Source organism: Hypomesus nipponensis, chromosome 17 (assembly GCF_054491055.1).
Source record: "Hypomesus nipponensis isolate SF chromosome 17, ASM5449105v1, whole genome shotgun sequence".
Classification (NCBI taxonomy): Eukaryota; Metazoa; Chordata; class Actinopteri; order Osmeriformes; family Osmeridae; genus Hypomesus; species Hypomesus nipponensis.
In genome coordinates, this window is record NC_140377.1 from 1,429,176 (window position 1) to 1,567,500 (window position 138,325).

The 138,325-nt window shown below is 45.9% G+C and overlaps 12 protein-coding genes and 1 pseudogene across 20 annotated transcripts; 4 read left to right on the plus strand and 9 right to left on the minus strand.

The window, feature by feature from the left end:
• Positions 1–1,940: 1,940 nt before the first annotated feature.
• On the minus strand, positions 1,941–20,499 carry maptb (microtubule-associated protein tau b). 4 transcript variants are annotated; one of them, XM_084676985.1, is made up of 12 exons: positions 20,295–20,499; positions 13,721–13,882; positions 12,750–12,779; positions 9,539–11,125; positions 7,430–7,482; positions 5,548–5,715; positions 5,262–5,349; positions 4,831–5,078; positions 4,321–4,413; positions 3,752–3,833; positions 3,458–3,564; positions 1,941–3,137 (listed from the first exon to the last, which is right to left on the minus strand). In XM_084676985.1, the coding sequence occupies exons 2-12, from the start codon at positions 13,863–13,865 to the stop codon at positions 2,922–2,924; spliced, it is 2,817 nt and encodes a 938-aa protein (XP_084533111.1). In that variant the 5' UTR covers positions 13,866–13,882; positions 20,295–20,499; the 3' UTR covers positions 1,941–2,921. The 4 variants fall into 4 exon arrangements, with proteins under 4 accessions (XP_084533111.1, XP_084533112.1, XP_084533113.1 ...); XM_084676986.1 differs by lacking the exon at positions 20,295–20,499 and adding an exon at positions 19,798–20,287; XM_084676987.1 differs by lacking the exon at positions 20,295–20,499 and adding an exon at positions 18,155–18,401.
• A 3,623-nt stretch (positions 20,500–24,122) lies between these two features.
• myl4 (myosin, light chain 4, alkali; atrial, embryonic) lies at positions 24,123–30,966 on the minus strand. 2 transcript variants are annotated; one of them, XM_084678680.1, is made up of 7 exons: positions 30,810–30,966; positions 27,096–27,267; positions 25,739–25,766; positions 25,357–25,506; positions 25,039–25,212; positions 24,676–24,753; positions 24,123–24,476 (listed from the first exon to the last, which is right to left on the minus strand). In XM_084678680.1, exons 2-7 carry the CDS (start codon positions 27,198–27,200, stop codon positions 24,448–24,450), a joined length of 564 nt encoding a protein of 187 aa, XP_084534806.1. In that variant the 5' UTR covers positions 27,201–27,267; positions 30,810–30,966; the 3' UTR covers positions 24,123–24,447. The 2 variants fall into 2 exon arrangements, with proteins under 2 accessions (XP_084534806.1, XP_084534805.1); XM_084678679.1 differs by lacking the exon at positions 30,810–30,966 and having other exon boundaries at positions 27,096–28,465.
• An 8,049-nt stretch (positions 30,967–39,015) lies between these two features.
• scn4ab (sodium channel, voltage-gated, type IV, alpha, b) lies at positions 39,016–62,599 on the plus strand. Its single transcript, XM_084678634.1, has 27 exons — positions 39,016–39,384; positions 40,033–40,219; positions 40,678–40,815; positions 42,066–42,184; positions 42,508–42,597; positions 42,742–42,870; positions 44,316–44,407; positions 44,786–45,013; positions 45,340–45,403; positions 45,856–45,997; positions 46,261–46,464; positions 46,559–46,628; positions 46,780–47,018; positions 47,264–47,437; positions 47,517–47,873; positions 49,605–49,991; positions 50,949–51,072; positions 51,705–51,859; positions 52,777–52,950; positions 53,102–53,224; positions 53,350–53,634; positions 55,206–55,259; positions 55,433–55,570; positions 55,757–55,861; positions 57,330–57,600; positions 57,797–58,566; positions 58,784–62,599. The coding sequence occupies exons 1-27, from the start codon at positions 39,275–39,277 to the stop codon at positions 59,276–59,278; spliced, it is 5,424 nt and encodes a 1,807-aa protein (XP_084534760.1). The 5' UTR covers positions 39,016–39,274; the 3' UTR covers positions 59,279–62,599.
• Positions 62,600–66,774: 4,175 nt separating this feature from the next.
• LOC146252876 (somatotropin-like) lies at positions 66,775–68,980 on the plus strand. 2 transcript variants are annotated; one of them, XM_084678699.1, is made up of 6 exons: positions 66,775–66,784; positions 66,944–67,083; positions 67,264–67,380; positions 67,626–67,775; positions 67,974–68,120; positions 68,366–68,980. In XM_084678699.1, the coding sequence occupies exons 1-6, from the start codon at positions 66,775–66,777 to the stop codon at positions 68,426–68,428; spliced, it is 627 nt and encodes a 208-aa protein (XP_084534825.1). In that variant the 3' UTR covers positions 68,429–68,980. The 2 variants fall into 2 exon arrangements, with proteins under 2 accessions (XP_084534825.1, XP_084534827.1); XM_084678701.1 differs by having other exon boundaries at positions 67,267–67,380.
• A 1,867-nt stretch (positions 68,981–70,847) lies between these two features.
• On the plus strand, positions 70,848–72,610 carry LOC146252877 (somatotropin-like). Its single transcript, XM_084678705.1, has 6 exons — positions 70,848–70,857; positions 71,017–71,156; positions 71,415–71,510; positions 71,623–71,772; positions 71,976–72,122; positions 72,554–72,610. The coding sequence occupies exons 1-6, from the start codon at positions 70,848–70,850 to the stop codon at positions 72,608–72,610; spliced, it is 600 nt and encodes a 199-aa protein (XP_084534831.1).
• Positions 72,611–72,904: 294 nt separating this feature from the next.
• Positions 72,905–79,905, plus strand: rdm1 (RAD52 motif containing 1). 3 transcript variants are annotated; one of them, XM_084678677.1, is made up of 8 exons: positions 72,905–73,187; positions 73,750–73,929; positions 75,233–75,367; positions 75,462–75,510; positions 75,721–75,873; positions 75,961–76,059; positions 77,266–77,345; positions 78,122–79,876. In XM_084678677.1, exons 1-8 carry the CDS (start codon positions 73,083–73,085, stop codon positions 78,203–78,205), a joined length of 885 nt encoding a protein of 294 aa, XP_084534803.1. In that variant the 5' UTR covers positions 72,905–73,082; the 3' UTR covers positions 78,206–79,876. The 3 variants fall into 3 exon arrangements, with proteins under 3 accessions (XP_084534803.1, XP_084534800.1, XP_084534801.1); XM_084678674.1 differs by having other exon boundaries at positions 75,462–75,873; positions 78,122–79,879; XM_084678675.1 differs by lacking the exon at positions 77,266–77,345 and having other exon boundaries at positions 75,462–75,873; positions 77,408–79,905.
• A 987-nt stretch (positions 79,906–80,892) lies between these two features.
• Positions 80,893–81,935, minus strand: LOC146252879 (interferon alpha-10-like). The gene is made up of 5 exons (XM_084678706.1): positions 81,804–81,935; positions 81,636–81,722; positions 81,386–81,532; positions 81,111–81,194; positions 80,893–81,000 (listed from the first exon to the last, which is right to left on the minus strand). Exons 1-5 carry the CDS (start codon positions 81,933–81,935, stop codon positions 80,893–80,895), a joined length of 558 nt encoding a protein of 185 aa, XP_084534832.1.
• Positions 81,936–84,199: 2,264 nt separating this feature from the next.
• On the minus strand, positions 84,200–86,672 carry LOC146252880 (interferon a3-like; annotated as a pseudogene). Its single transcript, XR_014731670.1, has 5 exons — positions 85,519–86,672; positions 85,091–85,189; positions 84,790–84,939; positions 84,539–84,643; positions 84,200–84,349 (listed from the first exon to the last, which is right to left on the minus strand). The product of XR_014731670.1 is annotated as an interferon a3-like (transcript).
• Positions 86,673–90,122: 3,450 nt separating this feature from the next.
• LOC146252881 (interferon a3-like) lies at positions 90,123–92,109 on the minus strand. Its single transcript, XM_084678707.1, has 6 exons — positions 91,645–92,109; positions 91,468–91,552; positions 91,125–91,202; positions 90,842–90,991; positions 90,555–90,632; positions 90,123–90,370 (listed from the first exon to the last, which is right to left on the minus strand). The coding sequence occupies exons 2-6, from the start codon at positions 91,549–91,551 to the stop codon at positions 90,272–90,274; spliced, it is 489 nt and encodes a 162-aa protein (XP_084534833.1). The 5' UTR covers position 91,552; positions 91,645–92,109; the 3' UTR covers positions 90,123–90,271.
• Positions 92,110–94,881: 2,772 nt separating this feature from the next.
• On the minus strand, positions 94,882–96,223 carry LOC146252882 (interferon a3-like). The gene is made up of 4 exons (XM_084676790.1): positions 96,074–96,223; positions 95,504–95,656; positions 95,144–95,230; positions 94,882–95,054 (listed from the first exon to the last, which is right to left on the minus strand). Exons 1-4 carry the CDS (start codon positions 96,221–96,223, stop codon positions 94,959–94,961), a joined length of 486 nt encoding a protein of 161 aa, XP_084532916.1. The 3' UTR covers positions 94,882–94,958.
• A 5,342-nt stretch (positions 96,224–101,565) lies between these two features.
• Positions 101,566–109,922, minus strand: LOC146252883 (globoside alpha-1,3-N-acetylgalactosaminyltransferase 1-like). Its single transcript, XM_084678673.1, has 9 exons — positions 109,525–109,922; positions 106,524–106,559; positions 106,364–106,402; positions 106,146–106,199; positions 105,814–105,867; positions 103,519–103,551; positions 103,267–103,401; positions 103,051–103,183; positions 101,566–102,607 (listed from the first exon to the last, which is right to left on the minus strand). Exons 1-9 carry the CDS (start codon positions 109,587–109,589, stop codon positions 102,053–102,055), a joined length of 1,104 nt encoding a protein of 367 aa, XP_084534799.1. The 5' UTR covers positions 109,590–109,922; the 3' UTR covers positions 101,566–102,052.
• A 9,769-nt stretch (positions 109,923–119,691) lies between these two features.
• On the minus strand, positions 119,692–121,315 carry LOC146252884 (globoside alpha-1,3-N-acetylgalactosaminyltransferase 1-like). The gene is made up of 3 exons (XM_084678716.1): positions 121,185–121,315; positions 120,547–120,679; positions 119,692–120,433 (listed from the first exon to the last, which is right to left on the minus strand). The coding sequence occupies exons 1-3, from the start codon at positions 121,223–121,225 to the stop codon at positions 119,879–119,881; spliced, it is 729 nt and encodes a 242-aa protein (XP_084534842.1). The 5' UTR covers positions 121,226–121,315; the 3' UTR covers positions 119,692–119,878.
• Positions 121,316–125,638: 4,323 nt separating this feature from the next.
• On the minus strand, positions 125,639–129,987 carry LOC146252885 (globoside alpha-1,3-N-acetylgalactosaminyltransferase 1-like). Its single transcript, XM_084678678.1, has 7 exons — positions 129,871–129,987; positions 129,520–129,567; positions 128,859–128,885; positions 128,619–128,651; positions 128,311–128,445; positions 127,693–127,825; positions 125,639–127,579 (listed from the first exon to the last, which is right to left on the minus strand). The coding sequence occupies exons 1-7, from the start codon at positions 129,978–129,980 to the stop codon at positions 127,025–127,027; spliced, it is 1,041 nt and encodes a 346-aa protein (XP_084534804.1). The 5' UTR covers positions 129,981–129,987; the 3' UTR covers positions 125,639–127,024.
• Between the last annotated feature and the right edge of the window lie 8,338 nt (positions 129,988–138,325).

Below are 138,325 nucleotides of genomic sequence, written 5' to 3' on the forward strand. Positions count from 1 at the left end.
TTAGGCGCTTTTCAATATCCACTTTATTTCCAAATCCACGTTTACAGCAACGAGCATCAGTGTCAACAAAAATGAACCTTAATCAAAGCACATTACAACCAGACAACCATACTGTCAAGCGGGAACAGCCAAAGAGGAACATAACCTTAAACTGAGTTATAGATTGTAAATTAGAAGATCACTAGCAGAAACCAGGAAACTTCCGCTGCTCCGTTTGCCGGAAAGGACCACGGCTCTTGTAAATAAATAAAAAATAGCAAGTGTAGCCCACATTTTCTTCCTTGTTCTTAACTTTTCTGTATGAAATTATCCGTGATTTAAAAAATGAGTAGGCTAACCGTTGTGTTGGAAGAAAGATTTCACAGGGCTGTAACAGTAAATCGTGTTAGAGTAGGCCTGTTTAAACTGAGCCTCTGTTGTTGGAGCTTGGACAACACAGAACACAGTTGCGCTACCTGGTGGCTCATTCACGCCTGACAGGAATAACACGAAATTTGACTAAACAACAATTGGATTAATTTGTGGGATGTCATTAGGGTGTTTTAAAGAAAACATTATTTGGTTGAAAAATGTAAAAACGCCCCTTCCACGCCCGCGCTAGTAAAAGAAAATGGCGCGAAGTGTCACCAGGATCCTGTTACATGAAGAACTTCAAACAACGTTTCCATAACCTCGCTCTCCACAAAGTGCTTTAGCATTTTAAACGGTCGTTTTCTATAATGATTGACCAAAGGAAGATGTTTATCAAAGGCAACTGTATCAAGCGTAATTTGATAACCCATTCCGAACTAATTTCACCCTCTAGGCTACACCTTCCGTCAGGTAGGCAGTTCTAGTGTTCCCGTAACAGACTTTTCCACAAGAGCCTTTAATTTGAATCTTTAATAATAATATTTAAGTGTAGGACCAAGGTGAGAAGCAAACTAGCCACAAAGCAACGGTCGCAGCAGAGCCACAGAGCTAAAAAAAACTGAACGAGGGGAAACGGGACAAATGGTGTCGTGGTGTTGTGAGGAAGTGTATAAAAAACGTATCAAAAAATAACAGCCGGGAGGAAGCGGGTGCATCTACAAGCGTTTGTCACATTATCTTCTCACATCCACAAAAGCGACTAGTAGCCTAAAGGTAGTGGGCTATAAGGAAAGGACATGTGCAACTTAAAGCTTTTATTCTAGGCATTTAAAAGATCGCTCGTATTTAATTATTTCTTTCATTTTTTCGTTTTAGCGAAGAAATATTTACTTTTGTAAAATTCGTTAGGAAAGCAGTAGTGCGCAAAGCAAGGTCTGCCTTTATTGTCTGGTAGGCTATTTTAGAGAACATGCGAGGCGGCCAGTCAGATACGCATTTGAGTTAGTGCTAGCGATTCTCCTTGCTGTGGCATGTGGCATGATCATACAGTAGGCTACTACTCACTGGGCGGCGGACTGTTTGAGTAGCATGTTTGGCAAACCAGAATCCATTCATAGATGGGCCTAATAGTCACGTGCCACTGACTCAGTGGTCTGATGTGTCAAGATTACCTTAGGATTTCGAGGTAGGCACTTTCTACGCCGAGAGGAGATGAGCGGAGAGCTAATTCAAGCCTGTCGAGCGGTGAGTCCGCGGTTTTGCTTGCCATGTCATGCATGTGTTTATGGTTAATGTCAAAGGTTGAATATTCTCGTGTGTTTTACTCTCTCAATTGACTGTCAGGCAACATTGGGTTTGAAAAATATCCCTGTAATAATAAGGTTGCATCTTTCTGTCAGATCAACTCTCCATAACACAAAACTTTAAAGGACCTAGTTGAACGATAAAAAAAGTGTTTTGTTCGCAGGTAATCGGTAGGCCTCGACGCTGAAATCCGATTTGATCGATTCTCATTTCCGAGCTATTTGCTTTGTTGTCACGAGTATCCGTCTCCCCAGCAACGTTCTAGTGTCAGGTGGTCTTGACAACCCCCTGCCAGGAGGACAAAAACAACAACAGATGATCATCGGCTCGTGGTACAACAGGTTCCACTGACATCAGGACAACATGAGATGCGTCCAGGAGAAGCGTAACCAAGGCAGTCCATGGCAACCAGGGTTTATTATAGTCTGTCACTTGGTCTGGATCTCAAACTGGTCTAGTAAGCAACCCAGACTGGGTCCAGTACAACTGAATGAATGGTTATTTGGCAATACCCAGTTTAACATAAATGTGGACTTAATTATTCAACTAGACATTCAATATTTTATCTGTGACAGTCTGAGATATGAAAAAGGGCTAAATAATTTATTTTTCTAGAAAAGAAAAGATGAGATTTAATACTGTCTGGAGGACATTAGCACTACCTCACTGGTCTGTAGCCAAGACAACACTGGAATTCTAAAGCGAATAAATATTATCTTCGCTAATTTCTGAAGTAGCAGGATAGGATGGTGGGTGACCGACACAGAAAGAAGTTGTTGAGATGGCCAGTAAGAGGAACAATGCACACACAGTAACTGAACTATTTGGCACTTGACCCGGTTAAACAGTGTAATACAGAACAGGGTCTCATGGGAGCCTCATGGGAGCACTCCTCTGGAGCCACAGGTAACCAAGACGTGGATATGGGAGGGAGGGGAGGGGGGTCCTAGCTATGGCTAGCTGTCTGTACTAAGGTTTACAGTGGGAAATGAAGTTAACCAATTAAGGTAAGAGTAGATTGGAGAATCTGTGTCTTGACAACAGCATCTTCACAATACTGCAGTTTCACTGTCAAACTATCTAGCTAGCTAGCTATTAACCAATCAGGAGCCAGCCGCTGGCACCTGCGTTCCTGGTCAGTCAATCCTGCGAGCGACGTAGAAAGGGGGGAGGAGAGGGGGAGAGAGATATGCTTTTTCTTTCATTTCCCTTGGGATCAGACGGCGGGGTTACCGCGGTGATTGGCTTAGGGGAAGAGAGACCAATCACAGGCCCTGCTTGGCGAGGGAGGCGGAGACCTGGTCGGCCAATGAGGATAAGGGTGGTGTCTCGGTCATGTTGATGCTGCCGGGAGAGGAGACGTTGCTAAGGTGACGGGGCGAGCCGTCGGCGGAGGATTTGCAGGGGATCTCGGCGATCTCGGCGCCGTGGTCGGTCCTTGCCTTAGCCTGCTCACGGAAACTCAGCTTGTGGCTCTCAATCTGGACAGGGGGGAGGAGGGGATGGGGGAAGGAGAGAGGGAGGGGTGGGAGAGCAGGGAGTGGAGGGAAGGAAAGATGAGGAGGGGGGGGGAGGGAGGAAGGGGGTCTCAGACAAGTAGGAAACACCTGGGATGCAACACACACACACCTGGTATGCAACACACACACACCTGGGATGCAACACACACCCGGGATGCAACACACACACACCTCCCTAAGGAGGGTGCACACACATTCATACATCTCATTATGGACAACACATATCTTACCATGCAGAACGCGGGAGTACACACACACACCGTGGGGTCAAGTGGGTTTACCTTCTTGGCCCCTCCTCCGGCCACATGGCCTACATTCTCCAGAGAGCCCACCTTGGACTGGACCTTAAAGTCCAGCTTCTCTGATTTGATCTCCACATTACCTCCCCCTGGTGGACAAAACAGTTAAATTACACATAGATACTGAATTTTATACGTCTGTCTGTCTGTCTGTGTGCCTATATCTGAATGTCTCTCTGTGTCCCTGTCTGCCTGCCTGCTGGTCTGTCTGTCTGCTGGTCTGCCTGCTGGTCTGCCTGCCAGCCTGCTGATCTGCTGGTATATCCATGTACCTACCTGGTTTGTAACGGATGTTGTCCTTGGAGCCACACTTGGACGTGACGTTGCTAAGGTCGATCTTCTTGTGGGTGATCTGGATCTGGAGAGAGGAGCAGACAAGAGGTCAGACCGGTGTCACACAGGGGTCAGGAGCAGGAAATGATGGGTAGGGAGCAGTCCCAGCAGGTAGACTTGAGTTGACCTCTGGAACCCTCCTGAGTGGACAGAGGATGGACATGATGGGGGAGATGGGAGGAGAGATGAGAGGGGAGAGGGGGAGGAGAGATGAGAGGGGAGAAGGGGAGGAGATGGGAGGGAGACACCATGCTGTGTGCTGAGGGAAGAAAACACTGATGGAGGACAGAGAGCGGGTCCTGAGAGCTAGCGTCTGTCCTGCTCTGCCTGTAGAGGGCAGCAGAGGGCAGCGCAGCAGCCCAGACCACCTGCTGACTGAGAGATGAGTGGAGGTAAACGGACACAATGGAGCCGTTCAGCAGCAGGACAGCCCAGCACTGCTGTCATGGCAGAGTTCAGACACATGTTAGTGTTAGTGTGTGTGTGTGTGTGTGTGTGTCAGTACTACTCACATTCCCTCCTCCTGGGGTGTGTTTCATGTTGGCTTTAGAGCCGCACTTTGACTGGACGCTACTGAGATCCATCTTCTTCTCCACAATCTGCACCTGGAGGAGCCAGGAGAGGACAGCTGTTTTCCTGACAGACACCACGCTCCACTCAGAGAGCCCCAGGAGAAGGTCAGGGTCTGACCAAAGAGGAGCATGGTCTGGTAACACCTGCAGTGCACCAGCACAGCCAGCTGGGGCGCCCTAGTCTCCTCACACTGTTCAGTTACGTTCTTATTCAAATGCAATTCAGAGAAGGCAGACAAAAGGTCAGAGGCGATGGGGTTTTCGATGGAGGTTCCTCAGAGATGGAGCTGCTGTGTGTGTGTGTGTGTGTGTGTGTGTATGTATGTGTGTGTGTGTGTGTGTGTGTAATCCCAGCAGGCGGTGGTAAGTGAGTGGAGACACGGCCTCCCATCATTCAACAGAAACAGGAAGAAAGCAGGAAGTAGGAAACAGGAAGTGAGGTTCTCCTACCCGTCCTCCTCCAGGCTGGTACTTGATGTTCTCTGTGGAGCCGATCTTGGACTTGACGTTCTTCAGGTCTGGCATGGGGGGCGCGGGGGTCAGGGGGGCCGCAGTGCGCCCCCTCATGGACCCGGGGGACTTGGGGGGGGTGCGGACCACCGCCACCTTCTTGACGTCGCGGTTGGGGGTGTTGGAGCGGCTGGCGGGCGAGCGAGGTGTGCTGGAGCCACTCCTCTCTCCAGACTGGGGAGGATCCACTGAGGGAGGAATGATGCAAGGTTTTAGAATGCCTTCGTTCAGCAGATCCAAGATGACAGACATGAAGGCTGTAGGGTGGCAGGGGCAGGGGCAGGGTGAGGGTGGCAGGGTGAGGGGGGCAGGGTGAGGGGGGCAGGGTGAGGGGGGCATGGTGAGAGGGGCATGGTGGGGGAGCTACTGACCTCCTGCTGCGGTCTTGGCCTGCATGCGGGAGCCCGCTCCTCCAGGTCTGGTGCCCCCTGGTGTCCTGGAGGTCTTCCCTTCCCCAGACTGAAACGACACAACAGCAGGTTAGAAGTGGACAGCACAGGAACACAGCAAGCTGTCTGCGATACAACACACTCCAGTGTGTGTGCGTGAGAGTGTTTGTGTATGGGCAAGTGTCTGCGTCCGTGTGCATAACTGCACGTGTGTGTTTCCGCACACAGAACACAGAACAGTCATCCTGCATGTGTGCTACTTACGTACCCTGAGCCTGCGCTGCGGGACCCCTGTGTTGCCTGGTCTAGCTAGGGGGCTGGGCCTGGAGGAGGGGGGCAGTGGGGGGGAGGACGAGGGGGGGAGGCGGGAGGGGCTGGGCTGGACCGGCGCTGGTCGCTTAGAGACCGCGGCCTTGCCAGCGTGGGGCAGGGGGCTCTTACAGTGGGGTGACAGACAGGATGTGAGATCAAACACAAAGAAAACAGAACTGGGAAGAAAACACTCATCAATAACGATGGTTGAACTCAATCTAAAACAGCAAACAATACATGATCAATGGGAACCATGGCAACCAACTTAAACAAACCAAAGAAGCCTGAAAGTGGAAAAGAAAAGAAAAACAACTGAGAAATAAAGATAATATTTTAAAATGTGAGTGGCTGTGTGTGTCAGGGCATGTGTGTGTGTGTGTGTCAGGGCATGTGTGTGTGTGTGTGTGTGTGACGGGACTGTGATGGCAGGGTAATACCAGGGTGTCCAGGGCCTGGTCAGTGATTGGTTGAATGAAAACTGGGATTGTGTGTGTCTGACAGCACAGTCATATCTGGACAGAAAACTATGGAAGCACATTAGTGACATTATGTTTTGAATTTTAAAAACATTGAATCCTTAATATTGAAATTTAAACAGCATTGAATTTGTTGGTTTTGAAATCACCTCTTTAAAATTGAAATATGAATGTATAAAAAAAAAAAAAACATAAAAAGATTCAGAAATTCAGGTTGCTCAAATTCAAACTGTAAAATTAAGATCCCAAAAATGTAAGCTTCAGAATTCTAATTTTTATCTAAATAAATTCATATTTCAATTTTAAAGAGGTGAATGCAAAACCAACGCATTCAGTGGTGTTTAAATTGCAATATTAAGTATTCAATGCTGTTTAAAATTCAAAACATGTCACTGATTTGCTTCCATAGAAACCTCTTCACCACAGTAGAACACAGTGATGGCTATGTACTAGTTCTGCCTCTCCTACTTTGAATGAAGCATTCATTAAATAGAGGTCATGGCGTGGTGGTTTACAGGAAGTGTGTCACACATGGAGCCTTACAGGAAGTGTGTCACACATGGAGCCTTACAGGAAGTGTGTCACACATGGAGCCTTACAGGAAGTGTGTCACACATGGAGCACAGGTGTGCCTGTGGAGTTGCTGCCATGTGACATGTTACTGTGATGCCTTTGCAGGTGATGGTGACCTCACAACATGTTTGCAGGTGATGGTGACCTCACAACATCTTTGCAGGTGATGGTGACCTCACAACATATTTGCAGGTGTGCAGAGGTAGCTATGCCACGTAGCCTGCATGCTACCATGATGTCTGCTGCATCCAGACCACTGTACCATGATGTCTGCTGCATCCAGACCACTGTACCATGATGTCTGCTGCATCCAGACCACTATACAATGATGTCTGCTGCATCCAGACCACTGTACCATGATGTCTGCTGCATCCAGACCACTATACAATGATGTCTGCTGCATCCAGACCACTGTACCATGATGTCTGCTGCATCCAGACCACTGTACCATGATGTCTGCTGCATCCAGACCACTGTACCATGATGTCTGCTGCATCCAGACCACTGTACCGTGATGTCTGCTGCATCCAGACCACTGTACCATGATGTCTGCTGCATCCAGACCACTGTACCATGATGTCTGCTGCATCCAGACCACTGTACCATGATGTCTGCTGCATCCAGACCACTGTACCATGATGTCTGCTGCATCCAGACCACTGTACCATGATGTCTGCTGCATCCAGACCACTGTACCATGATGTCTGCTGCATCCAGACCACTGTACCGTGATGTCAGCTGCATCCAGACCACTGTACCGTGATGTCAGCTGCATCCAGACCACTGTACCTTGGTGTTCTTGTCGGCGGTCTTCCCTGCTCCTGGTCCTACAGCAGCCTTGGCTGAGGAGACAGAGGGGGGGAGGAGGGGAGGGGGGGAGGAGGGGAGGGGTGACACTTAGTGGTTGCATCATATAAAACATTGCACCCTCTCTCTCTCTGTCTTTCTCGGTGTGACTCCAGGCCCGCGCCACTACAGCAGGCTGTGTGGCTGTGTGGTCTCTGCTTTCACTCAGCTGTTCATGTGCAGATGTAGACCGTATACACACGTCAAATCACGACGGATGGCGATACCCCGGCAGCTAGTCTGTGATGGTGTGTGTTGATAGCTCGAGGCTGATTGGGTTCCACTGGAGTATGGCTGTCAGGCCCTGTCTCTGTTTAGAAGGACAGTGTTGACAAGTGGAAGCTACATTAGCATGGGCCCAGTCCTTCAGAAGCTAAGGCTGGGTCTAATGACTTCTCTGTGTGGAGATGACACGGCATTACGGGGATTAGAGGAACATTCAGACACTTTGGTCTCTCCAAAGTCTAATCTCTGGTGAGTCTCCTCTGTGCTATCTCTCTCTGGTCTCTGTCTCTCTGATCAGATGGTTCAGTGATGGCTACAGTTGCTTCAGCTACTGAGGAGGATGAGCATGATGATGTTTCAACGACCCTGCGTCCGTCTCTCCCGCCTCATCTCTTGCCTGTGACTGGGTGAGAAAGAGGAAGTGTGGTGTGGGTAGTGAGATGGTAGCGTGTGATTGGTCAGTGGTGAGGTGACAGACTGTTGATGTTCAGGTATGTTGGATCAGTGTTAGACGAGAGCATCTCTCTTCTCCCTCTCTCTCTCTCTTCTCCCACTATCTCTTCTCCCTCTCTCTCTTCTCCCTCTCTCTCTCCTCCCTCTCTCTCTCTCTCCCTCTCTCTCTCTCTCTTCTCCCTCTCTCTCTTCTCCCTCTCTCTCTCCTCCCTCTCTCTCTCTTCTCCCTCTCTCTCTTCTCCCTCTCTCTCTTCTCCCTCTCTCTCTTCTCCCTCTCTCTCTTCTCCCTCTCTCTCTTCTCCCTCTCTCTCTTCTCCCACTATCTCTTCTCCCTCTCTCTCTTCTCCCTCTCTCTCTCCTCCCTCTCTCTCTTCTCCCTCTCTCTCTCTCTCTCCCTCTCTCTCTTCTCCCTCTCTCTCTTCTCCCTCTCTCTCTCTCCCTCTCTCTCTTCTCCCTCTCTCTCCCATTCCCTCTCTCCCTCCCTTCAGCCTCTCTCCCACTCATGTATAATTGACATGCGTTCGTTAGAGGTGCTCTTTTAGAGAGCGACCTTGATAGACTCCTTCGTCCTGGTTCCCAGTAATGGAGTGGTCAGGAACCATGAGGTGGTTACTGGTAGAGGTCCCTGGTGAGAGAGGGAGACAGACGGAGGAGAGGATTCTCATGGTCAGCACTGGGAGAGAGCTCCCTGCTCTGGATCGATTAGCGGAGAATGGCAGGTGTGTGTGTTTCTGTGTGTTTGTGTATGTGAGTGTTTAAGTGTGTTCCGTGTGTGTGTGTGTGTGTGTGTAGCTAGTACAGTCTATAATATCTGCACTGCAGTAGGGAAACAGACCCTCTAGTCAGAGGACCTAGAGGATTTTGTTACCGCTGACACAGGCTGCTGACATGCACGCTACATGGAACATGATACAGTAGGCAGGGTGTGTGTGTCAGAAGACAAGGTGAGAGGTGGGGGGAATGGTGGACATGCAGCACAAACATCCACAACTACAACCAATAAGCATGCTCCTCATGCAGACTGTTGACATGGCGTCCAGAGGGTTAGGGTTAGTCACAGACACAATCACAGACACAAACAAACACACAGACTGAAAGAGAAAGAAAGATAGACAGACAGGTTAAGAGACACACAGCTGAAAGAAACAGACAGACAGGCTGGCTGGCTGGCTGGAAGAGAGAGACAGACAGGCTGGAAGAGAGAGAGGCTGGAGGAGGTGGGCAGACAGCAGGGAGAGACCAGAGTGTCTACAGGCAAACCCCCTCCATAGTGGACGATGCACGTTAGGGGGGAGGGGGGGCTGTGGCTCTAGTGACAAACTACACATCTGGGAAGGAGGGAGGTGTGAGTTAGGATAGGAACAGAACACAGACCTTTAACCTGGGGACCAGGTGCGTTAGGTTTTCTCGCTGGGGCAGCCTCTTTAGGGGGGGGTTTCTGGGGTTTGGCTGCGGCTGTCTTGGGGGGAGGGGCAGCGGAGGCCACACTCTTTTTCTCTTTCCTGATTGGGCCTTTGGCTGCAGAGGGAGGAGCTTTAGAAGCTTCAGCCTTCGCTGGCTTCCCGTTCTTCTTCTCTGCAGCCTTGGTGTCTGCAGCCCTGGTGTCTGCAGCCCTGGTGTCTGCAGCCCTGGTGTCTTCAGGCCTGGTGTCTTCAGGCCTGGTGTCTGCAGCCCTGGTGTCTGCAGCCCTGGTGTCTGCAGCCCTGGTGTCTGCAGCCCTGGTGTCTTCAGGCCTGGCGGCAGTCAGGTTCTGAGTGATGAGTTTCTCCTCTGTGGACTCCAGGTACTTCTCCAGAGTGGGTGTGGTCTTCTCCAGAGTGGGTGTGGTCTTCTCCAGAGTGGGTGTGGTCTTCTCCAGAGTGGGTGTGGTCTTCTCCACAATGGGTGTGGTCTTCTCCACAGTGGGTGTGATCTTCTCCAGAGTGGGTGTCGTCTTCTCCACAGTGGGTGTGGTCTCCTCCAGAGTGGGTGTGGTCTTCTCCACAATGGGTGTGGTCTTCTCCACAGTGGGTGTGATCTTCTCCAGAGTGGGTGTGGTCTCCTCCAGAGTGGGTGTGGTCTTCTCCACAGTGGGTGTGGTCTCCTCCAGAGTGGGTGTGGTCTTCTCCACAGTGGGTGTGGTCTTATCTGGAGTTTCCTGCTCAGACTCCTCCTCTTCTGACAGATCAACTTGGGGTGGGACCGAGGGTGGAGCCATCTCCTCATTCTTCTGCTCCTCCTCCTGTTCCTCCTCCTGCTCCTCCTCCTCTTGCTCCTCCTCCTGCTCCTCCTGAGTGGGGCTGTGTGGGAGGAGCTGGCTGTCCTGGCTGGGGTCTCTAGCGGCGCTGGGGGAGAAGGGGGACCCAGGGTCGGCTCGGAGCGAGTCTGGGCTCCTGCTCTCAGGGGGGGTGTCGAGGACGCCCGGGCCAGCAGGTGACAGTGGAGAGGGAGACGGCTCTCTGTAGTCAAACGACAACACTCTCTTCTTCTCCTTCTCCGGAGACAGGATGAGGCCAGGAGAACAGCGCTCCTCCTCCTCCTCTTGGTCAGTGCTGGGCTGGGTGTGAGGCGACAGGGCAGGTATGACTGGAGCCTCCGGCCTTCTCTCCTCTTCTCTCTCGTCCTCCTCCTTCTCCTCGTCGTCTTCCTCATCCTCCCCCCTCTTCACCTTTGTCTCATCGTGGGGGTGAGCAGGGCTGGCACTGCGCCTCATCTCCTCCTCCTCCTCAGCCCCAGGCTCCTGGTGCTCTCCAGGGCTTCTGGCGCCCCCCTCCCACCTCTCCTGCCCCCCCGTCTGAGGGGAGGGGAGCCTGGGTGCTAGGGGGGCTGAGGGGGACTTCCTGGGGCTCACAGACCCTGCTCTCAGCCCATCCCTTTCTTCCTCCTCCTCCTCATCCTCGCTCTGCTCCTTGCTCCCTCCGTTGATGCAGGGCCTCCCGTTAGAGGCTGGCCTCTCCATGAGGCCGTCCTGGGGGCTGAGGTCTGGCCATACAAGGGGCAGAGGTAGGAGGACAGAGACAGACAGACAGACAGACAGAGACGGACAGACAGACAGACAGACAGACAGACAGACAGACAGACGGACGGACGGACAGACGGACAGACAGACTGTGGGATTAACAACTGTCACTGGACCTCCAAACAGACACACACTTTCACACACACGTGCACACAAATACACACTCAGTCACACACACACGTGCACCCACACACCAAAAGAAACCGAGGAGAACTGAAGCAGTGACAGGAGCACACAGGGCAAACACACCGCAGGATTGGCTGGCATCGACAGGAAGGAAGCAAATCCCACAAATGAAACACCAAACCAACCAATCAGTGCGGCTCTCCTGGGGTTAGGTTAGATCTGATAGGTCAGGAGCTCGGTTTGCCAGGGTCAGCCTTGCATCGCTCCAATGCAACAGCAAACACAGGCTCTCCACGAGACAAGACAAGCTGGACTGTATGATGACGGACCACAGACACACAGAAACACAACTTCAACAGAAGCATCGTCTACACCAGGCACACCGCGGCCCACACACAGAACACACAGCCCAGCACTGTCGTCACGGCTACACAGCATTGCTCTGGCACCAGTGCGGGAAACGCTATGCGATTAATGAATTGCCATGACGATGAATCAATGTATTTTTTTCTTTGGGGAGGGGGGGGGGGGAGAGACCGGTACATTAGCTGATAGGTTCTACTGCAGTATCGCTGGGTTGGGCAGGGAGTGGGCCAGAAAGCTGAATAAGTGTCAGTATGCATGCCTGTCTGTCTGTTTGTCTGTTTATCTGCCTGTTTATCCGCCTGTTTATCCGCCTGTCTGTCTGTCTGTCTGTCTGCATGCCTCTCTGTTTGTGGTCATACATTACCCAGCACCTGTCGTTCTCCGAGCAGGTATGCATGAATAACCTCATCTGTGTGAGGCATCATATCTGACATCTACCTTTCTCTACATGTGTGCTATATCTACCTTTCTCTACATGTGTGCTATATCTACCTTTCTCTACATGTGTGCTATATCTACCTTTCTCTACATGTGTGCTACATCTACCTATCTCTACATATCTCTAGATTATCTATCTCATCTCCCCACAATCTGTAGTATATACATGTAGATGTACAAGTCTGTTATCTCTACCTAATTTACTACATGTCTGGTATCTCTTCCGATCTCTCTACATGTCTGATAGGAGAGTGTTGGTCTCAGACCCACGCTGCCATTAGAAGCTCTACTCTGCCCCTTCCAGTCTCTACTGTGTCACACTGGGAAACAGCCATGATGAGTGCTTCAGACACCCTGTCAAACACAACATCAATACTTCCATAGCTCAGCACCGGGTCAATAACATCTGCTGGCCTCTAATGAGGACGAGAGTAACCCTCTCTTTGAGGAGGCCTGCCTGGCTGGAGATCCACACAGCTAAGTGGTGGTGTTGGGGTGGGGGGTCAGATCAATTACACAGCGGTACTTTCAAACGGGACAAACTATGCTCCGACCCTGGATCTGAGGATGTTAAGAGTGTGTTTGAATGGAGTTTGAAGCTGTGACTGTGTGTGTGTCCGCTCTGAAGGGGAGGAGTCTCTTGAGGTTTCACCGTACCTTCACCTGCAGCGGCCGTCCCTCCAGGTACTGTCCAGGTCAGGGGTCAGGTGTAGGACGAGAGAGAATAGAAGAGACATGAGAGGAGAAAGTGAGAGAGGAGATAGGAAGGTGATTGAGATTGAGGACAAAAGAGTGGGAGGAGAGAGAAGAAAAAAAAGATTAGCTAGGCATTGATAGAAGTCCATCAGGAAATTAGGTTTCAGGAAATTATCGTTGTTGGTTCATTTCACATTCCAGGAGTCTAGTATAGCATAATGAGCTGAGAGCTCATGAAATATTAACACTGCAGCTAACAGCATTATCACACACACATACACACGACTTTCTACAAGCATAAACCAAAGGCAGCGACTGACGAACGTGAAAAGAGCTTCTGGAAGGATCTCCTCTGCACCAGCTAGTCAGTAAACTGGCAGGAGCCAAGCTAACATGACGGAGCCAAGCTAACATGACAGCCTTTACCCTCTTCCCCCCTCATTCCTGCCCCGTGAGCAGTCAGCCTGCTAGCAGCCAGCCAACAGACAGCTAGTCAGCCAGCCAGTCAGCCAACGAGCCGGCCAGACAGCAGACAGCTAGTTAGCCAGCAGCCAGGCAATAAATAAATAAGGAATAATAAATAAGAAATTGGGCAGTAGAACCAGAGTTCCATGTACCGTGAGGATAGAACAAGAGTTCTATGTGCCGTGCAGACAGAACAAGTGAATGAAAGAAATAGAGGCAGGTTCCCAAAAATGTAAATGTTTCTAAAAAAAATTAACTCTACGTCACTGTTTCTTAGCTCTTAGTTTTTAGCTTCTTTTAACTTGTCTTGTTCTGTGTTTTCTGTCTGTAACTCTGTGTTTTTTATGCTACTGCCTGTCTTGGCCAGGTCTCCCTCGAAAATGTTTTAATCTCAATGGGACTTCCTGGTTAAACAAAGGTTAAATGAAACGAGTTCTAGAATCTTTGGAGTAAAGAAGTTTCCGGACCTTTGACATGTGAGTCTGGCATCCCGTTCTTTTTCACTTCCTGTTCCACCTCCTTTACGGCTGGGGCCACACCCACACTCTCCCCGGAGTTGAACTGGTGGGCGTGGCCATCTAGGCTGGGGGCGGAGTCCTGGTGCTGATCCATCTCAGAGTGAGTTTAGGCTGTGAGGAGACAGGAGGGGGTGGATCTAAGGTCAGTATACTACGTCTAAGAGATTTTCATCTCAAAATATTGATTTTAATGATTGGAAGGAGAGAGAGGAGGGGAGGGCAGGGGGTAGAGAGGAGGGGAGGGCAGGGGAGAGAGAGGAGGGGAGGGCAGGGGAGAGAGAAGAGGGGAGGGCAGGGGAGAGAGAGGAGGGGAGGGTAGGGGGTAGAGAGGAGGGGAAGGCAGGGGAGAGAGAGAGAGGTGGGGCGGGCAGGGGAGAGAGAGGAGGGGAGGGCAGGGGAGAGAGAGGAGGGGAGGGCAGGGGAGAGAGAGGAGGGGAGGGCAGGGGAGAGAGAGGAGGGGAGGGCAGGGGAGAGAGAGAGAGGTGGGGAGGGCAGGGGAGAGAGAGGAGGGGAGGGCAGGGGAGAGAGAGAGAGGTGGGGAGGGCAGGGGAGAGAGAGAGAGGTGGGGAGGGCAGGGGAGAGAGAGGAGGGGAGGGCAGGGGAGAGAGAGGAGGGGAGGGCAGGGGAGAGAGAGAGAGGTGGGGAGGGCAGGGGAGAGAGAGGAGGGGAGGGCAGGGGAGAGAGAGAGAGGTGGGGAGGGCAGGGGGTAGAGAGGAGGGGAGGGCAGGGGGTAGAGAGGAGGGGAGGGCAGGGGAGAGAGAGAGAGGTGGGGAGGGCAGGGGAGAGAGAGGTGGGGAGGGCAGGGGAGAGAGAGAGAGAGGTGGGGAGGGCAGGGGAGAGAGAGGAGGGGAGGGCAGGGGAAAGAGAGGAGGGGAGGGCAGGGGAGAGAGAGGAGGGCTGGGAGCAGTTTGCTGATCAGACAGATTAGAGACACAGCAAAACCAGTCAAGGACACGTCAACAACACTTTATTGACACAATAATAAATTAAGAACCAGATTGGTTAAGAGTCTAAAAGCACTTAAAACATATCCGCCAGACATGGAAGAGTGCTGTGGAGAAGGTGGAGGAGGAGACGGTGGAAGAGACATAAGGGTTACCCAGCAGGGGTCATCCTCTTTGTGTCCCTGCCAGGCCTGGACACTGACCCCAGCCTCACACTGAGCATGCTCCAACTCCAGGTGTTAATGAGATTACTGATCCCCATGTCACCACCAGCATCGACACGAGACCACACACACACTGTTTAAGTTGCCAAAGGGCCATGTGCCCAGAACTTATCTAAGCTGCAGAAGAATAGAGGCTGAAGGACATGCCTGTGGTCTGTCTGTCTGTCTGTCTGTCTGTCTGTCTGCCTGATCAGCTGTGATGGTTTATCTGCATCATAGACCTGCAGCCTGTCAGGGGGTGGGGCTGGTGCTAAGGGGGAGGATCTGAAGGGAGAGGGAGGAGTCGTAGGGAACTGCAGGCCTGCAGCATGTCCTGTGAACAGCCAGCTCCCACAACAAGACAGACTACTTAATATTCACCCAGCTTCTCTGCAGCACACACACTCAGAGAATAGGACACAGACACATTTGGTGACAAACACACACACACAGAAAATTAGCAGACAAGCAGAGCAGGGGAAGAAAGGGGGAGGGTGGGAGTAGTGAGAGAGAGAGAGAGAGAGAGAGAGAGAGAGAGAGAGAGAGAGAGAGAGAGAGAGAGAGAGGGCTGATGGTCTGATGGTCTCTGCCTGAGAGAAGAGAAGAGAGTGGGAGGAGGGAGAGAAATGTGGAGTGGGGAGCACCTCACAAACACAAGCTGATAGAGCGCACCCTAACCTAGTGGCTTACTGAGAAACACAGGATAGAAAATAACCAGGCAGCCAGGGAGGACCAATGAGAGAGAGAGAGAGAGAGAGAGAGAGAGAGAGAGAGAGAGGGGGGGGGGGGAGAGGGGGGAGGAGAAAGGGAAAAAGAGAGGGAGGCAGGGAGAGAGAGAGGGCGAGAAAGGGAGATGAGAGACAGATGGAAGATGGAGGAGAGAGGAAACAAAAAGAGAGAAGGAATAGAGATAAAAGAGAGAAACAAAGAAAGAGAGCGACCAGAGCAAGGACACAGCGTACAGCTTAGAGGGACGAGTCTGGAGGAAAGAACAGGGAGTGGCTGTCTGAAAGGGGATGAGGGAGGGAGGGAGGGAGGGAGGGAGGGAGGGAGGGAGGGAGGGAGGGAGGGAGGGAGGGAGGGAGGGAGGGAGGGAGGGAGGGAGGGAGGGAGGGAGGGAGGGAGGGAGGGAGGGAGGGAGGGAGGGAGGGAGGGAGGGAGGGAGGGAGGGAGGGAGGGAGGGAGGGAGGGAGGGAGGGAGGGAAAAAGGACTGGAGAGAGATTGATAGTGACAGACAGGGAAGGGAGGAAGAGAGGGAAGAGAGAAAGGCAGTCTTGGAGGAAGGGAGAGAGAGGCTGGCGGGATGTCGAACAGGAAGAAGGGAAGCGCTGAGGAGAGCGAGGAAGAGACGGAGAGGAGAGAGATGAAGCCATGTGCCAAGCCTGCGGTGTAGCAGGGATGTGGAGCATGCTCAGTGTGAAGGACACGCCCAGCAACACCATGATGCAGCAACACAGGAGGGGAGGGGAGGGGAGAGGGGGGAGGGGATTAAAGAGGAACAGAGAGGGTGGAGAGGAGGGGAGACGGGAGGAGGAGAGGGAAAAGACAGCAGGGAGACGAGAGGAGTGAGAGAAGGTAGAGAGGTGGAGAAAGAGAGGAGCGAGAGAAGGTAGAGAAGTGGAGAAAGAGGGAGACAAGCACACAGAGAGGAATAACAAATGGCGGATAGAAAGACAGAAAGAGGGGTTAAAGGTGAAAGGTCACAGTGACCTCTGATCTGATGCAGATTCACCAGTAGACTGTGCAGGTCTGGCTGGCAAATGAGAGCCCTCTGGGGGAGGGGTCAGGAGAGGAGGGACAGATATAGGCACGATAGTAGCCATGACAACTGGCATACTGCTTGATTCTTACTAGTAAAATGTGTTTAGCCAGCAATTGATCCATGACTCATCCAGCCATCCATCCATTCATCCATCTATGTAGGACAACAGGTGTTATCATCAGGAAGCTAGCAGCTAGGGTGTGTGTGGGAGGGGCCTGTAATGAAGCTAGCAGCTAGGGTGTGTGTGGGAGGGGCCTGTAATGAAGCTAGCAGCTAGGGTGTGTATGGGAGGGGCCTGTAATGAAGCTAGCAGGTAGGGTGTGTGTGGGAGGGGCCTGTAATGAAGCTAGCAGCTAGGGTGTGTGTGGGAGGGGCCTGTAATGAAGCTAGCAGCTAGAGTGAGTGTGGGAGGGGCCTGTAATGAAGCTAGCAGGTAGGGTGTGTGTGGGAGGGGCCTGTAATGAAGTTAGCAGGTAGGGTGTGTGTGGAAGGGGCCTGTAATTAAGCTAGCAGCTAGGGTGTGTATGGGAGGGGCCTGTAATGAAGCTAGCAGGTAGGGTGTGTGTGGGAGGGGCCTGTTATGAAGCTAGCAGCTAGAGTGAGTATGGGAGGGGCCTGTAATGAAGCTAGCAGCTAGGGTGTGTGTGGGAGGGGCCTGTAATGAAGCTAGCCAATCCAGAGGAGTCTGAGAACTGACAATTAACTAACTAGCTACTAGTTCTAATAATACTGCAGACATCAGCAGGGAGAGGTAAGCTAGGCTATTGTATGTCTGTCGGAAACTTAGGGCAGCTCAGAGACCTGAGGGAGACAGTGTGATTCTTAGTGTTAGTGTCACTGCTGGAGAGACTTAGAGAGAGCTGTCACTGTGACATCCAGGCCCACGAAACCTCTCCTCCCTTCTCTCTTTCCCTTCCTCCCTCCCTCTCTCTCTCTCTCTCTCTCTCTCTCTCTCTCTCTCTCTTTCTCTCCCCTGAGTCTTAGTGGTCCTAGGTCAGGGAGAAGACGTTGTCAGTCATCACTAATGCTCTCAGACTACCCCTGGCACACCCCTCAACTACAGCCCTCCATCTAAACTCTGTATGTATTAAGTGTGTGTGTATTAAGTGTGTGTGTGTGTGTGTGTGTTTTCCAAGGATGGCCTCAGTGTGCAGCTCTGACCTAGATTCCAAAGCCCTGTCCTGCTGAGAGATGGGTAAGAAACTAGATCACAAAACGACATCTATCCTTTGTTTCACATAACACTTCCCAATTGTTTCTTCTCCCTCCTCCCCCAAGGAAAGGTCAGGGCAGAGATAGTAAAACACAGGACTAGTGTTATATAGGCCGGATGCATGGAGATAAAATGTTCAATTCCTTTGAAAAGCATGGATATACAAAAAAGTATATTCCTCTTTCTATCACTTCTATCTCCCTGACAGATAGAGGGATGATGAGAGGTGAATAGAGGGATGAGAAAGGTTTGTCACTTACTCCATCCTGGTCTATCCATCTCTTCACCCCTCCCTCCCAGGGCTCCTAACCAGGCAAATAGAGACGTGGAGGGATGTAGGGCTGGAGATAAAGGACTGTTGTAGACCAATATACTCATCTCGTGAATAAACACGTCTAAACTCAACATGTCAGCCTCATTTTAAAACTGATAACATCTCACAGCGACTGCGTTCTGCTACAGGCTGTACCCTGTCCCAGACCCGCTGCTAGCCTTGTGGGCTACACACGCTGCACATGTGCTTCTGCAAGAGAGTGGTCACTTTAATCACATTATACCACGGTTGAATAGACCATTAGTATCTGTTAGGCAGACAGCTGCAGGAATATGACGCAGCTGTCTATTGGACGGATGTAAGACTCCATTACTGTAGTCAATTAGCACAACACCTGGTCCGTCACGTTTCGACACTGAGTCAAACATATACTTGATCTGTTTGATTACTTATCAACATCAATTCAATAATGACTTCACTCGGGCCTGAAGCAAAACATTTAAGATAATCGTGTGGGGATTTTTTTCATCTCTTTATAAAGCAATACCAATATGTTAGGTAGGAGCGACTCGGCTAATCTAACTGTACTCCCGTTCAGCCTAGCAACCGTTGCACAGCGGCCTAGAGACCAGCGCACGCTCACAAGATGGGCGTGGAGTCAGAGCGGAAGACCTGCTAACACACAGATGCATTTCGATTGACATTTTTAAAGCCAAAATGATTTCCTAATAACAAAGGCTCAATAATAGGGTGCACACCATCAATCAGATGTCAAGTGGAACGGGAAACCGGGTAATAGGTAGGATCTCCCGCGGCGTCGCACACATTGCCATGAAAAGGTGTGTCCGCGACCAGGGACCTCAGTCTCACATGTCTAATGCACAACGTGAAACACTCGTAAACTATGTTGTAGATTATCAGAAACTAAAGCTGGCTAAGAGATCCATAGTAGTACGGATTTCAAGTTGACTGAGATTGTGTGTCTGAACCTACAACATCTAAACCAGATCTCAAAACCCCAATCCATTTCCATCCAAGCACACAGGCTAACACACAGACAAAGCAGCACATGTCAAGCACATGATAAATTGCATTTTCAGTGTTAAGACGAGTATATTCTGGCCGGACTAGTTTGGAGTTGCACACTCCATCGTAATTAACTTGTTTGCTAAATCAAAATGTAACTTTCATCAACTGAAAATTGTGAATAGCCTACACACTCCGTTGAAGCGACTGGCAAGTGTAAACGGATGATAAAGAGCTTTACTTGGCATGATTTAAACATTTATGAAAACGATTAAACGTTGTTCTGCAGACCGAGAGCTATTATCGCTGTCAGGGCCAGAGTAAAAGGCGTAGCCTGCGCCCCCGGTAACTGTTCCGCCAACATCAGCACCATTGTCCGTGGACAGCAGCTTAACGGAATCCTAACGTCAATGCGCAGGCTGAAAAGTACGCACATTTACGGTGATTCAGCACTAAACTTGTACATCTATAAAAACATCGAAAACCTCTGCTGTCATGAAGCGAACCATGTGAAAAACTGCGCTGTCTAGCTACCAACGTTGTTCATTCAGACAAAAGTCCTATAGCTAACGTTACTGACAAGCTGTCTTCGCGCCCTCACACCTTTATCATAAACGGTCCATCATCTTGATCGTTGGCTAGCTATTGTACCATTCGCTAGCTGTTTCCTCAGTTGTTTTTTGTTTGTTTTTTAATTAGGCTATGTGACTGCCGAATAACAAACTACACTACACAAATCACAGATAGTTAGATAGCGACCAATAACTGTCTTTTCAAAATGGCACTTTTTTTCTTGCGAGCTAAGACCACTTTTGATCAGATTATTAACACATGATTTGGTTAATGCGCCTTGCCTGTTGCGGTAAAAGCCAGTTACTAGTTAGCGAGCCAGCTAGCTTTGTAACCAGACCCTCACCCAGGCAACGGTGAAAAGACTGTGTGGCTCAATGGGAGATGAAGAGCAAGAACGGCGGATTTTAGGTCTCCCACGAAATACCTCGAATTTGTCGTTAATCCACGGCTTTCAAAGTTAAGTGTAAAGTCAACTATCAAGAATACCGTTTTTTTTCTGTGATAAAAAGAAATCAGGCTTCTCTTACCTGGTTGGTAGACAGAGTTGTAATGTCTCTATCCAGCTGCAGTCTCAGTCAGTCAGTGCACACCCCGGCAGAGAAGAGTACTTGAAATAGCCAGAAGCAGGAGGGCGCTAGAGGACCAACAAATGGCCAGAATGTACAATCAGAACATGTTGAACGACAACAATGTGTTTGGGGGCAGCCTACAACAATGTTTAGACATAAGAAAGGATTTTGACACCAAACAATTACATTTGGCAAAGAGAAATAAAGAACAAAAATGTTGATGTTTCTTGTATTTCCTGGTGAATTTCTAGCAAAGCAAATTTTATGCCAGATGCAAACAAATGTAATGTCAGAGACTTTTCTGGTTTATACAAGGCATGTTCCAGACGTGTCAAGAAAAACGCACAGCTGTGATAGAATGCTGCTGAGGACTTCTGTTTTTCTGGGGTGTGGTGTTGACCGGTGATGTTCTCAGGGTATGTTACACTGTTGGATTACAAAGATATACTTGTACAAACCGGCTAGTCAGGATTCACACACACACATTTCTAAACATACATTTGGGATCTCGTATCCTGTACCCCTTTGTGTGTGTTTTGTTGTTGTTACATCACCAGTTGGACGAGAAGTCTCGCCGGAGCCACGAGGAAGAGAGAGGAGGGCCCCTGGAGTTGCCTAGCAACCACACCACTAGAGTGAGCATGCAGTTTCTGCCAAATGAAGACAAAGAAGCGAGAGGGAGAGAACAGAGAGAGAGAGGGTTGAGAGAGAGAGAGAGAGAGAGAGAGAGAGAAAGAAAGAGGGTTGAGAGAGAGAGAGAGAGAGAGAGAGAGAGAGAGAGAAAGATGGTAAAGAGACTAAGGAAGAGGTGTTAAAAAGAGAGAGAGGGAGACAGACTGAAGGGCAGAAAGAGAGAGATTCAGAGGGGGCAGCTGTCTTTTTTGATCTGGCAGCAAGGATGCTGGATTTACACCAAAGGTCATAGAATGAGAAGCTGTCTGGTGTTGTTTCACACACGTACCACAAGAGGGCAGTGTTGCTCCAACTACTGAAGGAACGTGGTGGTATGTCGAGGTTGCAAGGTCAGAATTAGGCTCACCCCAACCCTGCAACAACCCCCTTTCCATAGGCCTACAAACCCTGGATTCCTGATCCTGTCCTGGTCCTTCTAGTCTGGAGATACCCCAGTCTACCCTGATCCCTACCTGCCATTACTCACAGCAGGCCTATATTTGGGTGCTTTGCCTTTTACTAACCCTGAGTGCAAAGAGTGCACAAATACAGTACAGTAGAAGATCAAGGATCAGAAGTACAAAGTTTCAACTGGATTTTAAAGTCAAGAAACGGCTCTGTTTTGACTCCCTCTCTTATCTCCTGGTCGATCAAATCTCCTGTTTCCTAGCCTACTGTCTGCTTCATACCTGGCCAACCTTGCCTTCGACCTCGCGCCCTGGCTTGCCTCCTACCTCTGAGCCTCCCCTAGCGTGTGCGGTGTGTCGGGCGTCCAGACAGAGCCTGCAGGTATCTCCAGGGTGTGACTGATCTCTCCTGTCACGCTGCTGCTAACCTGCCTCAGACAGCTCTGACTGCTAACCTGCCTCAGACAGCTCTGACTGCTAACCTGTCTCAGACAGCTCTGACTGCTAACCTGCCTCAGACAGCTCTGACTGCTAACCTGCCTCAGACTGCTCTGACTGCTAACCTGCCTCAGACAACCCTGACTGCTAACCTGCCTCTGACAGCTCAGACTGCTAACCTGCCTCAGACAACTCTGATTGCTAACCTGCCTCAGACAGCTCTGACTGCTAACCTGCCTCAGACAGCTCTGACTGCTAACCTGCCTCAGACAGCTCTGATTGCTAACCTGCCTCAGACAGCTCTGACTGCTAACCTGCCTCAGTCTGCTCTGACTGCTAACCTGCCTCAGACAGCTCTGACTGCTAACCTGCCTCAGACTGCTCTGACTGCTAACCTGCCTCAAACAGCTCTGACTGCTAACCTGCCTCAGATAGGTCTGACTGCTAACCTGCCTCAGACAGCTCTGACCGCTAACCTGCCTCAGACAGCTCTGACCGCTAACCTGCCTCAGACAGCTCTGACTGCTAACCTGCCTCAGACAGCTCTGACTGCTAACCTGCCTCAGACAGCTCTGACTGCTAACCTGCCTCAGACAGCTTTGACTGCTAACCTGCCTCAGACAGCTCTGACTGCTAACCTGCCTCAGACAGCTCTGACTGCTAACCTGCCTCAGACAGCTTTGACTGCTAACCTGCCTCAGACAGCTCTGACTGCTAACCTGCCTCAGACAGCTCTGACTGCTAACCTGCCTCAGACAGCTCTGACCGCTAACCTGCCTCAGACAGCTCTGACCGCTAACCTGCCTCAGACAGCTCTGACCGCAGACACGTCAGGAACGCCTGTCTGCTCCTTTGACTGCCATCCCTCAGCCCTCTGAACACACACACACGTTAAACACAGACAAACAGCCGCATACGCACACAGAATACAGCTACGCACACACACAGACGAGAAGCTGCATACACACACATAGGTTCACACACACGCAGTCAAGAAACCACACACATGCCAGAGCCCAGACGGGTCAGAGTTTATTCCTGGACAGGTGGTGGGGGGCGTCAGTTAGGGAGAGTTTACTGGCCAAGGCTATTGTCCAGAGGATTGTCTGGCATTAGGTGACCCACACACACACACACACACACACACCCACACACACACACACATACTTAGGAAGCCCTGACTGCACTCCCATCTGGTGAGAGATTTTGGCCTCCATGATTCGTTTTTTATGCCCAGAGTGCATCTATGCAACACATGTCTTCCTGTCCTGTTCTCTCCCTCTCTCTCTCTGTCTCTCTCTCTCTCTCTCTCTCTTTCTCCCTCTCTCTCTCTCTCTCTCTCTCTTTCTCCCTCTCTCTCTCCCTCTGTGAGACACACATGCCCGTGAACACACTCATGTAAGCTGGTGTAAAAGGACAAAAAGAGAGCAGCAGCTGGGGTGGATCACAATCACAAACGGCTTTGGGAGTATCAGAGATCCTAGCAGTTGTCCCAGAGACTTCAGAGTGACTGATGCTCTCTGCCCTAAGCACTCACAGACAGTCTTGGATGCTTCGCAGGATCACTGCCCCCAGCCTATCTTTCCCCCAGCCAATCTCCCCTGCAAGCCTCCCCCAAACATTGACGAGGTCCCCCACCTGTTTAAAAATGTTTTCATCATTACCCAGAATCCTCCAGAGGTGTGGGTGTGCCAGCAGCTGGCCTCTCATCCCACCCAAAGCACAGGACAGCAACCAAGACAACTGGTGTGTGTGTGTGTCAGTGCGTGTGTATGTCTGTGTGTGTCTCTGTGTGCTGTGTGTGTATGTGTGTGCATGTGTAATCATAAAAATAGGTTTGTTTGTATCTATGAATGTGTGTACGTGTGAGCGTAGGTGTTCATGTGTGTGTTTGTCTGTGTGTGCATTTGTGTGTGTGTGTGTGTGTTGAGGTGGTTTAGTGGCTGTCCTCAGCGACACTTCCATGATGTGTCTTTATCTTGCTGTCATGGCAGAAAGCTCCTCTGCTGTGGCTAACTCAGCTAACTCAGCTAACTCTAGCTAACTCAGCTAACTCAGCTAACTCTAGCTAACTCTAGCTAACTCAGCTAACTCAGCTAACTCTAGCTAACTCAGCTAACTCAGCTAACTCAGCTAACTCTAGCTAACTCAGCTAACTCAGCTAACTCTAGCTAACTCAGCTAACTCAGTTAACTCAAGAGATCCAAGATCTTCCGGCCGGCGAGACACCGTTGTCATGGTAACACAGACTTTCACACTTCAGACAGCGTTTGACACGCAAGTTTTTTATTGTTGAAATTTTGACGTGACGTAGAGCTAACGTCAATAAATAAGACCTCTGGATGAGTGAACAGTGGAGAGACTAGCCGTGGAGAGACACAGTGATATCCTAACTCCTTGTCCTGTCTGAGGACATGCACACACACACACACTCACACACACACACTCACACACTTTCTAGACAGTGGAGGAGTGGAGAGGGGAGGGGTGGAGAGCGAGGGAGGAGAGAGCCATGTGGGTGAGGAGATCCTGAGGGAGGACAGTAGAGAAGAGGAGAGCTTCATCTGAACCTGGAGTTACATAGGGACACTCCTTCACCCAGCCATGATGTGTTTGACGAAGGCTGGAAGAGAGAGAGAGGTATACAGAGAATTAGAGATATGAGAGAGCAATATAGAGAGAGACAGAGTGAAGGAGACAGACAGACAGAATCAAATGTAAAGTCATAGATTGTATGCCAGGTTCTCAGTACTGTACTGGTAGTATTTTGGTGGTGGTACTGTAGTAGCAGAACTGTAGTAGTTGTAGTGTTGTCTCAGTACCTTCGTAGTTGATGCAGCCACTGCCATCTTCCTGGCCTCCCATCAGAAGCTCCACCTCCTTCTCCGACATCCTCTCCCCTGCAGGCCACCACACATGTTAGCAGCTCCCAGACCTCACTGCTCAGCTCATTCTAACTCTGAGGTACGATGACCGTTCTAGAACCTCTCAGTGTTCTCATAGAACATCATTGTGCTTGTGTTCGAATTGGTTTAGGAATTTAAGTGTGCTGTAACCAGCCGGATCATGCAAGCTCGGATTTCGTTTAACTTTAGGGGAGCAGAGAGACTGAATATTCTATTTTCATCAGCTGAGTTTTGGATTGTGGGAGGAGTCAGACACAGGGTGAGGGCGGGGAGTCAGACCTAGAGTGGCAAGGACGTGGCGTAGCTCCGCCCCCATCACGGTGCCGTTTCCCTCCTTGTCGAAGACTCGCAAGCCCTCGACGAAGTCCTCGAAGGTGCCCTGGTCCTTGGACTTGGACACATGCTGGAACATCGGCAGGAAGGTCTCAAAGTCGATCATCTTAGTGTTCATCTCTGATGGAGCACATGGAGGGATTCAGAGAGAGGAAGAGAACAATGGAGAGAGGGAGAGAGAGGGACCAATCACACTGAGCCCCGAAGCAAACGAACCAACCAATCATGTTGACCCTCAAGCATGAACGGACCAATCATACTGACCCTCAGGTTTGGGCTTGCCCAGCACCTTCATGACCTCAGAGTTGGTGGGGTTCTGCCCCAGCGCCCTCATGACGTCACCACACTGGGCGTAGCTGATCTTCATCTCACCGCGGGGGGTGGAGTCAAACAGCATGAACGCCTCCTTGAACTCTGGAGGAACAGGAAGAGAGACAGAGGGGCGTTACAACAGCAACAACATCTGTGCATGAGTGTAGGTATGGGGATGCTCTTACAATAGATTACCTGTCATTCACAGTCTATAATTTGTATAAACATTAGCCTTTCAGCATAGCCACCTGGCGTAATTATTGTTTGTCCTTGCCATAGATAGTGAGTCAAGAATGAAATAAGATGATTCTCCATCACTGTGATGGTTGCCTACCTTCAATCTGATCAGGGCTGAACTCAATCTGAGAGGAGAGGAAAGACAAAATCAGAAGGTCAAAGAGAAATTGTGTGTTTGTAAGTGTGTGTATGTGTGTGTGTGTGAGCGTGTGCATGTCAATGTGTGTGTGAGCGTGTGTGCGTGTGTGTGTGTATGTATGTGTGTATGTATGTGTGTCTGTGTGTGTTAGAGACAGAGACCCCAGGGGATCCTACATCAGCTGTCTGTCTCTGAAGAAGAGTTCAGTTACACCCTAATCTGTCCCTCCTGAAACAAGGGCTTTGGTATTCTTGGAGCCACAACTCTTTATGGGAGTTCCTGTCAAGTATAAACACACACAAACACACACACACACACACACACACACACACACACAGAGGTATGCTGCTCCTTCCTGTGGGTGCTGTTAGCGATCCTAGGATAAAGGTCTCGTCTCCAGCGGAGGTATGGAGAGAGAGAGATGCTTCTCGTCTTCTCTCTGTGGGAGCTGCTATGTATACAGAGGGACGTTAACAGCTTCTGGTACAGGGCTGTAATCCCGGGGGCATCTCAACACTCTAGGGTACCTTCCTCTCCCCTCTCCCTCCAGGAGGGCTAAACGGATGTCAGCCAGGAATGAGATGCCATCTGCGTTTCAACAGTGTCCCTTTACGGAGTCAGAGCAGATGGAAGAGAGGAGGAACGGACAGGAGGTGAGGAAAGGAAGGAGGGAAGGAAGGGAAAGAGGAGTCGAGGAAACCAGAATAGACAGCTGAGATCCACCTTTTTTCCGTTTCTCAACAGTGGACCATTAACAAATGTGATTTATTCATCCCAAAGTCTTGTCAATCCACACCAGTTTGTCTCCTCCAACATCTCTGACAGGGATCAAAGGATGTGGAAGACTTGTGTCTCCACCTAGAACCTCAGAGATCATCCCTGGAGATCTGCAGAAATAAAACTCACTCTGCCTAAACCATGTTTTAACTGTTCCACACCTTGATCCGAACAACAGAAATATCCTCTACAAACACACAGATGCATCGACACAGATAAACACATGGGGGGCAGGGACACAGGGACGCGGTGTGATGAGCTTGGCTTTGAATACAGAAAAATTGTGGCAAAGCTCTTTTGCACAGAGTTGTCTACCAGTAGACTGTGCTGTAAACCTTGTCTCTACACTGACAGAGTCTACAGTGCATCGCAGTCCTTCTTTCTTCACACACATTCCCTCTCTCACACACACACACACACACACAAAGACGTAGATATTCCCATTCCAACACACTTTCACACACACGGAAAACCATTCCCACACTTTCACAAACATTTTCAGACACACACATACACGCGACATCCACCCTTGACCCACCGCTATGCTCTTGGGGTCGAACTCGGGCTCCTTGGGTTTCTCTGGCTCTGGAGGGGGGGCCGCTTTGGCTGCTTCCTTCTTGGGCTCTGGCTTCTTTGGGGCCATTCTCTTGATTGGTGTGAGTGTGTGTGTGAGTGTGAGTGCTTTAAAGAAAGGCTGTGTGGGAGAAGAGCTACAGCAAAAGGGTGTGGGAGAGAGACAGTGGGAGAGAGACAGTGAGAGAGAGAGAGACAGTGTGAGGGAGAGAGACAGTGTGAGGGAGAGAGTGTGTGTGTGAGAGCTCAGGATGTTGTGTGAAGAGAGGAGGGTTTTATAGCGGTTCTGAAGGTCCCAACTGAGACCAGACCTCCAACAACATGACACACTTCCTATATAAGGACAGGATGTCTGACTTCTCCCTACTGACATGTTAACGCACACACACACACACACACACACACACACGTGTGCTGGAACACCCAAAGACTCCACACATCCAGGAATTCTCAAGAGAAGACAAAAGATAAAATTGTGAAGGAGAAGAGATGAGAGGTAGAGGGGTGGGATTAAATAATGGAGTGGATCTTAATGTTGGAAGCCATCTAGCTTCATTTTGCTTTGTCGTTATTTTATGGTTGTAGTCTAGTGTAAAGTAATGGGCATAAGGCCTTCTCCATGTGGCCTCCCCAACCACGTGACCCCGCTCGTTTACAGTTACGGGACATCCTCGTTGGCATCGAGTTTACTACGTCAGTGGACTACACCACTGTCCGCACGTGAATGGTGCAGATTGCTGAAGTTCTATAGAACATGTTAAAATCTCTTCATATGAGTCTAGATTCAGTATCTGAGCGGGTGCGTGCTGCCATCTTCTGGTCAACTGCGTCAACAGCAAAGAGACAGACAGCAGCGGTGTGTACCTCTCCATTACAACCGCTAGGTGCCGCTAGGTGACAAGGTTGGCTCACTCACTACCGACAAGTCTCTGGCTCTTTGGTTAGCGAAATCTAGTGGCAAATGATTACGCTGTTGATTCAATGATGGTCTGCCTTTCGGCCGAACTAAATGTTTCTGCTGGCTGACCCAAAGAGGGTTGCAAAAAAGTATTTGCAGCTATAGCGGGGGATGTGTCCCCCCAATATATATTATGATTACGGCCTTGCTCTGAACTATAGCCTATATCTTGAAAATTTCAACCATACACGCATCTTCCAAACTCCAAAAAACATATCGTCCCAGACTTGTAGTCGCCGCGGTAGGTGGTGCTCATAACTAAACCCTAAATAAGTCAGTGTTGGCACAGCCGGTCCCTCGGAAAGTAACCGTAGATTTACTGTAGGTGTTAAGTCTGTTGGGGGATTCCGAGAGGTCTACTCCCATGAGATGGGACCAGGGCCGCGTTTGTGCAATGGGCAGGAGGGGCTGCTGCCCCGGGCCCCGGCCACTAGGGGGCCCCGGCACGGGAAAAAGCACAATTTATTTTTATTTTTTGATGCATTTACCCACCCGTAGTTAAGTCCACCTTCTCTTAGCGTCACGTGTCGTTGCCGGTATCAAAGCATGCAAGACAACAAGGGTTTCGCATGAAGGTGATGTCAAACGAGTTTGACCTGCTTCGCCAAATTGACTTCAACGATTTGATTCGTGACTTTGCCTTTAAAAAAAGTAGACGAGCGGATTCAAACTAGTCCCACACTGATTGTCTATCCTGTGTTCTTTTCAGTAGGCGGCCTAAACCTGATAATTCAATTGTTCAATTAAATCCAGTTGTTTGTAAAAATGTGTTCGCCGGGGGAGGCTTCTGCCCCCGCCCCCAGATGACCTTAACCTGGCCCTGAATGGGACCGTATAGTGAGAATGTGTCTTCCTGTGAAGAGAGGAAAATGGAAAAAAAACGGGTGGAAAAAATGGCGAGAGAAAGGGAGAGACTATGACCGAATCTTCTTGAAATGTGTTTTTCTCTGATCAGTCAAAAGAGTCTTGTTCTGCACTGGATGGCCTGTTTTGGGGGTTATTTGAAGTTCATAGTTGAGTGGACCTGTTTGTTTTTCAACTCAATACCCCAAAAGATTAAGCAGTGGGCCATTTTATATAGCCAAGGCCTAACAGTTGTTAAAAAATAAATACATATTTGAAGATTCAGCATGCGCCACAAATACCTATGCCAGTTAGAAGAATCTCTGGGGCGTGAGACCCACACACTCTTGGGAACGTCAGTTCGGCAATCTCGCGGAGCGTTATACTGACACAACCACAACATGTGTCGAATCTATTACACGGTCTCGCTTACCCGTAACTAACCACGTACCACGGGAAATATAAACTGCCTTTGCAAACTGGTGGCGGGTGATCAGACCCTCAGTAGATTTGTAGTCTGCATTCACTGCACACTGATGCACAGCACGCACCCGGTGCTCGAGGCCTCAATGCGCGGGTGGACAAATACAACACTGCTAAATCGCAGCCCACAAATAGATTGACATATAAACTGATAGATACAATATATATATATATATATATATATATATATATATATATATATATATATATATATATATATATATATATATATATATATGGCCCAATAGGTTCCAGAACTCTCAGAGAATAACCGAGTGTAGAAATGTCCACCGCTCACCATACGCTCAGTACACGTCAAATATTGGTAAATAGGCCTAATTTAAGGAGCCGGGTTTGCGTTAGTGAATTGATTAAATGCAAAGGAATTCATAAAAAAAAAAAGAAAGACACTCGCTCTTCCGTGTCATGAAGCAACACTTAGTCTAACATGGTTTGAGGACCAGCTGCAGACGAAACCGTCGCTTTAGGCCACTTGCAGTAAGACACAGGCGAAAAATATATGTAAACACTAAGTAAACATACAGGAAAAAACAAGGATACCACATTCAAAAAGTCGAAAGTCAAAAAGTTCTCATTGATACGTGTCCTGCAAGTGTGGTTTTGTGTGTCGCAGAGTAGGCTAGTCGTATTTCATGTGGACATGACGACCATGGCACTTTATAAGTTCCTGAAGACACCTGTCCCATCACAATCCGTCATGGTTTAATATTCTCGTTACGAAACTTTTCATCTGTTCTCCGAGCAAGGGAGAAACGCGCCGCTGTCTAAGTGTGAGAAGTTTGGACAAGTGATGATCCTACCTGCGCGCGCTCTCAGGTTACATTCAAGACGCCAGTGCGTCAGCGGCAGCTGTCCTGGGGCCTGCGGCGCGCGGACGGAGACCGGGGAACGTTTCAAGCAAAGCATTGAGCGAAGACTTACCACCCGGCTAGTACTAGGGTTTTGTGGAAATACCTTTTTGACAGGACAAGGTAAACAATATCACAGAGTTGTGTGTGTGTGTGAGATGTCAGGGCTATGCGGAGGATTGACGGGGCTTGAGCGTCCATGTGTACGTGGGAAGCGAAAAGAGCGCTCGCTGAACATGTTGAACATTTAGTTGAGCTGTGAACTTGAAGTACACTAATCTTCTTACAGTGTTTACACTGCAGCTTACCTCAGGTCAGCGAGACCTCCGGCTTTAAAAGAGCGACTAACTTTCATAACTTCATTAAGTTCTCAATTAAATTAACGAGACCTCGTCTTATTTATTTTAGTCAATTCCAAGACACCTGCCCTGTATTGATTTATTCGTAAATAAGAACACCTCTGTCCGTTAACATTTCATAACGTAAATTACCACACCGATTTAGGTTATTGATTATAAATAGTTACCGTTAAAATATTGTTTCTCCTTTAAAGTAGGCCAGTCCTTGCGTGTTCCAGTCACCTCTCGAGCGTGGTCATGGCCGTGTCAGTGAATATTTACGTGAAAGGTTATACGGAACACAGCTTTAGAAAGACCTGCCCGAACCCCATGCCGTGTAGTGTTCTGCTTCGGTGAAATCATGTAGCCGTGAGCTGTACATTCGTTGAGAACTGTAACTGATCTCATGTTCTTGTCGGCTCCAAAGTTACCTGTCATCGTACACACTATATTACTTTCAAACTCAATATTGCGGTATTAGGCTGTTCTTAAGGAGTTCCGGCAGAGGAGTACATGGGGTGAACTGAGTAGGTGAGATACGATGTTTTGATATTGTGTTTTTCTGAGTGAAAATGCTTCTGACTAATTGTGACCCTCATTTGGAAGACAGATAAGGTGTCCAGCTACAAAGTTCAGAGGTTAAGATACTTTAACCAAGGAGCTTTAGAGAGAGAGTTGTTTGACAGTGTGTGTGTGTATGTATTTCTGAAGTTATGAAGTTGTGTATTGGTGTCGGATTCTCTCCTTTTTGCTGAGACAAATCCCAGGGTGGATGTAAACATTCAGCTTCTACACACACAAACACGACACACACACATGCATTACTGCTCTCTGCCCTCTCTCTCACAAACACGCACACACACACACACTTTTCTGTAGAGAGTTCCAGAAGGTTTATGGAGCTGGGACTCATGGTCCTTGCTCATTTGCCCCTCATCTCACCGTCCTCTAAACTCTCTCTCGGTCTTTCCTGCCCGTCTCTCTCTCCCTCTCTCTCTCTCTCCCCCCCTTCTCTCTCCGTCTCTCTCTCTTTCTTGTACTCTTTCAGTCCCTGTGTTGGTGTCGTATCATCAGAGCACAGAGTATGTTGGTCCTGCTATTGCAACTGGATCTGCCAACCCTGAATACTCAGCAGTGATGGTTTAAAAACACTGAAACAGAGATTCGCTTTCTGGTTTCCAAATGCAGTATCTGATCTGGGGGGCGATGTTTCGTGTGTGTGTGTGTGTGTATATTTCTGAAAGAGACATTCCAAGATAGACACACGCACACATGCTGTCAGGAGTGGCAGGGTGTTGGCGGGACACCCTTTAGTAACAGGTACATCAGATCACACACACACACACACACACACACACACACACACACACACACACACACACACACACACACACACACACACACACACACACACACACTGACGCTTTACCTGCCCCCTCCCTGCCCAGGCTGGATGGATTATTAATAGACGTGATGGCTTCATCTGCATCAAGGGTGGGGGAGGGTGGGGGAGGAGAGAGAGGCGTGACAGAGAGGGACAGAAGAGACTATAGTCAAAGACTCTGTGTGCATGTGGTCAAGACCAGGATCCACCATTCATCTCAATGCCAAGTCATGTAGCTGGTGTCAAACACACACACACACACACACACAGTCTGTTTTCCGGGCGTCCTCATCAGAGTGTAGATCAGGTTGTCCAGCATCTTTCTATCATGACCTGTCAGCACGGAGCCTGCGTTCCATGGGGCTTCTGTTGGCATGGCAACCATGTCCGGGGGCTGGAGCCTCTTCGAAGAGTGTGTGTGTGTGTGTGTGTGTTTGTGCATTTCTGTACATGTGTGTGTGTGTGTGAGTGCGTGCGTGCATATCTGTGCATGTGTGTTGTGTGCGATGCCAACCCCAATTAAACTTTTCCATTTGGACTCCACTTGTTCTAGAACGTGCCGTGTGTGTGTCAGAGTGTGTGTGTGTGTGTGTGTCAGAATGATTGAATGACTTAATTTGTAAAAACATAGTTTTTTGTTCATCTATAACACAAAAACATGTAACTTAATTGTCTGTTTTTACAGAGTATGTTCAGCTGCTGAGAGAGTGAGGAGACAGACAGTGTGTGTGTCAGAGTGTGTGTGTGTGTCTGTGTGTTAGAGATAGTGTGTGTGTGTGTGTGTGTGTGTTACAGTGGCTACTGCTGACCTAGGGTGTATCAATAGAGTGAGTCTGTTTTGCAGAGACAGGAGGGAGATGGTCTGGTCTGGTCTGGTCTAGTTAGATCTGGTCTAGTTGGGCCTAGTTTAGCCTGACCTGACCTGGTTCTCCACACACCCTTCTAGGCAGTTTCTTGACTTCACACACGTTCTTCGTACCAACATTCTTTGTCCAGACGTTCCCCAGCGAAGCATGGGTGAGAACGTTCTGGGAGGTGTGTCTGAAGAGCCTGAGAGGAGAGAGGGAGGTGACAGGGTGTTGAAGAGACAGAGGAGATAGCAGCACCGGCGGGGAGGAGAGGAGAGAGGGAGGAGAGAGGGAGGGAGGGCAAGAGGGGGAGAGAGCCGGTAAAGGGAGCGTGGAAAAATGTGTGTGTGTGTGTGTGTGAGAGAGAGGAAGTGACAGAGAGAGGGAGGAGAGGATCGAAAAAGAGAGGAAGAGACAGAGATGGAGGAGAGGAGCAGGAGGAGAGGGTCAGGAGGAGAGGAGCAGGAAGAGATGGGCCGGAGGACAGGAGCAGGAGGAGAGGGGCAGGAGGAGAGGGGCAGGAGGAGAGGGGCAGGAGGAGAGGGGCAGGAGGAGAGGAGCAGGAGGAGAGGGGCAGGAGGAGAGGGGCAGGAGGAGAGGGGCAGGAGGAGAGGAGCAGGAGGAGAGGGGCAGGAGGAGAGGGGCAGGAGGAGAGGGGCAGGAGGAGAGGGGCAGGAGGAGAGGAGCAGGAGGAGAGGGGCAGGAGGAGAGGGGCAGGAGGAGAGGGGCAGGAGGACAGGGGCAGGAGGAGAGGGTCAGGAGGAGAGGAGCAGGAGGAGAGGGTCAGGAGGAGAGGAGCAGGAGGAGAGGGGCAGGAGGAGAGGGGCAGGAGGAGAGGAGCAGGAGGAGAGGGGCAGGAGGAGAGGGGCAGGAGGAGAGGAGCAGGAGGAGAGGGGCAGGAGGAGAGGGGCAGGAGGAGAGGAGCAGGAGGAGAGGGGCAGGAGGAGAGGAGCAGGAGGAGAGGGGCAGGAGGAGAGGGGCAGGAGGAGAGGGGCAGGAGGACAGGGGCAGGAGGAGAGGGTCAGGAGGAGAGGAGCAGGAGGAGAGGGTCAGGAGGAGAGGAGCAGGAGGAGAGGGGCAGGAGGAGAGGGGCAGGAGGAGAGGAGCAGGAGGAGAGGGGCAGGAGGAGAGGGGCAGGAGGAGAGGAGCAGGAGGAGAGGGGCAGGAGGACAGGGGCAGGAGGAGAGGAGCAGGAGGAGAGGGGCAGGAGGACAGGAGCAGGAGGAGAGGGGCAGGAGGAGAGGGGCAGGAGGAGAGGGGCCGGAGGAGAGGGGCAGGAGGAGAGGGGCAGGAGGAGAGGGGCAGGAGGAGAGGAGCAGGAGGAGAGGGGCAGGAGGAGAGGGGCCGGAGGAGAGGGGCAGGAGGAGAGGGGCAGGAGGAGAGGGGCAGGAGGAGAGGAGCAGGAGGAGAGGGGCAGGAGGAGAGGGGCAGGAGGAGAGGGGCAGTTTTGTTGTTGTTAGTCAAGCTGGGGAGTGAAGAGACCTCCCCAGACACACACACACCCTCCTCTTACGTCTGTCAGTTAGATTGGCAAGCCAGACGCATGTCATTCCAACCCTCTCTCTGGACGACCCTTCACTACCCCTCTCTCTCCCCTCCCTCCTTATCCCCTTCCTAACCCTAATCCCTCCATTTTACCATTCACACACTCACCCTTCCACCCTCACCCCACCTTTCTCCCAATTCCCCCTCATCCATCCCCCCTCCCCCTCTCCCTCCCTTCCACCCTCTCCCCCCTTTCCCCCGGCCCCCCAGGCCCGCCACGCTCCCAGCATGCTGTGTGGCGCCCGTTATCGTAGCGACAAGTGGCTGGGTGACATGCTCTGGAGGTGTGGCTGGGTGACATGCTCTGGAGGTGTGGCCCCCTGTCTCCCGGCGGCTCTTGTCCTATCATGGGCCGCCGGCCGGCATGTTGCGGCCTATAGGACGTGGCGGAAGAAGGAGGTGATGTCATAGAGCTCATATGGTTTATCAGTTTGGTGCCGGGAGTCCTGAAGAGGCTGTCAGAACCATTCGGCCCTCTGAACTTCCGTAGCTGACTGACAGGTGGTCACAGGGGGGGCTGACAGGGGCTGAGAGATATATACCTACATACATACTGTATGTAGAGATATATACCTACATACATACTGTATGTAGAGACATATACCTACATACATACTGTATGTAGAGACATATACCTACATACATACTGTATGTAGAGATATATACCTACATACATACTGTATGTAGAGACATATACCTACATACATACTGTATGTAAAGAGATGACATGTTTATATATACATTTACAAAGAGAGAGATAGAGAAAGAGAGACATATAGGTAAAATATGAATACTTGTATCTAAACACATATACAGTAGAGAGAGTGAGAGAGATGCTAAATCCCCCATGCTGCAGACCTGGAAGTTTCCGGATAGGAATACCCTGCCTGGCATTCTCTGGAAGCCTACTTGCACGGCATTACTCCCCCCCCCCCCTCCCTTCTCCCCCCCTCTTATCCCCCCCCCCCTCCTCCCCCCCTCTTATTTTCCCCCCTCCCCACCCCCTAATGGCATCTTCCTTGTGCAATGCAAGACACAGAGAGAAAGATAGTTGACAGACAGACAGTAATAGTGACATGGATTCTAAGGGTGAGGGTGGGTTGAAAGGGAGGGTGAGGGTGGGGTATGTGTGAGGGTGAGGATAGGGCAGACATTGAGAGTGATTATGAGAGTGACAGTGTCGATGACAGTAAGGATGAGGATGAGGGTGAGGATAGGGGTGAGAGAGAGGTTAAGGGTGAGGTTATGGGTGACGACCCCCTGGTCAGATTCTCAGAAATGGAACGCTCTCACGATTCTCACATACTTAACAGCACCATAAACATAATTTAGTGTGTGCGCAAGAATCTACACACATGCACACATGGTGTATCTTTCTCTCTCTCTCTCTCTCTCTCTCTCTCTCTCTCTCTCTCTCTCTCTCTCTCTCTCTCTCTCTCTCTCTCTCTCTCTCACACACACACACACACAAACACACACAAACACGCACAAACACATATAGACTCACACATGAAAACACCCTCCCACTTCCCCTAAAACACACACGGCTTAACTCATCCCTTCTTCCTAATCATTTCTAAATGCATTTCAACCCCCACTCCTCCCCCTCTTCCCTCCCCTAACGACCCACCCAGCATTTCTCCCTTCCTTTCTCTCCCATCCTTCTCTCCCCCTTCTCCCTCCCCCCTCCCCTCTCTCTCCCATCCTGACCCGCTCAGCTAGTGTTTCAGTGGCCTACAGGTTCTCACAAATATTAGTCTCCTCAGCTTGAGTTCTTGCCACCCTAAAACCAGACATGGCAGCTTCATCTGTAAACCAAAGTCTTTTCTGGTCAGCTGCAAACAAAAACTAATAGTTCAGCTAACAAACAAGTTTGTTAAACAAGCTAACAATCAAGTTAGGTAATTAGTTAACTAGATAGTTCAGTAAACAGATAACCAAGTAGTTAGGTCAAGCTAACTAGACTAACAAGGTAAACAGTTAACCAGCTAGTTAAGTACAGTCCAACACAGTAGCTGTCTAAACAGCCAACAGAAGAGCTGATGTACTCTAAGAATTTACAAGTTGACTTGCCAATTATGACATAACAGTAACTGGCAGTGACCAATAAGAGTCCTTGGTTTCGGGCCAGTGGACAGCAACACAATAAGGACTGCTAAGTCTTCCTGCTGAAGTGAATCAACAGCATGTGTGTGTGTATGAATGGTCTACATGTGTGTGTACTCTGATTTTGTGTGCCGAGGAGACGGCTGAAGCTTATATAGAAGGGAGTGGAGGGATTTTAGCCTGCAGTGTACAGAAGGCTGTGTGACACAGGGAGCTGACAGGGCACAGGGCTGGAATGCTGCCTTGTTAATCACTGTGTGAGCTAGTGGACAGCACTAAAAACAAGTGTGAAGGATCACCAAGACGCATTGTGATCCAATAACATTCCGTGGTAGTCTGGGATAGGTTTGACCAGATAACCTTTTAGCGTAAACGCTAAAGATGTCCTGATACGTCTCCCAACAAAGTAGGCAGCAACAAAAACGTCCTGGAAGGGATGTCGGGGAGTTGGGGAGGGGAGTTAGGTGGCTAAGCAGGTAAAGCATCAGGCTAGTAATCTGAAGGTTGCCAATTTGATTCCCGGCCGGTGCACATGACATTGTGTCCTTGGGCAAGGCACTTCACCCTACTTGCCTCGGGGAGAATGTCCCTGTACTTACTGTAAGTCGCTCTGGATAAGAGCGTCTGCTAAATGACTAAATGTAAATGTCGGCAGCAGGAGGAGGAGGGAGGAGGAGGAGGGAGGAGGGAGGAGGGAGGAGGGAGGAGGGAGGAGGGAGGAGGGAGGAGGGAGGAGGGAGGGAGAGAGAGAGAGCAGGAGGAGGAGGAGGAGGGAGGAGAGAGGAGGGAGGAGGAGGAGGGAGGGAGAGAGAGAGAGCAGGAGGGGGAGGAGGAGGAGGGAGGGGAGAGAGAGGAGGAGGAGGGAGAGAGAGAGAGCAGGAGGAGGAGGAGGAGGAGGAGGGAGGGAGGGAGAGAGAGAGAGAGCAGGAGGGGGAGGAGGTAGGGGAGAGAGAGGAGGAGGAGGGAGAGAGAGGAGGAGTGAGATACAGAAGAAGCGAGGAATAGTGTTGGAGGAATGAGCAGAGTCATCTGTGGGCTGTAACGCAACACCTTCCCAAGATGTTCTGCAGCAGCTGAGCAGGGCCGCCGCCATGACAACCTCAGAGTTCTGCCACCCCCCCCTTCACACACATCATAACCTCCATGTTCATTCCTGGTGATGGTCTGTCACCCCTCCCATAACCCCTGGTCCTCTCACCTCTCACCCTGGAGATGCAGGTGCAACAGACTGATGAATGGGAAACTATAATGCAGAAACGGGGAAACATTGTTGGTGCTGTTATAAACCCCAGCAGAGCTGCAGACTCCCAGGGTATCCTCTGGCTGCTGACACACACACACACACACACACTCTTGTCCTCAAACAGAGTAAAACTGAATGATTGAGGGATGTCGAGAGGAGAAGCGAGGGAGAGGAAGGGATGGGGAAAAAACTAAGGACTGGGGGATGTCAAGAGAGAGTGAGTGGGAGCTGTATTCCTCTGGTTTTTCAGAGGAGAATAAAGAGCTTTGTGACTGGATCGGCAGTGGGGACTTCTGGGAATCCTCAAACACACACACACACACACACTCTTTCACACACTCTTTCTCTTCATCGACACTGTCACTCTCATAATCACTCTCAATGTCTGCCCTATCCTCACCCTCACACATACCCCACCCTCACCCTCCCTTTCAACCCACCCTCACCCTTAGAATCCATGTCACTATTACTGTCTGTCTGTCAACTAACTTTCTCTCTGTGTCTTGCATTGACCTTCTATCTCTCTCTCCCTCTCTCTCGCTCGCTCACTCGCCCTCTCTCTCTCTCTTCTCTCTCTCTCTCTCTCTCTCTCTCTCTCTCTCTCTCTCTCTCTCTCTCTCTCTCTCTCTCTCTCTCTCTCTCTCTGACACACACACACACACACTCTCTCTCTCTCTCTCTCTCTCTCTCTCACACACACACACACACACACACACACACATACACACACACAGCATATGGGTGAGAGGGCTTCTCCTGCATCTATACTGAGCCCTGATCTCCTCACTGACTTGGGAAATGAATGTCTCAAGTAGTAGAGCTCTATTCACTGGACGTTCAGACATGTACAGGTGATGGTATATTCTCAGAACATGCTTCCTCTATGTAACAAACACAGCTGTGTGTGCAGTATGTGTAAGACCATCGTTCCTGTGTGAATCAACAAAATCTGTTGGCCAGGCAAAGTTCGCAAACAGCTCCAAAATTATGGGATGCTTCTTTCTGTCCGTTGTTGTGAGAATGTGTGTGTGTGTGTGTGTGAGTGTGTGTGTGTGTGTGAGGTTAAACTTCCATAGGGGACAGACCCTTCTTACAAACAGCAGAACAAAATCTCTTTTTGGGGAAAGAAAGAAAGAGAGAGAGTGTGCAAGAAAAAAAGAAAGGATAGAGAGAGAAAAGGAGGAATTTAGAGATATTCTGGGAATCTATGGATGAGCACAGACAAATAGAGCATTGTTTTGTTCCGCTGGGTTGAGTTCTAGGTCTGGTTAGTTCATCTGTTGCCTGCTGATATGATTCTGTAAAAGACAAGTGAACTGCTGGATCTTTCAGAACCACAGTAGCAGAGAGAGACAAGACACAAGTGTACCAGAGAGAGACCACAGAGACAGAGAAAAGGAGGACATACAATGGGCATGTGAAGTAAGACCAGAAAGAGAGAGACTGACCAGAGAGAAATCTTTCTTGTAAAGAGAGATTCTGCGGTGAGGTTATCTAGATTAAGGAGAGAGAGACTCGTGTGCCACTATGCCTACACGAAAAGTGTCTTTGCTGGACTTCTTGTCTAGACTGCGTCGCTTGAACGGACAGCGTTGTCTTAAGAAAACGGGACCTAAAAAAATATGTCCTCAACTACTGTAAGTCTCAGTTTACCTTTGGAGACATGTACTGACTTATTTATCACCTTCTCCTTTGTATTTCAACTTTTTTCCACAATTGTAATTTATTTTGAATACAGATATATATATTTTAAAAGTTTTACTCAGTGGACAGTTTGTATTTTTGAAAGGAGAAACGTTTCAAATAAGATTTGAGGCTGCTTGAGTATTATTGTGATCTTGATTATCGGGATTTATTGACATTCTGTATAGATGGCTAATTAGTGTTGTTACAAAAAATATATAAAGGAATTACATCAAAAAAGTCAATGATGCCTATGTTGTCATCTTCCCTGGCTGTAAAGTGGATAAATTAGGACTTGTTTACTCCTGTAGATTGCGAACACTCCAATAAGGCACGGATAGAAAAAAGCTCAATTTAATTCTCCCTCCTTCCTCCTTGTTTTTCCTTCTGTTCTTTCCACTCTTTCTTTCTCAATCCCCTATAATTTTCCTCCTCCACCATCACTCTCTTTCTTCCTTTCTTTTTTACCCCTTCCTCCCCAACCCCCCTCCACCCACTGTCCACCCCCTATGCATCGGTCCGCAATCCATCCCCCTCCCTACCCTCCCTCCTCCCTACCCTCCCTCCTCCCTACCCTCCCCCCTCCGCCCCTCCCTCGGCAGTCCGTTGCTAAGAGACCCAGGTGTGGTGAGCCGCTTGGCGTTGCAGGATGCCAAGATGGCCGCCCTGCTCCCTCCGATTGGCACCGAGGTGTTCCGGCGCTTCTGCCCCGCCTCTCTGGCAGAGATCGAGCGGCGCGCGGCCGAGGAGGCGGCAGAGCAGGAGAGGAAGAAAGCCCAAAACATCGAGGTGGAAGATGAAGACACACACACACACCAGCATGGCACACAGACAGTGCACACACACACCCAAGACCAGATCATACAAATACTGTACTTAAGTACAGTACAAACTACTGTACTTAAGTATACTTTTCTGGTATTTTTCTGGAAAAAAGTAAATAAAATAAAAAACGTCTTGTTTTGAAAACTTTTTGGAAGGTTCCAAAAACATGCAGTTTGTGCACAAACTGTGTATGCGTGTACACAGAGGAGCCAGACGGTGATCTTCAAACACAAGCAACACAAGGACCAGCAAAGGACTGATATTCACAATATTTCCAAATTTTACATCAGAGTCAAAATTATTGCTAATATTCGATATATTGCCCAGCCCCATCCACTGTACTCTATAGTACTCTGCTCTGCTCCAATCTGCTTTAGGATTCTCTGTTCTCTCCTCTCACACTGTTTTCTTTTCGTCTTGAGGTCGCAGAGGAGGACCTGCCTAAGCCAACCAGCGACCTCGAGGCTGGCAAGACCCTCCCCTTCATCTATGGAGACCCGCCCCCTGAGCTTTTCAACACTCCATTGGAGGAACTTGATCCTTACTACCAAGCACAGAAAGTCAGTCAAATAAAAACACATGCACACTCAAACACGTTCACGCTAGGGTTGTTAAAATAATGCGTTCGTTTCTGTTAATTGATTGCAGAAAAAATGATGCGTATTGCGCCCTATGCAAGGTGTTGCTTTGCCCAGTGAATGCAAAATGCACATACAAAAAACTCCCAGATGGAACTGCTGATTGGCAGCCTGGCTGCCAGCCCAACTTAGCCCCGCCCACAAAGTTTTGTGAAAAAATATGCCAGAACAGTAGCTGTTCGGACCAATCAAATTGTCAGGGCGGGCTTTATACGATGATGGACAGATGATCAACAGCAACGTAATCAACTACGTCACCAAAGAGCGCTTGGGTTGAATTCGTTTTCAACAAACAAAATATAACGTTGCTCTGATTGGTTGTAGGTCTATCCAATTCACCGAAGAGGCATTTTTGGGGGGGTTCGGTTGAAACACTCCCCATACTCACAGCCCAACGGAGCGGTTTCAGACTCATATTCTGACTAGAATAGTCAGAATAGAAGAGTATGACAACGTCAGGCTAGCTGATTGGAGCAACGTTCTGTGCAATTCACGATATGCAGTCATCACTTCAGCATATTGCACCAGTCAGGTTAACAACTTCCGGTAGCTTAAAGTAGGAGGAGTTTGGATGATCTTCCCAAAAAGACCATTGACGATGTACATATGATTCTATATTGCTGCCCTTCAAGCAAGAGGGGAAAGGGGTTCAAATTGTACATTTCGAAGTATATAAACAATTATGAAGGTGAAGTTTATCTAACTAACACTGTAAAAGTAGCTAGCTTAGCTATCAGTAGCTAGCTGTCATCGAACGGGTTTGAGCAGTAACATTATCCTAGGCTAGTTATTTTTTTGATAGCTCCTCAGCAATAGGTTAAAACTCTATTTTAGAATTTCCCAATAATAACATGCTTGTTTGAAAGTAGCGAGCACTAACATTAGCCATGTTTATGTTCATTATGATAGTGTTATGTGTGTTCTTACATGTGATTGAGACATAGGATCTACAACAGTTAGCTTTGCAAAACTTGCCTGCACCAGTTTTAAGAGAGCAATAGCTAAGAGTTAACCTGTTCTCGTTATTAAGAGTAATGGAAGTCCTATAGCTGGCCAATTTTATAGCCAATTACAGCAGAAAGGAGTTTTCATACCATGTTGGGTTTGTCTACATGTTCATGTGTGTTTGTGTGTGTGTCTGTTTGTGTGTTTGTGTGTGTGTCTTGTTCCAGACGTTCATCGTGATCACCAAGGGAAACACCATCTTCAGGTTCAATGCGGAGCCTGCCTGCTACATGCTGTCTCCCTTCAGTGTCCTGCGCAGAGCGTCCATTAAGATCCTCATACATTCATATCCTTTACTGTCACAACATGCTGCAAGGTCCTTTCTAACATGTCCTAAGATTCTTTTAGAAATGTCCCGTCATGATTGGCTGAATCCCTGACATACCATGCTGTCATGAATATCTCTTTAGAAACAGTCTATAGATAGTCGTAACATTGTACTGTATGTATGTGTCTATACGTAATGGTAGCATGCTGGTATGCATGTCAAGGTATCATGAGGTATGATAATTATACCTTGAAGTACCTGTGGGTATTTATGAGTGTGTGTGTAGAAGTGGTACAGAACAGTGTCCATATTCTAGCAGTTGGTCTTTAACACCTGAGTAAATTATTCAGCATGTTTATCATGGTGACTATCCTGTCTAACTGCGTCTTCATGACCATGAGCGACCCTCCGGCATGGAGCAAAACTGTGGAGTAAGTCTGCAGATCTACTGTGAAACAGTGAAATATGTCAGTAGACTGGAGGGAGCCTCTTCCTGCCCTCTATCTCTCTTTCTTTCTCCCTACTCTCTTTCCTCACCCCCTCTCCCTCTCTCTGTCCCTCTCTCTGGGTCGTAGGTATGTGTTCACTGGCATCTACACGTTTGAGGCGAGTATCAAGGTGTTGTCTCGGGGCTTCTGTATGGGCAACTTCACATTCCTCAAAGACCCTTGGAACTGGCTGGACTTCATGGTCATAAGCATGGCGTGAGTGTGCACACACACACACACACACATGCACACATGCACATACTCTAGAATGTGTTAGGGTATAACTAAGGTCAAAGGGCAGGATGTTAACAACATCACTAATGTCCACGATGAGTTTACCCTTGCTTTGCCCCCCTCCCTCTCGCTCACTCACCTCAGCCCCTCCAGCCCCCCAGTCCAGCAGCCCCCCAGCCCAGCAGGCCCCCAGCCCAGCAGCCCCCCAGCCCAGTAGGCCCCCAGGTGCCTCCGCCCGAGCGCACATGCAGACAGACAGATAGACAGACATGCAGATAGACAGACATGCAGATAAACAGACAGACAGATAGACAGACATGCAGATAGACAGACATGCAGATAAACAGACAGACAGATAGACAGACATGCAGATAGACAGACATGCAGATAAACAGACAGACAGATAGACAGACATGCAGATAGACAGACATGCAGATAAACAGACAGACAGATAGACAGACATGCAGATAGACAGACATGCAGATAAACAGACAGACATGCAGATAGACATACAGGCAGACAGGCAGATAGATAGACAGGCAGGCAGGCAGGCAGGTAGACAGGCAGATAGACAGACCGGCTAGCCAACAAGCAAGGAGACAGCCAGTCAGGCTGACAGCAATAAAGGTGGACATAAAAAGTTATTTTCTCCCTCCCTCCCTCCCTCCCTCCCTCCCTCCCTCCCTCCCTCCCTCCCTCCCTCCCTCCCTCCCTCCCTCCCTCCCTCCCTCCCTCCCTCCCTCCCTCCCTCCCTCCCTCCCTCCCTCCCTCCCTCCCTCCCTCCCTCCCTCCCTCCCTCCCTGTAAGAGGCAGTATTTCTAATCAGAAGAGAGGTTGTTTCCGATAAGCCCCAGACCCGTGTAATGTCCCTGCTCATTATGGGATGCCTCTTGCTATCTGGGTCCTGTCGGTGCATCAGTGCTGGTACATGACGCCAAGGCTCTAACTAGTTGTCCATATGGTGTGTGTGTGTCTGGGGCCCGGCCCAGCTCACAGATAACGCTGCCATTTGGCCCGACAACTGCACAGTTGGCCTGTTCTAAATATAGCAGCTGTACAACCATATCTTTTACCATAGAAACCCTCAGATCCCCTTGGAGAGTGACAACTCTCATCAGTTTCACATGTCTGGGTGCCCAAGCCCGGCCCCCTGGGCGGGGCCCCCTGGGCGTGGCCCCTCGGGCGTGGCCCCTCGGGCGTGGCCCCTCGGGCGTGGCCCCCTGGGCGGGGCCCCCCTGAGCCTGGCCCCCTGGGCGTGGCCCCTCGGGCGTGGCCCCCTGGGCGGGGCCCCCCTGAGCCTGGCCCCCTGGGCGGGGCCCCCTGGGCGTGGCCCCCTGGGCGGGGCCCCCTGGGCGGGGCCCCCTGGGCGTGGCCTTTTAGCTTTTGGTCAGAGGTTCCTCACAGGTCAGGTGGTGTTTGTGCCGCAGGTATGTCACAGAGTTTGTGGACCTGGGGAACGTGTCGGCTCTCAGGACGTTCCGCGTGCTCCGGGCCCTCAAGACCATCACCGTGATTCCTGGTACGTCCCCAACCCACAATGCATCCCCTGCCTGTAGTCCTGCTGCATGATGGGTAATGAGGCTCCTACACAGGAAGTATAGACAGGAAGTTGGAGTCGATAAACTGCCAATTGAGTTTACTACCTGTTCAAAGCCAAGTTTTACTGACAAAATGTATGTCACTGCTGTCTTTGCACGTGTGTGTGTGTTTGTGTGTGTTTTAGTGTGTCGGTGTGAATGTATATGTGCATGCTTCTTGTGTGTGTATGAGCATCTCTGTGTGCTTCTTTGAGTCTGTTTGTGTGAATATATTCCTTCATTTGTCTGTGTGTGTGTGTGTGTGTGTGTTTGTGTTTGTAACTGTAATGTGTGTGTGTGTGTTAATGTGCCATCCCCAGGTCTGAAGACCATCGTGGGAGCCTTGATCCAGTCTGTGAAGAAGCTGGCAGATGTGATGATCCTCACAGTCTTCTGCCTCAGCGTCTTTGCTCTCGTCGGTCTCCAGCTCTTCATGGGGAACCTGCGACAGAAGTGTGTACTGTGGCCTGCAAACGTGACCACACAGATCACCTACGACCTCGAGGGGAACAACACCTTCAACTACCAGGATTACATCAATAATCACGGTAATATCCACTAGTCACCTCAGGAGGGCAGCACTGTGGAAATAAGCTTGGGAAGTAAGATTTGATTGTTAACGTTTAATATGTCGTTTAAAAGTCTCATTTAGTTCATAGTAATCATCATCATATTGAGTCGTCAATGTTTTCTGGAATAACCTAAAAATAAACCTAATCTAACCTGCCTACGTGTAACCCCAGCTGCCTGGTACGATATTAGCATGGGTCTGTAGAATACTGAAGTGTGTTCTAGCTGTATACTATGTCATGCCCTGTAGAGTTGTTAACTCTAACCATCCTTGTGTGGTGGTTTCTGCTCTCCATGTCTCCAGAGAACTACTACTTCCTGCCTGGAGCTCTAGATCCTCTGCTCTGTGGGAACAGCAGTGATGCAGGGTACCGCACCACCACATGCAGTGGAAGACAGATTATAACAGATTTAAATCAATATATGCAAACATCTACAAATTTATATAAACACGTATATGTAACAAGTATTACAAAAAACTATTGAAAAGAAAAATTCTGGATTAATTCTTTGTTGTTACTCGAAGGAAAAATTACAAAGCAGAGCATATGCATATTTTATAATTAAAAAACAAAGAAAAAAACAAATATTGTACCACAATGTTGTTCACGATCATTGACCACACACTTTTTGTAAAGCTCTCTCTTGGAACTCGCTTTGGATAAAAGCGGCTGCTAAATTAATAAATGTAAATGTACCAAACAACTGTAAGGCGGATGGGTTTGGCACATTTAGAGATAATGTAGAGTGATTGAGCGTCTGAAACAGTTGAACAACACAATCCATTAAATTGTTATGTTGTGTGTGTGTGTGTGTACAGGAATTGTCCTGAAGGGTACGTCTGTCTGAAAGCAGGGAATAACCCAAACTATGGCTACACCAGCTACGACAGCTTCGGATGGGCCTTCCTGGCTCTATTCAGACTCATGACTCAGGACTTCTGGGAGAACCTCTTCATGCTGGTAAGACCCTGTCATGTCATGGTTTGACCTGACTAGATCTCAGATGCATACACACACACACACACACACACACACACACACACACACACACATACAGACAACAATAATATATACCAAGACAATGAGACTATTTAAAGTTGACTTTGTTTGTGTCTGCATATGTGTGTGTGTGTGCGTGTGTGAACGTGTGTGTACGTGTGTGTGTACATGTGTGTACATGTGTGTGTGTACGTGTGTGTGTACGTGTGTGTGTGTGTGTCCAGACTCTGCGAGCAGCAGGGAAGACCTACATGATCTTCTTCGTGGTGATCATCTTCCTGGGCTCCTTCTACCTGATCAATCTGATCCTGGCCGTGGTTGCCATGGCGTACGCAGAGCAGAACGAGGCCACCCTGGCTGAGGCCAAGGAGAAGGAGGAGGAGTACGCTCGCATCATGGAGCAGATCCGGATCAGGAAGGAAACAGAGGTCACTTCAACACATCTGATTGGACCAGCTGGTCTGAGAGCAGCAGGTCTGATTGATGGACTGACGCATCTCTTACGTGTGTGTCTGTGTGTAGCAATTGGCGGAAGCTCAGGAAAGTCAGGACGGTGGAGATAAACCAGTCCATAAACATGATGCCATGGATGGTAAGGTACACACACACACACACGCATCCACCTCCCCCACTCTCTCTCTCTCTCTCTCTCTCTCTCTCTCTCTCTCTCTCTCTCTCTCTCTCTCTCTCCTCCTCACCCACCCACCCTCTCGCTCTCTGTCTCTCTCTCTCTCTCTCTCCAGACTTTGAGCAGGAGCAGCGACCATGCCCTCCATGCTGGTACGCGTTTGCAGATATCTTCTTGAAGTGGGACTGTTGCCCTGCCTGGGTCACCCTGAAGCACTACATGTTGCTTCTGGTCATGGACCCGTTTGTGGACCTGGGCATCACCATCTGTATCGTGCTCAACACCATGTTCATGGCCATGGAACACTACCCCATGACCCCTGAGTTTGACGAGATGCTGTCCATCGGCAACCTGGTAGGAGCTGCTCCATCACCTGGCTGTTTGTATTAAGCTGTGTTGCTTCTACTCCTCGCCTCTCCTCTTCCCTTCTCTCCTCTCCTCTTCTCTTCTCTTCTGTTTTCTTCTCTCCTTGCCTTGCCTTGCCTCTCCTCTCTTCTCCTATCCTCTCTCCTATCCTCTCTTCTCCTCTCTTCTCCTATCCTCGCCTCGCCTCTCTTCTCCTCTCCTCCAGGTGTTTACAGGTATTTCCTCTCCTCCAGGTGTTTACAGGTATCTTCACAGCAGAGATGGTTCTGAAGCTTTTGGCTATGGATCCCTACAACTACTTCCAGGTGGGCTGGAACATCTTCGATAGCATCATCGTCACCATGAGCCTCGTAGAGCTGGGATTGGCCGACGTGGAAGGGCTGTCTGTCCTACGTTCCTTCCGATTGGTTAGTCCTGCCAAATGTACACATACTAATCTGTAAATACACACAGACACAGCCCTGACCATGGCTCTCTGGTCCTTAGATGAGAGTGTTCAAGCTGGCCAAGTCGTGGCCCACCCTCAGCATGCTCATCAAGATCATCGGGAACTCAGTGGGCGCCCTGGGCAACCTGACCCTGGTCCTGGCCATCATCGTGTTCATCTTCGCCGTGGTCGGCATGCAGCTGTTCGGCAAGAGCTACAAGGACTGTGTGTGTAAGATCTCTCTGGACTGTGAGCTGCCGCGATGGCACATGCACGACTTCTTCCACGCCTTCCTGATCATCTTCCGGGTGCTGTGCGGCGAGTGGATAGAGACCATGTGGGAGTGCATGGAGGTGGCCGGCCAGGGCATGTGTCTCATCGTGTTCATGATGGTCATGGTCATCGGGAACCTGGTGGTGAGTAACGGTGCTTCCACAGACAAGGATCTCTAATCGTGCATAAGATGGGATTCACACATCCGGACACATACTCACACTGCACATTGAACACTCCCAGACAAAGATTTTAACTCTACCTGGCTTTGCACACCACTTAAAAATCCCTGGCAATAAGTTATTAACTAAATGTCTCTTATCTTGAGCTGTAACACTCCACTATTTTAATGTTTTAGTATGTTGACTGGTTTGTACTTTTTTTGGTCCTACAATAGATTGTTGGCAGATTCCAGATGATCTAGGATTGAGGTCTGGTGTTGTCTAAAGGACTGAAGCTGTTTTAAAACGTTGTTTAATTGATCATCTGTCCTGCCATGCATTTAATCACAGGGTCAGAAAGAGACATGAATGCCACTTCAATAACACTAATCTACCTAGAAACCACCACTAAACTACAGCTAAACTAGCACTTAACTACCACCAAACTACAGCTAAACTATCACTTAACTACCACTTAACTATCCCGCACTAACACATACACACGCAGGAAGTGTTGAGCATGTTCTAAGGGAGTGTGTCGGTGTGTCATGAATGAACAGGCCTGCCCGTTGACAAGTGTGTCCAGGGTTCATTATATAAGCTGTATATCTGATAGGACAAGCAGGCCGTTCGCTGTGTGGCACGATAATGTTTCCTCTGTAGTTATTCTAGGCAGGAAGAGGAAACAGCTGCTCAGATGAGGTAACACACGAGGAGCCAAACAAACAAGCTATCTGTGTGTGTGTGTGTGTGTGTGTAGATGTGTGTGTGTAGATGTGTGTTTTGTTTGATTGTGTGACCAGATACCGGAGGCTAATAAGGCATTGTGTTTGTTTTCACTAAGCCCCTAGTACAACACCATCATCTATTTATATACTGAGGATTCAGAGCAGCAGACCTGACCTTGGAGTAGCTAGGCTCCCTGGCACAGGTGGCAGAGTGGCACAGACTGTGTGTGTGGGTGTGTGTGTGTGTGTGTGTGTGGTGTGTGTGTGGGTGTGTGTGTGTGTGCACTTGTGTGTAAGGGAAGGGGATGCCCCAATGCCTTGACTGACCAAGTGTTTCTGAGGTCACACAGGTCATAGAACACCATATCCTATTAGACAGCTTGGTTAGGTTCCATGGAAGCTTTAAACAAGTGTATGATCTCTCTCTCATCTGTCTTCTCTTTTCCTCCCTTTCCTCCTTTTTCCTCCTCACCTTTCCTCTCTTCTTACCACCTCACCTCACCTCTTCATTTCCTCTCCTCTCCCCTGCCTCCTCTCCTCTCCTCTCCTCTCCTCTCCTCTCCTCTCCTCTCCTCTCCTCTCCTCTCCTCTCCTCTCCTCTCCTCTCCTCTCCTCTCCTCTCCTCTCCTCTCCTCTCCTCTCCTCTCCTCTCCTCTCCTCTCCCCTCCCCTCCCCTCCCCTCCCCTCTCCTCTCCTCTCCTCTCCTCTCCTCTCCCCTCCCCTCCCCTCCCCTCCCCTGCCTCCCTTCCTCTCTCCTCTCCTCTCCTCTCCTCTCCGTTCCCCTGCCTCCCCTCCCCTCCCCTCCCCTCCCCTCCCCTCCCCTCCCCTCCCCTCCCCTCCCCTCCCCTCCCCTCCTCTCCTCTCCCCTCCCCTCCCCTCCCCTCCCCTCCCCTCCCCTCCCCTCCCCTCCCCTCCCCTCCCCTCCCCTCCCCTCCCCTCCCCTCCCCTGCCTCCCTTCCCCTCTCCTCTCCTCTCCTCTCCTCAGGTGTTGAACCTCTTCCTAGCTCTGCTTCTCAGCTCCTTCAGTGGCTTGGCTTCGTCAGACGAAGACGGAGAGATGAACAACCTCCAGATCGCCGTCGCCAGGATCACCAACGGTATCGATTGGTTGAAAGCCTTCCTCCTCCGCCAGCTTGGTGCCCTGCTGGGGAGGAAGGGGCGCTCGCATGGCAAGGGCGGCGAGGGGGAGGAGGGGGATGAAGACGGGGAGGTGAAGAAGGACCAGATGGCGCTGACCCTGGTGACCTCGGATGACTCAGGGAACTTAACTGTGAAAGTGCCGATCGCCACCGGGGAGTCAGACATCGACAACCTGGATGACGATGATGAAAGCTCAGAGGGAGACGAGGAAGGCACGATACAGGATATCAAAGTGAGACCACGTTTGTCCAGATGCTTCCTTCCTTTGACTAGTCTGTCTTGATTAGATTGACAGATAGGGGGGGAAGGGGCTTAGGGTGAGGCTGGGGCTGTGGATACGAGACAGAGAGGCTGGAGCTGGGAGTGAGGCTGCGGCTGAGGGTGAGGCTGGGGCTGAGGGTGAGGCTGGGGCTGGGAGTGAGGCTGGGGCTGAGGGTGAGGCTGGGTCTGGTCTGGGGCTGTGGATAGGGGGCAGAGAGGCTGGGGCTGGGAGTGTTGGAGAGGTTGAGTAACCTGGGGTCCTGAGAGAGATCAGGTTGCCTGATTCACATGATGGCTCCTCTTACAGCTAAACCTCTGGCATTTCAACCCCTCCACCCCCTCCACTACACGTCTGGTGTGTGTGTGTGTGCACGTGTATGTGGGTGTGTGCGTGTTTCAGACTGAGATGTGATTGGTGACTGTCTAAGACAGACTGCAGCTTCAGAGAAACTCAGACACCTACAGGACCGTACATCATATCTACTGTATACTATCATTAGTATACCTATGCATGTTTGTGTTCGTGCACGCGTTTATCAGAATGTGCATGTGTCACATGCACATATATGACACATGAAGACTGATACCAGCTCTGTTCTGTCAGTCGTGTAAGACAGCTGTCTGTGCAGGACACTATGCTGTCCGTACTCCAGAACATGCTTCATGTTTGAGAATCTTTAGATCATTTAAGAATTGAAATATACCGGTCCTGTCCTCTTCTCTCCTGTCCCACATTTTACATTTAGTAGTCGCTCCTTTCCAGAGCTACTTACAGTTAGTACAGGGACATTCTCCCCATGGCAAGTAGGGTGAAGTGCCTTGCCCAAGGACACAATGTCATTTTGCACGGCCGGGAATCGAACCGGCAACCTTCTGATTAATAGCCCGATTCCCACACCGTTCAGCCACCTGACCCCCTGTCTTCCAGTTGAAGGAGTTGGGAGGGGATGACTCATCAGCCTGCAGCACGGTGGACAACCCTCCTGAGGTGGAGGAGGAGGAGCTGGAGGAGGAGCCAGACGCCAGCCTGCCCGTTGACTGCTACAGCGAGAGTAAGACTGAGGATCTTGTCTTGAAACAGTCAGCATCATCAGCTTTGGTCTTCTTTCAACCTTCTCCCTTCCTCCATTCCTCTCTTTTCCATCTCCTTCTTCTCCTCCCTCCTCCTCCCCCTCCCCCTCCCTCTCCTCCCCCTCCCTCCCTCCCCTCCTCCTCCTCCTCCCCCTCCCTCTCCTCCTCCTCCCCCTCCCTCCCCTCCTCCTCCTCCCCCTCCCTCTCCTCCTCCTCCTCCTCCTCCTCCTCCTCCTCCTCCTCCTCCTCCTCCTCCTCCTCCTCCTCCCCCTCCCTCTCCTCCCCCTCCTCCTCCCCCTCCCTCCCTCCCTTCCTCCTCCTCCTCCTCCTCCTCCTCCTCCTCCTCCTCCTCCTCCTCCTCCTCCTCCTCCTCCTCCTCCTCCTCCTCCCCCTCCCTCTCCTCCCCCTCCTCCCTCCCCTCCCACCCCTCCTCCCCCTCCCTCTCCTCCTCCTCCCCCTCCCTCCCCTCCTCCTCCTCCCCCTCCCTCTCCTCCTCCTCCTCCTCCTCCTCCTCCTCCTCCTCCTCCCCCTCCCACCCCTCCTCCTCCTCCCCCTCCCTCTCCTCCTCCTCCCCTCCTCCTCCTCCCCCCCTCCCTCTCCTCCTCCCTGGCAGGTTGCATAAGGCGGTGTCCATGTCTAGACCAGGACATCACTACAAGCTTTGGAAAACGCTGGTGGAACTTCAGGAAAACCTGTTTTACCATTGTGGAGCATAACTACTTTGAGACCTTTATCATCTTCATGATTCTTCTCAGCAGTGGAGCCCTGGTGAGAGATGAACACCCACCATGCTGGTCTGAAACCAACCACACACAAACTAATCACTGAGGAAAAAGACTAACTGTTTTCAGAAACAACATTTACTCTGACTAAAAACACTGAACTACCCACAAGGTCTTGCACCACAACAGCTATGTCAACTTTCCCTCTCCTCTCCTCTCCTCTCCTCTCCTCTCCTCTCCTCTCCTCTCCTCTCCTCTCCTCTCCTCTCCTCTCCTCTCCTCTCCTCTCCCTCCCTCCCTCCCTCCCTCCCTCCCTCCCTCCCTCCCTCCCTCCCTCCCTCCCTCCCTCCCTCCCTCCCTCCCTCCCTCCCTCCCTCCCTCCCCTCCCCCCTCCTCTCCTTCCCTCTCCTCTCCTCTCCTCTCCTTCCCCCTCCTCTCCTCTCCTCCCCCCTCCTCTCCTCTCCTCCCTCCTCCTCTCCTTCCCTCTCCTCTCCTCCCCCCTCCTCTCCTCTCCTTCCCTCTCCTCCTCCCCCCTCCTCTCCTCTCCTCCCCCCTCCTCTCCTCTCCTCCCCCCTCCTCTCCTCCCCCCTCCTCTCCTCTCCTCTCCTTCCCTCTCCTCCCCCCTCCTCTCCTTCCCTCTCCTCCCCCCTCCTCTCCTCTCCTCCCCCCTCCTCTCCTCTCCTCTCCTCCCCCCTCCTCTCCTCTCCTCCCCCCTCCTCTCCTCTCCTCTCCTCTCCTTCCCTCTCCTCCCCCCTCCTCTTCTTCCCTCTCCTCCCCCCTCCTCTTCTCTCCTCCCCCCTCCTCTCCTCTCCTCCCCCCTCCTCTCCTCTCCTCTCCTCCCAACCCCTCCCCTCTCCTCTCCTTCCCTCTCCTCCCCCCTCCTCTCCTCTCCTCCCACCTCCTCTCCTCCCCCCTCCTCTCCTCTCCTTCCCTCTGCTTTTTTCTTTTCTCTTCTCTCCACAGGCGTTTGAGGACATCTACATTGAGCAGCGTCGTGTCATTAAGACCATCCTGGAGTATGCTGACCAGATCTTCACCTACGTCTTCATCATTGAGATGATCCTGAAGTGGGTGGCCTACGGCTTCCAGACGTACTTCACCAACGCCTGGTGCTGGCTCGACTTCCTCATTGTGGACGTAAGGAAACAGATGATCTACTACTTCCTGTCGTTGCACTTACTGGACGTAAACAACTTCCTGTCGTTGCACTTACTGGACGTAAACAACTTCCTGTCGTTGCACTTACTGGATGTAAACAACTTCCTGTTGTTGTCTGACTGTCCCCTAGGTGTCGCTGATCAGTCTGACGGCTAACCTGCTGGGCTACTCTGAGCTGGGGCCAATCAAGTCCCTGAGGACTCTCAGGGCCCTGCGGCCCCTTAGGGCCCTCTCTCGCTTCGAGGGAATGAGGGTGAGCTTGGCGTATGACCAAAGGTCAAAGGTCATATATTTACCAGCCATGTATTGCTGTCTTATATTGACCAGAATGTATGTGTATGTTTGTGCGTCTATGGGTGTGTGTGTGTGTGTGTGCAGGTGGTAGTGAACGCGCTGGTGGGGGCCATCCCCTCCATCTTCAACGTGATGCTGGTGTGTCTCATCTTCTGGCTCATCTTCAGCATCATGGGGGTCAACCTGTTTGCTGGGAAGTTCTACTACTGCTTCAACACCACCTCTGAGGAGATGTTCAGCTCGGACGTGGTCAATAACAAATCTGACTGTCTGTCTCTGATAGAAGACAACCACACTGACGTCAGGTGGATGAACCTTAAGGTCAACTTCGACAGTGTGGGAATGGGGTACCTGTCACTGTTTCAGGTGGTAAGTACTGGAGACACACACACACACACACACACACACACACAGAAACACACACAGAAACACACACAGAAACACACAGAAACTTCTACAAATCTACAAATTCACACATACTCCACATGTATATCCCCCCCTGCACACACACACACACGCACACATCCCTTCACACTACAGCATGTTGTTGAACTGGAAGCAGCAGACATAGAAGCAGCAGTCATAGAAACAGCAGTCATAGAAGCAGCAGTCATAGAAGCAGCAGTCATAGAAGCAGCAGTCATAGAAGCAGCAGTCATAGAAGCAGCAGTCATAGAAGCAGCAGTCATAGAAGCAGCAGTCATAGAAGCAGCAGTCATGGAAGCAGCAGTCATGGAAGCAGCAGTCATGGAAGCAGCAGTCATGGAAGCAGCAGTCATGGAAGCAGCAGTCATGGAAGCAGCAGTCATAGAAGCAGCAGTCATAGAAGCAGCAGTCATAGAAACAGCAGTCATAGAAGCAGCAGTCATAGAAGCAGCAGTCATAGAAGCAGCAGTCATGGAAGCAGCAGTCATAGAAGCAGCAGTCATAGAAGCAGCAGTCATAGAAGCAGCAGTCATGGAAGCAGCAGTCATAGAAGCAGCAGTCATAGAAGCAGCAGTCATAGAAGCAGCAGTCATAGAAGCAGCAGTCATGGAAGCAGCAGTCATAGAAGCAGCAGTCATGGAAGCAGCAGTCATAGAAGCAGCAGTCATAGAAGCAGCAGTCATAGAAGCAGCAGTCATGGAAGCAGCAGTCGTAGAAGCAGCAGTCGTAGAAGCAGCAGTCGTAGAAGCAGCAGTCGTAGAAGCAGCAGTCGTAGAAGCAGCAGTCATAGAAGCAGCAGTCATAGAAGCAGCAGTCATAGAAGCAGCAGTCATAGAAGCAGCAGTCATAGAAGCAGCAGTCATAGAAGCAGCAGTCATAGGAGCAGCAGTCATAGAAGCAGCAGTCATAGAAGCAGCAGTCATGGAAGCAGCAGTCATAGAAGCAGCAGTCATAGAAGCAGCAGTCATGGAAGCAGCAGTCATAGAAGCAGCAGTCATGGAAGCAGCAGTCATGGAAGCAGCAGTCATGGAAGCAGCAGTCATGGAAGCAGCAGTCATGGAAGCAGCAGTCATGGAAGCAGCAGTCATGGAAGCAGCAGTCATGGAAGCAGCAGTCATAGAAGCAGCAGTCATGGAAGCAGCAGTCATAGAAGCAGCAGTCATAGAAGCAGCAGTCATAGAAACAGCAGTCATAGAAGCAGCAGTCATGGAAGCAGCAGTCATGGAAGCAGCAGTCATGGAAGCAGCAGTCATAGAAGCAGCAGTCATAGAAGCAGCAGTCATGGAAGCAGCAGTCATGGAAGCAGCAGTCATGGAAGCAGCAGTCATGGAAGCAGCAGTCATGGAAGCAGCAGTCATGGAAGCAGCAGTCATAGAAGCAGCAGTCATAGAAGCAGCAGTCGTAGAAGCAGCAGTCATAGAAGCAGCAGTCATAGAAGCAGCAGTCGTAGAAGCAGCAGTCATAGAAGCAGCAGTCATAGAAGCAGCAGTCATGGAAGCGTGTTTGTGTTTCAGGCCACGTTTAAAGGCTGGATGGACATCATGTATGGGGCGGTAGACTCCCGCAATGTGAGTCGCCATGTCTCAGAACACGCTCGCAACCACACCATCCTCATCATGTTTGTTTTGATCAAAACGCCACAATGTGGTGGCCATCTACCTTTAGTAGATGTTTGTTGTCGACGCTGTTGTTGTTTACTGTTGTTGTTGTTGCTGTTGTTGTTGTGATGTGTTCCGTCCAGGTGGAGGACCAGCCGGTGTACGAGGCCAACCTCTACATGTATGTCTACTTTGTGATCTTCATCATCTTCGGCTCTTTCTTCACCCTCAATCTCTTCATCGGTGTCATCATCGACAACTTCAACCAGCAGAAAGCTAAGATAAGTCGACTCCCTGGAAGATGTTAATATATCAACATCTCCTGAAAGACACTGACGCATTGGGCTTCACTGACTTTACTGAAAAGGACAACCTTCCTTGATATCCCGTTAATAATGCACTTTTTATGGTGTGAATATGTCAAGCGGATTGGGGGTGATGCTAACCGAGTGTGTGTGTTTCTGTACTTTGGAGGGAAAGATATCTTCATGACTGAGGAGCAGAAGAAGTACTACAACGCCATGAAGAAGCTGGGATCCAAGAAGCCCCAGAAGCCCATTCCCCGACCCCTTGTAGGTTGCCCCTCTCTCCCCTGGTAGGCTGTCCCCTCTCTCCCCTGGTAGGCTGTCCCCTCTCTCCCCTGGTAGGCTGTCCCCTCTCCCCTGGTAGGCTGTCCCCTCTCCCCTGGTAGGCTGTCCCCTCTCTCCCCTGGTAGGCTGTCCCCTCTCTCCCCTGGTAGGCTGTCCCCTCTCCCCTGGTAGGCTGTCCCCTCTCCCCTGGTAGGCTGTCCCCTCTCTCCCCTGGTAGGCTGTCCCCTCTCTCCCCTGGTAGGCTGTCCCCTCTCCCCTGGTAGGCTGTCCCCTCTCCCCTGGTAGGCTGTCCCCTCTCTCCCCTGGTAGGCTGTCCCCTCTCTCCCCTGGTAGGCTGTCCCCTCTCTCCCCTGGTAGGCTGTCCCCTCTCCCCTGGTAGGCTGTCCCCTCTCTCCCCTGGTAGGCTGTCCCCTCTCCCCTGGTAGGCTGTCCCCTCTCCCCTGGTAGGCTGTCCCCTCTCTCCCCTGGTAGGCTGTCCCCTCTCTCCCCTGGTAGGCTGTCCCCTCTCCCCTGGTAGGCTGTCCCCTCTCTCCCCTGGTAGGCTGTCCCCTCTCTCCCCTGGTAGGCTGTCCCCTCTCTCCCCTGGTAGGCAGCCCCCCTCTCCCCTGGTAGGCTGTCCCCTCTCCCCTGGTAGGCTGTCCCCTCTCTCCCCTGGTAGGCTGCCCCCCTCTCCCCTGGTAGGCTGTCCCCTCTCTCCCCTGGTAGGCTGTCCCCTCTCTCCCCTGGTAGGCTGTCCCCTCTCTCCCCTGGTAGGCTGTCCCCTCTCTCCCCTGGTAGGCTGTCCCCTCTCTCCCCTGGTAGGCAGCCCCCCTCTCCCCTGGTAGGCTGTCCCCTCTCCCCTGGTAGGCTGTCCCCTCTCTCCCCTGGTAGGCTGCCCCCCTCTCCCCTGGTAGGCTGTCCCCTCTCTCCCCTGGTAGGCTGTCCCCTCTCTCCCCTGGTAGGCTGTCCCCTCTCTCCCCTGGTAGGCTGTCCCCTCTCCCCTGGTAGGCAGCCCCCCTCTCCCCTGGTAGGCTGTCCCCTCTCCCCTGGTAGGCAGCCCCCCTCTCCCCTGGTAGGCTGTCCCCTCTCCCCTGGTAGGCAGCCCCCCTCTCCCCTGGTAGGCTGTCCCCTCTCCCCTGGTAGGCAGCCCCCCTCTCCCCTGGTAGGCTGTCCCCTCTCTCCCCTGGTAGGCTGTCCCCTCTCCCCTGGTAGGCTGCCCCTTCACCCCTGCTCTCTAGTACCACCTGGTGTACTGGTCAAAGCCAGTATTTGGGTGATTGAGCTTTTGCCATAGAGATGTGCGTAAGCATGATAGAAATTACAGATAAATTGAACCGTTAATTCAAACATCTAGCTAAACCCTGGAGCTGCATCTGACCCTGTTACTGTAGCAATAAAGTTATATGATGATTGTAAAGTCATGTTGAGATTTGCTGTGTGACTTCCCCTTGGTTCTGTCGCTCGTTCCTAGAACTGTTTCCAAGGCCTGGTGTTTGACCTGGTGAACAAGCAGTTCTTCGACATCTTCATCATGGTTCTGATCTGCCTCAACATGGTGACCATGATGGTGGAAACAGATGATCAGAGCAAAGAGAAGGATGAGATCCTGTTCCTAATCAACCTGGTGTTCATCATTGTCTTCACGGCAGAGTGCATGTTGAAGATGATAGCGCTTAGGCACCATTACTTCTCTGTGGGATGGAACATCTTTGACTTTGTGGTGGTCATCCTCTCCATTACAGGTGCGTACGCGCCCAGACTAGGAGAGAGAGAAAACAGAATTGCGTGGTCATATTTATTGTATTCCACTACAATGAGAAGCAGTTTTAGAGTGTCTTGAAAAAATACAATCTAAATCGTATAGTAGTTTCCTCCTCGCTTCTGGTTCAACTTGTTTCCACTCCACTCCCCGTCTCTCTCCCCCCGTCTTCACCCCAGGGATCATGTTAGCTGACCTCATCGAGAAGTACTTTGTCTCTCCCACTCTGTTCCGTGTCATCCGATTGGCCAGGATCGGCCGCGTCCTCCGCCTCATCCGCGGCGCCAAAGGCATCCGCACCCTCCTCTTCGCCCTGATGATGTCACTTCCCGCGCTCTTCAACATCGGCCTGCTCCTCTTCCTGATCATGTTCATCTTCTCCATCTTCGGCATGTCCAACTTCGCCTACGTCAAAAAAGAGGCGGGCATCGACGACATGTTCAACTTCGAAACGTTCGGCAACAGCATCATCTGCCTGTTCATGATCACCACGTCTGCCGGCTGGGACGGCCTCCTGTCACCCATCATGAACAGCCGGCCGCCTGACTGCGACCCTGACGTGGAGAACCCCGGCACGGACGTGCGGGGGGACTGCGGCAGCCCCGGCGTGGGCATCATGTTCTTCTGCAGCTATGTGGTCATGTCCTTTCTGGTGGTGGTAAACATGTACATCGCCATTATCCTGGAGAACTTCAACGTGGCCACGGAGGAGAGCGGAGATCCGCTGTGCGAGGACGACTTTGAGATGTTCTACGAGACCTGGGAGAAGTTCGACCCGAAGGCCACGCAGTTCATCAACTACAGCGAGCTGTCGACCTTCTGCGACACGCTGCTGGATCCACTCAGGATCCCCAAACCCAACACCATCAAGCTGATCACCATGAACCTGCCTCTGGTGCCTGGAGACAAGATCCACTGTCTGGATATACTGCTGGCCCTGACTGCTGAGGTGAGTGGGGGGGGGTATTTGAATGTAAAATATTCTTCATTGTAACTGTTTCCTGTCATCTTTAACTGTTGACGAATTTGGGACATATTATATCATATTGTAAATATATATATATTTTTACAATAATTCTATGTTAGACAGTTTTTTTTACAGCGTGAGCTGTGAGCAAATGTGCCTGTTTTGTCCATGCATTCATATAATCTAGTGTTGTGTCTAGGTGCTGGGTGACTCAGGAGGGATGGACGGCCTGAAGGCCAGCATGGAGGAGAAGTTCATGGCCAATAACCCGTCCAAGGTGTCCTACGAGCCAATCAGCAGCACCCTGAAGAGGAAGCAGGAAGAGGTGGCAGCGTCGGTCATCCAGCGGGCCTATAGGAAGCACCTCCTGGTGCGCACCGTCAAACACGCATCATACAAGTTCCGAGTGAAGCAGGAGCTGACCCAGGCGGGCGAGGAACCCCCGGAGACAGAGGGTCTGATCTTCACCAGGATCAGCGAGCTGTACGGAAGCCAGGAGGGGAGGCAGGGCCTGGGGGAGCCCTCAGGGAGGAAGCCTGAGGCTACGGGGGTGAATGTGGTCTCCAGGAAGACGGGGGGCGCTGGTGAGCTCCGTCCCCGTGTGAAGATGCAGAGCGAGGTGCTGCTCCACTCAGCCCCCATCTTCATACCAGACTCTGTACGCAGTGAGGACCTGAAGGAGTCAATCGTATAAGAACTAACACGCTAACAAGATATTAACAACAAGCTAACACCCCTGACAGCTGGTCTCCCTTAAGGAAGCTGTCCATGGCCTCTGGCATGACTTCCTGACCATGTTAAGATCACTACGGTTTGACCCTGTGTTCAACTCAACATGACTGAGCCCATATGCTGTCTCAGAGACTCCAGACAGGAAGCTACTAATGTAGCAGTCAATCAAATTGATGTTTTTGATGCCCTACAAGGATTGTCAATGCCAAGGCCAACCAAAGAGCATTCTGGGTAAGACCATAGAGCTCAGATCTACTGGTGCTCCATGGGGCTTGGTGCGCTGGTTGTGATTTAGACCTGTGGTTCTGATAACGTTTACTATCAGAGGTGACCTTTCTCCCCGCCATGCTGATATGGCGTCTTTCTAAAGTTTTTTTTAATACAGGTTTTTTTTAATCCTTTAGAAGGAGCCATTTCTGATTTTTTTTTTCATGCTGTCAAAAGTATCAAGTAACATCAGATGAACATAATTCACAAGTCTGTTTAAACTTTTTGCTTTTCTTAGCAATGGAGTTCTACAGTACATTAAATAATTGTTGCAACCGGAGTTTGGTAACGGAAGTTGTCTTCCACAAGTAGAAACTTTTATTATTTTTTTTATGAAAACTGATTTATTGAAATGTTTCTTGGTTTCTTAATTAATTTTAATACAATTTATTTTGAAGTATAACATTTGATTTAGAAGGAAAATTATGATTGATTTCCTAATTTCATTTTAGCAGGTGATTTATTGTTTTGCTATTTGATCTCAGTGCCTTAAGATGAGTCAAATTCTGTGAAATCCAGATTGATATTGCACTCCTCATTACTGTTGAAATGTTTTTGTAGAAACAGTCATAGATAGATCAAACATCTACATTTGGAATTTGAATACTTAAGCTATTTCAGCAAACACCTTTGAGTGCCTTAGTGTGTTCTCTAAGAACACATATAATTGTTTATAAGACATCAAATACCAGTATATGATTTCATGTCATTTGTATCTACGTACTAACAATCTGCAATGTAATTTCTTTTTTTCTTTTTTTATTGGGTATTGTTGTTTTTTTTCTTGCTGCAATTAAAAGGCTCGATGCTTTGAATGTTCTGTCCTGGGCATTGCTGTAGTGAATCTAAGCAGCTTCTGACCTCCACTTCTGTACAAACTACACAAGTCCACCCCTCTCTGTCTCTCCCACCAGTAGATGAAATACATGCTCCAAGTCTTAACTTGATCCTGTCTTAGTAGCGATGGTATTATTTTGGATACCACACACCTGAGGTCAAGGCCCTTCTTGAAGGCAAGTGAGTTAATGTTGATGTGTCACTATCATGTCCCCAATGTGCTCATCTACACATACAACCTCACGTTTGTACCAAACATTTATAAAAATACAACTCAAAGGAATTCAACATTTATGATGATCTATCTGGAAAATCAGAAACACTTTTGCATCTACGGTAGGAGTGGGGGGGCAGAATTATATCCCTATAATACCTCATCTCCTCAGACACCAGCCCTCTACTGTAAACATCTGTACATGTAAACAACTGTTCAAAATTTTACTAAATCATGTTGCAGTGCAGGGGGCCTAAGGAAGTGAAGTCTCGTAGTAATACTGTCCCCTAGTAATACTGTCTCCTAGTCATACTGTCTCCTAGTAATACTGTCTCCCAGTCATACTGTCTCCTAATAATACTGTCTCCTAGTAATACTGTCTCCTAGTCATACTGTCTCCTAGTAATACTGTCTCCCAGTCATACTGTCTCCTAATAATACTGTCTCCTAATAATACTGTCTCCCAGTCATACTGTCTCGTAGTCATACTGTTTCCTAGTCATACTGTCTCCTAGTAATACTGTCTCCCAGTCATACTGTCTCCTAGTAATACTGTCTACTAGTCATAATGTCTCCTAGTAATACTGTCTCCCAGTCATACTGTCTCCTAATAATACTGTCTCCTAATAATACTGTCTCCCAGTCATACTGTCTCCTAGTCATACTGTCTCCTAGTCATACTGTCTCCTAGTAATACTGTCTCCCAGTCATACTGTCTCCTAGTAATACTGTCTACTAGTCATACTGTCTCCTAGTAATACTGTCTCCCAGTCATACTGTCTCCTAATAATACTGTCTCCTAATAATACTGTCTCCCAGTCATACTGTCTCCTAGTCATACTGTCTCCTAGTCATACTGTCTCCTAGTAATACTGTCTCCCAGTCATACTGTCTCCTAGTAATACTGTCTACTAGTCATACTGTCTCCTAGTAATACTGTCTCCCAGTCATACTGTCTCCTAGTCATACTGTCTCCCAGTCATACTGTCTCCTTGTCATACTGTCTCCTAATAATACTGTCTCCTAATAATACTGTCTCCTAGTCATACTGTCTCCTAATAATACTGTCTCCTAATAATACTGTCTCCTAGTAACCTTGTCTCGTGGTGTCACAGCATGCAGAGCCTCTCATCAGGTTGAGCTACGAAGACACTGGCATGAGCTCAACGTATTGACTGAATGTTGTTTATGTTAAGTGTGTGTTTGTGTGGTGGCTTTGGGTTTAAAGAAAGATAAAATCCGCTCTACTCTTGTGAGGCAGTAGGCCCCCTGACCCCAGATGCTCTACTCTTGTGAGGCAGTAGGCCCCCTGACTCCAGATGCTCTACTCTTGTGAGGCAGTAGGCCCCCTGACTCCAGATGCTCTACTCTTGTGAGGCAGTAGGCCACCTGACCCCAGATGCTCTACTCTTGTGAGGCAGTAGGCCACCTGACCCCAGATGCTCTACTCTTGTGAGGCAGTAGGCCACCTGACCCAGACGTTAGGATGCACACAGGCTGGCTTCTTAGTTTGTTGTGTTTTGATTGGAATAAGATGACTTGCACACACAGATTCACATTTTTAATCAGACCTAAATGAATCTTTAATTAAACCAGTGTTTTAATCATTGCAAGGGCTGTTGATATGAATGGAGGAACTATGTTTATTTTTGTACATCTTCCAGTATTCGTGCCACACCGAAGATGATGCATGTTAAAGGAACAGTACACACATTCATCAGCACTGTGTACGGTTTGACTCAAATTTTGCATTAAAATGATTTTTTTTTCAATTTTAGTATTTTCGATGTGCCGCGCCAGTGTGGGGGTAGGGGTTCCTAAAACTGTGTGTGTGTTAGCTGTATATCTCCAACGCATAGTAATGGTTTTGACCCTTTTTGTAGGTTTATTTCTTTGTATTGTCAATATTATAAAGCATATTCCTGTAATAAAATGTAAATGCGTACATAAAAATGTCCCAATTAACCGTGTGTGTATATTGTATCATTCACAGTATACATATTTATGTGTGTGAATATATATATATATATATATATATATATCCGCCTCACTCTCCAGGGTCCAGATAGGAAAAATTCAGGATGCTCAAATTCGAATGGTGAAATTCAAATAAAAAAATGTTTAGCTGAAATGGTTTGAGCCCCAAAAAATCATATTGCAACGTTCGGGATGCCATGGTATTCCTGACCAGACCAGAAGTTTTTTAGATTTTTGGGGGGGAAAATATTTGTTCAACATTTCGAAACTCTTTATTCACACACAACCCGACACAAAAAGGTTTCTAGTTTTTTTTTAATCTAAAATATTTCTGAAACCTTTCAACATTGCAACATCTGGGATCCCAAGTTATTGCTTGCCTCAGACCGGACCCTCTCCACAGACGCCAGGCTGTGATGTCTGCTGTCTGACTGACCTGCATGTCTGACTGCCTGCAGCTACACCTGGATGAGAGGGACCTGAGGAGGTCTGCAGTTGGACCCTCCTCAGGGAAGTGAGATAGTTTGATTGCATTCAGGCTCGATTCCCTCACCCATCCTTGGTATCCCAGATGTTGCAATCAGATTTCTTTTCGGCTCCCATTTTTTGAGTTAAATTTTTTTTATCTGAATTTCATAATTCAAATTTGAGCAGCCTGATTTTTGTTTGTATTTGAATTTCTGAACCTTTAATTTTTTTGTACAGAAATTTGGGGATCTGAATTTTACTGTTCGAATTTAAGCAAAGTGAATTAATGAACCTTGAATTTTTGGATCAGATTTTTTTTCACATTGAAATAAATTCATATTTAATTTTTAAAGAGGTGAATTTAAAACAAACACATTTAGTGGTGTTAAAAGGTCAATATTAAGTATTCAATGCCTTTGAAAATTAAAAACATGTCACTGATTTGCTTCCATAGTTCTAGAACTAGAAATGTTCATACTGCATACTTCACATGCCCTCTACTGGACAAGTACACCTCACCTTCACCTCCCCTGCACCTCACCTTCACCTCACCTGCGCCCAGTGTGACCCTCTCTCCCACTCACTCATTCCAACGTATTTCCTGTGTGGTGGGGAGGGGTGTGTGTATATATATATTCTGAAGCCTATATTTTGTGCGTGTGGGAGAAAGGGGGTTGTGTGCATCTGTGGGTGTGTGTGTGTGTGTGTATTTATATTCCGAGGCCTATATTGTGTGTGCGTGTTTGTTCAGACAGCAGTTATTCCAGCCATGCACGGCGCTGGTGCCAGGTTGTAAATACTTATCCAGCTCTTTATCACTCCCAGCTCTCCAAGATGATTAGAGAGGTCTCACTATAGCTGGACCTTTTACACGCACATACACACGTATTCATGCACACATATGCATACACACACACCTACTTACATATAGTACATGTCAAACGACAGTCACAAATGTGAGGAGTAGGGGAGGAAGAGAATGACAGGGAGGATGAGGGGAGGGAGCGAGGGATCAGAGTGCTGTGGGAGAGGAGACAGGCGGGGTGACAGGGGGTGAGATGGCAGGCGTAGGGCTGAGGGGGTTGAGGGGGTTGAGGGGGTTGAGGGGGTTGGTGGGGTGAGAGCAGCAGATGGGGATGGGGGGGTGAGAGGGGGAGATGATGGAGGGGGCGCTGACTGGGAAGGGGCCAGAGTTAAGGGGTTTGGTGGGGGCAATAGCAGGTGTCCCTCCCCCTTCTCTGCTGGTATTCAGGGTTAGAGGTCCAGAGGTCCGGGAGGTCACAGATGTTAATCGTCCAGTGCAGGTGTCTCTCTCCCTCTCTCCGTCTCTCCGTCTCTCCCTCTCTGTCTCTCTCCCTCTCTCTGTCTCTCTCCCTCTGTCTCTCTCCCTTTCTCTCTCTCTCTGGCCTTCCTAACACAGTTGCTGTCTGTCTCTCTACACATCTACAAAATCAGTCCCAGTCTGTGGTACTGCAACAGGATTTGGGGAAAACTTTCAACTTTTGTTTAAAAACACAGATATTTCAAGTACAGGGCTGGGGGCCTGCGGTTCAGTGAAGTATACTAGTGATCCTGTCTCATGGTAATCCTGTCTCATGGTAATCCTAACTCATGGTAATACTGTGACATGGTAAAACTGTCTCCAAGTAATACTTTCTTTCTCTCTCAAATGATACTGTTTCATAGTAATACTGTTTCATAGTAATACTGTCTCATAGTAATACTGTTTCATAGTAATACTGTCTCATAGTAATACTGTTTCATAGTAATACTGTCTCATGGTAATACTGTCTCATAGTAATACTGTCTCATGGTAATACTGTTTCATAGTAATACTGTCTCATAGTGTCACTGCATGTAGAGCCTCTCATTCGTTCTAATGAGATATGAAACAAACACACTTAGAACAGATCACAGATCAGAGACCATGTTGTTGACAGCGGTAACCAACAACCTACATCATTTCTCTCCTTCTCTCTCTCTTTCTTTCTCTCTCAAATGATTCATCTTACTGTCAACCTCAGTGCTCTCTCTCTCGCTCCCTCTCTGTCTCTCTCTCTCTACTTCAGCCTAAACGGTCCAGTTATTCCTATCCTCTGTAGTTTGAGCGGAAGCTTCAGGGTCTGAAGTTCACAGTCCAGACACCTGATAGGGTTCTGAAATAGTTATTGGAGCCACATCTGAAAAGAGCACGTCACTGTACATTAACTTAGCACTTCCAGGAGCCACTGGGGAGATGAGGGAGGGAGAGGAGGGGGAGATAGGGAAGTGGGGGTCGGGCAGTAAGGGACACGGGTGGGGGGCGGGGGAGATGGGGGAGGGAGAGGAGGGGAAGGGAGGGAGGCGGGGGGTGGGCAGTAAGGGACACAGGTGGGGGGAGAGGGAGGGGTGTTGGGGGGAGAGGGATAGGGAGGGGATTGGCAATGTTCACCTAACAGAGACGTCAGGAATAGATTCATCCTTTCTGTTTTTCCTCTCCACTGTTATTATTATCATCTTTATCACTTCCTGAAACAAGAATCCACTTTCAGATTCATATCACTGAGGCCTGTATTGTCAGGCTCTTCTCCTGGTGGGTCAAGGGGCCCTAAAGACACAAGGGTCCCTGGACAGACCTTGGAGAGCTGTGGCTCTTTGCTCCAGCCTTGACCACCTGAGCCAGTGTGGTTACAGCTAGGCTGGGCCAAACACCTACAGGAGCCAGGGCAGACAATCGTATCCAAGCAACATACAAGGGGGGATTTGCACCTGTGATTGCCCTATCTGCAGTAACTTGCTCTACCCCTGAGATATACCCAGATATTGAGGTTCAGGGATCAAGGCCATTAACACCGGTCCACTAGCCAGGCACAGGACAGGTGCGTCAGCAACAACAACAACAGTCAAACACAGTCCCACATAAAAAGATCAGATGACTGGATGCGACTCATTGTTATGACCTTTAAGAGCACAGTCATTAATATGGACCATTACGACCATGGTTCAGTCAACATGAATATGGACCCTGCTCACACACACACACACACACACAGACCATGCTCACACACACACACACACCTGCCATGATACCATAGCATCATCTTCATGGGTAGTGATAACCTACTTAACCTTTATTAGATACAGGACACCATGTAACTGCATGAATCAAATATGTACACACACACAGACATTTAGTTTTTTTTTTACAGTTTTAGAAGAGAGAGAATGTAGAATGCCATATTCCTACTGTAGAATGAAAAACCGAACAAGTTTTCCCCAGATGAAGCTGTGTTATAGCGCAGTGTGACAGGCTGGTGGTGTTATAGGGTACTGAAAACAAGTTGGACAACAGTGACATGAACCCTGTGTTTTGACTTTAATGACCTTCCATCACAAAGCAGTTTTGTTTTCCCACCTTTCAGAGCTCATGGAAACATGCATGATTGGCTGGACTCGGTTGTGTAAGCACACACACACACAAACACTAACAATGAACGCTCTCTTTTAACGTAGGGATGGAATAACCATCACATTTCCCTGATCAATGCATGGAAACATAAGTTTGGCACCCTATAAAGCCGAGCTGCTAAACCAAAGACAACACACACCTTCTTGTATCTCTCAGAGACCAACGACAAACTCAGAGTTCTCTACTGAAGACGTCAGGCTCAGAGTTATCTACTGAAGACGTCAGGCTCAGATACGACAAGGACAGAATGGGGCAAGGTGAGCTACTCCTACCTGAAGCACCGTGGGCCTCCTTAGAACTGCTTCTGATAAACTCCTCTTCTTCCCTCTCTTGTCTCCCATCTTTCCTTCTCTTCTCTCTTGTCCTGTTTCCTATGTATTTCCACAACTCCTCAAATCTCTCTCTCTCTCCCTCAGTCTTTCTCCTGGTGACCCTCCTGCTGGTCAGTAACCTGGTCAGGCCTGCATCCGGCTCAGAGAACCAGCGTCTCTTCAGCATCGCCGTCGACCGTGCTCAGCACCTGCACCTGCTGGCACAGAAGATGTTCAACGACTTTGTAAGATCTTGAGCCTTTCTTCTTCAGTGTTAACTTATCTTAAAGGTCAAACGATCTTTAAGATAATCATTTTACTTTGTTTCTTTCTTTCCCCATTTTTCTCTCTACTACCTCTCTTGTTTTCCTCTCTCCCTCTTTCTGTCCCTCCCTCTCTCTTTCTCTCCTTCCATACATTGTAAGGAGGGAAACCTTTCTCCAGAAGATCGAAGGCAGATGAATAAGATCTTCCTGCAGGACTTCTGTAACTCAGACTCCATCATCAGCCCCGTCGACAAGCATGAGACTCAGAAGAGCTCGGTCCGTTGGATATCTGTTCAGATTCACTTAGATTAGATTCATATTCAGATGAATCAGAGTCAGGTTTACATTCACATGTGCGTGAGAATCGAGCTCAGATTAACTGAATCATCAGAGAGACTCAATCTCTTTTTCCTTTATTATAACCAGGTTCAGATTCAGACTTTCCCTCTAGCCCTTGTCAACCAATGAGCCACCCTTTGAAAACTCGACAGCATACATGTTTAATGTGTGTGTGTGTGTAGGTGCAGAAGCTGCTCCACATCTCGTTCCGTCTGGTGGAGTCATGGGAGTATCCCAGTCAGGCTCTCAGCAGCTCCCTGACCCTCAGTCGCTTCAGTGAGATCCCTCTGAAACTCACCGACCTGAAGATAGGCATCGACACCATCCTCAGGGTACACACACACACTGATACACACACTGATACACACACAAACCTTCACAATGATGTTCTCTTACTCTAGATTTACTCCAAAAAAGGTCCAAACCGACTCTCTAAATTCAGACAAACTAATCCTGAGATTCTCCCCCCCCCTCCCCCCCAAACCCCACCCAACACACACACACACATTTGAACACACACACACCTCCAGGGCACCCAAGACGGGATCCCCAGCCCAGAGGACAACGAGGCCCAGCAGCTGCCCCCCTACGAGAACTACTACCAGAACCTTGGGGGTGACGACAACATCCGCAGGAGCTACGAGCTGCTGGCCTGCTTCAAGAAGGACATGCACAAGGTAGGGAGCTCTGCTGGCCCTGTGTGTGTGAGGGTGTGTGTGAGGGTGTGTGTGTGTGTGTGTGTGAGGGTGTGTGTGAGGGTGTGTGTGTGTGTGGGGGTTGTCTAGGTGTCAGAGAGAGCTGTTGTGTAAATGCTGGTATTTCTTTATGTGTGTAGAGTTTGTGGTGTGTGTGAAATTGTGTGTGTGTGTGGGTTGTCTAGGTTACTGAAGCCGCAAAGTATGTGTGTGTTTCTGCTCCTCAGGTGGAAACGTACCTGACTGTTGCCAAGTGTCGACGGTCCCTGGAGGCTAACTGCACCCTGTAGAACCATGCCTGACAGACAGAACCAATCTATCACAGATCAACATGGCCTTGGACTGCGTTACGTTAAAAATGCTCCCCCTCTATATTCCATCGCTTCTGCTTTGGGATGAAACTTTAAATACACAAATATATATTTATAAACAATAACTATATATTCTGTTTAAATTTATATTAAAGTATAAGGAATGGAATCTCTCAAGAGGCAAGAGAGGGGAGGATGATTTTCTCACAATCCACCTTTGTTTTGTTTTGGAGTATAGATTTGTTCTGAGACACCAGGCCGATGGTTCTTTCTTACCAACGACAGCACTTTCTCTCTTTGTTTCTCTCTCTCTTTGTCTATAGAGGAGTCTGATTTAAAAGATTCCAGCTAGATAAGTGTTTCTGATGGAAGGTGTATTTGTTTGTCACTCGCAAATGATTCAAGATACGATTTATATTGGTGCTCATTTTTATAAGTAATCAAAACATACACAATCTCAGAGGATGTATGTTTAGTAACAGTTTAGGTCAAATTGGGCACATTAATCATGATAGCCTGTTGGTGAGTAGACTCCCATACATATTTGTGGTGAATACAAATGTATTAAGAGACGTTTGGACGTTTAACGTTTGACGTTTAGACGTTTTTCTACTTGATTAATTTCCCTCTCCTTACTTACTGTATGTGAAATGTGTAATGGTTTTTTGTTTTCCAATAAAGCTGTTGTTTATTGCAAATCAACATTTCCAGTCCCTGCTTTCTTTTTAATCAGTCAGTCAGTTTGTCCGTCCGTCCATCCATCACGTGATTATGTGATGAGTTGGCAGATTTTGTCATAGAGTCGTCTGTGGGCCAAATCTGACCTCCCAAACGATAAAATAAAAGAACATTAGGTTCTAACAACAACTGTCCATATAAGCATTTTACTAAGTTGGCAAAAAAAACTGTTTATCACTTTAGCACCAGACAGTGGAAGAATACAACATCAACATACAGGCAGGAAACTCCAACACTGTCAGATTGTGTCGCTGTTCAGATTGCTGATTTAACGTATATATGGCAAAAAAGACAACACACATCTTCATTGTTTCATCTGCTACAGCAAATCCTTATATTCAAAATACACAATTTCACATTAGGGTATGTGACGAAAACTGGAGCATGCTCAGTGTTCTGTCACAGTTACCAAGGTTCAAAACCCATATGAACACAATGTTCAACATTGTGAGACAGCTGGGTTCTCAAGATCACTACCACGTGAGAATCCATCTTGCCGAACTCCAAATTCCTCTTTTTTGTCCGAAGCACATAGGTTTGAACCAATTAGCACCCTTTGAGAAGCTATGGGCAGCTACTGACGTGGTTAACCTGTGATAGACGATGATTGACACATGGGTCAGCCAATCACCTGCCAAGGTTTTATTTTTTTTAAGTACCCTTTTGCCCTTTTTCGAAACAGTTTCCAAATACGACTTTCCAGATGGATACGTGTTACAAACCAAATGGCGAGTCAGGTTAGTTCAGATCTGTTGGGATGTAACTAAACTAAAGACCTGAATATCAACACAATCCCCATCCTAATAATCTGGCATTGCAATCTCTGCCAGATTATGTAATATTGCCGTTTAAAACACCAGTGATGTTGGAGTTACTTGCACTATAACCCTGTAATGAGGACCGAGTGGAGAGGCCAGTACTCTGTGAACCGTCCCTGTGACAGACTGGTGCCTGGCTTCACATTGGCAGCAGAACGCACACGGCTCAGAACACAACTCTCTATCAGTGATCGGGTTACTATTGTGCCAGAAATTTGATGAAATTACATTTCACAATGTTTGAATATATGGACCAAAATTTGACAATATTTCACACAGTTTGAATATATGGACCAAAATGCAATGACACGTAGACCTCCAGTGGCTATGTTGATCATGGTCAAGTCATTATGAATATGGAGCACAATGTGACCATTTCAGACAGTGTGACTATGGATCACACACACACACACACACCTGCCATAATAGGTAGGGATGAGATAACCTTTATTAGATACAGGACACCAACTGTGTGGAACCAATATGCACACGCACACACACACACACACACACACACACAAAGAGCAGTTATTTTGGGAGTGAGGAACAATCTCCCTGAATGCTTTAAAACATTCATGACTGATTGGTCGTGCAATCCACAAACTCATACACAAACATGCCAAATTAATCTTTTTATCTAAGATAGAATAACCATCACATTTCCCTGATCAATGCATTGAAACATAAGTTGGCGCCCTATAAAGCCAAGCTACCAAACCAAGGACAACACACACCTTCTTGTATCTCTCAGAGACCAACGACAAACTCAGAGTTATCTACTGAAGACGTCAGGCTCAGAGTTATCTACTGAAGACGTCAGACTCAGATACGACAAGGACAGAATGGGGCAAGGTGAGCTACTCCTACCTGAAGCACCGTGGGCCTCCTTAGAACTGCTTCTGATAAACTCCTCTTCTTCCCTCTCTTGTCTCCCATCTTTCCTTCTCTTCTCTCTTGTCCTGTTTCCTATGTATTTCCACAACTCCTCAAATCTCTCTCTCTCTCCCTCAGTCTTTCTCCTGGTGACCCTCCTGCTGGTCAGTGACCTGGTCAGGCCTGCATCCGGCTCAGAGAACCAGCGTCTCTTCAGCATCGCCGTCGACCGTGCTCAGCACCTGCACCTGCTGGCACAGAAGATGTTCAACGACTTTGTAAGACAACCCATCCTCCATATTAAAAACGTTTAATTTGTTCTGACGGTTCAGTGAATCGGTCCAGTCGTCTTCTCTTGAAGATTATGTTTTTTGTCTCTGATCCTTAATTTTCTAAATCTAAATATCTTCTAAATCTCTCAATTTCTGTCTTTGTACTGCTACCCCTCTATCTCAAATTCCTTCAATCTATTTATCTTTCAGCCTCTCTGTGTCAAACTAACTCCCTGTTTCTTTCTGGATGTACTTTACCCAAAGGGCAGAGCATTTTCGGAGGAGCAAAGACAACGTCTCTTCCTACAAGACATCTGTAACGTCAGCCCTGTCAACAAGCAGGAGGTGCAGATTAGCTCGGTCAGTTGATTTTGATTCCCCTGATTCTGATATACTCCTAATATGTATCATGTTTAAAAAAAGGTATAAAATGTATTTGTGTGTGTGTGTGTGTGTGTGTGTGTGTGTGTAGGTGCAGAAGCTGCTCCACATCTCGTTCCGTCTGGTGGAGTCATGGGAGTATCCCAGTCAGGCTCTCAGCAGCTCCCTGACCCTCAGTCGCTTCAGTGAGATCCCTCTGAAACTCACCGACCTGAAGATAGGCATCGACACCATCCTCAGGGTACACACACACACTGATACACACACTGATACACACACAAACCTTCACAATGATGTTCTCTTACTCTAGATTTACTCCAAAAAAAAGTCCAAACCAACTCTCTAAATCCAGACAAACTAATCCTGAGATTCTCCCCCCCCCTCCCCCCCAAACCCCACCCAACACACACACACACACACATTTGAACACACACACACCTCCAGGGCACCCAAGACGGGATCCCCAGCCCAGAGGACAACGAGGCCCAGCAGCTGCCCCCCTACGAGAACTACTACCAGAACCTTGGGGGTGACGACAACATCCGCAGGAGCTACGAGCTGCTGGCCTGCTTCAAGAAGGACATGCACAAGGTAGGGAGCTCTGCTGGCCCTGTGTGTGTGAGGGTGTGTGTGTGTGTGTGTGTGAGGGTGTGTGTGTGTGAGGGTGTGTGTGAGGGTGTGTGTGAGGGTGTGTGTGTGTGTGTGTGTGTGTGTGCAAGCCTGTGTTCATACGTTTGCGTGTGTTTGTGTGTGAATGAGATATGAAGGATTGAGTGTATGACATGCAGGATGTGTGTGTGTGTGTGTGTAGTGTGTGTAGTATGTGTGTAGTGTGTGTAGTATATGTGTGTGTGTGCAGTGTGTCTGTGCAGTGTGTGTGTGTAGTGTGTGTGTGTGTGTGTGTAGTGTGTGTGTGTGTGTGTGTGTGTGTGTGTGTGTGTGTGTGTGTGTGTGTGTGTGTGTGTGTGTGTGTGTGTAGTGTTGTGTCAGGAAGTTATTGAGAGTGTATGTTTCTCCCGTAGGTGGAAACGTATCTGTACATGGCAAAGTATAAAACTTCCCTGGAGGCCAACTTCTAAACTCTGATTGGTCCAACTCTGATGGTTCTAAACTGGTCCAGGTCCTGGGTCACGTTACCTTAATCACAATAAAACCTTGTTGCAAAACATCAACCCTCTGTTTCCTTTATTGATATATCGACGTAAATAGTATCTGTGTTAATCAGTTGTTTATACTTTCAGTATACTGTATGTAATGTAGAAATGTACCGTCTGTACGCATTTTATCGGGTCACCTATAATTGTCATTGGCTCTAACTGGTAGTAACTACGCCCATCTTTCAGAGCGCGGGAAAATCATACGCTCGCATTTCGTGCACATGCGGAAGTACATTCAACTACTTCAGCAGGACTCGAACAAAACAAATGGAAGTTAAATGTCGTTCTCTACCGTTTTAACAAATCACGGCGTCTGCAACATTTGACAGACCGACACCTAATGTCACACGACAATGAATAGAAGTGAACGATAACAGCACACGCATTTCCAAATATGGACATCGAAGTGGAAATTATCGAGTTCAAGGTACCCTACGAAAACAGCAAAACTATTTTTGTTTGGGGTATCCAGCCTACGTTTACTGAGGCCTTTATTTACGTAAGTAAATGTCAGACGGAAGCCGTTTTACATTTGTATACATTGTTTCATTTAACACACTTTGACCCAAAGTGACATACAAATAGGCTACATGAAAAGTAGGTCTACGGGTAGCGAGGTCAACGTTTGAACCCAGGACCCTGTGAGGCGGCAATAGCACCTGTCTGTATGCCACTGTGTCAAGACACCACATTACAGAGAACTAGAGCTACCCGTTGAAAAAAATATAATGTTCAATAATTTACGTTTGTTCGTCATAGGCCTACTGTCACTAAACAGATGCTAATTTTCGTATTTATTTTCCATCGCATATATACAGCCAAATGACAGCCAGTGTTGTGTCAACCCTTGCAAACTAATTATTAATATATATAATAATTATTAGTATAAATTCATTATTGATTAAAACTACTGCTACCAATATTATTATTGTTGTGGTTTACTTTTTAAACGAGATAGTCAAGTCGACCAAGGTCTGTTTTTCTGTGATCACAGCTAGATAAGAAAAAAAAAACGGTCGCAGTTTGAATTGGTTATTAGAACACACCTAGTTCTGTTTCAGGAGTCTGTTTGGAAGGCGTTTTCTGCGTTCGGACCTCTCTACCTGCTCAAGGTGTGTCCAAACGCAGCCGTAGCAGAACCAGGGTTCTACGCTCTGATCAAGTACTTCTCTGCTGCCCAGGCCTCACTGGCCCAGAGAGCCATGGAAGGAAGAGGCCTGTTCCAGACCACTCCCCTGAGAGTAAGCACACACAGACACACACACAGACACACAGACACACACACACAGGCGCACACACAGGCACACACACCCGCACACGCACACAGACACACGCAGGCACACACAGAAACAGCTCCCCTTAAATTACATTACATTTACATTTATTAATTTAAAATTGCTTTACAAAGGTGCATAGGTCACTGAACATAACAACGAGATAGCCCCAAATATTGCGGGTAGCCAAAACATGAAGCAAACATTGTGAAAAACCAAATAAATGCCAAAGGGAAGAACCATAAGAACATGTAGTTAAACAAGACACAATTAAACAACATGAACTTCAAAAAGTGCAAGAGTGTACCTGTAGAAAAGCAGGCAACAGTAAAATATTTCACAGCGAGTACAACATTTTTTAATCAGTTACATCTAACCAACAAGAGCAACAGGTCTCTCAATAAGAGTCATTGTGATCCTGGAGGAAACTAACATCAGGTCCAGCAAATCATTCATAAGTACCGTTGTACTCACCGTTGAACCAGTGTCTGAGGTCCTGGGCCTGAACACCAGAGGGCTGGTCTGTATGGAAATTTGGGGTGGGACAAAGGTGATGCTGTATTTGTGACATCACAAATACAGATTTTTCAAAACTGATCGTTTTACAGCTGCAGTTTCAAGTTGTGAGATTTAGATAGGAAAGAGGTGTCAATGGACTTTGTGGTTCACTGTATGTCCATTTTACCCACCCAACTGTCATTATTCAACTATGACAAGGTAAAACCGGTTTTGCAATCAATGACCCCTTTAAGCCTTTTCTTGAAGGTGGGGAGACAGTCTGTGTCTCTAATGGAGGTGGGGAGTTGATTCCACCATTGGGGGGCCAGACAGGAGAAGAGCTTGTGTTGGGACTGGGCGCTCTTTAAAATAATCTCCTTAATTCTGTCTAATTAAAAAACTGTTCCTTATCTTCACCAGTAGGTGGCAGCACACACCACAGTATGACACAGACCCTGGGCAAGCAATGCTGACTCCCCTTCACTCCAGACATGAAGTGGGGGGGGGGGGGGGCTTTTGTATTTACTTCGTTGGTTTTATCTGCAACATAATTACATAAACGTAGTGCCTCTGTGCCAGCTTGACACCTATCAGATATGTTTATTCTGTATGAAGTCATCAACAAGATCCATTGCTGAGATTCAGGAATCCAAGAAGTCACAACTTGGATGCTTCGTACAGGCAGTGGAGGAACACAATGACTGTTCCTGCCAGTAGGGGGCAGTGTACAGCAGTGCCGGTCCCGTGACTCTGTGGTGTGTGCAACCTGCAGGTGAGGGTGAGCACCAAGAAGCTGCCCTCCTTCCTGTCTGACCCCGCGTCCCATAGGCCCCTGAGCCTCAGCCGGTGTCAGGACCTGGCCAACCACTACCTGGGCTTCAACGGCTGGAGCACACACATCATCACGGTACACAAACACACACACACAGGAACATATTCAAAACATGCACTGTCATCTGTAAGTCATAAATAACACGTATTCCAATGGTCTGTGTGTCCAGGTGAAGGACCTGTCCAGTGATGGAGATCAGCAGGAGCTGGGTGCCCCAGGCCCAGGCCCAGGCCCAGGCCCAGGCCCAGGCCCAGGCCCAGGCCCAGGCCCAGGCCCAGGCCCAGGCCCAGGCCCAGGCCCAGGCCCAGGCCCAGGCCCAGGCCCAGGCCCAGGCCCAGGCCCAGGCCCAGGCCCAGGCCCAGGCCCAGGCCCAGGCCCAGGCCCAGGCCCAGGCCCAGGCCCAGGCCCAGGCCCAGGCCCAGGCCCAGGCCCAGGCCCAGGCCCAGGCCCAGGCCCAGGCCCAGGGGGGTCTCCCCAGGAGAGGAGTCTCCGCTATGGCTGCATGGTGGAGCTCTCCTTCCCCAAACACCAGCTGAGCTGTTGGGGGGTGGGCATCGCTGAGGAGACCTTCCTCGTCTCCGGTCAGTACATTCTCACACACACACACAAACACACATAAGTACACTCACACACACACATGTTCAGTGTGGTGTGTGTTTGTTCTGTAGGCCCAGAGGTGGCCCTCCTGAAGAGAGGGAAGCTGCAGAGATGGGCCAGAGACAAGGCTGTCGTCCAGGCCTTTGAGAAGGTGCTCCTACTGATGCTGGGTGAGTCCACACACGCGCTTACACGTCCTCGCTCCAAAAAACACATACACATAGTCAGAATCATAATAATAAGCTTGTACCGTAAAACACTTCCTGGTTAGGTGTTGTTGTGGATTATTGATAAATGGGGAAGGGTGAAAGTCTTGTGTGGTACATAAGGATGAGGGAGAGAAGACCTAAAGTCTTCAACTGTACAGAAAGGAAATGCTGTTGAAGCAGAAAGGGAGGCTGGAGTGAAAGAGTGGGGCTGATGTGTATTGTATGGACTCAAAGGGAGTTGTTATGAGGCTAAGAGTGAATCACATGGGTTCAGGGACAGAGAGACATGGAAGCTTCCGGGGGTTAGCAGCTGGGAAGACTCCAGTGTGAAGGGGGAATGGAGGAGTAGCCGTCAAATCTGGGATCGATGAACCCCAATAAGGAGGGAATAGGAAGCGAGAGGGACAGGTCAAGCTGACCTGGCCAAGGAAAGTGGCAAGAGAAGGATGTGGGTCTCCTTAAGGAGGAGTTGTGTTGATCAGGAAGTATGGAGTGAACTTGGGTCTCTGGAAAAAAATGAACATAGAGGGGAGGTTTTGAGGGGACATTAGAGATAGTGAGTGCGTGTAACAGACGTGGTCTTGCAAGTTCCGTCAAAGGTATACAGGCCACTGTCGCTCTCACCAGGAGTCGAACTCACTACCTCTGACTTCCCAAGCGCCACCACTACCAACTACGCCAACGAAAAGCTAGCAAATTCTTGACTCGGGTGGCCTATTACATACTTGAGGAGTGAGTTTCATCACACACCGGCTACATGCGCATGAATGTTGGGGTTATCTAGGACAGTATGGCCTTAGCCAAAACATGGGGAAAACCTTCTAGAACCTTCTAGAAGGTTGTGAAGTTGCAGCATGCAGGGCGGGGGATTTTCCTCAATTAGTCTATTTAGGGGGATGTTCAAGAAATGTGATTGCCTTTTTTGTCTTATGTGAACTGCTGCCGTATTGCTGAATAAAACAAGCTTCCTTGTCTTTGAAAGATATTCCTGTCTCGACTATTTTTGATCATCCTTTTGAAACCAGTTCTACAACAGTAGATGTAGTAGTAACAGAATTGTCTTCATTGTCAAGCCTCTGTTGTTACGGCAACAGATAAGAGAAAAGGAACTCAACAATAGTTGGTCCATTTGACCGCCATTCTACCCTTCTCTACTCGGTTACCCAGGTAACGGGAAAGTGGTGGTTGAGCTGAGGGTGGACAGAGATGAGGTACTACCAGGGGAACACCTGGAGGGACTCATCCAGGTAACACCTCTCTTTCTCTCTTTCTCTCTTTCTCTTTCTTTCTTCCCTACTATGTCTATTAGTATAACACCCTGGATCAACACCTTGGATCAACACCCTGGATCAACACCCTGGATCAACACTCTGGATCAACACCTTGGATCAACACCCTGGATCAACACCCTGGATCAACACCCTGGATCAACACTCTGGATCAACACCCTGGATCAAGACCCTGGATCAACACTCTGGATCAAGACCCTGGATCAACACTCTGGATCAACACCTTGGATCAACACCCTGGATCAACACCCTGGATCAACACCCTGGATCAACACTCTGGATCAACACTCTGGATCAAGACCCTAGATCAACACTCTGGATCAACACTCTGGATCAAGACCCTAGATCAACACTCTGGATCAACACCCTGGATCAACACCCTGGATCAACACCTTGGATCAACACCCTGGATCAACACCCTGGATCAACACCCTGGATCAACACTCTGGATCAACACTCTGGATCAAGACCCTAGATCAACACTCTGGATCAACACTCTGGATCAAGACCCTAGATCAACACTCTGGATCAACACCCTGGATCAAGACCCTGGATCAACACCCTGGATCAACACCCTGGATCAACACCCTGGATCAACTCGTCCAGAAACTTGCTCTCCCTCTGTCTCCCTGAGTTTTCCCTCCTCCCAGTCTCTCCATGCCTCTCCTTTCTCCCCTTACTTGTGTGTATGAAATAATCCATCTTAAATAAATAGTAATGTATGTATTTATCAGGTGAACAACGTGCCTTGGAGCCAATTGAACCCGGAGGAAGAGGAGGAAGAGGAGGAAGAGTGGGATGTCACTGTCAACATGTGACCCTTAGAGCAACACTGTCAACATGTGACCCTTAGAGCAACACTGTCAACATGTGACCCTTAGAGCAACACTGTCAACATGTGACCCTTAGAGCAACACTGTCAACATGTGACCCTTAGAGCAACACTGTCAACATGTGACCCTTAGAGCAACACTGTCAACATGTGACCCTTAGAGCAACACTGTCAACATGTGACCCTTAGAGCAACACTGTCAACATGTGACCCTTAGAGCAACACTGTCAACATGTGACCCTTAGAGCAACACTGTCAACATGTGACCTTTAGAGCAATATTTCCCGAGGAGAGGGGAGGAGGAGCAGACTGTAAGACCTCTTCTCCACTCCTGCAAATCTGCTGCTCAAAGGAGGAGGAGGAATGTAAAGATGTAAATGAGGAGAAGGAGTCCTTTCAGTCTCAGCCGCTCTACCCAACCTGTACCACAGACACCATGTGATTCCACTATAGGAATGTGTCAAGTCTTAGTGCTTCCTAAGTTAAGCATGTGTTACCACTGTTCCTTGTAAGTTTATAATTTGTTTTACCAGTAATACGAAGTTACGTTTCTGTGTCACCACGGTTGTGCTGCGTGGTGAGTTCCCTGTACCAGGGTGTTAACACCAGCTGTCTGCCATCAAGCTGGGGAGAATCATGTTCTCAGTGTGAGGTCCTCTCTTTCCTCTTTGTCTCTCTTTCTCTCTCCCTCTTGCTTTCTCTTTCCCTCTCTCTCTTTGATCTCTCTCGCATCAGTTTTTCCTTCGGTTTGCCACCACCTGCACTATCTTGTGCCACTCTGCCCTGTCTTGTCTAGGAGGGTGCAACAGAAGACCCTGAGGCCTCTTTCATATTTTCTTATTAACTCACTTGGCAAGAAGTAAATGGCTTCTAGAGTATTTTGTGGGGTGCGGTGGGGTGGTTTTGTATGGTTATAAAAAAGGAAACGTTGATCCTGTTCTCAAAGATTCAGACATATCGAATCACAAAAGTTTAGCTTGCATTAGTCTGAGTGAGTGATGGTGTGTCACGTTAATTAAAAGCTCTTAAAAAAAAATGTCTCAATACTGTCGAGCCAAAGTTTCAGCAACATGCGGGAGCTTAGCAACCCTTAGTATCGCTTCCTCCCACCCTGGCCCTGTCCAAGATTTGAGAGTTTCATGCACACCATAACCACCTTTCAGAAACACTACTTAGCCAGCTATGCCACCAAACATTGGTTGGCATGGTTGGCCCAAATGTATCCTGCATGAGTTCAACCAGTTCAATTTGGTTACAGGGGCATTCATGCTAATAGTTTGCTCTAAAGACCAACGTATTGCAACACTATTTATAACCTAAACAATGTTATGATACTGTCGTCTCACTGCTGTCTGTTGACCTGTAAAGGGAAACGTTCATCCTGCTCTCGTAGACACAGACATTAGAATAACAAGATCCAATCATGTGTCTGGGTGCAGAGTGTGGTTCATGGGCTGGGGATACAGTACCTGGGATGGGTGTGTGCATACTGTTAGAATATGCCCTTTTCTTGTACCCTCCACATGTGTTATTTGTATGTAATTTGGGTTGAAATTGTGAGCTGAATGAATTAAACGTCAAGCTAACAACTCCCAGGAGAGCAGTCTTTCGGATCCACAGACTAAGCAGTCGTCCTCAGCAATAAATCAGGATTCACAAAAGGGATGTCTGTTCTCGCTACGTACCGAAACATGTTTGAAGCCAACGTAGTTAATCACACTACCAAACGTGACACATTCTACAGCTCTGAATTGTCTCGATGAACACGTATTAATAGTTTAAGTCGGGTCACGGCTGAGTCATGCACAGTGTGGTTATGTCTTGTTGTGTGTTGGTGATGGCTCTTGTTTACCTGTCTGGCAGCTGTTTGAACCCTGGGGAAAAGTTCCTCTCTAAGCTGGATGGGGATCAAACCTCAGCAACGAGACAATGTAAGGTAAACCTTGCCTAGTGTACCAAATGTGCTAGGAAACCTACACTGAGAACAAAGTTGGGCCAGAATGCCTTTTGCAGGACTCTAACAGCGCTGCTCCTCAAGGGTTGGCCTTACTGCTGAACTGCAGCGGGTGGCTCGAGCCGTGGAATGTAATGACGTCAGAGAAGGAAACCGAATGTGAAAATGAAAAACGAAAAGACGAGAGGAAGTCCCACATCTGCATGCGTGAGTTGGAATCCCGATGTCCGTGGAATCTTGTGGATTCTCCTGTTTATCCTCTGGTTGTCCTCCGAACGGGGTGTATTTACGTCATTCGTCATTTTTGTCACTGCACGCATGTTCATAAGACACCAAAACGGATCACATGTTCCAGAATCCAGTGTAGACCAGATCCAGTAAAAAACTAAAAATGTTTTTAAATAAAGGTTTAAAAATGCCTTTCTTAATCTTTCAGTCTTTCAGATGTAGTTTGGGATGACTGCAGGACGAAGACGGAAATTCTCTTCAGAAATATTTATTTTACATTGAAATGCTAACTAAACTGAAACAGTAAGACCAGAAATAAATAGATATAAAAGAAATATTTTAAAAATCATAAATATAAAACATTTAACTGAAGACAGGGAGAGGAGACCGCAACAATAACAATCTGACCTTATTCAACACAACATTGTACATGGCGATATTTGTATCACACAACACAAATGCTGACACGTTGCTTCCCTCAGACTGTAACTTTAGGTTCTCATCGGCCAGAAGAGGCAGTCGGAGTGGTTTTTCAAGATGAACTGCAGAGTGGAGAGCAGCTCCTTTCGAACCACTTCCCAGCCACATAAACTGGAGCTCTGTATGGGAGAGGGGGAGAAACACGCGCATATTCTTTAATCGGGAGATCCATTTTTCCATAGTTTAGGAGCAGCCCAACATGCTGTATTTTCAACACAAACCGACTTACTCTCTCTATTACAATCCCCGTCAGTCTGTCAAAAAATACTTTCAGGATCTCTGACCCATCATCCCCGTGCACGCTGCTGCTCACCTGAATAAACAAAAAATAAAGTTTGAGTCGCACAAAAATGTCTCCCATCTTCAGTCAATCAAAATAAGTCTACATTTCTCTATTTTATTTCTACCAAAATCACTGCAAATAACTATGACTGAAAGAATGGACCTCTATATCTCGTGGTCGTTGTGTTACTCTTTAGACTTGCTATAGGCCGCCTAACTCACACAGCGGCTTTCTTCGGTTAGACGGTAAACAAGTTCAAGAAAGTCCTCCAGCTTCTTCTGGTCCCAGGCGCTCGGCAGGTCTTCATCTGCAAAAAGGGAGCCGATGCTCTCCAGAGTCTGGTGAATTGCCTTTGTGGTCTCCCTCCGCTATAAGCACACATGTAAGATTATTGGCCGGTTTTTAGCGTTTTAGTATTTAATTTTTTAGTATCTTAATTTTAAGGCTGTAAGGAGTAATTTGTGCGCTTACCTGCTGCCCACCAGAGGTGTTGAAGGCGGAGGCTGGAAATGCAAGTATCACATTATCCTGCTGACATTGCGCGGGAAAGTTACCCCCCTGGAAAACCAATATCATGCAAATTATTTTCAATCGTTATTTATCTGCTGTAAATCATCTCCACTGTAGGGGATTATTTACCATGTCCCTTAGCAGGTGATGTGTCATCTTCAACAGGTTCCCCTGCAGTTGACACGTGGGCATTGACATGACTTGCACGAGGCACAGTAGGAGAATGGTGATGCTGATCCACGCCACGCTCTGGATTGCCATGGTTCAGGTAGGCTACAGAGTTGATAAACTGCAGAACAGATCACTATTGTTAGCTTTAATAGGCAGCGTCTTTGGATGATTCATCCGCTAAACCCAAACAACCTCTAGTATATTTGTATATTGACTCACCTGGTTGCGGAGTGTTGATGGTGCTCAGTTGGGTCAAATTTGATTGTGTCTGGGTGCCATTGTTGTGGTTTAAATAGTATTCATTTATGGATGTATGCAAAGTGAAAGGGGGCTTAGTAAAATTGAATGGATTTTGGAAATTTTGGTCAAGATCAAACCGCAAGGCAGGATTTCCGCCCCCTCCCCCTTCACACTGAATACCCCCTGTATAGTGTAGGGCAAGATGTCTTGATCACTATCTGCTGTTTGTATGTCCCTATAGGTCCCTATAGATCCCTATAGGTTTGGAGTGACGCCTGGCAAAGGTCCGAATGTTAAATATGTTATTAAGGAATCCGGTGACAGTTTATAGACTATCTATTGACAGCTGTAGAGCTGGCTATAATAAAGCTATTCGGTTTTGGAGATTTACACTCGTGGATATTAGCACGGTAATGTGTGCGCGTGGACCTGTTCTTTTGTCTGTAGGCCTACACATTAGTACCGTACCGATTAATATTTATTTAAAACATGATGTAAAACAATGTATTTAAAAAAAGGCCATACTTTGGTAAACAACATTCAGATGAAATGTAAATCCCAGGACACAGCCTAATCAACGCGCAGTAACGTTAACCTTGGTCTATCCCTGACATGTAGACCGGGAGAAACAGTTCATTGATGAGAAAGTAACAATGTTGTCTCTCCAAATCTGAAGTAGATAAAGCTTGGCAAAGGTGATTTTGGATATATTCTAAATTATTTTATTAATATAGATGGTGGTCTATATAATATAGCATAGCTCTTCTCCTGCCTGGCCCCCCAATTGTAGAACCAGCTCCCCACTTCCATCAGGGACACTGACTGTCTCCCCACCTTCAAGAAAAGGCTCAAGACGCACTTGTTCCGGGAGTAGGCCTACAACGGCACTTAGGAATTCTTGGCTGGACCTGATGTTAGTTTCCCCCAGGATCACAATGACTCTTATTGAGAGACTTGCTGCTCTTGTAGGTTAGTTATAACGAAGTTAACTAATGAACTCTTGTACTCGCTGTGAAATATGTTACTGTTGATTGTTCTTCCACAGGTACAGTCTTGCACTTTTTGGGGTTTATGTTGTTTTAATTTGTAACTTGTATAACGGCATGCTCTTATGGGTCTTCCCTTTGGCACTTGTTTAGTTTTTCACAATGTATGCTTCATGTTTTGGCTGCTTGCAATGTTTGGGACTACTTCGTTGTTATGATCAGTGACCTGGCTCTTTTGTAAAGCTCTCTTGGAAGTCGCTTTGGATAAAAGCGTCTGCTAAGTGCATACATGTAAACGTAGATAGCCTACGACCCAAGAAATGTTGAACTAAAGTTACGTGCGTAACACGCAGCCACTCAAATTGAATTACCATGTTCACAATCATTGGGGAAAATTCCAAACCTAACATTTTTTTAAACCATTAAAGTAATAGAATGATGATGCACGTCATAAAACTGACACCTACACCCCAGGCCCCCAGTGAAAACAGCTGTTCTGACAACAACCTCCAGAAACTATATATTGTTCAGAGAGTTGCCTGCCCAAAAATCTTCGTCCATTCCCGCGTTGGAGGATGTGATGACTGGAGAGTGGCTGGGCCACCGCCATAGTTAATTTGTTGTACAGTAAAATAGGCATGATTGTAGTTAAGAAGTGGGTTGTCATCCACTCAGAATAGAATATGACTTGCCACTATCGAATCCGTCAATCCTGAGAGATCCCGTTGGCTCTTTAGCTTATTTGAGAACAACAGCAGCGTAATGGCCTATATGATTTCTTGATCATAGTGTAGAGCTTTCTGGATTTTGAAAGCCACATGTTTTGTTACAGAGTGCAATGAGAGGGAGTATATCAGTGTATTTGTATCAAAGGCATTTTGTCATCATCACAGAAACAGGAGGTGGACTGGATTCGTTAGTCATGTGACATGTCATAGCAAATAAAGTTAAAATAAAAAATAAATAAAAATACCCCACAGTATCTTATATTACTAATGTTTTTTTATTCATGAAAAAAATTGCCATAAATAAATAGATAGTTAAATAGATAAATAGATAAATAGATAAGTAGATAAATAGATAAATAGATAAATAGATAAATAGATAAATAGATACATAGACATAGATCTAATAATGGAAATTCGTAAAGTTATTTTCGGTATTTCTCATTTCGTGCCCCGGTTTTCGCTTCACTCATGACTCTATGAACTTCTTGAATGACAGCAGGATGTAACGGACTTCCCGTCTCACCGTCTCCCAAGCGCATGCGTTGTTCTCCTGAAAGCATAGAGTTTTGTTTTTTTTCTTTAACCACAGATGCCACTGCCGCTGCTTAGACTCTGCCGCTGCGGTAGGCCTTCGAGTGACTGGAAATTCCTACTTTCTATGCAATGACGAAATGTAGACTGCCATCCTTTTTATGATGAAATGGGAGCTGAAATGCGAGTTTCATAACTGAAGACCCACCCTCTCTTTCAGAATGCCACTCAGCTGGTCAAACAATGTCTGGAGAGATGCGCTGACCACGGAGACCCGCTTTCCTTGACCAGGTGAGGTACCTGCTTCGCCAACCTATATGGACATGTCAGGACATTCTGGACATTAGCATATATGTCATAATGCAACACTTGAACTTTGTTTCACGCAATTAAGTTTATTTTTAAAACAAACAAAAAAACGTCAAAAATTTAAAAAGCCAATTCTGCTTCTATACTCACACATCCGTTAAGTTTCTTAATCTGACGATATATGTAGTTAGTGAAGAGCTTCAGTTTATCAGTGTCCCAAGAGACGGAGGTTAGGTTGTTGCTGAAAATCTGAGCCACGTGCTCAAATGTCTTCAGAGCGACAACGGTCACATCCTCTCTCTAGAGATAGACATTAAAACAGAGGCGGAAAATGATGACAGAACCAAAATTACAGCTCCTTGTCGTAAAAAAACATGTCATTTTTAGAATTTTTTATGATTCAATATGGTTTACAGAGCACTTAATTTCAACGATATGGTTTACAGCTTACCCGTATAGAATTGTACAGGTTTTCTGGGAACAAACGAGACACTTTTTCCTTTCCTAGACACTCAATAGGAAAATGACCACTTGAAGATGAGACATTGGCCTAAAAGATTTTAAAAAAAAAAACATATGGGCACACAATGCACCATATACAAAACATCGGTTATTGTGTTGCGAGCCATGCAGCGACACAACAAACCACTCAGTCACGAGAGAGAGAGAGAGAGAGAGAGAGAGAGAGAGAGAGAGAGAGAGAGAGAGAGAGAGAGAGAGAGAGAGAGAGAGAGAGAGAGAGAGAGAGAGAGAGAGAGACAGAGACAGAGACAGAGACAGAGACAGAGACAGAGACAGAGACAGAGACTGGCCTGAAGAACAAAATAAATTGGCCAGTACACAGATCATAGCAGTACACATTTCTTACAGTTGACCCACCATATCAGAGAGTTTCTGAATACTCAGGTCGTTCAGTTGTGGCATCTGGAACTTTGTCCACCTGCAGACTTCAGAAGCAGCCTGGTCACAGCAGCTCAGCGCGAATAAAATGCTCAAAAGTTTTAAAGTAGACATGCTTGTATATTGACACAATGTTGTGACGACTGATGATTAACTTTCACATGCCACCTTGGTAACATCCACCGGCTTTTAAAGCCAAAAAATGCACTTAAAAAAGTCCCTGTTTGTGGCTAGAGCTGGTCCTCGCCTATTTTCGGTTCACCGTGGTGGCTATAACGCTGATACAGAATTCATTTGAAATTAATGTTTCAAGGTAAACATAATGCAATTCATAAGAAAGGAAAGCACGAATTAGTAATCCATATGTGGATGCTATTTGCTATTGGCTATTTGCATGTTGTGACTTGAATTTGCAGAGAAGTAGCCGAACGCTTAACGAATCTTGGCACTCTAGCACGATAATTTTGAGTTTCATAATGAGTTCATAGTAGGCTATTATTCAGAAATTACTTCGCACTCAACGACTGAAGCAAAGCAGCGTAAATGTGCCCCAGCTGAAACGTTGACACGATTTGAGAACATTTGGCACTTGATTCGATGAGGGGAATAAATAGCTTGGGAGAATATAACTTCTTATCAGCAACATTGTAGTGTGTTAATCATTACATTCAGTAAGTATTGCTGAATGCATCCCAATAGCTGCCAGCATAGATGTCAGAATCAAAATCAGAATTTGGTTTATTCGCCATGTAGGTTTACATGAACACGGAATTTACTGTGTCAAGAAGGTGCAAACAATAAACATATAGGCCTACGGATCTTAAATTAAAAGTAACAAGTACAATAGTCTAATTCTAAGAACTAAACAATCTAAAACATTTCAGTCACAGGCTTGACCAGAGGTACAGTGTGTGTATATGTAGGCCCTACGTATATTTAGTTGTATTGATTTATTACTTTGTTTGCAGTGATGATTTGTAATACGCTTTGTGTTGGTTGCCGTGGAGTTGTATATTTGTATACCTTTTTCTTTAACCGTTGACTTGTGCCTCCTGTATCACCGAAGGGATCATTACCAATAAGATAAGGGACCAGTTGGAGTGGGGTTGGGGCAGGCTACCTGGCCAAATCAACCTATATGTTGACCAATGACGGGACAAGAGGAGAAGTCGAGGGAAGAACGCGGCTGTCAGAGGAGAAGACAAAAGTATCACGGGCGAAGCCAAGAGATCCCAACGGGTTGCTAACGTGTTCTGTCCTAAAATAAACGATTCCTAAGGATTACGGAGGGGGAACTGCGGACGGTGCAGTATACCCGGTCGACTGTGAGGACGAGAACGATCGGAGAAGTAAGGTGCTGAAGATTGATGCCAGGCAAACCGCACGGACACCGGATGATCCCGCGAGGGCGTGTCCCGTCGCCGTCTGCCTAGAGGCTTAAAGACTTTTTACAAATAGGCCTACATGTATTAACTTTTCATATATTAAAATACGAAATGTTATAGTAATTGTGTTTTCATCTGTTTTCCTTTGGTTGTGCACGCGCTGTTCCTCCCTCAGAACAAACCCCAAATCAAGTTCCTAGACTTCAAAACTAGGTGGCGTAGTCGGCACAGCACTACACGCCGGCCACATGGGTGGCCCATGGGACGGGTGGGGAACGTCCGGTGCGTATGCGGCCCGCGAGATCATTTGGACTGGCCCGCCATCATGGCACTGCAGGCACCATATTATTAGGTGCATTGGCAGCAGCAGCACTATTTTAATATGTGGAGGAGGACCGTGGTGGCGCGCAGCGTCACATATATGTACCAAAAAATTTCGCTCGCACGAAGTGGAATTCCTTTATAGCAAATCAAACCCAGAATACGTTGTTGGTTTGGGCTAAGCACCGAATGTTTACATCGTCTGGCTCCGCGCCTGATGAACACCGGAATCGATAAGCAGTCCCAAAAGAGGTAGCAATATAAAGAATAATACGATCCCTTTCCGTCATCATGTCAAAGCAGGCTGCATCCGGCCTTGCCATCATATTATGAGTTAATTAAATGTTTGACCAAATATAGCAGGCACATTTTTAAGTTGAAATTCTGTAAGGCCCCCGTATGATTTTATAAATATCCATATGGCCCCATAGCAGAAAAAGGGTTCCTCACCCCTGCTAGGCCCATCCTTACATGCGTCGCAGTATATGGACAAGCACATTCTAAATTATAGCTTTAAAAGAATATAGGCCATCTATATAGTTTGGGGCCAGACAATAACATCGGGGTCTAAAGCCATCTAGCCGAAAATCCTTAAAGAATAACGTTGCAGAAGTTTGGTAAAGTTCCTCTAGATCCACTTTTCAAATTGGTGGCCACTTTCTCTTTTTAAACAGCATTCCCTCCCTGCTGGGCTGATGTCATGTTATTTGGGTTTTTATTTTTATTTTACAGTGGTTAGAACATCCGTGCGCAAGATTAGCCTATCACAAATAAAACCTGTAACCTAGCCTATAGCACACATTCATAACCACACATTTACCATATTATACCTGTATATAGCGTCCTAGACATTTAGGTGATATGCTGATTTAGAATTCAGCATCATTTAGTCAGTCTATTGTTGTGGAAAAAACACCATATTGTTGTAATTATAAAGATGGGTAATGATTATGGATTCAATGAAACTTGTAATCACCTTTGTAATACATGTTATATTATTGGAAACCAGATGTAAAGCTGTTGGCTGATTATTGTTATCCTAAACAATGGTAGGAGACATGAAGCCCAAAATATAAGGTTTAAATAATTAAAGGATGAGTGGGGGAGAGGAGCATGTGTATGCTTTCATAAAGGACCAGGATGCATAGCTGTAACTTATGAGAAATATTTGTGGCCTTACCCCAGAAGCCTAATGCAGCTGGCGGTTCAAGGTAAGAAAGAGCCTAATTGGAAGAAGTGTCTATGTAGGAAAGTACCTGTTTTGAATCCCCTGAGACAAGGGATCCGCTTTGTAAGATTACCTAATGTCTATGTAACCAACAAATATCGCACCATATTAACATACAATGGGGAGAAGACTAGGCTATATAAGTTCAAATGTCCGGAGAAAACTTCAGTCTGATCCCGGGATCACGCTCACGTTCTATTGGCAATCTTTGTTACCTGAGAACCAATAAAACACTTTGCATCAACCCTGGTGAGTTCCAGTGCTGTTTTTAAATCTTGAGAATTGACTTTTGTTTCATCGCTATCAATTACGACTGATTTCCAAGGTTAAATCTGAATGCTGTCTTTAAAAAAACCTTGAAACTGTCTTCCATGCTTCTATCACCTCACGTTTAGATTATTGTAATTCCCTCTATGATCTCCCCCAGTCCTCAATTGCCCGTCCTCCGATGGTGCAGAATGCTGCTGCCAAAGTTTTATCGTCGACTAGAAAGTTTGACCACATTACCCCAGTCTTGGCCTCTTTGCTCTGGCTTCCTGTCCAGTTTAGAATACGTTTTAAAATGTTATTGTTTGTTTTTAAAGCTCTTAATGGACAGGCCCGTCTGTTTCTATGTAATAAAGACGGTTTATTATGAAACTATTTTGTTTCTAATTGTTTTTACGCTGATTTTAGAACAGGTAAGGGTTCTTACCGTACCGCTTCGCGTCGTGCCTAACAACTCCCCTTACCTGTTCTAAAATCAGCGTAAACCACGGCCTCTTGGAGCTTATTGCTTTTCTAAAACTGTTACTACAAATATTTGATGTGGTTTCATCAATAAAAACAATTAGACACAAAATAGTTTAACAATAAACCGTCATTCTCCCGCCACTACAAAGTATAGTTCCTACATAAATCGTTGCCACGCAACAGCCAGATGGACATCTTTGCCGTCTTTTTCAATTTGAAATATTCGATGCGCAGTAATATGGAATGGCTAAAGAATGTTATGAGGACAACCTGTGAGGTTATGCTGGATTTTACACGGCATGGAACGCGATATAGCCAATCACAATCAAGGATGGGAATAACCAGTTTTAGAAAGTCTAATTAGCCAGATTCGCCATGATAATAACATTTACAAAAACATTTATCCCGATTTGTATGACACTGATAACATTTTGGATAGTTGAAAGGATGCGAATGGAACAGCGTTAAATCTCAGCCTATTTTTGTTAGCAAATATGAAAAACTTGACACGGTTTTTTTCATACAACTATGTAGAACGAAGACTGGCTATTGCTTTAGTTGATGTCAGTCAGATCTCTATTGTGCTTTGTTTACCAAATTAACCCTAATAAGAATACTGTAGAGCTTAACCTCGTGGTCTTCATCCCTTTGCACATTCCACCACCGGCTCCCAACTTTCAAGACAAATTTACGCCCTTGTTTGTCTGTCGTCGTATAGGCCACGACAGTGAATGTGCCCATTGGAAGAGTTCTAGGCTATATCCTGTCTCGGTTACAGAATCACAAAAAAACTTACTTGGCTATACTGAACTTGATTTTGACAAATACAAAGATAAATAATGTATAAAAACTGCTTTATTCTATCACGGTAAAAAGGTAGCACATTTTAAATAGTAATAAAAACAATAGTAGGTCTACATGATGTAAACAGCTTGAATTTTTGTCTTCACATTTTGTTCGGTAAAAAGGTACACATTTTAAATAGTAATAAAATAAACAGTACATATAATATTATAATATAAATAGATAAATAAATTAAATAAATAAGAGGGGTTGCTGGGGGTGTCTAGATCCTATTTCTGAGTTGAGCAGCGATAATGTCCAGCCTCAGCAGATGACTGTTGGTCTCTTTCCTGATGAGCTCCCACGCATCCGCACTGTATTTCTGAAACAATAAAAGCGGGATGAGAACACTGGATTTTGCAAGTGACGTGGATACAATGTGTAATTTCACAAGCAAAAGGATTGTATAAACAAGGTATCACCATTAACCTGTAATCTCAATTTATGAATAGGTTACATATCAGTCATTATAAGTTTATTTAAATTGTATAAGTTGTTAAACTCACCATCTTTCGCAGGACTTTCCTGTTCAGTTTCCTGAAGTAGCGTCTCAGATTCATATCAGGTCTCACCTGCGGTGGAACCTGCAAATCACAAATGCACGTCAATTTAAATTGAAATATAGTAAGTAGGCTAATGAAACACATCTAATTAGATGTAAACTATGACAATAATTATTGTAAACTAAACTAGCCAATGTAACTAACCAAACACACGTGATTTCGTGGAGTAAAGCAAGAGTCAATGCAACCTAGGCTGAATTAATAAATACATTAATCCAAGTGGAACTTACACATGATTTGAGGTAAAAGAATTGCCGATAAATAAGGTTGCGAAAGTCGTCCAGCTTCTTGCTGTCCCATTTGACGGCCCGCATATTCCCATCGAACAGCCTCGTGATCTGATATATACTCTCATTTAGGAACCGCACTTGGTCCTTTGGCTGCAGGTATAAGAAAGCAGAGAGATACAAAATAAACATACAAAATACATACAAGAAAAAAATACAAAATAAACACGGCTACGTTGTCAACAGGTCGCATACTGATTAAAACGATAATCGAAAATAGTTTTACCTCAGCAGAGTACGTCATCTTTTTGTACTGAGACAAGGGGAACGGAACCGGTGAGGGGTCCTCAGTGTAGTCTCCTCCCTGAACAGAACACACAGCGACAGAACATTCAAGCTCACGCGCCAATGTTTTTAACAATCCCTTACTCTGAACGCAGGCATCCAAAACCCACATCATGTACGTTGGCTCATGACAGAGCCCGTGAACCACACTATGCCTACGTTAAATAAGGCTACATTACGTATTGCACATGTCCTAGTAATCTCAGAGAGACCGGCAAACACCTGTATTTTAAGACGGTTATGTTGGTTAAACTGATGTAAACAAAACAACGCCGGTAACTCACCATCTCCTGCAGCATTTTGAGCGACTCCGCGCTCAGCAGTCTGTAGCTGTACTGGAGCCAATCACAGCACTGGGAACCTTGCATGCTGAATAATACGAAAATAGCAATAGGATACTGAATGAACATTTTGTATGGTCTTGGTCTGGGTTATGCAGCTGAATGATTGCATGGCTGTACCTGTGTTCTCCAGTTTATGTAGCCACGAGCCAGGCAGAGATCGGGAAAGGGAAAACATGAAATCCCCTCTTGCAGAATTAGTAGGCGGAGACTTTCACTTTCGAGACTTCCCTTGCAGCGTTTGACTAGCCCTACATGCACTACATTCTTCTTCTAAACGAACAGAATACTCACAGTTTGTGGGTTGCAAAGTTACAAAGAGCTATGATTGATAGGTTTTGTATTGTTTTAAATATTTAGCTTAGGCTTGCCTATAGGCTGTTGGAAAACGAGTTGCAAGACTTCAGCGCCCTACAAATAACATGCATGAAAGTCAATCTATTTTTGAACAAAATAAACTCTACCTTCCAAATGAGTATAATATATAATCGAATTATCAGGGTTTACATTCAAATTAATCCGAAAACTTGCCCTGCTGCTTTCGGTTAAGTCCGCTAGTCTTGCAGAAGAAAAGTGAATGGCAATTTGCGACATGAAAACCCAAACGTTTTCACTTTCATCTCAGAGATGACGTAACTGTGACGAGTCACAAGAGTTCCCTCTGTCTCTGTTTGTGTGTGTGTGTGTGTGTGTGTGTTTGTGGTTGTGCATACAGCTGTCAGACCATTCTTTTTTTCTTTCTTCTTTTGTATTATTTTTCTATTCAATAAAGGCGAAGAAAACAGCCAGCCTTAGTGAATCTCCTCCAGTTCTTTATTAGTATTAATCAAATGTGAGGGCCGTTGCTTGAAAATGGTTTACTTCTGATCTTAGATAACTGGACAATAAGCACGATTTTTAAAAATGGGGGTGTTTTATAGAGGCGTAGGTTTCATACATGTTCCACCCAAAGTAAAAGGAAAGTTTGCACAGACAAGGAACTTGCTTTGTTAAGAAGCAATTCATTAAACACATAGTTATCTAAAATTCAAATCTGAGAACTATCATGAGATGAACTATATAAGGGTACATAACTAGCAATACTACGTGGAATTAGAATTAAAGTAAAATATACAATGCAATAAAATATAATTTACAATGTAAAAATACAAAAAATACAAAAAATACAAAAAATACAAAAAATACAAAAAATACAAAAAATACAAAAAAATACAAAAAATACAAAAAATACAAAAAATACAAAAAATACAAAAAATACAAAAAATACAAAAAATACAAATGGTACAAGATACAACTGTGTGATGCAGTGAAAAAAGCAATGTGTTTTGAGGACATGAAGTCAGAAAAGTCAGTGTGAACCCTTGGCCTTGTTGAAGAGGCCAACTACGGAAGGGAATAAAACTGTTTGTGTGGCGTCAGGTATTGGTCCTGATGGACCGCAGCCCTCTGCCGGAGGGGAGTGACTGAAACAGGGTGTGTCCAGGGTGGGAGGAGTCGGCCACAATCTTCCTCGCTCGCCTCAGGGTCCTCAAGGTGTGCAGGTCCTCGAGGGTAAGCAGATTACAGCCAATCACCTTCTCCGCAGTGTGGATGATATGCTGCAGCCTGCTCTTGTCCTTGGCAGTGGCAGCAGCAAATGGTGATGGAGGAGGTGAGGATGGACTCAATGATGGCTGTGTAGAAGTGCACCATTATTGGCCGGGTTTCCCAGATTCGTTAAGAAGCTCTTAACGCTAAGAGCTTCTTAGGAACGTTCTAAGAGCGTTCTACAGCACTCTTAGAACATTCCTAAGACGATCTTTGCGTTAAGAGCTTCTTAACAAATCTGGAAAACTCGGCCATTGTCTTTGGCAGGTTGAATTTCTTTAGCTGCTGTAGGAAGTATATACTCTGTTGTGCTTTCTTGGTGAGGGAGCTGATGTTCAGTTCCCACTTGAGTGTGGAATCAGTTAATGGCCAGGTTTCCCAGATTCATTAAGAAGCTCTTAACGCTAAAGCCCAATTTATACTTAGGTCGCAGACACTTTTGAAAAGGTCGCCGACAGAAATGGCGTCACGGTCGACACTTTTAACCGTCACTTGAAAGTGTTGCCTACCAGGAGAAATTTCTACTGGCGCTGATGTCGTCACATAGTGTTGCGCAAGTGTGATTGGCTAGATAGACGGCACGCGTCGTTGACTGCATTGTTTTGAATTTTCAGAGAACGCTCAACAGCTGTTTAAGATGGAAGGAAAAGAGGAGAGATTGGCAGAGCAAGTTAGAACATATCCACACCTTTATAATGCCTGTCAAAATTAGCTACAGCCATTTTTCTCCGATCGATCACCTAGGCTACAAAGCGTAAACAATGTAACCATAGCTATGTGTTTGCTGAAGTATAAATGCAGCAGCTTCAGCGACACTTTTTCTTCGTCTGCGACCATTTCAAAAGTGTCGGCGACATAAGTATAAACTAGGCTTAAGAGCCTCTTAAGAGCGTTCTGGAGCGTTCTGGAGCGTTCTTAGAACGCTCCTATAAAAAGCTATTAGCGTTAAGAGCTTCTTAACGAATCTGGGAAACCCGGCCAATATCAGTTATAATAAAAAGTAGCTTGTTTCAAAGGGGGTTTGCTTGTTTCAAAGGGAGTTCTTAATGATTTATGAGTCGACTAAATGCTTGAAAATCTAATTAGAAGGGAAAAACATAAGGGGACGGGCCCACCTGCAAGCGAGCACACCCTACAATTTCCCCAGAAATGGTACCCTCTCTAGTTATAAAAGCTCTCCAATCCATATTTGAAAACAAACCTGTCCCTAGTTTTATGTAATCTAGGCTATATTCCAAAGACATTTGGTTTTGAATCTAATTTACCATAACTGTATTCACCATTAAATTTAAAGTTTAAACCATTGAAGTTAACATGTGCTGTATTTCTGTAAACAGCCCGGCGTGAGCAGGAGTGTTTTTTTTACCCACTCAATTAAAACTTGGACCCCCAAAAGAGGTAAAAACAACAGATCAGGGAAGAAGTTGACACCCCCCCCCCCTGCTCCCCTTGTCATTGTATAATTCACTATCACGTGAGTCACACCCTATATTAAGCATATCAGGGCCAAGCTTAGGGTGGAATGTAAAGGGTTCCTGTCTGGAATCTTATAGCTTTCTTATTAAGAGTTATTTTTTTAGGGGTTGAAATGGAAGATTGGTCTATTTATTCACGCTAAATCGTTGTCATCTTTAGGTTAAATTCATTTATTGACAGAGAGATTAAATAAATACAGACGTGAAGCAATTCAATATGCTTGATAATAAATAATTGTTAAAACATAAAAAACACAAACATAGACACAAAATGACTAATAATAAGATAAGAGCTTAATAAATAGTATAAATAAATGAGTTCAAATCAAACCCACATAGGCACGCACACACACACACACACACACATTGACTTCAGGCTTTAAAGGTTCTTGCTGCCAGCACGTCTAGTCTCAGGAAATGCGCAAGCACCACTCTTCTGACTTCCTCCCACGCGCTTGCGCTGTAACCCTGCAAGAATCAAAAGGCACGTTTAAGTTAATTACTCACTATTAAGCTTAATCAAGTCATTAGTTAGACCAATATTCTAAACTATGTACCTGAGTTTTCAAAGATTTCTTCATCAATCTGAAATGCAGTTTCATCTTTCTGTTGACGGCATTCGATGTCGGTCTCATCGCCTTTAACTGCAGTGAGAGAAAGTCATTAGATCGATAATTTAATCATGGATCCACATTCATGTCCTGCGTGTAAAATAAAGAGAGGGAGAGAGAGAGAGAGAGAGGGAGAGGGAGAGGGAGAGGGAGAGGGAGAGGAGAGAGAGAGAGAGAGAGAGAGAGAGAGAGAGAGAGAGAGAGAGAGAGAGAGAGAGAGAGAGAGAGAGAGACAGAGAGAGAGAGAGAGAGAGACAGAAAGAGAGAGAGAGAGAGAGAGAGAGAGAGAGAGAGAGAGACACTTACACATTGATGGACCTGAGTGTTCTGGCGGAAAAGGTAGCTCATGAACTCGTCCACGTCTCTCTGGGCCCAGCGCGTGGCGTTGCTACCGCCGCTGCTGAACAGCCTTTCTATGTCATTGAGCGCGTGCCAGATGAACACCAATTTATCCTCGGCCTGTAGGAGAGCGCGTGCAAGAGTTAACAAACACGCGACGCCAGGACAATTGCCAGGTGTGACATTTAGTATAAACGAAAAAGGCCTATTATTCATTTAATACGGCTTAATGTTGATTGAAATTGACATAATTATTTTCACATCGTCCCATAGGCTAAGCTTAGCAGCATTGAGAACCATGGCTTCTTACCTTCAGATGGAGGGCTTGGTTGTGTTGATTTGAAGGGAAACTTGACAGTCCGTCCCCGGAGAATCCTGACGATTTATCTCCCTCGACCCTTCTACCCTGAACCCACAAAACAGTTGAAGCGGATCAGGAAGGATCTCTAAACCTTTCTTGTAGCTCATTTCCCATGAAGAGGACAATGAAAGCAATGTTGTTGAACATGCGTGTATAGCGTTTGTGCCGTCACTCACCATGCGTTGCAGCATCGAGATGGTCTTATTGTTGAAGACTTGGAACATACTTCTGGAACCCTTCTGCGTTTCCATCCACGTGCATCCTGTGCCGACATTCCAAAGGCACAGTGTCAGGGTTGCAAGCGTCCACAGGTGGGTTGAGCTCATTGCGCTGCGTTATAACAGGCGGCAAACTATGAATAAAGGTAAATTAAGTCGGTGTCCTCTGCAGTTAATACCAATGGTATGAACACGGTGTGAGCGTCTTGACTGATTGTTTTCCCAGACAGTGTGTACCATTCCGGTGTCTGTTAGTTGCTTTAATAGGCCTACTTGCAAAGCGAAACGCTAAGGGGAATCCCCTTTCCACCTGAGAGCCATTCAAATCAATTCGCTATTTGTACTGCCCTTTTGACAAAACATGTTACACGAGGGCTTCACATAGGCATCGAACTGCCCCTCAAACAACCTCAACCCTCGAGGAAGACATGGAAAACCTCCCCCAAAAAACTCATTAGAGGAGAAATGATGGAAGAAACCATTCGATGTCTCGACGACAAGTGTAACCCACCTGCCAATGAACAATAACTTTGACTTTACAATAATTATATAATATATTCACAGTAATCAATCAGAGTAATATTTTAACTTTAATTTGACTGTGGCTTCTGGGTGATCCAAACAACTACACCATATCATTGGAAAAACAAAATCCTAAACTGCATTACGGATGTATGGAGCAAGAATATTTTGACCATAATCCTAGGTCAGTCAGGGCCGTAATCAAAATATATCCTCCCCAATATTCAAATTAGGTCAAAATGTCCCCCCCAGTATATTGATATAAAAATGTGAATAAAATACAAATGTGCTACGCTAGCACAGGCAACCACGAACGCTGTCCGAAATTATAATGTAAAATGTAATGATGTTCATAACTAAACGTAAAAGGTTTTCAGGGGGGAACCCTCAGACACCCCAGCAGATATTGTCCCCCCCCAATGTTGACTCCATGCCTATACGGCCTCCGGGTGGTCAGGTGTCCTGTTTTGTTTTCGATCAAGTCATTCATTCAAAAAAATCTTGAGGCTGCCTTTTCAATTGCACCTTTCCGTTTACGCAGTGAAACTGCATCTCCGAGGAACAATGCCCTTGTGGTCTTTGTGGAACAGCGTAAATCGCAACATCGACTAAAGACAAGCCACGCGTCAAAATACACAGAAGACAAGACTACATTTCGTAAAACAGTTTTGTATTTTATTACAAGCTTAATTTTATCAAATCGGTGCCCAAACACAAATGGTTTAATGATAAATCATAACCTGTTGCAATTACGGCAACAACGTAAGGTTTTTTGACTATGCTATTGGGTTTATTTTCATGATTATGCATTGCATTATGAAAAATAAACCCACGAGTCAATTTAAATAATTAGCTTCTAACCTTTCACTATCACATTTTCACTGCGATACATTTACTAGCATACACATTATGTCCCATACAGTGTCCTGGGACAAAAACATTTGTTCTTGATTTTTTTTCTGAAGCTGGTGAGTTTACACAGACGTCGTAATTGCTACATGTTGAAACCGAAATGTATGAAAGTATCCTTTAATAAAAACTACAGAACTTAAAATGCGTGGAGTATTTGATCATTCAAGAGGGTCAAACTCTAACATAAAGAAGAAAATTGTCTTCAGGTAATAACATGGTATATAATTTAAATGCAAACTATCGTTCAGATTAAATAGCCGAATTTAAAAACAGATTCCATAGGCTATCGATTAATTAAACTCGATTAAAGACACTCACGAAGCCTATTAATTTAACCATTTGAATGTCTTTGGCGAAGTGGTTCCAAGGAGAAAACTCTCTGGAAAAGCTATAGCATAAGAAAAGCCTCATTGTGGAAGACTATCATCTCAGACAATAATCAAAATATCTGTAATTTTTTTGTATTTGTGAAAGTAACATAAACACTGCACAGTTTATATGATCAGATGTTTTTATTTCCAAATACAACACAATTATTGGACAATCTAATTAAAATGTCTGGCTGTACAATTTTGATTGAGACATTGATCGATGTTGCAACTTCTGTTCAAGATCAAACATTCGTAACCTACTATATTTATTGGGTTCCTCTCTTCGAATGCTTTCTAGGCTTCTGCTTCAGCAGTCAGCCGACGAAGCTCGAGCTGCGCGCCTGCTGCTGAACTGACGTCACAATGCATATCAATGGGCAGAGGCTGTCGTGACTGGGTGTGTGACAGAGAAAATACTTTTTGTGTAATTTAGAGGGGACAATTCATGCATTTAGCTTCGGAGTCAATCAAGTAAATGTGTTCCGAACACTCATTTAACTCCTGTACTGAGACAGTGCGCAAAACTGCATTTGATACCATTCACAACGTTCTTCTTGAACGGGTAGAATACATAGTGGGTGTCAGGGCCACTGTATTACAATGGTTTGCTTCCTCCCTCGAGAAGGAGACTTTTTCTGTACATTTAGGAAATGGCTCCTCTTCATGTGCGCCTGCTCTGTTTGGCGTGCCCCAGGGATCTATTTTGGGACCTTTATTGTTTTTTCTTTATATGCTCCCCTTGGCCCTCCTTTTTTCAGAAGTATAACTGTTCATATCACTGCTATGTAGATTATTCTCAGCTTTACTTTCCAGTACGGCTTGACAACCCCCCTTCCTTTGATGTGTTATTGGAATGTGTAGATGATATAAAGAGGTGGATGACAAGTAACTTTCTGCAGTTAAATGATGATAAATCAGAGGTTTTAATCATGGGTTGCCCGGCCGATTCCACTCCGGCTCTGAAAGCCCAGTTAGGTCCTCTCCCAACCAAAGTATGCAAACAAATCAAAAACCTTGGAATGATCTTTCACTTTTTGAGGAATCTTCTTTCAAGCTAAGATTTAGAAATTCCAATTCATGCATTTGTAACATCACAATTGGACTATTGCAACTCTATTGTGGTCTTCCTCATCCTACACTATCTTGATTACAAATTGTTCAAAATGCAGCTGAGAGACTTTTGACTGGGTCTTAAAAGAGGGATCATATTTCTCCTGTTTTGGCATCCCTTCACTGGCTTCCCATTAAGTTTAGAGATGATTTTAGGATCCTTATGTTTGTTTATAAGGCATTGTCTGGCTGTGCACTAAGGTATATTTGGGATCTCATTGTGCCATACTATCCTGCTAGGGCACTCAGATCTTGAACTCAGAACACTTGCTTTTAAATGTGTCACGATGTCGCTACAAATTAAAGGGTGATCAGGTATTTTCTGTGGCTGGGCCAAAGCTTTGGAATGCTCTCCCTTATCATGTGAGTTCTGCTCCTTCACTGAATATTTTTAAATCTACTATAAAAACACATTTTTATACGTTAGCTTTTGGAAACTTTTAATTGTTGTTTTATAGCGTAGTTTTGCTATACACTATTTACAGCACTTTGGATCAATTTGTATTGTGTTAAATGTGATCAATAAATAAATATTGATTGAGTGTGGATGAAGAGGTTTTAATGTTGAGTGTGAGGGCACCCACTCACTGCTGAACTGTGATGTGAAGGCTGGCAGAAGACTGGTGAGTTTACACCAAAACTCTGAAGGATTTGGTTTTTCTTCCACTCTGTCTGCTTAAGTAGCACCTGACAGTCTAGTAGTCATGTAGATTTGAGTCTGCAAACCGTCCAGGAGAGGGCAGTGTAACCTCACGTCTCAAACCGTCCAAGAGAGGGCAGTGTAACCTCACGTCTCAAACCGTCCAAGAGAGGGCAGTGTAACCTCACGTCTCAAACCGTCCAAGAGAGGGCAGTGTAACCTCACGTCTCAAACCGTCCAGGAGAGGGCAGTGTAACCTCACGTCTCAAACCGTCCAAGAGAGGGCAGTGTAACCTCACGTCTCAAACCGTCCAAGAGAGGGCAGTGTAACCTCACGTCTCAAACCGTCCAAGAGAGGGCAGTGTAACCTCACGTCTCAAACTAGATCTCACATTCACACCTTCATGAGCTTTACAGTTTTTTTGCGATTGCTCAAGCACAATTTTGAATTTTGAACAGGGTTCACTTTGTCAAAACACAACACACGATTCACACAACACACAAGTAGCAGAACATCTCCAATCTTTTGCAAAATGAAACACTTCGTTCAAAACTATACCATCATGTATAAAACCCCATGTCACCGTATGCGACACATACAGTATGGTTCATAAAATGTAACTGTGTTTGAACCAGTTACACACTATTGAAAAATTAACACTTTTACACTAGCTATTCTTTTCTAGTGATATAACCTGCTTGATTTTGTCAAAGATATTGTTCCAGTAGAGTACGTACAAGTACGTGGATATGTTGACCAAACACAACACCCAAGACAAGGGGGGTATTCCAGAAAGCAGGTTATGCAACATAACCAGGTAAGTTAACCCACCCACTGATTCACAATGTTGCTACAACGCTGGGTGTCAGCTGGGGAGTTAACTTACCCAGGTATGTTACATAACCTGCTTTCTGGAAAATATTTACTGTATTTCTCCACATTGTTTATGTAAAGGTTGTGTTTTGCGCAGAAAATCAGAACATATTTCAAATTGAAAACTGTATAGTAGGCGACATACTGTAAACACAGCAAATATATTTGTGGAGCAATGAAATACAGAACATTGTTTCAATCATGTACTGCTATGAATGTGTTCAAAGTACTGATGTAGTGCATATTGTAGGTTACATGTTACTGTATAGTAGACAGTCGAGAATAGTAGTTTTCATCTGTGCTCTTGTTGAAATGTCAAAACTATTATTGCAACAGTGTATCTGCTGAGGTTTTGCTAAACTCTCTGTGCAGCCTCTCTTAATGTTGCCCCGTGGTTCACAATATGGTCAACCAATGTTCGAATGTCATTAGACACTAAATTTGCCCTATTGTTCCACGGCCTCAGGTCTACCTTTCCCTACCACGCTTCCTCCACGGGCTCCCCCTCTCATCCTCATTCTCCCTCCTCCTCTACCTGCAAGATTGCCTTCCATTTTTGATGAGGACAAGTACACTGACCTTTTGCCTTTTTATAGTGCTTACACCTGGTTGGTATGTTTACAGTTGAACACTTCAGTGCTTGTACACCTGATGACCGTGTTTGATCCATCTGTTCAAGTGTTTGATCATTTTACAAGGCAGTGTCTAAAATAGGCAATGAAGTGACAATCTAGAATTTCTGTGTCATTTATTTTAAAATCTACTCTAAAAACAAATTTGTATTTGTTATGTTTTGGAAACTTAATTGTTGTTTTATAGCGTAGAAATGTAGAAAAGTGTATCTAGTGATTTGCAATACACTGTGTGTAGTATTTTGCAAATAGTGTGAGAATGAGAATGTGCTTATAGTTGTGCAGGTCTGGAGTTCTGTTTTGCTCCTTGAGTGTCAGATTTCACTAAGTGTGTGTTGACATTTTTGTGTTTAAGCAATCGGAAAAAATTGTAAGCGTAACAATGGATGATCAGTGTTAAACCAGGTGGTCATAGATTCCAGTTGACCTGTCGGAGCATGCAAGAAATACATTCGGAAATAGGATGCTTTCATCATATTCAGACCAGAGTCTTGGCGAACAGCAAATAATTTAAGACAGACATCAAAAGCATATCAAACAGACAATCACAAACCCTATTACTAACAATAGTACAATATAGTTCTACATAGTTTAATTGATAATCTTTCCCAGAGATACAGAACCAACCTGCATAACTTCAAAGATTTTTCAGGGGATGCATGAGGAGGAGGAAACCTAGAGGAGGAGGAAATCACATCTGTTCACAGAATCCTGCTCATGTGCCTGAATACGCCTGTTTACTTACACCCCACCTATGAACACCCAGTGTACAAATCCCTGAAAACAAATGATTGAAGATTACAGAAATGTTTGCAAGTCCAGTGCTTGTGTAGGATACACTCAGTTGAAACAGTTTGACATTACGTCCCTTTCCCCTCAGTTGGGCCGGAAGTCAGCATAGTTCTTGGCCACCCCTGAGAAGCGAATGACCTTGACATCCTTGCTCCTGCCATGGATGTCCTGCCACAGGTACTCAGGCGACAGCAACTTGGACGGCTTGTTGTACGTAAAGTACCTGTTCAGGTGGCTCTCCTCTTGCCACGCTGCCTCGATCCCATTGGCCGTGTCCGCCTCAAAATTCAGACGGCAGGTCTCTGTCATGGTGCGGACATCCTCCAGCAGTCCTCCGAAGACGGCGCCTCCGTAGTAGAAGTCTCCCTCCCCCCAGGGGATGTAGGCCCGTGACTCCGGACGGCGTTCGTACGGAAGGCCTCCTCGGTCCGTAGCATAGTAACCTGGGTGTATTGTAGCAACCAGTCGACCCAGAGCTTCCACCCCAAAGTGAGCGTGGAACTTGGAGTCGACGTCCAGACAGAAGATGTAGTCTGCTTGACCCCTGATCGTATTCTCGATGGTCGTCTGGATCATCTCCATCCTGCGAGCTGATATTTCCTGCCAGCGGTTGGAGCTGGGCGCCTTCAACACTCTCACCTTGAGTAGGAAGAGGAGTGGAGAAGTACGTACAGAGAAGTGTCAAAATCGCCCTGTTGCCCTTAGGCTAGCTTGACAGAGCATCTTGAGATGACGGAGGAAACACAGCAGGGCTTTTTGAGATGTACGTGTATAAGACAGCAGTACTGTGGATGTCCAGGCGTACCTGTTGTAGCCATTTTTACCTAATTTGTTTGGCTGTTTGATTGCATGTAAAAGCCAAGAATCCCCGCGAAAGTCAGAATCTTTTGGAACTTGAAGCACCAGAGTCTTTTGACATATACTTACTTGTTAAAAATACTATCCTGATCTTGTTATATTGTTTTTTTTACGTTGATCAGTAAACAAACAATATTATACACTTTTTGGATTATGGACTTTTATTTTTGACATTTGTATTGAGTACGAAATAACTTTAGGTCCTAGGCTACTCCCACACTTACCTGTCTCCCTTCCGCCAGGGTAACATTTGGAATGTCTCCAGGTCTGTCAGTAAATATGTAGTAGTCAACCTTGTAACCAACCATGTAGTGCATCTCTGCCGTCTCCAGGAAGTCCTTCAGGAAAGCAACGTACCTGACAGGAACATTTAGAGACCTTGGTTTTCTTTAGGAAAATCATTTTCAACATGATCGGATTTCATTATTTGTTCCACCTACTTTCCCAGAGCAAAGACGGTTGTTGCTATGGTGATGTTCATTTGCTGGTAGATGCTGTCCAGGACAACAGAGTCAAAGCCCCCTTCCCAGACTATAGGGGCCATCCAGGGTGCCACGGAAACCACATCTGTACGACTTGAACACACACATTAAAATGATTGGTTTGCATGTGCCAATGGGTGGAACCAGAAGAGCATGTAGTTAAAACAAACTTCAACAACATGACACAAGGCCGTGTTTATCAACACTCACCCTGACACCACACTAGGCTTCTTGTACAACAACCTGCAGAGACAAGACACTGTTGGACGGACAAAGACGGTGTTGTATTTATGGTGTAAATCAATGTATTCAAATTAGGGCTGTCAAAGTAATCTCACTTTAACGTGACAAAAAAAAAATTGTGCCGTTTTACGCAGGTTTCTTTTTGACCTCTGGGAATCACTTGTCGTCACGTGACTTGGACTGCCGACGGTGGCTGAATGATGAAGAGGAGGCTTTTAGATGGGTTTAGGTTAGTTATCACCAGTGTACTTCCATCTTAAACTGTATGCAAGTGTGACGGTATGTGACGGTATGTAACGGACGTGGCCCTGCTCAGTCACTACAAGGCGTCGTTCGCCAGTCGCCACTCGCTGGGCTCGAACGCACGACCTCTAACTTGCCAAGCGCGACCACTACCAGCTACGCCAAAACTAATCAAGTTATTCATTGACGCGGATAGCCTATTAGAACCCTGAGGAGTGAAACCTTGAAGTCCTTTGTTTTACACCTCGAGCTACACAAACCGGTGAGAACATCACGTATTTAGTTACAAATATTTTAACTATGTTAGGCTTCAGGCAACATTTTGTTTTGGCTTTGTCTGAAACAACTTATTACCGTTGACACTACCCGAATGTAGGCTACTAAAAACGTATTTGGGGTTAACTCGAGGCAATAGCCATATTTACCAAGATATCAAAGCCCCCTAATGACATCACATATTGCAAAGTAATACTTAAATCGTCGCTGTTAACCCAGACAATACGATCAGTTTAAATGCGAACAGTAGTAGTCTATAGATGGGATAATATTCTACCTTTATATATTACTTGCATGCAATATGTGGTGTAATTAGGGGGCTTTGATATCTTGGTAAATATGGCTATTGCCTCGAGTTAACCCCAAATACGTTTTTAGTAGCCTACATTCGGGTAGTGTCAACGCTAACAAGTTGTTTCAGACGAAGCCAAAACAAAATGTTGCCTGAAGCCTAACATAGTTAAAATATTTTTAACTAAATACCTGAAGTTCTTAACGGTTAGTGTAACTCGAGGTGTATAACGAAGGACTTCAAGGATGGATGTGTTTTTGCTCGTGCTCGTGGGATCGAATCCCATTGGAATCTTTTATTTTCTTAGCTTCCATTTATTTTGTCCTGGCGAATGGCTGTAATGTACGCTAGTGCTCGCTACATATACAACTTTGAAATGAATTGATTTCAAAAGAAACACTCAGCCATACACAAAATCGCATAGGAAACGAATGGACACGTGTTTCAAAGGGTTACGCGTAGGCTATTTTGATCGTATTATCTGGGTTAGCAGCGACGTTCTTAGTATGATTTTTTTTATATGTGGTTATCAGAAGGAGCTGTGATGTCGTGAAAAATACGGCTATTGGCTCGAAACAACCCCAAATACGTGATTAGTAGCCTACATTCAGGTAGTGTCTATGGGAACCAGTTGTTTTAGAAGAAGCCAAAACAAGAAGTTACCTGAAGGCCAACGTAGTTAATAAATACGTACCGATTTAACATCGTTGTCGTGAGCTAAATAGCTCTTAGTGTAAAGCAACGTACTGCCATACGGATTGTTTTTGCTCTAGTGCGATCGAATTCTTCTTCGTGCGAGCATGCAAATGTTTTATTTTGTCTCCATTTATTTTGTTGTGAATGGATGTAATGTAGTGCGCAGCAAATATGAGATCCGACTTGAAAATCACCAGTAGCATGTTTGTGAATTTGTGACGAATCGGGTGATGGAGGAAGACTGATGCGTGAACGCACACCTGGGGAACCAGCGTGGTAACCATAGACATAATAAAGAGTAATTCTTTATTATGTCTATGGTGGTAACCAGTTGGGCGACAACACTCGTAAAAGAAGCGAGTAGCTGACTGGGTTCAACTAAATAGAAACTGTATTGTTCAATATTAAAGGTCAATCTGTGGTTGCTTATGTATGTTTGAGTGAGATTTGAATATTAAGGAGCAGGATATCGTAGTAGGCTGTGAGATATATTCCGGAACAAGTCTAATTTTGTGGATGTTTCAAAGTAGCGTCAATTTCTTCAAAGTAACCTATAGTTTGTGAGTTAATAAAACTCCCCCGTAACATTTTAACAGATTAAATAGATTGAATAATTTTGCGACTAATCATATGAAATAATGCGATTAAATATTTTAATCGCTTGACAGCCCTAATTCAAATACATTAATCTGATAACTTGTGTCTTTCTGCAGGGCTAACGTGTCTTTCTGCAGGGCTAACGTAGGCTAACGTACCCCTGTGGAAGGATCTTGTTCCGGGTCTTGGAGGGGTAATGGCTGGACAAAGTTCTGTGGAACAGAAGACGAGGTTTTATAAAGGCTTTTAAAAAGGAGAATATTTGTTGTTTAAATGATTTTGAAAATGGCAAATAAACTTCCCAAAACCAGTGAAATCATTAAGCTTACTAATGTTCAAAATATGTTCATTATGTAAAGTTACAAGCTAGCACATTTGCATTACAAGGTTGCAAATTCATTTTACAAGCTTGCAAAACTCTTCTTTCCACATTACGGCTCTTCAAGCTGTGTCTTTTAAAACTTTTAAAGAGATCGGGCACTATTCTCACCTCAGGAGTAACAAGCCGCAGGTCGAGTTAGCACCATCATCATGAAATCTGTCACTACGGAAACAGACAAAGAAACACAGTTAATTCGCAGACACCATCAACATATTAAAATGCCTGCATACATGCATGATCTGTACAAGAAATGTCACAATCGTCATTACAATTGTTGTTAACCCATTGTCACATAGAGTAATTGAATAAATTAGAAGTATACTAACCTTTTCCTGTCAATAATACCTATATCATGTAGGACAGGCCTATTGGAAAAGACAACAGTACAGTAGTATGTCATAAACTTAATCGAACCCAAGTCAGACAGACAGACAAGCAGACAGACAGACAGACGAGTAGGCAGGCAGATGGAGGCAGTAGTATTACCTGATGCTTTCAGAATAGAGGCAGGCATACACGATCCTGTAGGCAGATGGAGGTTGGGACAGCAGAAAAGATCAGTGGTTATTGGGAAAGACTGCTTAAACACAATCCACACACTGTATTATAAATGAGCGGTTAGGGAATCGGGCTATTAGTCAGGAGGTTGCCGGTTCGACCCCCGGCTGTGCCAAATTATGTTGCGTCCTTGGGCGAGGCACTTCACCCTACTTTCCTCTGTGTTTTTTGTTTGTTTGTATTTCTTACCTGCAACCTCTTGATCTCCTCTTACTTCTGAGCTTCACCAAACCTGTTCTGTTTACCTGGAGACCTGTTCCCTCTCCACCTGGACCCGACTACCCCCATCACTCCCAGATTACTGCCCTTGCCTCAGGTACGCAGGGAGCTCTTAGTGCCACTGAGGACCCAAACAACAGAAATGAGCCACCTGCCCCCACTGCCCCTCCCCTGCTGACTTGCCCCTAGTAGAGGTTGTTGTGGACTCATATGCTCTTTCCTATGGTCCAAGGCGAGATGATGTGGACAAGAAGTATTTCTGTAAGTTGTAGTCGATTATAACAAAAGGTCTTACTTTATTCTGCCAGGATTGGAATACATTCACTAGGCCGTCTCAGCTCCAAAGACAACCCAAAATCTTACATGGTAGAGAGGGATATTTATACAAGACATGTACGTCATACAAATATTTCATTGGAAATTGGCCTGGAACCCTAATACACAGATATGGCCTATTCCTCAATACGTGTTGACTCATTTCATAAAGGGCAACCTCCACCCCCCTCCTAACAGCTGCTTCCCCGTGTCAATCTGACCAGTGGAAATATCAGAGGGAACAGAGCAATCTGCTGATTGCTTAATCGGACCCTAGAACAGGCCCATAGAAGGATACGTCCTATGGATACGGCCTGCTCTGTTGTTACTGAGATGAGACATACTGTTCTAGGCTGACTTGTTACAACCTATCCCTTGATACAGGTTTCTTTAAACTACCACAAGGTCAAGAGGAAAACCAGCTTGTCCTCTTATTTGTGCTTTTGGAAGGTAGCCAGGGCGAGGCCTGCACACGCACACCTGAACACTGAACAACACCTTAGGACGTGGAAGCTCATTCCTGTTACAACCTTCATCCTGATGCAATATTAATGGACACACCTAGAAAACAAATGCACACATTTATAGAGAACTGGGGGGGAGAGGGTATGGCACAAAAAAAGAGAAAGAGAGAGAGAGAGAGAGTTCAGGCAGCCTACCTGTCCAACACGTGTATAGCTTTCTTTTTTTCCACCAATTCCAGAATACAATAATTTGTATACACACACCATCCACTGATACAGATACAATAGGAATGCTACTGTAATCTTCTGCATTTGGCTATAGGTTCTCATCCACATCTTATGTCATGTAGGGCAATACACCTAGGAAAGAATCTTCTGGCATGCCTGATCCATCCCTGGCAACGTCCAGGCATTCAGCATTCATTGCGTCCAGGAGGGACATTTGATCATGTGGATGGTGGTCATACAGTAAACCTTCCACCTCCATGAGGAAATTATTCTAATTCTAATGATTCTATGTGGTTGATGAATGGAGGGTAAGGTGGGAAGAAAAGATGGGATGGGCTGCAAACCACTCAGTGACTGCACAGGAGTGGTGACATGCCTCATTGTCCCATACAAATGTTGGCTTTCTTCTCTCTGCATCCTTTTCCTCACCTAGCACAACCCTTCTATAGTAATCATTTTATAGCATTTAATTTTTTGATTCAAATATATTTCATCACGATATTACTGTAGAAATGTAGCAAATTTCTGTCTATTCAGTTTTGTAATATGTTATTGTTTTAAACTGAAGTTTTACAGTTTTGAAAACAGTATGTAAGCATGTGCAAATTGGCCTGTAGGTACATAGAGTTTTGGCAGTTGTTGTGAAAAGAATGAATGTAATTTGAAAGATGTAGTCATTTAATGCATTTTGTGCCAAAACAATGATAAATGGTCCACAGTTTAGCCCACGTGTACTTCTGTTGTGCTCGCTGTGTGAAAAGTTTTGAAAACGTGACTTAAATATTGAGAAATGTGTCCTAGCGACTGTAAAAAACTAATATATTGGACAGAAAATGTGAGGGAAAATCACTTCCTTGTCACGAGCAACAATGGAGCAACAGCAGCGTATTGCGATTGCAATACCAGAGCTCGTCTACGGAGGGTCTGTCGAAGCCCCATTTCATCCGACAAGCTAGCACTTTTACACAGAACATCCGCATTTTTATGTAGGCTATTGCGGCCTCAGTTTTCTATATCAACTGACATTGGTCCACTGTGCAATAATGACCCTTTATTTCAGTATATCAGTAGGATAAATGTGTCACTTGACTCTGCCAAGTGTCAACATCCTTTTTCAACCCACAATACATTATATTTCGGTTTGCTTCCTGGAATAGGTCAAAAATATGTGCGTTTACGTTCACACCTAAAGCGAACCGAACCATTGGAACCGGACCGAGTCGCGTCTTTTTACGGTCCAGTTGTTTGTTCCGCACTAGAGTTCGAATGCGTGTTCTCACCTCTCCAAACGAACCGGACTTACAAAGAAAACGAACCATGGTCCTATTGAAACGGATCAAACATGTCAGGTGTGAAAGCACCCCGATTTAAAGTGTTAAGGCTACTTGTTTATGACCTTGACACTGCGTTTCACCGGTCCAACTGGTTTCACCACCAGGCCGATAAGTAACCCAGAAAGACCCAGGTTGCTCATGTTTCAGCTTGTCTATGATGATTGTTTTCAATGGAGAGGGTTTAGCGTAGTGGTCACAGTATGCCCTATGCTGGTTGTGCGGTATAGGGTTAATTAATTGATGCACTGCCTATCTCGCCTGTAGGAAGGACCGGCCCTGAATAAAGACATTACATTTCTCAGTCACGCAAATTAAGCGTTATTCCAATTAAGAGAGAGAGGATCATATACCATGAAACCATGTACTCACAGTAGTATCAGTACGCCAGTCAAACACAGGCTGTAAAGCTTCATGTTGGGTGTCAACCCCAGCATATTTTCTCCTTGTCTCTGTCCACGGAAACAGTCCTCTCTTCCTACTGTCAAGGCTTGGGTGTTGGGCACAACCGAGATACGATTTGTTTGTGTTAGTGAGTTCCTGTTACTTTACTCCCCCAAGGTGTCGTTTATAGTTGTCCTAACTACCTTGACTGCCAAACCACCTGTTGCCGGGGGTGTGGTTAGAACTTTAGACTACCCTGAGCTTGATATAATGTTTCAATAGTAGGGTGGTGAGAACTCCTCCATGCATAGGTGTGGCTGAACTAGACAGCAACCTTTGTCCTGCAACTCCAGTGGCTATTTCTTTAAGACAGCAAGAAGAAGAAGCTCGGCTTCCTTAAAATGTATAAAAAATGGATGGTCAAATATTTACCATTGTGTTAACATTTTAAATGCGTTTGAACACGTTCATCTCGAAGAAGAGTTCGTCAGTTATCAGGTCGACTGACTCAATTTCCTTTTCATACTTACCCGTATAGTCACAGTGCATTTCCCTGTTGAAGTCCTTTGACTTGGTGCTTGTCTGAAATGTTTTTTTCAGTGCTTCGAAACTATACGGTCATTGGATAAATACTGCGATCATGTCCCGCCCACGGACGCTCGGTGTCTATGGGGGTGAAATGAGAAGTGGGCTGGCCTGGATGCTGGGCGTCTGCCTGATGATTGGAGGGTCTGTCGAAAGACTGCGTCTCCTTTTGATTGACAGCGATTTTGTAGTAGCCTATATGAAAAGTCGCTTAACTTATTTGAGCTCAGTCCCATCTTGGATTTTGCAAGTGTTGCAAACTGCTGCAACCTATTTCTTGGTATTTGTTTGGCACAATTGCTAGCCACTTTTCATCATACATTTCATACAATTATATATCACATTTATTGTTTCAGTTTAACTAATCAACACATTTCCTCCTTTAAGTTTAATATTGCTTCGTTAGATCACTTTGATTCAGGGAGACTGAGGTCTGAACTTCAAGTCCTGTATCCAGATCAGGACTTGCAGGTGTCGATGGATCCATAAGAATCTTTCGTTTGAATGAACCTTGGAGAAATAATGAATGGAAGTACTCACTAAATAAATATGTGTATTTGCATAGGATGTGTTAGAAATTGCTTGCATAGGCCTATGTGTATTTAGATAAGATGTGTTAGAAATATGTGTAGCCTAAGGGTGCTTTCACACCTATTAGAGTTTCCAGGTCCCATCCAACGTCTATAAAGCCGAACAATGGATTTTTGGTGTTTCAAAACCCATTGACACTGTATGACTATGTTTAGCTTGTGTTCTGCTCCTCTCTGTTGCCAACCGTCTCTGGAGGAGGGGATCCCTCTCTGAATTGCTCCTCCCAAGGTTTCTTCCATTTTTTCTCCCGTTGGGAGTTTTTCTGGGAGTTTTTCCTTGTCTTCCTTGAGGGTTTAGGTTGGTTGAGGGGCAGTTCTATGGGCGTATGTGAAGCCCTCTGTGACATGCTTGCGTGTAAAAAGGGCTATACAAATAAATTTGATTTGATTTGATTTGATTAGTCCGTTTGCTTGGTCCGAATCAGTGGATGAGTTGCTACTTTGTTGCATTTTTCATTAGGTCCGGTAAGTGTTCACACGGTCCCGTTTTAAGCAAACCAACGTTTTTACTCAGGATTATATCCAGGTTATCAAACCATGGGAATATGTTTTCGTCTGACGAGCTACCACTTTTCCATGGAACATCACGCACTTTTAGCTGTCCAAGTTTTTAACTTTCAACCAACATTGGTCCACTGTGCAATAATGACGATTTATTTCAGTAGGCCTATATCACAAAAAAAAAAAAAAAACCTCGCTACTGTAATGTGTCTCCACAAGTATCTCTGCAATATGATCATCAGCCCATATTTGCCGTTCCTTCACTTCATCATTGCCCCACGTTTTCCCTCTACTAATTTCGCTGTTAAGACCAACGAGCAACCCAAAAAACGTGGTCGTGCAACACCAAATTACAACAATTAAAGATAGTATTGCGATCTCAATACGCTGCTGTTGCTCCATTGTTGTTCGTGACAAGGAAGTGATTTTCCCTCACACAGTTTCTGTCCAATAGATTAAAGGGGTTTTTGGGGGGGTATTTCACACTGTTCCTTAAGGTCTCCGAATAGGGTATGTAACATTGGTTGGGTTGAAAATGGCCCGGGTGCTGTTCTATGCCCTCTGACAGATCCTCTGAAATGTTCCCGGAAAAAAAACACTAGCTTTTCTCGTTTTATGGTATGCTCATTAATATTTAGATCAGCTGCTCGCTGATTGGTTGGTTATCAACGAGTGAAGCTGGGGAGCAAAAACGCAACACGGCCAACAGCAGCATTCGCTGAAACACCGAAGTAGGAGACTTGAAATAAAAACGCGAAAATAAATCTTGTGTCTACACAACACTGTTTTCAACAGATCGACTATATATAATTTGAAATGATACCATTACTTGTTTCCACTTCTGTTGTTGAAGCAAACTGGATCGACTTAGGTGGGTAGAATGTTAGGCTACAGCTTAGCAACCAAACCATATCTTGATTCTAATCGGCTTCTGTTAGCTAGCTAGGCTAGCTCTAGATATCTTGCTGTAAAATAACATGACAAAGATCTGGACAAACATGCATCGTGAATTATAGATTTTCATTACACAGGTTATTTATTTGAATGAAACACAGTCAGGAACATGAATCAACGTTAGCCCCATTGCCAATAAACTAGGCTAAATTATCACACATTCTACCTATGCTCTTGCGTTAACTAGCAAGCTAAACTTGTTTACATGCCTACAGTCTAGGTGTTACTAGTAACAGTTACTAGCAATGCTAACGTATCCTCTATCTAGAACCTGCCTTTCTCCAGTTCTTTCAAATAGATTATCTAGACAGGCGTTAGCAATAAGCCAGACTGCTGTTCGTTTTCTGGCTATTTTTCGGAAGCTTCCCTTCTAATGCCGACTACAGCTAGTCTAGCTAGAGTCATTTGATGTGTGTAGAAACGTATTTAGCATTCTACCTGGTATGCTATATATAGGAAACGTTAGCATTGCTAATAATGTTAGCACAACATCATACTGTCCTTATAGCTTGCGGTTGCAATGAGCATACGGTCGGAACAGCACCTCTTTCCAGGTTCAGCTTCCTAGCAAATCCTGCTTGAAATTGTCCAAGGTTGTCAAAACTGTCTTGGGTGAAATGTTCTGAGCAAATGAAGGATTGAGTGTCGAACTTCGCCGGGATCTTCTCTTAGACAACAGCAGCCATGCCTGTTGAATGTTTGGCTCCTTGGGAAGACTGTGAGTGTTAGCCTTCCCTGTAGGCTACAGCCTGGAACACAGCATTTACGACCGTGGTCCATTTTCAATATCTTTGTTATAATTCAAAACGTTCTTCTTTGTAATTCCTTATAAGTAGCCTACACAGAGCAGCGCGCAGCTAAACCAGTATCGGAGATAGACGCTACCTCGGGCTAGCCTGGCTGCCAGCCCAACTTCTCCCCGCCCACAAAAACATTTGGTCGGGAAGTTGGGTCTGGAGGGTCTCGTATTGGGGAACAACTACAGAAAAACAGACTCTGGGCGTACCAATGAAATTGCCAGGGCGGGCTTTATACGATGATGGACAGATGATCAAAAGTAACGTAATCACTCATGTCACAAAAGGGCACTTAAGTTGAATTCGTTTTGAACAAACAACATATTACATTGCTCTGATTGGTTGTAGGTCTATCCAATTGAGCAAAGAGGCATTTGTTTTCCAGGCTCGTTTGAAACACGCCTGTAGAGTCAAAGCGCAACGGAGAGTTCTCAGACTCATATTCTGACTAGAATTATGAGTATGACAACGTCAGGCTAACCTCGGGCTGGTCTGGATGTAAATTCTGGGGCGTGACAAAGATACAGACCAGAGCCAATAAGAGGGCGATCACCGGTCCTACGTAGGACCGGTAGCTTTGTTGAAAAGCTAGCGTTTTACAGCCAAAATTTTTCTTTTTGAGATTTGAATAGGAAAGAGGTGTCAATGGACTTTGATATTCACGGTATGTTCAGGTTACCCACCGAACTGTCGTTATTCAACTATGACAAGGTAAAATCGGTTTTGCAGTCAATTGCCCCTTTAACAACCTGTATGACTGCATGTCATTGTTTTTTTTAAATGTCATTGTTTTTTTTCAAACGTTGGTTTGCTTAAAACGGGACCGTGTGAACACTTACCGGACCTAATGAAAAATGCAACAAAGTAGCAACTCATCCACTGATTCAGACCAAGCAAACGGACTAATAGGTGTGAAAGCACCCTAAGATGTGTTAGAAAAACTTCTTGCACAGAGGTTTAGACAGGAGGGTTCTGTATGACAGTTAGAAACAGTTTGCATAGGATGTGGTTAGAAACGGTTTGCATAGAGAAACCATGCTCAAGGTTTCTTAGAAGACAGGATGTGTTAGAAACTGATACATGCGTCATATCCCTTGTCCAAATTTGAAGAGAAGTGTCTAGGTTTCCTGTGGAACAGGAACAGGTGCCCTGCATGACCTAGATTAGGAAAGACATGTCATATCCGTTAGGGGATATGAAGCAGTATTTAGCATATAGATATGATGTGTATATCACTCTGTAAAAGCACTCTGGCTAGCACTTTCTGACCTCCACACTCTACCTACCTCATCACGCGAGGTCTCTTGCTCACTATCTACCTCTATTCACTCGGACACAGAGATTTAGAAGCATACCTCATACAAAAGGGATTTGTATTTATTTTTTATTTTTATCAAATCAAATAAAAAAGTTAAAAGACAGTCGTTGTCCATCCTCATTTGTGGCCCTCCTCCAGATCCGAGGGATGCACCACGCCGAGACCAAGGTGAGTCCCGGGAATCACGACCCGATGACATATAGCAATGATGTGTCTCACCTGGTGTCTGTATTGACATGTGAAGGGTTAAGATTCACTGTATCAAACTGTTCAGACCAGAGGCGATTCTAGGATCAGACCTTTAGGGGTGCTCAGCCCCCAATGAGAATGTGATATGAATACAGTGCCTTGCAAAAGTGCTAAACCCCTTTGCTAATAACAGGCATGCAAATAGGTCAGGGGTATAAAGGTGAGAAGGATACGGCAAACCCCCGACGCTCTAGGGTGGTCCGGGGGCATGCTCCCCCGGAAGAACATTTATTAAATTCTTAAGTTAAGCGCATGAATCTGGTTCACTTTAAAAATGAAAGCAAAATTAAGAGGCTAGATCTATGTAGAATCTGTGGTCTTGTAAACAATGTCATGTTCATTTAACCATATATAGCATCCATCATAAAAAAAAACATTAAAAAAACGTTATTACCTGGGTTGAACTACTTTAAAAAGCCAAAGTCAAAAGGATCACTTACTGTAAAGCTAACACACATTCAATAGACATCATTTTTTATATTGTATTAAAATTGTTTCTAGATGATGTAAGATGGGTCTGTAAACCTCTCCCACTCTGCCTCTGATTGGCTGTGAGGTTCAGGCATTAGGAGTGACGATTGAGCCAGTTGTAAAGTTGGGAAGCACGGTTAAAATGCACGGTTAAAATGCTGTGTCGGCCACGGCCACCCGCCGATGAAAAAACATTCTGCATGAATCACGTTACCCATTTTGGTTTCAAAAAGGCGAGTCTCACCTAAAGGTGAGGAGTTTGAGGAGGTGCTTGAGCACCAAAACCAAATAAATAAATATTATAACACAAAGCTTAAATAAATGACTAATTATATAATGTAATGCCTAATTGACAGACAAAATATATAAATTACAAATTAAAATAGACACCAAATATATAAAAGTTACATGTAGGCCTATTTGTGTGTGTGTATATATATATATATATACATATATATATTTACGTTTTAATGTGTTCACATTTATTTATTTATACTTACATTTATCCACGGTGTAACTTTCTGCAGCAAAATAAATCCGTCGTACCCCGTCACCAAGTCAGGGGGCGGGTTAAAGCCTCTGATTGGTAAATGAACAGTATTACACACCAGGCAGACTCCACCAGTCGATCAAGCTCTCTTTAATCTAGAGGGATCCTCTATCGCCTCACTCTACAGCTGCTAGGGGGGTGCGACACTGCAAGATGTGGTATAGATCCAATACCAAGGAGTAAATACAGGGCCAGTATTGCCAATACCGATACTTTTGGCTCAGAAAAGCAGTATGAATATATTCAATATGAATATTTGAATGAACATTTAAAATGTTTCCTTTAATTAATTGTTCATGATTGTGATCATAATAAAACACAGGACAACGATTTTTCTCAAAAATACTGTTAATGTGTGCCACTGAGTCGTGTTACTGCACGTACACGGCAACAACTTAGCCTAGCAGGGGAGGGGCAAAGTGAGTTTGAGCGAAGTTAGACGGTGTTGGCACAACCACTATGATGTAAAGGGAGTTGTGTACTCAGTGTGGAATGAAACTTAAGTGTCGATCTTATCACGCTATCAATCAGGGTATTGATACCAACGTTGGTATCGATAGTTGCCGGGTTTCCCAACCCGGCCACTGTCGGTCTTGAGATCGATTTGCCCACCCTTATGCTGTATCATCTCGCTGAGGATTGTGAACACATTTTCATTGATGTCTGTGTCAGTTAGGGCCAATATCATTCCTATAATTTCAGCGAAGCTCTCAATATGATGTAAAAAAAGAAGTGAATTGGCAGGTGCCTCCATCTCTTCAGCTACCAACAACATTTAGACCAATGTAGCATTCAATATTTCATTCATTGAATACGCACAAGGTGCTGCCATCTTGGAATAGTCAAAAGCAATCGATTCAAGTTGAACCACCAATCAGAGGCTTGAACCCGCCCCCTGACTTGGTGACATGGTACGACGGATTTATTTTGCTGCAGCAAGTTACACCGTGGATAAATGTAAGGATAAATAATTACATGTAAGGATAAATAAATAAATGTGAACACATTAAAACGTAAATATATATATCTATATACACACAAATACATGTAACATTTATATTTTTAGTGTCTCATTTAATTAGTAATTTATATATTTTGTCTGTCAATTAGGCATTACATTATATAATTAGTCTTTTATTTAAGCTTTGTGTTATAATATTTATTTATTTAGTTTTGGCCCCTATAATCCTCCATACAAATGTAGCAGTTACGCGAAATTCAAAGTAAAAATGACGGCAGCAGTATCTCCCCATATCGTAGAACGAAGACATTTTTCAAAGCTCGATTTTAATGGCAAAAATTAGTTGCTAGCTAGAGGGAGGCCTATGCCAACCTTGCCTGAACTACACCAGCAAAAGGGACCAAAAATTGTCCGCTCGTTTCAAAGGGACTGGTATGACAAAAAAGATTGGCTATGTGGCTGTGCTAGCAGTCAGCGGCTGTACTGCCATCAGCGGATGGATTGTATCTACAAATAATCTACCGATTGGTGAGTCAGAAACTATTTTGGGTTTAATTTTGAATTGGTTGAATTAATGCTGACTGCAAGCCATTTGCCTTCATATTCAATTGAGCAGTGTGTGTTCTCATTGTTGCTGACTGATAAACATAACTGGCCGCTGTGCAATAATTAAGGATAAAGATGGTTGCATTCTGATGCTGGACATTGGTGTGTGTGCATGCGTGCGTGCGCGTGCGAGAGAGAGACTACGATATGTCATGTCATGAGAGTAAGATATGTCATCCTGATTGGACATTTCTTGATATCAACCGTGCATGTCTGCCGTGCTTGTGCGTACTGTTTTGACGTAGCCTATTAGCCTAAACAATAAATTAGGTAATCTGGCTTTCATAACTCAGTGCCTACCCTCTTACTGACATCACCGCACGTCACTGATTATATATAGTCAATCTGTTGAAAACAGTGTTGTATAGACACAATAGATTTATTTGTATGTTTTTATTTCAAGTCTCCACCGTTTCAGTGAGTGTTTGCCGTTTTTGGTCCGCAGCTTGACTCGTTGTAGACCCACCAATCAGAGCTCATCTATATTCATGAGCATACCATAAAAGGAGAAAACCTAGTGTTTTTTTTCCCAGGACAAATTCACTGGAAGCATCAGGGGGCATAGAACAGCACCCGGGCCATTTTCAACCCAACCAATGTTACATACCCTATCCGGAGACCTTAAGGAACAGTGTGAAATACCCCAAAAACCAATCAAACAACCCTTTAATAAAAAAACTAACAATGGACAACTCAAAACAATTTGATGTGGAGTGACTAACAAGTAATCAGATTACAAATGAATCCACAGAACCATGTCCCGAATCACATGGCTCCTTCTGTCTCCACAGTTTGGCCGAATCTCTGCGTACCACAGGAGAAACAGCTTACTTTTTTATTCAGTAACTGACAAGCTTTCCCTCACTGCCCATATTGCTGTGGTCTCCCGGTCGTGTAGATTCACCATCTACAACATCCGGAAGATCAGGAGATACCTGTCTGAGCATTCCACCCAGCCGCAAGTCCAAGCACTTGTCCTCTCCAAGTTGGACTACTGCAACCCGCTGCGCGCTGGTCCCCCAGTATGCGCAACCTGCCCTCTTCAGAGGATTCAGAACGTAGCGGCCCGCCTGGTCTTCAATCTACCCAGACGCTCCCATGTTACCCCGCTCCTCATCTCCCTCCACTGGCTTCCCATCACAGCCCGTATCAGATTCAAGACTCTGGTACTGACCTTCCGAGCGGTGAACGGGACTGCACCGACTACATCAAGTCTCTTCTCCAGTCTTACAACCCCACTGGCCACCTACGGTCTTCTTCAGACCACCGCCTGGTGGTCCCACCGCTCAAGACCGCCCGGTTCTTCTTCTCGGTTCTTCTTCTCCTTGTTCTTCTCCTGCCTGGCCCCCCAGTGGTGTAATCAGCTCCCCACCTCCATCAGAGACACAGACTGTCTCTCCACTTTCAAGAGAAGGCTCAAGACGCACTTATTTTTTGGTTGTTCACACACAATGTGTGCTTCTTGTTTTGGCTAGCCGCAATGCTTTGGGGCTATCTTGTTGTTTTATCAGTGACCTATGCACTTTGTAAAATTCTCTCTCTTGGAAGTTGCTTTGGATAGAAGCATCTGCTAAATGAATAAATATAAATGTAGTTAGGTAGCTAATTCTGCACAGCATGCCCCCCCCCCCCCCCCTTTGTACCTGGCGGCACAAAGCACGGAAAATGCTGCACGGCAAAGTCTCAGCAAGCAGGGGTGCCTGCAGCTGCCTGAAGGGGGCGCCAATATGCCAATTCCCCACTAACTAAAATAATAAATAAGAGAAAACCGCGCAGATATTGTTTTTTTTTTAATGCTCGTGCGCCCCCCACGTGACATGAAAAAATTTCCGGTCGGCCCGTGCCTAAATTGTACAGTGCCAGATCAGACCATACAATGCCTTTAAAAAGATCATGGCCAAGCGTCATGGAAGTTTTTGAGAGAATCAATTGTAAAACTGAATTTGGGTTAAGTACAGAGTTAATGTTTATTTGATGTATGACGTAAACATAATAATGTTACCAACATAACATCAACAAACATAAGACAATAATACAAAGACAATTCCATACAGCTCCATCTAGCATTCTAGAATGTAACTTGGAGAATCCGAGCCTGGCCTCCAGCCCAACGTAGCCCCGCCCACAACAAAATTTGGTGGGGAAGTTACATTTACATTACATTTACATTTATTTATTTAGCAGACGCTTTTATCCAAAGCGACTTCCAAGGGAGAGCTTTACAAAGTGCATAGGTCATTGATAATAACAACAAGATAACCCCCAAAGCATTGCGGGTAGCCAACACAAGAAGTACACATTGTGAACAACCAAAAAATAAGTGCCAAAGGGAGGAAACCATAAGAGCATGTAGTTAAACAAGTTACAATTAAACAACATGAAACTCTAAGTGCATGTGTACCTGTAGGAAAGCAATACAAACAGGATTAACTAAAATAGAAAACAGTTTAAATCAGCTACCACTAACAAACAAGAGCAACAGTCTAAGCAAGAGTCATCGTGATCCTTGAGGAAACCAGCTTTGGGTTCAGCAAACCATTCCTAAGTACTGTTGTACTCCCGGAACAAGTGCGTCTTGAGCCTTCGCTTGTTGAGGAAGAGGAGAAACATTACAACATTACTGTGAGGAGAGGAGACCATAAAGCTCAGATAGCCTACCAAGCCTGCAATCACATGACAACCAAAATACAACATTATGTTACAGACTTAAAGATATTTTTTTGCTGGGATACAGAAACACGTCCTTGATCACATCTATCCTCAGTTTGGGCGGATCTCTGCGTAGTTCTTGACCACCCCTGAGAAACGAACAAGCTTTATCTCCTTGTTCCAGCCAGCTACGTCCTGCCACAGGTACTCAGGCGACAGCAACTTGGACGGCTTGTTGTACGTAAAGTACCTGTTCAGGTGGCTCTCCTCTTGCCACGCTGCCTCGATCCCATTGGCCGTGTCCGCCTCAAAATTCCGACGGCAGGTCTCTGCCATGGTGCGGACATCCTCCAGCAGTCCTCCGAAGACGGCGCCTCCGTAGTAGAAGTCTCCCTCCCCCCAGGGGATGTAGGCCCGTGACTCCGGACGGCGTTCGTACGTAAACTGGTCACGCTGTAGTGTCCAGAAACTAGGGTGTATCGTAGCGACCAGTCGACCCAGAGCTTCCACCCCAAAGTGAGCGTGGAACTTGGAGTCGACGTCCAGACAGAAGATGTAGTCTGCTTGACCCCTGATCGTATTCTCGATGGTCGTCTGGATCATCTCCATCCTGCGAGCTGAGATTTCCTGCCAGCGATTAGAGCTGGGCACCTTCATCACTTTCACCTAAAGAGGTAGATGAGAAAAAGGGGGATGAGGAGAAGGAGAAACATTAAAACATTACTGTGGGGAGAGGAGACCATAAAGCTCAGATAGCCTACCAAGCCTGCCAGCCTTACCTGTCTCCCTTCCGCTAGGCTAACATGTGGAACGTCTCCGGGTCTGTCAGTAAATATGTAGAAGTCAACCTTGTAACCAACCATGTAGTGCATCTCTGCCGTCTCCAGGAAGTCCTTCAGGAAACGCACGTATCTGACAGGAGGGACAGCGAAGTTCTGTTTCTCTTTGGACGTGATACAATTGTGTAGAAAACTATAACTAAGTAACTTGGGTGATCTATAATTAATTTTATGACATTTCTGAGCCAATCATATGTTCACCTATTGCCTGTAATGTTAACTGCAGGTGTAAACAACGTTACAAAATGTTTATTCTGTACCATATCTATCTTAGGCCAAGGCTACAGCAACACACAAACAATCTCTCACACACACACACACATCTAATCTAAAAGGGGAACGTGAGAGATTTTCTGGCATTGTATGCAAGAGTTAAAGTGTTTTTGTTAATTCTGAGGATCAGTAATAAACCCCTTGTTTTCGTTCAACCCCGGTGTCCTCGCACTATTTTGAGCCGTCCCGCTGAGGGCTGTGTAGCCTCTCGTGGCATCACAGTAAATATACATTTGTAAATACTTTGACATTTAAAATGATTGATAGATAATACTATATTCTATGAGCAACTGTACTGTACCTACTTTCCTACAGCAAAGACTGTGGTTGCTATGGTGAGGTTCATGGGCTTGTAGATGCTGTCGAGGAGAGCGATGTTGAAGCTTCCCTCCCAGACGATAGGAGCCAACCAGGGGCTTGCGAACACCACGTCAGTACGACTGGAACAAACACACAAACACAAACGTTAGAAACTTCTGTGGTGGGACATTTGTACACCGTCAACAAAACATACGCTTGGGTTAGTTTTCGGCATGCTATTGTAGGGCTGTTTTGGCAGCCCCTTTGTCACTGGTCACCCAGACACTCGTCTGGGACAGTTGTTGATTTGCATGAATGCTAAAATGACAATCACACCTTGATGACACACCTCTGGAGAGGTGGTCTCAACAGTTGAAGAGGAAGGTGGACAGAGGAAGACTCTGAAATTATCATTAAAAGTTGTGTTCTTGAAAATAAGGTTCTAAACAGCTTTAAATGTCATGTTTGATATGCTTTTGTTTCTTATTTTGTGTGTTACATTCTAGTAATAATTTTAACACTGTAACATGTACATGTACAGGGTTTACAGAGTTTCATGTCATTAACTGTTTAGCGCTCAAGGTTACAGGTAACGCACTTGTGCACATTGTCAAAAATTGGAGTCAGATATTAACGAGTCAATTATCTCCCTGAGAATCTAACCAAAGGTGACTTGTGGTTCCCAAGCCAGGGACAAACACCAAGCGCGTCTCTGGCCTTTCGATTCACAGCCTACACTATCACATTCTCCTGCTAAACAAAAAGCTTGATGTCAAATTCCTTTCATCTTCCACGTCACCCTAGTGTTTCTTACCTTGGAACATGATCTCATGCACTACAGGATCTACTGCCCATTCTGGTTTATCTGTTTTAGACTAACTGGGCCACAGGTAAACCATGGTTTTCTGGCTGGCACACACAATGCTACAGTGGGAGAAGTGGTTGGTTTAGCAAACATCAGTATCATGCATTGTGCCCTTACCCCTGAGGAGCTAGCATGTCTTGTGTCCTGGAGTTGGAAAGGGGAGGAGAGGATGGGGGGGGGGAGGAGAAGGAGAGGATAGGAGAGGAGGGGGAGGAGAGGAGATGAGGGTGAGGAGAGGAGGGGGAGGAGAGGAAGGAGTGGAGGGAAAGGAATGGGAGGGGCGAACAAAGTTGATAAAATTTCAGTTAAAGAAGAATTACTGGTCTGAAAGAAGAAGCAAGTTGAGGCGCTGTCACATATTTATTTCATTCTGTTGTCATTCCCTTGATAAAATGTTATGCAGCAGTAAAATAAAACACCATTTTGTTGAATGTAAACATATTCACTGGAGAATCTTTTGAGGATACACCTTAATATGTAAAGATTAACACCCTGTACACCTTCATTCCAAATTAAACTGAAGTAAACTTCCCCATGACCCAGGACTCCACCCGCCCCTCCCTCCCCTCCCTCCCTCACTTCCTCTATCCCCCCCCTAAAACTGAAGTCGGGTTAAGTACAGAGTTAATGTTTATTTGATGTATGACGTAAACATAATAATGTTACCAACATAACATCATCAACACACAAACATAAGACAATAATACAAAGACAATTCCATACAGCTCCATCTAGCATTCTAGAATGTAACTTGGAGAATCCGAGCCTGGCTTCCAGCCCAACGTAGCCCCGCCCACAACAAAATTTGGTGGGGAAGTTACATTTACATTACATTTACATTTATTCATTTAGCAGACGTTTTTATCCAAAGCAACTTCCAAGGGAGAGCTTTACAAAGTGCATAGGTCATTGATAATAACAACAAGATAACCCCCAAAGCATTGCGGGTAGCCAAAACAAGAAGTACACATTGTGAACAACCAAAAAATAAGTGCCAAAGGGAGGAAACCATAAGAGCATGTAGTTAAACAAGTTACAATTAAACAACATGAAACTCTAAGTGCATGTGTACCTGTAGGAAAGCAATACAAATAGGATTAACTAAAATAGAAAACAGTTTAAATCAGCTACCACTAACAAACAAGAGCAACAGTCTAAGCAAGAGTCATCGTGATCCTTGAGGAAACCAGCTTTGGGTTCAGCAAACCATTCCTAAGTACTGTTGTACTCCCGGAACAAGTGCGTCTTGAGCCTTCGCTTGTTGAGGAAGAGGAGAAACATTACAACATTACTGTGAGGAGAGGAGACCATAAAGCTCAGATAGCCTACCAAGCCTGCCAGCCTTACCTGTCTCCCTTCCGCTAGGCTAACATGTGGAACGTCTCCGGGTCTGTCAGTAAATATGTAGAAGTCAACCTTGTAACCAACCATGTAGTGCATCTCTGCCGTCTCCAGGAAGTCCTTCAGGAAACGCACGTATCTGACAGGAGGGACAGCGAAGTTCTGTTTCTCTTTGGACGTGATACAATTGTGTAGAAAACTATAACTAAGTAACTTGGGTGATCTATAATTAATTTTATGACATTTCTGAGCCAATCATATGTTCACCTATTGCCTGTAATGTTAACTGCAGGTGTAAACAACGTTACAAAATGTTTATTCTGTACCATATCTATCTTAGGCCAAGGCTACAGCAACACACAAACAATCTCTCACACACACACACACATCTAATCTAAAAGGGGAACGTGAGAGATTTTCTGGCATTGTATGCAAGAGTTAAAGTGTTTTTGTTAATTCTGAGGATCAGTAATAAACCCCTTGTTTTCGTTCAACCCCGGTGTCCTCGCACTATTTTGAGCCGTCCCGCTGAGGGCTGTGTAGCCTCTCGTGGCATCACAGTAAATATACATTTGTAAATACTTTGACATTTAAAATGATTGATAGATAATACTATATTCTATGAGCAACTGTACTGTACCTACTTTCCTACAGCAAAGACTGTGGTTGCTATGGTGAGGTTCATGGGCTTGTAGATGCTGTCGAGGAGAGCGATGTTGAAGCTTCCCTCCCAGACGATAGGAGCCAACCAGGGGCTTGCGAACACCACGTCAGTACGACTGGAACAAACACACAAACACAAACGTTAGAAACTTCTGTGGTGGGACATTTGTACACCGTCAACAAAACATACGCTTGGGGTTAGTTTTCGGCATGCTATTGTAGGGCTGTTTTGGCAGCCCCTTTGTCACTGGTCACCCAGACACTCGTCTGGGACAGTTGTTGATTTGCATGAATGCTAAAATGACAATCACACCTTGATGACACACCTCTGGAGAGGTGGTCTCAACAGTTGAAGAGGAAGGTGGACAGAGGAAGACTCTGAAATTATCATTAAAAGTTGTGTTCTTGAAAATAAGGTTCTAAACAGCTTTAAATGTCATGTTTGATATGCTTTTGTTTCTTATTTTGTGTGTTACATTCTAGTAATAATTTTAACACTGTAACATGTACATGTACAGGGTTTACAGAGTTTCATGTCATTAACTGTTTAGCGCTCAAGGTTACAGGTAACGCACTTGTGCACATTGTCAAAAATTGGAGTCAGATATTAACGAGTCAATTATCTCCCTGAGAATCTAACCAAAGGTGACTTGTGGTTCCCAAGCCAGGGACAAACACCAAGCGCGTCTCTGGCCTTTCGATTCACAGCCTACACTATCACATTCTCCTGCTAAACAAAAAGCTTGATGTCAAATTCCTTTCATCTTCCACGTCACCCTAGTGTTTCTTACCTTGGAACATGATCTCATGCACTACAGGATCTACTGCCCATTCTGGTTTATCTGTTTTAGACTAACTGGGCCACAGGTAAACCATGGTTTTCTGGCTGGCACACACAATGCTACAGTGGGAGAAGTGGTTGGTTTAGCAAACATCAGTATCATGCATTGTGCCCTTACCCCTGAGGAGCTAGCATGTCTTGTGTCCTGGAGTTGGAAAGGGGAGGAGAGGATGGGGGGGGGAGGAGAAGGAGAGGATAGGAGAGGAGGGGGAGGAGAGGAGATGAGGGTGAGGAGAGGAGGGGGAGGAGAGGAAGGAGTGGAGGGAAAGGAATGGGAGGGGCGAACAAAGTTGATAAAATTTCAGTTAAAGAAGAATTACTGGTCTGAAAGAAGAAGCAAGTTGAGGCGCTGTCACATATTTATTTCATTCTGTTGTCATTCCCTTGATAAAATGTTATGCAGCAGTAAAATAAAACACCATTTTGTTGAATGTAAACATATTCACTGGAGAATCTTTTGAGGATACACCTTAATATGTAAAGATTAACACCCTGTACACCTTCATTCCAAATTAAACTGAAGTAAACTTCCCCATGACCCAGGACTCCACCCGCCCCTCCCTCCCCTCCCTCCCTCACTTCCTCTATCCCCCCCCTAAAACTGAAGTCGGGTTAAGTACAGAGTTAATGTTTATTTGATGTATGACGTAAACATAATAATGTTACCAACATAACATCATCAACACACAAACATAAGACAATAATACAAAGACAATTCCATACAGCTCCATCTAGCATTCTAGAATGTAACTTGGAGAATCCGAGCCTGGCTTCCAGCCCAACGTAGCCCCGCCCACAACAAAATTTGGTGGGGAAGTTACATTTACATTACATTTACATTTATTCATTTAGCAGACGCTTTTATCCAAAGCAACTTCCAAGGGAGAGCTTTACAAAGTGCATAGGTCATTGATAATAACAACAAGATAACCCCCAAAGCATTGCGGGTAGCCAAAACAAGAAGTACACATTGTGAACAACCAAAAAATAAGTGCCAAAGGGAGGAAACCATAAGAGCATGTAGTTAAACAAGTTACAATTAAACAACATGAAACTCTAAGTGCAAGTGTACCTGTAGGAAAGCAATAGAAATAGGATTAACTAAAATAGAAAACAGTTTAAATCAGCTACCACTAACAAACAAGAGCAACAGTCTAAGCAAGAGTCATCGTGATACTTGAGGAAACCAGGGTTGGGTTCAGCAAACCATTCCTAAGTACCGTTGTACTCCCGGAACAAGTGCGTCTTGAGCCTTCTCTTGAAGGTGGAGAGACAGTCAGTGTCCCTGATGGAGGTGGGGAGTTGATTCCACCACTGGGGGGCCAGGCAGGAGAAGAGCTTGTGTTGGGATCGGGCAGTCTTGAGCGGTGGGACCACCAGGCGGTTGTCTGAAGAAGAGCGTAGGTGGCGGGTTGGGGTGTAAGGCTGCAGGAGAGTTGGGTCTGGAGGGGGTCGTATTGGGGACAAACTATATAAATCCAGGATCTGGGCGGACCAATGAAATTGCCAGGGCGGGCTTTATACGATGATGGACAGACAATAATTTAAATCAGTTACTTGACCAAAGTCTTGACCAAAATACTTAAAATCGTGTTCTTTACAGAGAAGAACAAGTTGCATTTGATCAGTGCAGGATGTGTTGTGTGGCATTGAATCTGCAAGAGTTAGATACACTGCAAGTATCTTATGTTTTTTCCACTGTGCTGATCATATGACTTACTGAAATTAGTCAGGTGGCTGAGCGGTTAGGGTATCGGGCTAGTAATCTGAAGGTTACCAGTTCAATTCCCGGCCGTGCAAAATGATGTTGTGTCCTTGGGCAAGGCATTTCACCCTACTTGCCTCGGGGAATGTCCCTGTAGTTATTGTAAGTCACTGGATAAGAGCGTCTGCTAAATGTAAATTATGTTAGCAGTCGCTCCAAATACTTTTGGCAACGGCTACACAAGACAATCAATATAGAACAACTGTGTAATCCCAAAACATCTGAACAATGACAGGAACACTATATAACTAATAAAATCAAAATGCATCAAATCAGCAATCACATGACAACCAAAATACAACATTATGTTACAGACTTAAAGATATTTTTTTGCTGGGATACAGAAACACGTCCTTGATCACATCTATCCTCAGTTTGGGCGGATCTCTGCGTAGTTCTTGACCACCCCTGAGAAACGAACAAGCTTTATCTCCTTGTTCCAGCCAGCTACGTCCTGCCACAGGTACTCAGGCGACAGCAACTTGGACGGCTTGTTGTACGTAAAGTACCTGTTCAGGTGGCTCTCCTCTTGCCACGCTGCCTCGATCCCATTGGCCGTGTCCGCCTCAAAATTCCGACGGCAGGTCTCTGCCATGGTGCGGACATCCTCCAGCAGTCCTCCGAAGACGGCGCCTCCGTAGTAGAAGTCTCCCTCCCCCCAGGGGATGTAGGCCCGTGACTCCGGACGGCGTTCGTACGTAAACTGGTCACGCTGTAGTGTCCAGAAACTAGGGTGTATCGTAGCGACCAGTCGACCCAGAGCTTCCACCCCAAAGTGAGCGTGGAACTTGGAGTCGACGTCCATACAGAAGATGTAGTCTGCTTGACCCCTGATCGTATTCTCGATGGTCGTCTGGATCATCTCCATCCTGCGAGCTGAGATTTCCTGCCAGCGATTAGAGCTGGGCACCTTCATCACTTTCACCTAAAGAGGTAGATGAGAAAAAGGGGGATGAGGAGAAGGAGAAACATTAAAACATTACTGTGGGGAGAGGAGACCATAAAGCTCAGATAGCCTACCAAGCCTGCCAGCCTTACCTGTCTCCCTTCCGCTAGGCTAACATGTGGAACGTCTCCGGGTCTGTCAGTAAATATGTAGAAGTCAACCTTGTAACCAACCATGTAGTGCATCTCTGCCGTCTCCAGGAAGTCCTTCAGGAAACGCACGTATCTGACAGGAGGGACAGCGAAGTTCTGTTTCTCTTTGGACGTGATACAATTGTGTAGAAAACTATAACTAAGTAACTTGGGTGATCTATAATTAATTTTATGACATTTCTGAGCCAATCATATGTTCACCTATTGCCTGTAATGTTAACTGCAGGTGTAAACAACGTTACAAAATGTTTATTCTGTACCATATCTATCTTAGGCCAAGGCTACAGCAACACACAAACAATCTCTCACACACACACACACATCTAATCTAAAAGGGGAACGTGAGAGAGGTTTTATTTTGGCAGTTACATGAAACGTCATCATATCAGTGTTGCATGTTAAACTGACAATGCAGTCCACTTCTTACTGCACTAAGATGTTTTCATATTTTAAATCAGATATGTTTTGTTTTGGGTAAATATACATTTGTAAATACTTTGACATTTAAAATGATTGATAGATAATACTATATTCTATGAGCAACTGTACTGTACCTACTTTCCTACAGCAAAGACTGTGGTTGCTATGGTGAGGTTCATGGGCTTGTAGATGCTGTCGAGGAGAGCGATGTTGAAGCTTCCCTCCCAGACGATAGGAGCCAACCAGGGGCTTGCGAACACCACGTCAGTACGACTGGAACAAACACACAAACACAAACGTTAGAAACTTCTGTGGTGGGACATTTGTACACCGTCAACAAAACATACGCTTGGGTTAGTTTTCGGCATGCTATCACATTCTCCTGCTAAACAAAAAGCTTGATGTCAAATTCCTTTCATCTTCCACGTCACCCTAGTGTTTCTTACCTTGGAAACACTGTAGGCTGGGTATACAATAACCTGCAGAGACAACATGGTCACAGTCGTATGAATATAGAGATTAGGACATGATCTCATGCACTACAGGATCTACTGCCCATTCTGGTTTATCTGTTTTAGACTAACTGGGCCATAGGTAAACCATGGTTTTCTGGCTGGCACACACAATGCTACAGTGGGAGAAGTGGTTGGTTTAGCAAACATCAGTATCATGCATTGTGCCCTTACCCCTGAGGAGCTAGCATGTCTTGTGTCCTGGAGTTGGAAAAGGGAGGAGAGGATGGGGGGGGGGGGGGAGAAGGAGAGGATAGGAGAGGAGGGGGAGGAGAGGAGATGAAGGTGAGGAGAGGAGGGGGAGGAGAGGAAGGAGTGGAGGGAAAGGAATGGGAGGGGCGAACAAAGTTGATAAAATTTCAGTTAAAGAAGAATTACTGGTCTGAAAGAAGAAGCAAGTTGAGGCGCTGTCACATATTTATTTCATTCTGTTGTCATTCCCTTGATAAAATGTTATGCAGCAGTAAAGTAAAACACCATTTTGTTGAATGTAAACATATTCACTGGAAAATCTTTTGAGGATACACCTTAATATGAAAAGATTAACACCCTGTAGACCTTCATTCCAAATTAAACTGAAGTAAACTTCCCCATGACCCAGGACTCCACCCACCCCTCCCTCCCTCCCTCTATCCCCCCATTCTGCTGATAGTAGCAGACGGTAAGAAGAGCGAGCAGAAAACCAATATAATTGAATGTGCTGCAAAGGTTGACAGCACACCACTCAAATACATCACAACCTTACGGTTACGGCAATCTCCCGTGTGATTGGTTACTCATGATCGGTTAAACCTGATGAAGATGTGAAGCCATCTGTTCCTTAATATCTTCTTACCTTGATCTAACATCAGACAAGTGGGTGGAGACAGGGATGGTGACGGGGCTGTAACAAGGAAGACAGAGGAGAGTGTATGAAGTGTGTAGCAGAGCATAGAAGGGTAGTGTGGATTGGATTCACTTTAGACATGACAGACTGATTTGGCAAGCTCTGATTGGTCAAATGGTGTTCTTTATGGAGAGGCTCTGATTGGTCAGACGTTGAAAAATGGACAAGCTCTGATTGGTCAGACGTTGTTCGTACTCGGGCTCTGATTCATCAGGTCTTGCTTAACAACAGGACATAATTGGTCCAAATGTTTTAGGGATACTTATTAACTGAAGGTTTCAGGAAAAGCTTCATACTAACCGACAGGCTGCCTTGGTCTCAATGACATCAGAACCTTCAGAAAATCTGGATCTGAAAGATTTGAAACCACACATGTACTGTGACCTTTCTCTTATGAACACAACCAACATGTGCAGAAAGACAGAAAGGCTGTCAGACACAGGCAGGCTGAAATACAGGCAAATATAAACCAATGCAGACCATTACATTTGATGCATTTTACATGTATACACAACTGACAGATAGGCCACAGTCACAGTAATTGTATCTGAGGAATTTCCCAGTATTGGGGTATTCACAAATATCCAAGGCAGACAAACCAAAGTCATGGAGACAAACAGAGAAAGAGGTATTACCTGTTGTTGGCGGAGAAGTAGAAGATATAGAAGATCCTAAGATGTGTGACAGGTGATACAAGTGAGAAGTGAGGCAGCAGACACCATGTGAAATAAACTCAATTGTAATTATTACAATTATCTCACCACAGTCTGGCAAGAGACTGCAACCAAAACATGTTTGATGTTGCACTGTTTTTTAGTTTTTTTTTCTGGACTGGGCTTCTTGGGAGGAATGACCCTGTACTTACTGTAAGTCGCTCTGGACAAGAGCGTCTGCTAAATGACTAAATGTATGCTATAATACCCCCCCCCCCCCATCTGATTCACTCTGGAATCTCAGCCAAGGCTGCTCGGATTTACGCAATGGGATCCCTAGAAATTGACATATATAGTACTCAATAAAAAATAGTTTTATTGACTGATGGTTTTCATCCAAATCAAGGTTTTGGAATTAAATTACATTGTCTGTCCTCTCGGCAGAGTCGACACTCATATCCTGCAGCCATGGAAGAGGAGCCTTGTGAAATAGCTAACACGGCTCTCCCCCATACAAACACACAGTGTGTGCAAATAAGATGAGGATCAGGTTCGGCGATTACTATATTTGTACTAAGTAAACTGAATTGGCCCACTTTTTAGGTCATTTAGTACACTTTAAAGTACACTAATAGTGAATTTCAAAGTATACATTTCAATACTGTAAAGTAGACTGTGTAGTACACTTTCACTTGATCAAATATACTTCCTAAAGTACTTCAAAGTATACTTTGGAATACTCTGAAGTAACCTGTGTAGTGCACTTTCAGTTCATAAAGTATACTTCTTATAGAGCCTCAAGGTATACTTACAATATTTTCAAGTGCACTTTAAATTAATGCAAGTAGCTCAAGAAGTTAACTTACTAAATGTAATTTCCCTATGACGTATTAAGAAGTTTAAATGATAAGGGGACGCTCGGACGCATCAGATCAGATCTTGCGTCACATGGCGAGAAAAGGGGGCCCTCTCGAAGCCACACCGCAGATTCTGAAGGTAGCCACTTAACCCAATAGCTCAAAACCCTAAAAAACCCAGCTATTGTTATGAAACGGAACATTCATTTAACTCATGGTTACAATGGTAAACCAGCACCACAATGACAATTACCACGCAACAAAACACTACATTCTAAGCAGACACATTTAAAAAACGAAATTCGTGAAGTTACATTTGTATTTCGAACAAACGGCCAACTTGTCAGCATTTTTTTTTACACTATTTACTGCCTTGCATCATGGGAATTGACTAGCTAATGAGCCGCACCAGAGCCATAGAAAAAGAGAGTTGCGACACGCTCGGATCTCGCCGACACGTGATCACGTGGTTCATGTAGCTCGCTGTAGTTCCAAAAAACCCCACTGCTGTCAACTTTTTTGAGTGGTTTTCAATGGAGCTGGCCAACGGAAGTTGCTTTCTCAGGCAAATAACGAATGAAACAGGCTCGGTTGAAGAAATACGATATTATGGCTATCTTCAGCTGACTCGTATCTACATAAGGCAGTCCTCCCTTTTGTTTGTTGGTGTAAAATGGAGTGAACTACAACATTGTAAACACTCACTGCCAGTGAAACGCAGGGAAAAAGCTAGAGCTTTTTTGTCACGTGGTTCCGGTAGCTCGCTGTAATTAAAAGAAGCCCCACTGCTGTCAACCTGTTAGAATGGTTTTCGGTGGGACAGACAGCAGCACCATCTCATTTCAGGGATATTTTCGGTATATTAACACAATGTCAATTGGTTACTGGTGTGTTGTATCATGTATGTCTGCTACTTTATTAACATGTATGTATAACATTAACTTATAATACATAACGCAATATTGTGAAGCAGAGCTAGAAATGGCTATGCTAGCAGTCGTCTATATTGTTCCACTTAACGTTTAACCTTCGACTGTTGAAGTAAATGGGACTTGTTCAACTTCTTTTTATTCATCAGCCATCTTACAATTTACCACATTAACAACATTTATGTTTGTAGTACTTGATGCAAGTTGAATTTAACCATGATCACGAGCAACTGTTCAATAGAAAAAAATAGAACAGAATATTCAAGGCAACCAACTGCAATTCAATAAAACATTTTATTGTACAATATGTCCAGTGTTCTTCCACTCCTTTTGTTTAAAGTGAGCAGGTGATCTAAATGTCTGCTTTTCACAAACCTTAGACCACAGTAGTAGATGCATCTATTTGAGCTAACTAGCTATATAGCTATTGAGTGGACCTGAAATTCCTGCCGAGCGTTGCTGGACGACAGGGGACCCAAGGCTTTAATCTGCAATTCATTGTTGCTGGCTCTAATCAGTTGTACTATCGGCTAATAAGAGCAGATTCTGTAAACTGTGTATGCCAACGAACACCAATAACTAGAACTAATTTGACAGACTATAAACCAACGAACTTCTGGTTATGATACAGGTGCTCTCTAGCTAGCCACAGTAAGTGTTGCTTAGCTCTAGATACTAGACCCACAGTCTAGCGCTAACTGAATTTAGAATCTAACAAGCTATAATCTTACGAAAATGTTTATCTAAAGTTGGCTATATGAAATACTACTCATAACAATTGATATGTGGTGGTTGAAATATGAAAAAATTTATGATTTTAATCAATTTACCAGGTAACTTGCTTCGGAGACCCTGAAAATGAATGGGGTTCAACGGTGGAAAATACAATGAGGAACTATAGCTCGCGGGAGACATGCTTTACTTCCGCATTCCTCAATAACAATGGGAGTCTATGGAAGTATGGAGGACCAAACCTGCCATATTTAAAAATGAATGAATGAATAAATAAATGTCCACATCCATGCATTTAGGCATAAATAAATGAATACATGTACTAATTAATGCACAATTGTCAATCAATATTACCTTATAATTTACATGTATTTATGTATTTATTTGTGTATTCATTTATTTATTCATTTATGTATTCATTCATTTATTCACTCATTTATTAATTCATGTGTTCATTCATTTATTCATTCATTTATTCATTCATTTATTCATTCATTTATTCATTCATTCCTGTATTTCTTCTTCTCAATATGTTAATTAGATGTGTCAATCAAAATAGGTAGGCGGTATTTGACACACCATTGGCTAATTGTTTTCCACGCTTTGTATTCGATTATGTAGCCTTACATCCATCCTTGCTGTCATGGACAACATAGCCTACATGGACAGGCTGGCCGACCTTGTTGAAAACAAAGATTTAAATCACCATATATGATATTTGGATAAACAAACATGTTATAAAGATTTTACTACGTTAGTTGTGGGCTATCACTTAACACCCAACTTCACTACGCTGACCGGCCAACCATGTGTTTACCCCGATAAAAACGTAAACATTTTAATAAAAAATCCTTGTTGATTGTCAAACCAACATATTTGTCCTGTGTGTAAGAGCGAGATAGACAATCTGGCATATAGCCCCCAATCAAGCAGAAGAGAAATTTGTGAAGATTGACGACACAAAGTTAAACATCGAAGATGAAAAGTAGCTTAGTCCTTAATTGGAGTTGTATGCCCCATAGCACATATTTTACAAAGACTACGGCAACAAAAGCCAAACGTTGCCACGTTATGTTGGGAAAGGGATGCCGTTGCGACGGTTATTGTTGGAGCAACTAGTTGCCTAAATAGCCTGTAGCCTATGCCATGTTTATGTACATGTCAGCTTTACATGTAAAAAAGAAAATCTCAGAGAAGGTGAAAGGCTTGGTGACCGGCGTGGAGAAATGCGCGTCTAGTGTGAACAGCATCGCGCCATTCGTAGTATATTGTGGCGCTCCAGGGCGCTTCGCAGCCAGTGTGTCCCAGGCGTTAGCTAGATTGAATCTATGGCTCTGGATTGATTGCAATGACTGAACATCAGTTTCCACGCCTACTGGCCTCCTCTCATTATCATATTGGGAACAATGAATGAATGAATGAATGAATGAATAAATAAATAAATGAATAAATAAATGAATAAATAAATGAATAAATAAATGAATATATAAATGAATGAATGAATAAATAAATAAATAAATAAATCAATAAATCAATACATCAATACATCAATAAATCAATAAATCAATAAATCAATAAATCAATAAATCAATAAATCAATACATAAATGAATACAAAATAAATAAATACATAAATGTAAAATATATGTAACTATTGATTGACAATTGTGCATTAATTAATATATATATTCGTTTATTTCTGTCTAAATGCATGGATGTGGACATTTATTTATTCATTCATTCATTTGTAAATATGGCAGGTTTGGTCCTCCATATGGAAGTGTCGCATCTCTCTTTTTCTATGGCTCTTAGTATAAGAGTATAGGGCTTCAGAATGTTTTGGCAGTAATTAAGGTTACAGCTTCAGTAACAAAAAAAGATTCAATGTGCAAATCATAATAGATTTTCATAGACATAAATAATTAGAATGAGATGGATCTAAAAAATGTAACCTGTAATGTACTTTAAAATTATTTTGACTGCTTTTGCTGTATAATAATAGAAAACGTACATCTTACTCCAGAAGAAATGTATAGGCTACCATTTTCTGTTTCTAAGCATACTTTTTTAAAGTACATCAAAAGTGAACTATTTTCTAAGTATACTCCTTAAAAGTATATTAAAAGTGAACAATTTTCTAAGTATACTTCTTAAAAGTATATCAAAAGTGAACTAAAAGTGTACTATCCATATTTTAGTATACTTATAGTATACTTTAACATACTTCTTTTTCGTAAGGGTTAGTACGGTGGCCCATGGGTGCACAACACAACTACATAAAGTTAACAACGCTGCATTAATAAAATAAAATAAACTACTAAGGCTACAACCCGAAGTCCAGAAATGTTGGGACATTTTTCAAATTTGAATAAATGAAAACTAAATGACTTTCAAATCACATGCGCCAATATTTTCTTTTAACATTAACAATTTTAACAAATGTTAACAGAAAAAGTTTCAGATGTTATGCACACAATTATCTAATTTCAAATTTGATTCCTGCTACAACACTACAACATTAAGTTACTCGAATCGATTGCCAGCCCTAAAATACACATAATTTGACTTTTTCTCTGTTTCTATAGCAGAACAACAGAATGGAAGCAAATGAAAGTTAATGAAAGACAGAGAGGGAGTAAGTTTAAGACACAAAACCCATTACTTACATCAACAGAAGCACTACAGTTAGACACAGACTAAAGATCTTCATTAAATTTGAACCCAGCATCTTCTCTGTCCAAAGCTAGACTCCCGTCGCTCCTGTCCTGTTTCTGTCGAACCCTCCAGATCAACTTCAGAGTGACAGGGGTTTTTGTTCAAGTGATTTACTTGTGATGGACATTTCTGCGTCGTTTTCTCTTATCGATCATTTCAGTTTGTGGGGAATTGGCATATTGGCGCCCCCTTCAGGCAGCTGCAGGCACCCCTGCTTGCCGTCCAGTTTTCGGTCCTGTCAACACCCTTTCAGAATTCCACTCCTCAAATGCGTGAATGCCCGCGTCCTTCCTAGCATATTGCTATCTGTAGATTCCTGAACTGAGGCGATTTTTAAGAGTAAAATGTTAAGCCTACGTCTTAGACTTTGAGGAAACTGTCAGTAGGCTATTTTATTAATGTTTCATTAAAGTGATGTTGCGCTGCACTTGTGAGTCAATACGATTTGTATGTCGTACATGTAAAATCTGAATGATTGTATCACGTAAATAGACGTAATGGCCGCCGGACACATCCCCCCCAATATTTAAATTTGGTCAAAATGTCCCCCCCAATATATTGATATAAAAATATAAATGTGCTACGCTACACAGGCAACCACGCACGCTGTCCGAAATTATCATAACAATTTCAATTCGTACCCCCCAATGTTGACTCCATGGCTACGGCCTTGAGCCCTATACATGATAGTTGATATGGGTTGTGCGATGGTGGTAGTGGGTTTACTGTTGGGAGTATGGTGCTGATATCCGTGCTTGGTGACTGGTGGTGACGGCGTAGGGGCTGATAGACATCAAAAGAGATTGACAAGCTCCTCTCTGGTCTGGACACCAGCTTGGTGGAGTGATGCTCGGGATTCGCGGGGGGGGCTAAACATAATTTTTTTTTACACCTTTGGTGTTCGCGGGTCAAATTTGACCCATGTTTGAATACATCGACAAGCACTGAATTAAAGCAAAAAAGAGGAGGGGATAAGAGGGGTAGGAAGGAGGGGAGAGGAGAGAAGAGGACAGGAGGGGGAGAGGAGGGGGAGGGGGAGGAGAGGAGGGGAGAGGAGGGGGAGGAGGGAGAGGAGAGGAGGGGGAGGACAGGAGAGGAGGGAGAGGAGGGGAGGGGGAGGAGAGGGGATGAGAGGAATGGGTGGGGAGAACAACATTTATAAAAATTCAGATGAAAGAAGAATAATTACTGGTCTAAAAGAAGAAAGTTGAGGCGCTGTCACATATTTATTTCATTCTGTTGTCATTTTCTTGATAACGTTCCCCAGGGGACGAGGTTCGCCCCCAGCGCCCCATGCGCCAGCGCCCCATGCCCCCTGCCCCAGCGCCCCATGGCCCCTGCCCCCTGCCCCCTGCCCCAGCGCCCCATGCCCCCTGCCCCCTGCCCCAGCGCCCCATGCCCCCTGCCCCAGCGCCCCATGCCCCAACGCCCCATGCCCCCTGCCCCAGCGCCCCATGCCCCCTGCCCCAGCGCCCCATGCCCCAGCGCCCCCTGCCCCAGCGCCCCATGCCCCCTGCCCCAGCGCCCCATGCCCCAGCGCCCCATGCCCCCTGCCCCAGCGCCCCATGCCCCCTGCCCCAGCGCCCCATGCCCCAGCGCCCCAGCGCCCCATGCCCCAGCGCCCCATGCCCCCTGCCCCAGCGCCCCATGCCCCCTGCCCCAGCGCCCCATGCCCCCTGCCCCAGCGCCCCATGCCCCAGCGCCCCAGCGCCCCATGCCCCAACGCCCCATGCCCCCTGCCCCAACGCCCCATGCCCCCTGCCCCAGCGCCCCATGCCCCCTGCCCCAGCGCCCCATGCCCCAGCGCCCCATGCCCCCTGCTCACCCCCCACCAACACCAGCGCCAAGTAAACGGCACAACAATGGGTGTTAACACACAAACGGACTACCTGTTTTATACCAGCAGAGGGCGGCAACCACATTACGAACATATGTGCCGCGGTGTGGAAATTGCCGCCCTCTCTTGATGCCGGCCCGGGCCACTTCGCTCTTGCCAAAAACAGCTACTGATCTCGTTGTTTATGATCATTGACCTATGCACTTTTTGTAAAGCTATTTCTTGTAAGTCGCTTTGGATAAAAGCGTCCGCTAAATTAATAAATGTACTATTATTTGACTTGCTCTCTGTTTCTATAGCAGAACAACAGAATGGAAGCTAAAGAAAGAGAGAGAGAGAAAAAACCCATTACTTACATCAACAGAAGCTCCGCTCGATTTAGTGTCACTTTTATTCAGGCCATGAGAAGTTAATTTCACGTTAAGACTTCTATTCATACAACAACCTCCTATTTACATCCATTCCTCAGACTTATATGTTTATTGGTGATATACTGTGAATTCTGCCTGCAGGTAGAATTCACAGAATCACGTGTGTGTGTGTGTATTGTATTTTCTATTGTATATTCTGCCAGATTGGAAGAAAGATCTGCCAGAGCTGAATTTGGCCTTTCCTCCTCAACTAGGTGGCCCTTTGAGCTATAGACGACAGGACAGCATCTGAAGTGTGTGTGTACAAAATAATACGATCCCTTTCCGTAATCATGATACCCCCCAGACATGTTCACTGCCCCCCCAGTCAAAGCAGGCTGCATCCGTCCCTGGAGTGTGTGTGCACGGCCGCAGGAACGAGGGGTGTTGAGGGTGCTGCAGCACCCCCTGCTGACAGCAAGAGAATTGAAAATGATGTGACTTGAAAATCCACCAACATTAAGCCCCCCCCCCCAGCACCCCCCCCTGATAAAATATGTTCCCGCGGCTATGTGTGTGTGTGACTAAGCATGTGTGTGAGTGTGTGTGTGTGTAGGTGAGCATGTGTGTGTTCTTTCCTCGAAGGTGACACTCTGAGAGACAGACAGACTAAGGAGACAGCT

Coding starts and splice junctions, on each gene's coding strand:
- scn4ab (XM_084678634.1), top strand. CDS start 39,275: ATGCCTACACGAAAAGTGTCTTTGCTGGACTTCTTGTCTAGACTGCGT. Junction 49,992..50,948: donor GCACGATACAGGATATCAAA/GTGAGACCACGT, acceptor CCTGTCTTCCAG/TTGAAGGAGTTGGGAGGGGA. Junction 51,073..51,704: donor CGTTGACTGCTACAGCGAGA/GTAAGACTGAGG, acceptor CCTCCCTGGCAG/GTTGCATAAGGCGGTGTCCA.
- LOC146252884 (XM_084678716.1), bottom strand. CDS start 121,225: ATGAACCTCACCATAGCAACCACAGTCTTTGCTGTAGGAAA. Junction 120,680..121,184: donor ACAGTCTTTGCTGTAGGAAA/GTAGGTACAGTA, acceptor CCCTCCTGTCAG/ATACGTGCGTTTCCTGAAGG. Junction 120,434..120,546: donor GCCTAGCGGAAGGGAGACAG/GTAAGGCTGGCA, acceptor CTACCTCTTTAG/GTGAAAGTGATGAAGGTGCC.
- LOC146252882 (XM_084676790.1), bottom strand. CDS start 96,223: ATGAGCTCAACCCACCTGTGGACGCTTGCAACCCTGACACTGTGCCTT. Junction 95,657..96,073: donor TCTCGATGCTGCAACGCATG/GTGAGTGACGGC, acceptor GCTCTCCTACAG/GCCGAGGATAAATTGGTGTT. Junction 95,055..95,143: donor AGAAATCTTTGAAAACTCAG/GTACATAGTTTA, acceptor TGATTCTTGCAG/GGTTACAGCGCAAGCGCGTG.
- LOC146252876 (XM_084678699.1), top strand. Junction 67,084..67,263: donor AGAAGATGTTCAACGACTTT/GTAAGATCTTGA, acceptor ATACATTGTAAG/GAGGGAAACCTTTCTCCAGA. Junction 68,121..68,365: donor TCAAGAAGGACATGCACAAG/GTAGGGAGCTCT, acceptor TCTGCTCCTCAG/GTGGAAACGTACCTGACTGT.
- maptb (XM_084676985.1), bottom strand. CDS start 13,865: ATGGATCAGCACCAGGACTCCGCCCCCAGCCTAGATGGCCACGCCCAC. Junction 11,126..12,749: donor GACGGCCGCTGCAGGTGAAG/GTACGGTGAAAC, acceptor TTGTATGGCCAG/ACCTCAGCCCCCAGGACGGC. Junction 5,079..5,261: donor GGCCAAGACCGCAGCAGGAG/GTCAGTAGCTCC, acceptor TTCCTCCCTCAG/TGGATCCTCCCCAGTCTGGA.
- LOC146252885 (XM_084678678.1), bottom strand. CDS start 129,980: ATGTTGGTTGTGTTCATAAGAGAAAGGTCACAGTACATGTGTGGTTTC. Junction 128,652..128,858: donor GACATGCTAGCTCCTCAGGG/GTAAGGGCACAA, acceptor TTGTCTCTGCAG/GTTATTGTATACCCAGCCTA. Junction 127,826..128,310: donor ACAGTCTTTGCTGTAGGAAA/GTAGGTACAGTA, acceptor CCCTCCTGTCAG/ATACGTGCGTTTCCTGAAGG.
- LOC146252877 (XM_084678705.1), top strand. Junction 71,511..71,622: donor AGGAGGTGCAGATTAGCTCG/GTCAGTTGATTT, acceptor GTGTGTGTGTAG/GTGCAGAAGCTGCTCCACAT. Junction 72,123..72,553: donor TCAAGAAGGACATGCACAAG/GTAGGGAGCTCT, acceptor TTTCTCCCGTAG/GTGGAAACGTATCTGTACAT.
- myl4 (XM_084678679.1), bottom strand. CDS start 27,503: ATGTCAGTAGGGAGAAGTCAGACATCCTGTCCTTATATAGGAAGTGTG. Junction 25,767..27,095: donor TCGACCCCAAGAGCATAGCG/GTGGGTCAAGGG, acceptor CTCTCCTCTCAG/ATTGAGTTCAGCCCTGATCA. Junction 24,477..24,675: donor TGGCTGCATCAACTACGAAG/GTACTGAGACAA, acceptor TCTCTCTTCCAG/CCTTCGTCAAACACATCATG.
- LOC146252883 (XM_084678673.1), bottom strand. CDS start 109,589: ATGCTGGGGTTGACACCCAACATGAAGCTTTACAGCCTGTGTTTGACT. Junction 105,868..106,145: donor TGCGGCTTGTTACTCCTGAG/GTGAGAATAGTG, acceptor TCTGTTCCACAG/AACTTTGTCCAGCCATTACC. Junction 103,402..103,518: donor AAGCCTAGTGTGGTGTCAGG/GTGAGTGTTGAT, acceptor TGTGTGTTCAAG/TCGTACAGATGTGGTTTCCG.
- LOC146252879 (XM_084678706.1), bottom strand. CDS start 81,935: ATGGCAATCCAGAGCGTGGCGTGGATCAGCATCACCATTCTCCTACTG. Junction 81,723..81,803: donor ATCACCTGCTAAGGGACATG/GTAAATAATCCC, acceptor TTGGTTTTCCAG/GGGGGTAACTTTCCCGCGCA. Junction 81,001..81,110: donor CGGGGATTGTAATAGAGAGA/GTAAGTCGGTTT, acceptor TCTCCCATACAG/AGCTCCAGTTTATGTGGCTG.
- rdm1 (XM_084678674.1), top strand. CDS start 73,083: ATGGACATCGAAGTGGAAATTATCGAGTTCAAGGTACCCTACGAAAAC. Junction 73,188..73,749: donor TTACTGAGGCCTTTATTTAC/GTAAGTAAATGT, acceptor GTTCTGTTTCAG/GAGTCTGTTTGGAAGGCGTT. Junction 77,346..78,121: donor ACCTGGAGGGACTCATCCAG/GTAACACCTCTC, acceptor TGTATTTATCAG/GTGAACAACGTGCCTTGGAG.
- LOC146252881 (XM_084678707.1), bottom strand. CDS start 91,551: ATGCAAGGTTCCCAGTGCTGTGATTGGCTCCAGTACAGCTACAGACTG. Junction 91,203..91,467: donor TCAAAATGCTGCAGGAGATG/GTGAGTTACCGG, acceptor TGTTCTGTTCAG/GGAGGAGACTACACTGAGGA. Junction 90,633..90,841: donor TCTTTTACCTCAAATCATGT/GTAAGTTCCACT, acceptor TGTGATTTGCAG/GTTCCACCGCAGGTGAGACC.